Source organism: Puma concolor, chromosome A3, assembly GCF_028749965.1.
Source record: "Puma concolor isolate L17-30 chromosome A3, mPumCon1.1.hap2, whole genome shotgun sequence".
Classification (NCBI taxonomy): Eukaryota; Metazoa; Chordata; class Mammalia; order Carnivora; family Felidae; genus Puma; species Puma concolor.
In genome coordinates this window covers 36,089,605-36,231,941 of record NC_141669.1, presented here as the reverse complement: position 1 = coordinate 36,231,941, position 142,337 = coordinate 36,089,605, and the positions used below count along the sequence as shown (strand labels likewise).

The following is a 142,337-nucleotide window of genomic DNA, read 5'->3' as shown; positions in this document are numbered from 1 at the left end:
TCCCCATCCCTGACCTCAGATGTGCAACCAGCCCTGTCCAGCCACACCTCCAGCCTGTCAGAGGTTGCGGCCATTTGAGGGTAGGGAGAAAACAATGACGTTTCTAGAAGTGGGGAGCTTTGAGATCCTGCCCCCAGCTATCTGGCTCTGCAGCATGCAGGAGTTCCCAATGTGGCAGAGACCTCCACATAGAGACCTCCACACAGAGACCTCCACGGGTCAGCAGGCTAGAGCCAAGACGTGCTTTCCTTTAATGGGTTTTCCAATTACAAGTTCATTTGCTATGTCCACGATTTAAGAAAAAAGTGATGTCTCTCTCCTACCCCAGCCCCATCTCACCCTTACCCACCAATTCTGCCCCCAAAGGGAACCACCGTGGAAAGTGTAACTTCTGTCCTTCCAGGTACTTATTTATCTCTGCATTTACAAATTTATACGTTCTTAAAGGAACAACATGAATTATGCTTTATGCATCACCTGCAATTTCCTCTTTTCACCTCCAAAAGAGACTCTCTTGGCCATCTTCCTATGTTAGCACATGGATGTCTACTCTCTTTTCTGGCACTGGCATGGCATCCTATCTACATTGGGAACACAGACCTTGTGTATCTGGGTGACTTGTCTTATGCTGAGTGGACATCTTGAGACTGGCTCATCCTTTCCCATAGAGCTGCCCCCTCTGAGCAACTGATGAGAGGTGAGACGAGGTGGGGAGAGGATGCCGTGTCTCAGACAAACTGATAATACCTAGATCCTGGTCTGCCTGATGTTTATGGGGTTTAGGGGAGATGATGGATCTGAGAGACGATGGGGTCTGGGGAAATGGTGAGGTCTGGGCGGTGATGGGTTTTTGAGGAGCTGAGTCAGGGAGGTGATGCAGCGATGATGGGGTCTGAACCATCTCCCAGGATGTAATGGCGAGCACCGCACAGTCACGACTACTCCCCAAGCCAGTTGGGCTGGTCAGACAAGGGTCCAGCCCTCCTCCCCATAAGCCGTGGCTGCAGCCCATTGTTTCAGCCAGGCTGTTTCCTGCACACCTCCGGCATGCACCTCTCTGGAGCCTCCTCGTCTGTCATCAGGGTGAGGAAGCAGCAGATCCCCTCTCTGCCTTCCAAGGTCTTGGTTGCTCTGAGTCATAAAGACCCAGGGCAGCCAAGAGCTGGAAAAACTGGTCTGTTTGTCATGATAGGAATCAGTTTACCCAAAGGACACACTTTGTGTCAAGGATGGCAAGTGGAAGAAACCAATGGAACACCAGTGGAACCTAGAAGAAGTTGGGAACAAGCAAAACAGCTCAGTGGGGTCTGAGGTTCCCCTGCTTTCCAGAAGCTTGCCTGAATGCCAAATTTTCCCTCTCCCTTTCCTTCTCTCCCCTTCCCCCACCCTCTCTCCCTGTCCGACAAACACTCACTGCCCCTCCCGTGCACCAGGCACTGGGCTAAGCACCGGGCACCCAGAAATGAATTTACAAGTTCCTACTATTCTCCATAAGAACATTTATTCTTCTGGGGTGCCTGGGTGGCTCAGTCGGTTAAGCATCCAACTTCCGCTCAGGTCATGATCTCGCAGTTCGTGGGTTTGAGTCCCGCGTCAGGCTCTGTGCTGACAGCTCAAAGCCTGGAACCTGCTTCGGATTCTGTCTCCCCCTCCCTCTGCCCCTCCCTCACTCATACTGTGTCTCTCTCTGTCTCTCAAAAATTAGGTAAATGTTAAAAAATTTTTTTAATAAAAACAATTCTTAAAAAAAGAATATTCATTCTTCTTCTGCACCAAGTTTCATATTCTGCTCAGTTGACGTTTTATGATTTTATTGTATTTTGTGATCTCATGATCTTCCAGATCTCCAGGGTCCCTAAGCCAATTCTGAGACCTCTGGGCTGGTCCCTAGACCCCTGTTTCTTTTGGCTCTGTTCTGAGGAGTGGGTACTGATCAAGCATTCCAAAGGCTGAAGGAACAAGAGCACATGCTGGACTCCCCTCTCTTTGTCCAGAAGAAAATTCACACTGGCCTTCACTAAGGCCTTGATGGCTTGCAGTTCATTGGCTTCACCTCCACCACCGAGGCTCCCACACCTACCTCCCTTTCCTGCCTGGTTACCTGTGCCCAGACACTTGAGCCTCTCACTGGGAAGGTACGTTTGAAGCTGGACGAATAGACAAGTCGCTACATGGAAATAGAAACTCCAAGGGGTAAAAGTCTGCTTCTTCATGAGTTCTAGGAGATAAGATGCGGAAATGAGAATAGTTGCCTTGATTTAGAAGAATCAAGGGGTATTAGTACAATGCTCTTTTCTGCGTTTTCTATCTGTAAGCATATTTTTTTCCCAACGGAAAACAGAAATGCTAACGGGAGATAGCAAGTCAGGACCCATTGACACAGCCAGGGGGAGCTTAAAGGTTTCCTTCACTGTCTCAAAGGCTGGAGGGCAAGCAGCTTCTCTAGAAGGTGGGGTCCTGGTCATGCAGGAGGGGATTATTTCCCATGGGGAGGACTTTGGAGAAAGACCCGCGGTGGAAGTGAGCTTGAGAGTAAAAAGCCTGGGGAACAAGGTTGTTCTGGGAGGCATCTGCCCAATTCTGATATTTACTCAACAACTGCTTCCCCGTCTAAGAAACACGTTGTGTGGCAAAGGCTATCGGAGGGGTGTTGTAAGTGGAACCTCGAAGGAAGTGCTAAGCTGGGAGCAGGCCAGCCCCGGACCTGCCGAGACGACATTCCAAAGAGCCACTGGCCCAGCCCTGTTCTGTGCACCTGAAGTTCACTGATATTTCAGGCAACTTGGGCCAAATTCTGGGTGCAACTGCCCAGGCAGATTGTGAGCTCTCATGGAGAGGTGCAGGCTCCAGTCCCACTAAGGGGCAGAGACAATGAGCCCAGTCACTCTCTGGGCTGAGCGGGAGGAAATGATGAAGCTTGATGTATGCTTTCGACCCTCTGAATTTTGCCTCTTTTCTCCGATGCCCAGCCTGCCCTTGGCCTTACCAGCTCTGCCCCAAGCGCCGACCCGCTCCCCACGGAAATCAAAGGACTCAACGGGCCTCACAGGACTCATTCTTGATGCTCCCTTAGCCTGCCCTCTTCCCCTTCTTCTCCGCAGGGGCTCTCTCCTCACTCCCTTGTTGGCTTCCGTCCCGCCTTCCTCTTCCAGAACTTGCTGCCTGTGCCGATTTCCCTCTGCCTTGGACTCCTGTGGCTGTTCGCATTCTACCTCCTGTGCCTACCTGAGTACCTTGGACTCGTCTTACGGATTTCCTTATTTTTACCTACAGCCCTGTCAGTGTCAGAGAGTGCCTGCGACCCCTCCAGGAAACAGCCAGGGGCCTGGCACCCGCTGTTCCTCAGCAGAGAAGCTCTCTTCCCCTCCGCCTACCTCACTCACTCCTTCACCAGCTCCCCTGACCCCCAGGCCAAGCCAGGCGGCACTGGCACGTGCTCTTGGGGCTCCCTGCACCGTCCTTCCAGCCCCAAACTTCATGACACATTTATCATGCGGCGTTTGGCTGGTCTGTCCCCTGTGCTACAGAAGCTTCAAAAGGGCAGGGGTCATGGCTGCCCTGCTCCCATGCTATCCCTGTTGCCCAGTGCTTACTGAACTGGTATTAATGGGACGACCGAGGGTAGGGGCCTTTATCCACTCTACTGTTACATCTTCAGGACACCCAAGAGGTGCTCAGAAAGGGGAGGCTGTGTCCACCGCACCCTGGCTGTGGGGCAACTGGCCGGCATGCCACCTCTCGGGGTGGAGCCTGCAGGGACAGGAAAGGCGCCCAGTGCTGGCCCAGTCCATTACATTACTTTGAATGTAATGAGGTCCCTTTGGGTGGAAGTCACATAGGGAGCAGGGACTCTACCTCCCTTCTTTTTTAAAAAAATTTTTTGATGTTTATTTTTGAAAGAGAGAGAGAGAGAGCACCGGAAGGGGAGGGCAGAGAGCGAGGGAGACACAGAATCCGAAGCAGGCTCCAGGCTCTGAGCTGTCAGCTCAGAGCTCGACGCGGGGCTCGAATCCCTGAACCATGAGATCATGACCTGAGCCAAAGTCAGACGCTCAACCGACTGAGCCACCCAGGCGCCCCTCTATCCCTCCTCTTTAAAGACAGTCCACCCTCCATGCCTGCACCCTTGACAACTAGACAATGCCAGCCCCTGCTTTGTGCTCAGAATCTCAGAGCCTGGCGATGACTCTCTCAGGTGGTGGGGGACCACCACGTCTCCCTGGCGCTAGGAAACATGGACCTAGAAGAGGTTGGGAGCAAACAAAAGAGATCACAGGCTGCGGTTTGTTGTCACTGGAGGCAACGGAGCACAGGTGCCCATCTGCCCACCAAAGGACAGCTCTCTGATGGGCAACTGCCACCTCTAGTTTCGAAATGTGTCGATTTTATTCAGTAGGCGTGGAGGTAGTGGGGACAGTCTGCCTTCTAGAGTCAGGAGGTCCAGCTGCCTTCCGTGTGGTCTGGGCACATTTCCTGTCCACTCTGAGCTTTTATAGTGGGATGACACCTACTGGAAGGGCTCGGTGGGGTCAAATGGAGGTCAAGTGGGCAACGTGCACATGGCAGGGCTGGGCGCTTAGTAGGCCATCAGCAATGATAGCTCCCTCTGCTCTCCTGGGGCCAAGGCAGCTGTGACTGCCATTAATTCCTCCGCCCAGGAGCTGCCCTCATTGCTTCATGCCACGGGTGGAAATGTGGGGCGGTGGGGTGACTATGAAAATAAAATCCCTTGAGATAAGTGCTGGCCCAGGGGAGCTCTCTGAATTCCAACCTTCATCCAGCTTTTCTATCCATAAACCCGGATCAGGACTTCCATTGTTGTATATCCAGTCAGGGAGGAAAAGTCCAGAGCCCTGTCAGACAGGCAGAGATCCCCCAGGGAATAGGTGCACACTGCCACACTCAAGATGACCACTAAGACTGGATTTGGGTGCCTGCATGGAGCATGGCATTTGGTTGGCAATTGCCCATCTTAAGTATTGTCTTAATCAAATGTTTGCAGCATTGGAGACACAGCATCATTCAGGTTCAAGGCTGAGTTCTACCAGTCACCAGCCGTGTGGCCCTGGGCAGCTATTAACTTCTCTGAGCCTCCATACTTCATCAGTAAAACAGGAGTCATTCTAAGTCTTCAACAGCAAATCACATTGCTTACTGGCAATTCCTGTCCCATGAATCTTTCCCTAAAAATGTCCCTCACCTTCCTCCCGATTCCTTCCCCTGGCACACAGGCTGGAAGTAACCTCCTGTGCCCCCAGGATGGTGTCGCAATTGTCATTTTCTACTTTGCAGAAACCCACTCTAGGCCATGTTACTATTTTGACAGAAGCCCCAGTTCTACCCAGACTGACCCCCACATTCACACCCACTGTGCCACGACCACAGACATTGCAGTGAGTTATTAGTGACCGAGGTTGTTTTTTCATACCCTGCTGGGAACCAAAGTATGTCCTGGGCTTCTTATAAATATGAACCACCTAAACCATCAGCAAGCGGCTCAAAGCACCCTCCAGAAGCTCTGCTGCGAAATGAAGACAGACCTGTCTCTACTTACTGATACTCTTTATGTTCAGAGTCATTTCATTTCCTCCTTGGGCAGTCAGCACAGAGAAGGCTGGGTCCATCCTGGCATGGGATAAACATTTTTGGGGCGCTTACCATGGGCTGGGTTCTTGGCTAGGCACCAAAGATATGATACAACAGGGAAGGAAGCAGGCAGATGGGGGATGGGGGTGGCGGACGCCCTGCAGAAGGTAGAGTGTGGTCAGGAAAATAAACATCAAGCAAAGGACTACGGGTAAGATGAGGTGTTCAGAGAGGTCAGAAGTTCAGAGAGGTCAAAGCCTCTTCTTGACCTTGGCCAGGAGAGGTCCTGGCCCTGGGGGACCTGGCGGACCCACAATGGCACCCTGGGACTCAAGCCACCAAAGTCAGCAGCCCCAAGGCTCACAGGGGCACAGTGGGATTTTCTCATTTCAATTGCCTGGTGTCTCTCCATGAATAGTCAGAATGAACAGCTCATGGGCATGGCTTTTTGCTTTGGAAAGTGTGTCCAAGAATTTACTTCTCCCCGTAGGGACTGGGAGAAAAAGCTGTATAGAGGGGAAAGACGGAAGGTCCCACCGGGAAGAGGGAGCCCTGTGCCCTGCTATCTGCTGTGGGTGACGCACCGGGAAGTCTGAGCTGGAGCCACGTCCTGAACTGCCAGCAGATTTTGGGCTTTGGGATTTGGAGAAGAACACTCAGTATCTAAATTAAAATAAATGGGCAACTACTGGAGTCTGATACCTGTTTTAAAATAAAGGCAATAAATAAATAAGTAAATAAATAAATAAGTAAATAAATAAGTAAATCATAATCCAGAAACACACACACACACACACACACACACACACACACACACACAATCCAGGCAGTCAGAGGACATGGGGAGGAGGAGTCCTCCCACCCACAGAGCCCCGGGATACCTGCTCCGAGAGAAGGGGATAAATTTGCTCTAAAGGGCTCCTTTCTGTCCTTAAATTCAATGCGGACTTGCCCCGGCACCACCACCAGCAGCCCTCCCCCAGGGGTCACACGGGCGGAGAGCAGCCTCCTACGCTCAGACGGGAGAAGGGGTGGGTGGGAGAGCTGGTCTCGACGCCCCTGCAGACCGCCAGCCTGCAGCCGAGGGTTACTCTTCCCACCTTGAGCCTGAACGAGAGGTAAGATGAAGGACACCAACTTAAGAACAGGTAAAGCAGAGGTGGCCCTAGGGGTGTCACAATGGGAAGTTTGCGGGGCCTAGTTATTGACGGTTGTTTTTCTCAAGGGATGGTGACCACGTGCAAAGCGTGCAAAGCGCCTCGCCAAAGTGGCTCTGTCCCCCTCCGGGTGGGGGGTGGCGCCGGAGTGGGTCGCAGGAGTCAGGCTCCCGCCTCCAGCTCCGCAAGCCCGCGGCGCGCTCTCCAGGTGGGGCAGGGCGGCGCCCGCGGCGCGCACCGGGGACCTGGGCGGGGACGGGGCGGGCGGTGACCAGGGCTCCTCCCTTTTCGACCCCGGGCTCCCTACTCTTAACCCGCGCGCGGGGGCGCCCGGGCCACTGGGTTCCGCAGAGCGAGCTAGCGGTCAGTGCAAAGCCGGAGCCGCGCGCGTCCAGACCCGAGGCCGACGCCAGCACGCCGGCATGGCCCCCGCAGCGGCGTCGGGTGGCAGTACCCTGCCCAGCGGCTTCGCGGTCTTCACCACCTTCCCGGACCTGCTCTTCATCTTAGAGTTTGTGAGTCGCCGGCGCGCCCGCGCCTGTGCTAGGGAAGGGGCGGAATGGTGGTGGCTGCGCGGGTCCCCGGAGCACCTGGGTAGCGAGGCCACAGTGGGGAAAAAGTCTCTCTCCTCCCACCTTCCAGTCGTTTGACCCCCTCTAGCCAAGGGCAATGGGGTAAACAGTCCCCAGGACCTCGGTGGAAAAACCAAATTCCCAGGATGGGTCAGATGTTGGAAACAGGCCCCGGGTCCACTTGTAGCGCGCCCGTTCCAGAGCTGCGCTCCCAAACCGCTTCACAGGTGCCGCGCCGAGTATGCCCTTCCTGGAGGGCGACGTCCTTGTAGAAGCGTCCAGCTTTTCCCTGGGTTAGGATTTCGTTTAAAAACAAAAAAAAAAAAAAATCAAAAGAAACCCGAGTACGTGTTACCAGCCGAGGTTTGGAGATTGGGTTGGTGTCGTAGGAGGGGCAGAATCTGGATTATTCTCTTCTGGCTTTTGAAAGTTTCTGGCGAGTGGCCGTACTTGCCACAACTTTAATCGGGGAAATAAACAGGCGTGGTTTGCTCCGCTGCAGTCGTTCTGCCCTGCGCGACGGGTGGGGGGAAGAGAGAGGGACTGGCCTTGAGCGGTCCTGTGCCTCGGCTGACCTTGAGCAGCGGGAACCCCGCTGCACCCGCGGCTGGCCGTTCCTTAAGCCCGAGCCGCACAGCCTCCGCCGCCGGCGGCTTCGGAGAGCGCTTCCTACTCTAGGCTTCTGGTAAAGTGATCACCCTGTGGGGAAGTTCCGACCGCCCTCAGCCTAACCTCCGCAGGGGCTGCGGCCCCTTACCTGGGAGAGGGCATGGTGTGTTTACTCTGTGGGTGTGGTGCGTTGAGGTCACAGAGACTCCTTCCCTGCACCCCAATCTCAGAAGTGGCCGCCCGGAAAGTCGGTCGAAAAAGAAACTGCCCACACCTGACTGTGTAAAAATAAACGGGACCCCGGCTTCTTTCTGTCTGATTGGAGGCAGGAGGGTGTGAACAGCAAAGGGAGCAGGTTCTGGTCTCCGTGGAGATGGTGGAGGAAGGGGCCAAGGGGGCTGAGGTTCCCTGGGGCACCGTATCCTTGCAGTTGTGTGACTTGGGTTGAGCCCAAACCTGGATGTATCCAGAATGACTTCAAAACCTGGAGCTGGCCAGAATCAAGGAAGTGACATCTAGAAGGAACTCTGGACACCACTAAGCCCAGCCCTACCTACAATAGGCCCAGAGGGGAGGGGCTTGCATCCCCTGGAACATTCTTTTTCCAGATGGCTCATCTGAGTGCTTCTCCTCAGCAGTCAGCCTGTGCTTGCCAAACGCTGGATTTCTGAAGAGCATATAGACCTGCGGCTTGAGAATAAGTATTGGGTGGTTCCTTCAGAGGCTACTCTTTACAAAGGCAGGAGTTTCATAACCAAAAGAGATGAGGGCTGATGCTGAGGTGTGATGGGGCAAGGGAGATTTTTAAGCAGCAAAAGGTCTCCTTAGTGTCTCTTACATTGCCCTCATGAGTGGCTGATTCTGCTTTTGTAGCTCTTCGAGGAACACTAAAACAAGAATCAGGAAAGAGTGTGTTACTTGAGCTCCAGGCAGAAGACCGGGTCCCCATCCTCCTGCCGCCCTGACAAGAATGGGCTCAGGTGGCCGCAGGGGGTGGCAGGTGGCGGTGGAGGGGTGCTGGCCTCACCGAGGGGACAAGCCTCCCAATGCCTCCTCTCGGTATCACAGCTTAGGGGAAGGAGTGCTCCCGAGGGTAGGAACCGCCCAACCAGGCAGAGCCAAACAGGGCGATCTGCTGGGTGGGGACAGGAGGATACCCCACTGCTAAAACCCACCAAGTGAAAGCGGAAGGCTGGAGGTGGGAAATCTCAGAACCATGGATTAGTGGAAATTTACTCCTCCCGGGGCGGTTTTGTGACCTGACATAGTAGGGGCTTCAGGAAGAAATAATTCTTTCCTGCTTGGAACTTTCCTCTCGGCTGAGAAGTGATTTTTTTTTTCTCCTCGACCCTTGCCCTGCTCCCTCACCTCCCTCCTTTCCCCCCAACTTCCTGAGAGACCTAGGGTGCCTCAGTGGTCTCTCTCAACCTCTATCCAAAAGGACACACAACCCAGTTAGAAAATGTGCAACAAACTTGAGTAGGCATTCCTCCGGAGAAGCTGTACAAACGGCCAAGGAGCGCATGGAAAGATGCTCAGCATCATTCATTATTAGGAAAATGAGATAAAAACCACAATGAGGTACAATTTCACATGAAATTATGGTGATTATTATTAAAAAAGAAAGAAGGAAATAGCAAGTGCTGGCCAGGATGTGAGGAAATTAGAACCCTCACACATTGCTGATGGAAATGTAACATGGCTCATCTGCTTCTGGAAAACAGTTTGGTAGTTCCTGAAAAAAAAAAAAAAATTACCATTTGACCCAGCAATTCCATGCCTAGGTTTTTAACCAAGGTGATTAAAAGCTGGGACCTGAACAGGTACACGTACACGCATGTTCTTAGAGGCACTGTTCACAATAACCAACAGGTGGAAACAGCCCCAGTGCAATGGCTGGAGAGACAAATTGTGATATATCCATACAGTAGAGTATTATTCAACCATAGAATGGAACAAAAAATACTGATACATACTACAAAGGTGATCAACTTTGAAAACACAATGCTAAGTAAAAGAAGCCAGACAAGAAAGGTCACGTATGTATGCTTCCATTTATATAAAATATCCAGAATAGGTAAACCCATAGAGACAGAGCACAAACTGGTGGTTTTCCAGGGACTGAGATGAGAGGGATAAGGGGCCCGGTTTCCTTTTGTGGTGGTGAAAATGTTTTGAAGTTAGAGGGGGTGGTTGCACGACGTGAGTGTATTAAATGCCACTGAACTGGTCAATTTAAAATGGGTAATTTGGGGGCACCTGTCGGTTGGGGGTCTGACTTCGTTCGGCTCAGGTCTTGATTTCGAGGTTCACGGGTTTGAGCCCCGCGTCGGGCTCTGTGCTGACAGCTCAGAGCCTGGAGTCTGCTTCGGATTCTGTGTCTCCCCCTCTCTCTGCCCCTCCCCTGCTCATGCTCTGTCTCTCTCGTTGTCAAAAACAATAAATTAATTAATATATATATATATATATATTAAAATGGTTGACTTTATGTTATGTAGACTTAAATTTTTTAAGAAACAAACGTCAAGAAATATTTCATATTACAGGAACGGCACCCATATAATTATCATTCCAGTTTGTCAAATCTTAATAGTTGGCCTTATTTTCTTTTAGTATGAGGGAAATAAAGCTTTTCAGATGGCACCACGCCCACTGGAAACTCCACCATTATCTTCTCTTCCCTCCGTCCTTGGGGCAATCTCGAGGCTAAATGTAGTAGTGTTCATTACCCCGGAGCAGGGTTTATTTAGACCTTCACTGCATACCTAACTATGGGCAGATTACACATGGCATTATTTTAAGTTTTCACTTTTCATAAAGTGAAATAAGAACACACACACATACACACGCAACACACACACACACACACACACACACACACACACACACACACATATTACCTATCCCACTGCAGCAGGCTTTTCATACAAAGTTGTTTTGAGGCTTACACAGGTTGCTACTGTTTATCCCGTCTGCTGTTCATGGACATTTTGCTATTTTCGATTGTTGCTTTCTGCCGTTGCATTGCCAAGAACATTCTTGTATGTGCCTCTTTAGTTACCTGCTGGGGATTTCTTCCCAAAGGGAGGGTTTGACCTCCTGGTTCATGGGGAATGCACCTCTTTTGTTTCCCCAGATGTCACCGCATCCCTGTCCAAAAAGGGTAATTCCAGTTTCCATACTCCAGAAGCAGAGGGACCTGGAGGCTGATGAAGCATAATTAAGCTCAGGTCCCTTCCAAGACCCTGCCTCATTTTGTATTCTTTAATAAAGAAGGGCCCCAAATTGTACAAGTTTGGAGATAAACAAGCCCCCATTGTTCCTCATCCGTGCCACACTTGATAACATCAGAATTTGTAATTTTCAGCGAACCCAGTGGGTGTGAAATGCTTGGGTATGTATAAAATCTGTAGTCCATTGAATTGATTAGTCATAGTTCACACGCCCACGCCTGACCTCCCAATAGCTTGGGAGTCACAGATGCCAGCGTCCAAGCGAACATGGTGGAGCCCCACCCCCCTCCCAAGGCAAGGAAACTGCCCACAGGGACAGGGAAGGGTGGTGGCTCCGGCGAGGCACGGGTGGGGGTGTATGGCAACCTCACCCTGGCCCAGCGCCCCCATTCCAGAACGCTGCAGGGTCGTCGCAGGAAGTGGAAGGCAGATCCAGCGAGGTGGCGGGACCCCGCCTGTCCGAGCGCCAAGCACCATCAGAGTCACACTGGCCGTACGGCTGTTGTATGCCACAGGGACACTGGTGTCCCCCTTATGGGCAGGCTCGGGGTGGGACGTCCCGTCTCCCAACACGGGAGCAAACCCAGGGCTTTGCTTCTGGCCTGTTCCCCTGTCCCCACCCAAGGAGGATTTTTTCCTCTGGGGACCACAAGCTGTTTCCTCTTCCTCCTCTTCTCTTCTAAGCCAGGGCCTTCGTGACACTTGGTCCACCATTCACAGAACAAAGGTTAACATAGGATGCTTTTTGTCTCAGCTCTGGCCAGGGCCGGAGGAAACTTCTCTTACAAAGTGCCAGGAGAGGGGCGCCTGGGTGGCGCAGCCGGTTGGGCGTCCGACTTCAGCCAGGTCACGATCTCACGGACCGGCGGTCCGTGAGTTCGAGCCCCGCGTCGGGCTCTGGGCTGACAGCTCAGAGCCTGGAGCCTGTTTCAGATTCTGTGTCTCCCTCTCTCTCTGCCCCTCCCCCGTTCATGCTCTGTCTCTCTCTGCCCCAAAAATAAATAAATGTTGAAAAAAAAAATTAAAAAAAAAAAACAAAACAAAGTGCCAGGAGAGACAACAGCTACCCCCCCCCCCGCCCTTTCAGAACTTGTAAAGGAAATGCCAGAAAACAGGTTATGAAACCATTAACTCAGCTCCCTCCTCCCCAGCCTATAAAAGAGGAGAAACTGCTGACAGAATGGCTGGGAATGAAGAGAGACTTGGGGAGCGCAGACAAGTAGGGTCAACTGCTGAGAGCCACCGCTCCTGGGGTGCACCTTGTGGGGTGGAGCAGGGCGGGGGCCGGGGGGTGGGGCACGCGGGTTGGGCTTGTCATTGTGATTCTCCCAGTGAACCGGACACAGTAAAATGAGGCCGTTTCCCTGACCCAAAGTGACTGGGGACTTTCATTATTTGACAGTGACCAGACAAGTCCCGAGACCTGCCCTAGATTTTCACCTGCCTGGGAACAGCGGCCCTACAGAGCCGGGATTGGGCGGTGCGGGTGGGGTGGGAGCAGGATGGGAAAGCAGTTTTCTGGTGGGTGGTCCACCTTCTGGTTACGTGGAGAAGACAGCAGGAGAACTCACAGGAGATAAGAGATGTAGAATCACAGAAACCTAATTTGTCGGAGCTGGGAGGAGACAGGCTGGGCGAGCCGGATTGGGAGGTGGGGCGGGGGGGGGGGGGGGTGCGCAGCTTACCCTGGTAACTCAGTCTCCAGGGTGGCACTTCTTGTAGTGACAGCAAGTCACATCCAGGTTTCTGCGTTCACCCAAACACCCACGAGGAAGTTTTGCCTGCAGCAGAAAGGATCGTGAAAGGGCGGCCCTGTCCATCTGGCAGCCCTGGGCAGGCCTGGTTCCCTTCTTCCCTTCTCTCCCCCAGAGAGTGAAGGGGCAGCTCAGAGCCACTGGGGAGCTCACAGCCCCTGGCTCTGCTTGTCACAAATACATCCTGAAGGATCTGGGTCACTAGGTCGAGGCTGGGCCCAAGAATCTGCATTTCATAAGCCGTTGATTAAGCAAGGTTTGGAGGGGCAGTTGGTAAGCCAGCCCACCCCCTCGATGTTTTCACGTCGAGGACAGGGTAGTGGAGACAGTTCTCAGTGAGAGGCTGGGGCAGGGAGCCAGGTGCCCTAAATATTCTCCTCGGTTCAAGGCAGGCACCCCCTATGCTCCTGTGGAAAGTTCCCTGCTGCCCCAGGCAGGGACCTCTTCTATAGTCACCAGGCAGTGGGGGCTGACCCTGCTGGCCAGCTCAGGACAACGGCTGAGCGTGGCCTTCACTGGCTGTGCCCACTGAGCCTGGCCCTGTGTCCTTGTTTTGCGTTGGGGGCCCCTCTCTGTAGCTGTTTAGAAGTGGGTAAGGATATTGCTTTTCTCCTTTCCTCCTCTCTACAGGGAGGGGAAGAAGTATAGGTAGAGGGGTTTGTTCTTGGAGTTGAGAAGTGACTTTTCTGGTTTTTCAAGAACCAGAGGACCAGAGGACTGCTTTGATCAGGAGAAAGTGACTTTGAGCTGTTCTCTGGAAACTGCCTAGCGTGATGATGGGGCTCAGCCCCCACGTGGTCACGCATATGCCATCACAACCACGCTACGCTGAAAAAGGTTGCTTTCCATAGGTCATTCCCCAGCTTGATGCAGATGGGGTCATACCCAGAGTGATGTGAGGCATCCTCTCTCTCTGAGTGCTTTCGGGAGAGAGTGGGAGGATCCCAGACGCCACTGCAGGGGAGAGGGAGAGCTCTCACCGGGTCACTCAAGGTGGGCCAGGGACAAAGGCTGACTATTTGCACCTACACCTGCCGTGCCCTGCAAAGGTTGTGGGGGGGGGGGGGCGGGGGGAGTGCCTTGTGCTGCCAGCCTAAGCCGGTTCTGCACAGCCTTTGGAATGGCTTGGCTTTGCTCTGGGCTTAGGCACATCCTCAGGGAAGGGCTGTGGGTGGGGCAGGGGGCTGGGGATTGGACCACACGGGGCCTGGGGCCTGCCTTGAGGTGGGATGGGGCCAGCCAGTGGAGATCTGCATCGGGCTAGGGGGCTAAGTCCTAATGGACTCATCGTTGAGCCCCACCTCCACCCCCAACACAAGCCTGTCTGGGGCTTCCTTCTGGGCTCTCAAGTTGCGGTCCCTGGACATAGTGGACATTGTGGTTTGGACCAAAGGCCACCAGAGAGGGGCACTAAAATATTCCAGTGGGTGTTCTCTTGCGGTGCTGATGGATGTGAGGACAGTGAGTGAGTGAGTGAAATAAGCGACGCCCCCTAGACCCTAAAGCACTAATGCCATGGACAAGTATAGACTGACCCCTCACAGGCTTCAGATTATTCCTGGGGTCCTGGAGCAGGTTCCTGGTACTCTCTGCATTGTGGGGCCTCGACTTACCTTCTACATTCTGGTGGAAAGGTTTAGCTCCTAGTTGGCTCCTGCTGGACACCAGCCGCATGATTATTTTCCAGGGTCATGTACGGGCATTGGTTTTCCGCCATGCTTAGCCCCAGGCTCTCTACCACTCCCACCTCATTAATAGCTAATGTTCTGCCCACATCGGCGCAAAACAACTCCCTAAGGCCTGAGAAAAATATGTAGGAGCTAAAAGAAAAGCCTTGTCGTGAGCCATCACACATTGATATGCACGGGCAGTGGGAAGAGGCATGGCCAGGCTCAGCTGACCTGAAATTCCACACCATAGCCCCGGATTCCTGTTAGAATAATGCAGTTGGGCTGGGAGGGAAAGGGCAGGAAGAGGGGAAGGGGGGAGAGAGGAGAAGGATATCCCTAAAACTCCTGGATCCAGCTTTGAAGAAGGCCTAAAGAGAACCCAGAATCCAGGCTTTAAGGGGCGAGGGGGGCGGGGCGCAGGTAGACAGTCCAGGAATGGAGCAAATGGGGAAGGAAGTGAAAGCTGGCATGGTTGTACCTGTTAGTAGGGGTCGGGGAGTGGGGGGGGGGTGCAGGTCATGACAAACATCCTGTTGATGGACCCGGGAATGAGAACCACGGGCCTGTGCCTGCAGAAGAGAGTGATGTCCTTCAGCGTTCTGACCTTTTGCCTGTTTTTTGGTCTTAAACACAAACCTTGGTATTCTTTTCCTCTGAAAGAACAGAGCCCATTGAGCAGGCGGAGGAGTGGGGGAGGGGAAGCCTGCTTCCAGAAGCCACCTCCTTTGCAATTCTCTCTGGACCCAGGGCAGCTGGGAGGGAGCAGGGTGAAGGCTAATGGGCTAGTGTCCTATCATTCTCTGTGGCTGTTCTCCCGGCCATTTCCAAAGGGACCCTAGACATGGTGGGTGGGCGGGATTTCATGGTGACCTGCTTGTGGGTGGGCTTGGGTAACTGCCCTAGGCTCCCCAGCCAGCCTGTCAGAGCTGGTACTCAGCAGCTGTGGGGATGTGAGCCTGTGACTGCACCTCAGTTTCTGCATCAGTAAAATGGGGATATAATAGCATCTACCTCAAGGATTGATGTGAGGAGTATTATGCACAAAGCTCTTAAGATAACATGATGCACGTAGTAACTGCTGAGTAGCTATTAAGTACAACTCTTGTTAATTTTCTAATGACTCAAACACCTGCTCTGAGAGCAACTAGCCAATCCCTGCTAAAATAACTGCACAGTGGGGACCATAAGACCCATCCCACGCCACCTTGTGCCTTCGATGCCCTTCTCGGGCAGTGTACAGGCAGAGGGTGCGTGAGATTTGGAAGTGGGTGGGGCTGTTGAGGGCCCACTTGCCGTGTCTCTGGGGTCATCAAGTACTGCATAGACACCACCCTCTGTAGGGCCCTCCTAGCAGCCTGATTATTTCTGGCTCCCCTGCTCAGAGCTGCCCCTGGCCAGCCTGATGGGGTGGCCCGGGGGACGGGAGGCCCCGGCAGTCCTGCCCTGCCTTCTGCCTCAGAGGCGGGGGACATCTTAAGCCTCTCTCATGTACCACCCTGCCAGCTTGGTGCCAGCTTTGTGACTTCTCAGTGCCACACACATTGCTGCGTCTGCCCAAGGGGAAGGAACCAATTACCAGTGAGCCTGGGATTAAGCCTTCCAAAAATGATTTGTCTTCAGTGTCCGTGTATCACCATTTGGAAGGGCATTGGTTCAGGAAGAGGGCAGCCTCTGGCACAAAAGTGTGCCCTCACCTCCCCAAGCCTCCATCCTGCCCTGTGGCTGGTGATAAGCCAAGCACAGTTGGGTGGAGGGGACTGGCAGGAAGGATTCCACCTTGCTTTTGTGTCCTAGGACTCTTTCCAGAACCAGCCCATAGTCCTCCACTGGTCTCCATTCGAGGTCTTCCTTTAGTGCAGATGGCATGGTGGGACTAAGTCATCTATCCTTCAGGCCTGGGCTTTCCTCATACCTCCACCAGGGGTGCCCACCCTGAGAGCACCCCGATCCTGCCACATGGCACCTGTATTGCAGGCCATTGCTTGGGGTATGTCTCCCGCCTGGACCCTAAGTCCAGCCATGTTCCCAGCACAAACTGTGCACCCCGAAGCATTTGTCGTTAGCCTGCATGGGTAGGACAGGGGCTAACTTCTCGCCTCCCACCTGGCTAATATTTATGAATCACAAGAGGAGTCAAGGACAGATGGAAGGTGAAACTGACAGTTACCACCGATTCCCAAGAAAGAACCCCCAGGACCCTGAAAAGAAGCCCCGGGCCCTCTAGGTGGCCGGTTCCTTCTCCCTGCACTGCATAATCCACACCTGTTTTATTCGGTGGCTCACCAAATTGCTATCCTCCTTGGTGATTCCCATTAATACCTTTTGTTTTTCTTGCACTGAAGCCACTCCCGTCTGGTCTAGTAGTTGCACGGATTTGCTGCTCTTTTATAGGTACCTTGCTGGTACTTTTCATGGAATCTCCTAGTTTCTGTTTATCCCGCTGGGTAAAGCCCCTGGGTGTAGGTGTGGTTAGGAAACTTTTCCATTCACACGAGGACATGCTTATCTGAAAAGCCCCTAGCTTTGTGGACCTGAGAGAACTTTTCATTCATTCAGGAATGAGTGACTGTCCTCCGCATAGGGAAGGAGGTAGCATTAATCAGTGAGCAGTGGCCAGTGCCTGAAGTACAGGGGTAATGGGTACTGTGGAAGAGATCTCCCCGGGACTTGAGAGAAGTGGGATCGAAGGCCTGGACAGGGGCCTTTTCTCAGTTCACACCCACCATGTTAATGTCGACGGCAGACCTGAACTCACCCCCATCCCTCTGAATCTCAAGTCTCTATCTCCCTCTTCACAAACCGACTCCAGGCCCCCTGAGTCCTGGCCTTACTTCCAGATGAGACAAAAGGACACCATATAAGCCTGCCTTGGGAGGGATAATGGCATGATGTGTCCCTCTGGAAGGATGAGCCTGCTGATGAAGGGGCCAGGAGGGCAGAGCAACTTGCACTAGTAAACTGAGTCAGGTGGCCTCAACACCACTCCCAGTGTTTGCCTTGGGAGTAGCCTCAAAGGTCAGATTCCCCATAAGCTGCCTTGTCAGTTGACACAGGGGGGCAGGGGTCTGCACATGGAAAACCTTCTGATCCCTCCCCCCAGACACCTCCTTATAGGGTAAGAATAAGGGATCTGTTCAAATTGCTGGGCTCTGTCCCTCTCCCAGGCAGAGGTGTTGAGCTGGTCACCCTCACTGGGGTCCCGATACTTTTACCAGGACCTGACTCTGCCCCTGGCGGGCCAGAGCCGCTCCAGTGGAGCCTGGCAGCAAGACTGGAAGGGAGGGATGGACTCTGTTTTTAGTGCATGTCTTTGGATAAGGTCTACCTCCGTAGGTGTACCTGCCTCGGTGCTTACTGGCCACGGTCAGGGGCACTCAGCATCTGTTACGTGCATGAATGAATAAATAAATGAGTGGGTGAGCAAGGGAGCAAGCGAAGGGAGCTTTTCCTTCGACTTGCTGGGAGCCGAGTTCCTCTCCACCAGGCAGGTGGGGCTCCCACAAGAACCAGAGAAGCTGGCATAAGCCCCACATGTGTGCCTCTGGCCATCTTGTCTCCACAGGAAAAGAGTCCCCCCGTCTTCCTCTCAGACCTGTTTTCTGAGGAGCCAAGGGAAGTATGGGAAAGGCTTCAGGGTCTTGGGGTTTTGGTCTTTCCCTCTGGCCTCGCTCTGCGCCCTCTCCTGCCACCTGGTGCTTCTGTCCCCTTGACTTCCCCTTGCTGCCACTCCCCTGCTCTCCAACAGCTCATCCATAACCAGCCTGTACACACACTCACACCCGCATGCACACACACACACACACACAAATACCCTCTGCTCTAACTCACAGAATGATGAATCTTTTTAGCCACCCAACCCTAGAGCTGGTTGAGTCTCTCCTCCAGCACAGTTATTGTACTGGTCAGACCACCTACACAACATGCCTGTCTGGCATTGCAATAACCCCTGACTACTGAAATAGTCCAGTCGAGTATGGACCTTTCCAGAAACACAAACTGAGGTTACTTTCCGGCCTGTTGGCCAAAGTGCTCGGAGCTCACAGCAGCTGGGACCCGTCTCCTCTGGTGTGGCCATCTTTCCTTTGCCTTCCTGGGGAGATGATTTGTGACCGCCTGACCAAAGTGGTAAGACAGCTCAGTGTTAGATGCACAGTCTGTGTTCGGTAATAAGTTTCCTCTCCTCCTCAAGAGTTTGAATTACAAACTCCTGTCCAGATGTGCCTTCAGGGCACACACACCATGCCCTCAGAGCCATTGGGAATTCCGATGCGGGGCTCCAAGGCGTATGTGTGTGTGTGGAAACCCCTGAATGGGAAGTCCTCTTTAGTTCACGCCTTGACTTGTTACTGGAAAAGTGTCTGCTTGTGAAGACCCTGACAAAGCAAAATATCCAGAAAAATATCCAGAGAACTTGAGCAATTCTTCTGAGTTGACTTCGGTTATCCCAGTTGTGCAGCAGAAACACTGCACAATGGTGGATGCAGAACTCTTTCATCCCTGGTCAAGCAATGGAAACACCACACGAATCTCAAGAATGTGCTGGAGGATTCCTTTCCCCCCCTTTGGAACCAAGGCTCATTGTTTGAAGGAAGCCTCTCTCATATTTTAATGTCCTTTGTGTTTCCTTCCACAAAGGCAGACACATTTTTCTCAACTTCAGATTTCTAGAAGATCACCAGTTTTTCTCTTTTTAATGGTTTTGAAGTTATTTTATTTTATTTTTACTTGTGCGAGAGAGAGAGAGAGAGAGAGCGCGCACAAGAGGCAGAGAGGGCAAGAGAGACGGTCGGGGGGTGGGGAATCCCAAGCAAGCTCCACATTCAGCACCGAGCCCGACATAGGGCTCGATCCCACGACCCTGGGATCATGACCTGAGCAGAAATCAAGAGTCAGAGGCTCAACTGACTGAGCTACCCCAGGCACCTCTGAAGTTATTATTAAATTCTGGGTCCCGTAGGGTTCGGAGTGGATAATTGTGCATGTTGAGATCCTAGACCTACTGGAATTTTCACATGGTGACAGACGAGGTTTTGCCTCATCGTATGGCAGTTGAGACAGCGAGTGCTCAGACTGCGTACGATCTTTCAGGCACTCCACAGACATAACCCCATTTCACCCCCATCCCATGAGGTAGGCGCTGTTGTTATCGCTATTTTTCAAATAGGGAACAGAGAGGTTAAGTAACTTGCCCAGAGACAACAGGCCATCCTGTTGTAAGTGGCAGAGCTGAGACTGAAACTTGGTAACTCAGTCTCTGAAGTCTACACCCTTAACCATGCTAGCCTGCTAATCCTGTGGATTAATTCTGAAAGAAAAATTAAGAAGCTTCTCTGAGTTTACACAAGAGCTCCCCTGAAGACTGTCTCCTGAGGAAATTTTTTTCCACAAAAATCATTGGATTGGGCAGGCCACGATTTATAAAGTCGTTTAAGTCTTTGAAATTTTTTGGTCTGGTTTTTTATATCACCCCTGGTTCTTAGGGAACCTCGACCCTGCTCAGCATCTAAAACTGGACTGAATTAAAAACAGGCGGTTTCCAGTCCAGAAACAGCAGGGGTAGGGGCCTCAGATCTCCAGCGCATTCCCATTCACAGATACATCTGCCTGACACCCAAGGACCAGCTAATCTCATATTCAAGGCAAGACAGGGATTGAAGCTTGAGGAGAGGGGAGGTAAGGGAGCTTTGCCCCTGGGCTCCCAGAGCCCAGTCAGGAACTGGAGAGGTGTCTCAACTGGCACCACGGGACAGCCGAGCTGGGCACTGGAGACAGGAGCCAGCTGGTATTCTGATAGGAATTACCAGAACATAATCTAACGGCTCGTGTTGTGGAAATGGGTTCTAAGGCTTTTGGCAAACAGCCTGGGACGTCTGTTCCATGTGCTATAATTCTCCTTCTCTCCACTTGAGAGTCAAACCCTGGGCATTACTGTGTTTTCAGGTTGTCCCAGGCAATTCTCGTGTACAGTGAGGATTGCAAACCGTGTGCGTTAGCCCAGACCCACCCCCATTTTCCAACATGTGGATCGGGACCCCACAGAGAGAGCTCAATGCAGATGACTCCCGGGCCGCCCAATTTAGAGACCGTTTTCTGCCACCACCTTAGCCAGCGGCACCATCTCAGTTATGGAAGACGGTGACCTGGGTGTAGGCGGAGGGTGGTGGGAAGTCCAGCCTGTTGACAGAGACGAATGGAAACTGGGGTCATGCCTCCACTTGTGTTTCAAAATGACTGCTTCTCAGCATTGGGAGCTGGGAGCTGGGAGCTGCTTGGAGTTTTCTTTACAAAGGGAAATGTTTGAACCCTCACCTACCCCTTTCTCTTGACAAATATTTGGCCAGTGGGGTCCTGAGGCCAGGATGGGGTGGACTGCTCCCTGCCCAGGATGCCTTATCTCCCCGGGTGTGGGTGCTCTGCTTGCTCTCTCTGTTTGCTCTCTGCACACTTAGTAGGTGAAGTGGGGCGGGCACTGGCTTTGCCCCATGATTCACACTGAACCCCAGCTTTCCACGCAATGGGGCCTTAAAGGCCTTCACCCTGGCCTGGCAATCAGTTCTGTCTTGCGCCTCACCCCCTCTTGAGCCCCATCTCCAGCCACTCTCCCCTCTCATTGCCTACCTTATGCCCAGCTCCCTGGTTTTCTGAAGCCCTCACTGCTGCTTCAGCATTCTCTGGACTTGGCATATTAATTATATTATATTATATTATATTATATTATATTATATTATATATTTATTATTTATACTATATTATATTATATATTTATATTATATATTTATTATTTATATTATATATTCATTATTTATATTATATATTTATATTATATATTATTTATATTATATATTTATTACTTATATTATATTATATTATATTATATTATATTATATTATTATCCTTCCTCCCTCCAGAAAGCCACTCCTTGTTGACCCTTAGGCCCAGTTAACCAGCTAGTCTACCCCCCCCTTCAAGACTCGATTGAGGCCCTGCACCAGTCCAAGCCGCTTTGCCCACTCAGGGCTGGCTGCCACCCTGCACTGTAAACTGGCTGCCTCCGCCTCTGTCTCTGAGGGCTGTTGGCCTCCGGGGTGAACAGTGTCTCACCCCCGCTGTGGCTGGGCACAGCGCCAGAAGCTTCGCACTCACACCCGCAGTGCCGGCCAGTGTGCCCCAGCCTGCAGTGGGGAGACACAGCTGCAAACTGCCATTTGCAGACAAGGAAGCCGAGGCCCAAGAGACTGGCTCCTGCTGCGGCCTCCGCCAGTGGCTTGGGAGGAGCGCCCCATCAGCGCGAGCGAGCCGCTGGCGGTGCCAACGCGGCGGGGTGCGGGGTGCGGGCGCTGCGGGGCGCTGGCCTTGGCCAGCTGAGAGAGGAGACCTCTACGCATGCGCAGCTGTTGGCTTCCCACGGGCCCCCGCAATGGACTTCTCACGAGAACAGGGCCCGTTTCCACAGACGTGCCTCTGAGAATAGACTCCCTCCTCGGCTCAGCCTCATCTTTTTCCACTTACCCCTCCTGTCCTCGCGATTGTTATGCCTCCCCCCCCCACCCCTCCCAGCCTGCGGCCCCTTCCTGCAGCTGCGGCTGCACCTTTCTCACCACCCCCCCCCCCACCGCGCCCCGGGTACCCCAAGGGGCAGGGCTGTGAGGGGTGCAGGACAGGCCCCTACCAGTCTTCTGCCCCCCCGCCCCCGGGTTCTAATCACTTCATCCGTGCTGTGAGGACCTTACCTTCATATGATGTGTGACTTAAAATACATTCCAGGGACAGGCAGGACCGCCGCATGCTTGCTTTAGGAACCTCCCTGCGAATCAGTGCTTCCTCAGCTGTTTGCGGCTTGGAGGCTCCAGAGAAATGGAATATATTCACTCAGTGTCTCCCCCCCCGCCCCCCCCAAATGGTGGGGGTCAGAACGGGACCGTGGGACGTGCTGTGATGGTGGAGACATTTTCTAAAGGTGCCCTTGAGAGAACATTGCTCACCTTGAAAGACATTATGCTAAAGGAAAGAAGCCAGTTGCAAAAGCCCATCTTTTACTATGTGATTCAACTCATGTGAAAGTTGAGAATAGGGAAATCTACAGAGGCAGGAAGTAGATTAGTGGCCTCTTAGGGATGAGAGAGAGGGAAGGAAACAATAGCTAAAGGGCACAGGGTTTCTTTTTCCTTTTTTTTTTTTTTTAATGTTTATTTATTTTTGAGAGAGAGTGGGGAAGGGACAGAGAGAGAGAGAGAGAGAATCCCAGGCAGGCTCCACACTGTCAATGCAAGAGCCCCGCGTGGGGCTCAATGTCATGAACTGTGAGATCATCCCCTGAGCCAAAATCGAAAGTTGGACACTTAACCAACTGAGCCACCCAGGCACCCCTACCGGGTTTCTTTTGAGGTGATGAAAATGGCCTAAAATTGGTCTGGGGATGATGGCTGTACATGTCTGTGTATATCCCCAAACCATTGAATTGTAACTTTAAATGGGTGAATTGTATACTATGTGAATTATATCTCCTTAAAGCTGTCTAAAAGAGAATTGCTTCCCACCATGTTACTATGAAACTTACTGCTATAGATAAACCACACAAAGAAATAAAAAGCATAGGGGTGCCTGGGTGGCTCAGTCGGTTGAGCGACCAACTTCGGCTTAGGTCAGGATCTCACAGTTTGAGCCCCACGTCGGGCTCTGTGCTGACAGCTGGGGCCTGGAGCCTGCTTCTGATTCTGTGTCTCCTTCCCCTCGGCTCCTCCCCTGCTCACACTCTGTCTCTCTCTCAAAATAAATAAAGATTAAAAAAAAAGAAAGAAAGAAAAAGCATAATTTTTAAAAGGATCTTTGCAAGGTAGTACACCCAAAGGCAGGACAGGGTCCCGAGGTCTACCAAGGGGCAGGGGCCGGGATTGAACCCAGAGTGGGCTTTGCTCCTATGGACAGGTATTCTTACCATGGGCTCCAGGAACCTGCGAGAGGGAGAGAAGAGAGAGAGAGCCAAAAGCAGGTCAAGTGTCTGGATTACCTCAAAGCTTCCCTCTGCATGCTCAGTATCCAAGCTACCTGGTGCGTACTCAGGACTCCGTGGCAGGCCCTCAATGCGGTGGCTTCACTCTGACTTCGATCCCCACCCCCCAAGCCACACAGGGAGACACCTAGATGAAAGAGGTTAAGTTTCATGAGCCTACAGACCAGTCTGAGAGTCATTTTCTCAGATTTTGCCATTTCCAGGACCACCTGTGTATCAACTTACCTCATATGTTTTTTACACTTAATTGTGTCCGAAATAACTGTGTCATTACCTTAAAAATAAAAGCAGCGTCATTATCCAGTTCACCTTTGCCTACCCGTTCCTGGAGTCCACGCTCTTGGGGAGCTCCAGACCCCTGGCTCAACTCGAAGCCCTTCTTGCCTTAGAAAAACCAAAGAGAGTGAAAAAGAGAATCACTGGGGCGCCTGGGTGGCTCGGTTAAGCGTCCTTCGGCTCAGGTCATGATCTCACGGTTTGTGCGTTCGAGACCCGTGTCGGGCTCTGTGCTGACAGCTCAGAGCCTGGAGCCTGCTTCAGATTCTGTGTCCCCCTCTGTCTCTGCCCCTCCCCTGCTCGAGCTCTGTCTCTCTCTCTGTCTCTCTGTCAAAAAGAAATAAACATTAAAAAGAAAGGAAGGAAGGAAGGAAGGAAGGAAGGAAGGAAGGAAGGAAGGAAGGAAGAAAAAGAAAGAAAGGAAGAAAAAGACTCATTTCCTGATGTGACATTCAGTGTTCCTCACAGCCATGTCCACTGGCCACCCATAAGCACCTCTGAGGCTCCGAGTCCCCCACAGGATTCCCTGACACCACGCTCTCCCCTCCACATGCAATGCAAACTGTCCCTTTGGGATTGGTGCATAAATCGTACCAGTTTACCCATATATCTGACCGGAGACCCTGAAGGCAAGTTAACTAACTCAGACACTAAGGTACAGCTGGGAAGGTGTCCCACACCTGGGAGTTAGCCGTGAGCAAGGGGGACCTCACCCCCTCCATCACATGGTCGGGGATAGTGCCATATTGTCACAAGTGCACCTGTTTTGTGCTGGGCACTGCAAAGGAGAAGGGCAGGGCTCCCTGAGACCATATGAACAGGGAACTAACTGAGATTGGTCCACCTTGGATGGTCAGGAGAGGAGCATCCCAGGCCCTTGCCTCTGCCCTCCACACAGGCATGCCGAGTTCTCCCACTTTTCCATGCCACAATTGGGCCTCCTACATCCAAGTTCTCAGCCACCGGCATGTTCATGTCCCTTTGTCAGGGCCCATTATGGAAAAGGCCAAGCAATCTGTGTGATCTTAAAGGCAACTCTGGATGAAATCTGCACACACACACACACACACACACACACATATCTTATGTTACAGTGGTCTAAGGATTTTTATTTACCTGCTGTATTTCTCTGTTTGCTCCAATGGCTTCAAGTTGTAAAATGTGTGCCACTGCTTCTGCCGGGGCCTTCAGGCACCCTCGGATTCCACAGTAGAGGAGGTTTTCTGGTCAGAGATGCCCATATCTGATTCATTAGGCCCAGCTTGGTTTTGATAACTCCAGATTCTTCATTGCTCTGACTTGACTACTCAAATGTGATTCTCTCCTGATGCTTCTCAGCTGAGAGGCTCAGAGAACACCTACAGGGACAGTGGTCTCTTACGTAGCAGGTGGGCAGCAGGTACAGGAGGTGGAATCAAGGTACTGTTTGAGTTCACAAGGCAGGGGACATAGGACTAGGAGGGCAGCCCGTCCACAGCCCCGGATGCTCGAAGTACCCTGGAGACCTTTGACTACAGAGCCCCCTCCGCCTGCGTCCCAGCCTTATCTGGGTGAGGGACGGTGGACGAGGCTGACTTCCCGGGGAAGAAAGAAGTACGGAAGGTCCCAGCTTGGATTTGTGCGCCTTTGTCCCCAGGGAGCCGGGACCCCTACACTGTCCTTACAAACCTCTTTGAAAACATGGGGCTCACTGAGCCTTCGGACATCAACAGGGGCGTCTTCCGGATAACGGCAGGGAAGCGTTTTCTCCCATGCCCGTCCTAGGCCACCTGAAGAGACTCTCCACTCCAGCCCTGACCCTAGTAATCAGAACACTTCCTGGGCTTGGGGATCGAAGGGGACAAATTAAAAAATTATGCTTATGACATAGCGTGACCAATCTATTTTGCCAAGTAAAGACCAACAGAATCTGCTGGTCGCTAACCTTTCGTAAAAGAAACGATATTTCAATGTCAAAATACTAGGATTTAATCTAGGATGTCACCTCAGAATAATGATAATACTGGATGAGGTAAGTCCTTTCTTGGGATGACAAATTACCTGGCGTCCACGTGCCTCAGTTTCTCCATCTGACAAATGGGTCGGTACCTCGTTCATAGGGTTGTGAGAATGAACGGAGTTCATATTTGCCAAGTGCTTGGGGCAGTGCCTGGCATGTGAGTGTGATAGACGTTTTCGTTAAATAAAAAATTGAAATTGTATTTAAACCAGGCACGACAAAGGCAGGCAAGCAGGGGCTTGGGAAGACTGGGTCAGTGCAGGCTAGAGCCTTGAGGGGGAAGAAAGAGTCATTTTTGGTGAGGGAAATGCCCACTGCCATTCTCTGCCTCCTTCCTGTTCTGCTGCCCCTAATGCCCCAGTGTGACCTGTAGGTCTGGCCCTTCCTGGGTATGGGCTCTCCTGCTCTGTTATTCACCCCTGTCCTCCCTCCCTCTGCAGGTCTTTGGGGGCCTCGTGTGGATCCTCATTGCTTCGTCCCTGGTGCCCATCCCCCTGGTCCAGGGCTGGGTGATGTTTGTGTCTGTGTTCTGCTTCATGGCCACCACAGCCCTGCTCATCCTGTACATAGTTGGTGCCCACGGCGGGGAGACTTCCTGGGTCACCCTGGTGAGTCCCAGCCCGGAATGGCTGATGTGGGTGGGTGGGTGGGTGCTGGACCCTCTCCCCTGGCAAGCTGGCTTTTCCAGTGCTAGGTGAGGCTGCCCATAGATGTCTCCTAGCCACGTTCCAAGGCTCAGCTGGCCAGCCCTTCGGCTCTGAGCTCTCCCCAGCAGCTCTCTGAGGGCTCCCCACAGCCAGGAGGTCAGGAGAAGGTGAAGGCAGAGCTGGATTGCCGCTGCCCAATTCCCACTGGGCCTGCTCTTTCTCCTGCATGACTGCCTTTTTCATGGATAACCAGCAGCCCAACCACCCCTCCCCATGCCACCTGCACCTGCCAGGTGCCTGCTGGCATCTCCCAACGTCCAGGAGGGCTGGTTTCCATCTTGGGGGTGGGCAGGGTCCCGGAGGCTGACCTTGGCTGCCCTGTGTGAGGCCAGGCTTACTGGCCAGTGTCCAGTGATGACCTTCTAAAGCAGGGTCCCCAAGGAGGGGCTTGGGGGGTGGGGGGAGGGGATGGCCCGTGGACATAATACTGCGTAAATTCTGCCTTAAGGCCCACGAAGGGGGTAAAATGTATGCATGGGACACCTGGCCATTACTTACCATGGAAGAGGGCAGGGCCACTTGGCCAGGCCTTTACTCTCCAAAGGCCTCCTACGGAGACTTTTCGAAATCACCTCCAAATGCCAGCTACTCAAAACCCCCGCTTTGTATTTTCTTGCTTTTTGTTTTTTTTTTAATTTTTTTTTTCAACGTTTATCTATTTTTTTGGGGACAGAGAGAGACAGAGCATGAACGGGGGAGGGGCAGAGAGAGAGGGAGACACAGAATCGGAAACAGGCTCCAGGCTCTGAGCCATCAGCCCAGAGCCTGACGCGGGGCTCGAACTCCCGGACCGCGAGATCGTGACCTGGCTGAAGTCGGGCGCTTAACCGACTGCGCCACCCAGGCGCCCCTGTATTTTCTTGCTTTTAAACATTCCTGGAGCTTCCCCACCCCCCTCCCCCCCAAAAAACTGACAATAACAAGACGAAACCACAGTGGAAATGGCCTGGGCCTCTCACCCTGCACTGGTCACCGAGGCCACATCTCAACTGAGACTGGACCACATATGACACTTCTCAGGGCCAGAGCCAATTTCTACCTGTTAGATCCCAGGCTGCCCCTCCCTGCCCCCACCTCTTACTTGATCCCGAGTCAAGGGAAGGCAGCGTGCCTTCTCCCTTAAGTCCTGACTCTGGCCCCCAAACCAGTGAGATGAAACCAGCTCTGTGAGGAGGGGGCTGGGCTATGGTAATGGAGGGATGGGGCAGGGGTCTGGGCGGGCAGGCCCTTCCTTCCCAAAGGAAGTAGCAGAAGATGAGGGCGGGACCTGAGCCGCGCCAGGAGGGGACAAGGCTGGTAGCCACGCCCTGCTGGGACCACAGCTGCCCATCTCTCTGATGGCCTTTCCTGACCCTGCAGGATGCAGCCTACCACTGTGTTGCTGCCCTGTTTTACCTCAGCGCCTCTGTCCTGGAAGCTTTGGCCACCATCGGGATGCAGGAGGGCTACACCTACAAACACTACCATGAAAACATCTCTGCTGTGGTGAGTCCCCCAGGCAATTTGCCCCCGTTCCCAGTTCCCACCGGCCACCGATGGAGGGTCAGCAGAAGGCTGTTTGGGCCCTCCCCTCTGTTTCTTAGCTCACTGACTTTCGAAGGAATGAAACCTTCCCCTTATTCCTGAAGAAACGGAGCCCCGGAGAAGGGAGGGCATGTGTCCAAGACTCCCCTTGGCCCTCTCTGCTCAGTGCTGCGCTGCCCAGGCCTGGGCTGGCCTGGGAGTCCATGCCTTTGCAAAAGGGACATGACCGTGAGCACCAGGCACTGTCTGAGCTCTCCATAAATGATCTGATTTAACTCTCACGATAACACTAGGGTGTAGGTGTGCTTATTATACCCATTTCACAGATGCAGAACTGGGACACCAAGAACATGGATACGTTGCTCCAAGGTGGCCAGGAATTATTGGTGTCCAGGGCAGGTGACCACTTTTTTTTTTAAGTTGTTATTTATTTTTGAGAGAGAGAGAGAGAGAATGAGCAGGTGAGGGGCAGAGAGAGAGGAGACAGAGAATCCCAAGCAGGCTCCTCACTGTCAGCACAGAGCCCAGTGTGGGGCTCAAACTCAAGAACCGTGAGATCGCGACCAGAGCTGAAGTCAAGAGTTGGATGCTTGACCGACTGAGCCACCCAGGCTCCCCCATCCACACTCTCAGCACCTGTTTGGAGCGTGAGTTTGGCAACTTGGGTCTCCTGGCTCTCCCTCAAAGCACAGTCAGGCTCGGGGAAGCAGCGAGGTCAGGGATGGAAAATGGAGTAGCCAGTGTCTCCCCAAGCCCTGGCTCTGGAACTGAGGCTGTGGAGAAGCCTTTCTGGGCCCAGTGTGTCCAGACCCCCCAGCTGTGGGTGTTTGGGACTTCAGTTAGGACTTCAGCTCTTCCCGATGATGCCTCCTGCCTAGCAGCTCTGAGAACCTGCTGGAGGAGGAGGGGCCAGAGCTCAGGCCTCCACCACTTTCTTGAGCAAGTCCCTCAGCTTGCTCATCTGTGAAATGAGACGGTAACTCCTGTCCGACTCCCTCAGGACTAGAGACATATCGAACACCTTCCTCCAAGGCCTCACGGCAAGCAATGGGTGGCCCGGGGGCTTGAGCCTCATTCACCCCGTCAGCAGAACAGATGGGGGTGCCAGCTGTGTGTGGCCAGGGTGCAGGCTGCACGCGGGCCTCTGAGCTCTAAAAGAAGCGTTCTCCAACTGTGGGACCAGACCCATTGGTGGACTTCGAGGTCCACCAATTTTCTTCTTACTGGATTTTCTTCTTAATGGGATGAATCGGAATGACAGAGAGGAGGAGAATGTTTTGATTCATAAAACCTCTTTCCAGAGTTCTGCATGTGTGGGCTCCCACCAGCATGCACACTCGCGATATCAGGTGTATTTCTAGCCGTGAGTGAGGTGTAAAAAATAGGGAAGAAGCTTCAGGAAGTCGCGCTCCTCAGATTTCTAGAGGTCGACCTGTGAATCCTACAAATCCTGAGGTCAAATGTGATGATAGATCACAAGATGCCAGCTCCGGGTGCCAAAACTGTACTGTCCCCACTTTTTGGAAAGAGTAGAGTAGAGGGTGAGAGAAAACCCACAGGGACGGGCACTGTTGGGCTCTAGGAAGGGGTTTGGTGAAGGTGTTCTTCCTGCTTCCAGAGGGTGGGGTCTGGAGGAAAGTTACTGAAAACCTTGTCTACGGGTCCCTTGTCCCAGGGAAGCCACATGTTCCCCTTAAGCTCCCAGCCTACTCTCCAGTTCCAGAAACATGGCCACTGTATGGTCCCTGGCACCCTTTCAGCCGTCCCCCAGTGTAGGAATGTCTCCCATATTGGCTCATCTCCCAAGATGGCTGCTTTCTAAATACTAACACAGCCAGGAAGCACCTTGGCTATTTTTCCTTCCCTTGGGAGGCTGGTAACCCGCTTCTTCCGTTATCCTTCAAATGACTCTCTTTCATTTCCTGTCACCTAAGAGAGCCTCATCCCTCCCCCTATCCCAACCCCAGAGGCCTTCCCTCCAAACAGACATCAGCGGCAAGGCGTTTGACAATTTCCATAAAATTATTGCAGATAATAGTGAAATGTGCATGGAACATGGCTAGTGGGTCAGCACGTGACGGGACGACCCAGATAGGGTGAATTACTGCCTCTGCCCACTGGACAGATCTCTAGTTGAGAACCACTGTGATCTACTGTATTCCAACTTTTCTTTTTTTCTTCCTTCCTAAATGCAACGTACATCCAGAGAAGTTGAGTAAGATACAAGTGTCCCAAGTGATGAATCTCCATGAAGTGAACTCTTCTCTGTAACAAGCATCCAAACTGAGCAATAGGACATCATAAAAAGCTCCCAGAATCCTCCTGTCCTGCCGCTGCTATCACCGTGCACCCAAACAAAAGATTACCGCCATCCTGATTTCTAGCTGCCTAGTTCAGTTTTGCCTGCCTTTGAACTTCACGTAAATGGAGTTACACAGTGTGTATTCTTTTATGTCTGGCTTCCTTCTTTCAACCTCAGATTTGTGAAGCTCATCTACATTTTTGGGTGGAGACTAGAGTGTTTATTCCCACTGCTGTATATCATTCCACTGGTGGCTACACCGGCATCTATTTGTCCACGCCACAAGTAATCGTGTCTCCCCCCCGCCCTCCCATTTTTGTTAGTTGAATGAGATCTACATGGGCATGCCCAGGCAAAGTCGAGAGTGCCAGAATCAAGAATCAAAATGTTGCCAGCCGGCCGATGCACTGGGCCGAAGGGGATGTATAAGCCCGGTTCAATGTAAGGTCACATCTTTCTATTCAAAATATCAGTTGTATGAGTGCACAGGGGAGATCCTGCCCAAGCACAACACGCCTTTCTGGGGGTAGCCAGCCCGGGAATGGGGAGGCACCTCAAGACCTTCTCCTGCACATTCCTAGCCTTTGAGAGCATCTGGCCTGCCTCTCACCCCTCTCTGTGATACTTACTTGGACCCGTCTCGAAAGCTAAGCTTCTCCCTCTTTCCTTTGCAGGCAGCAGAGAGTCTGTGCCAGAGGGATCCCTGGGATTGGTGGGAATTAACTGAGGGCAGCTAGAAACTTCTGCAGAAAGCGGGAATAATAATGGCAGCCATTTAGGGAGAGGCGTTTCTGAAGGCCTAAGTATATGCCTTCACGTCCCTGGCTCTCGGTGTCCCCAGTGTGCCATGGCTTGACCTCACTTGGAAAATAAGTGCCTGTTTCCTGTCACTGCTGGGGACAGCTTCTGTTCAGGGCTCTCGCATCCGTCAGCTGCTCCCATCTGACAGGGAGAGGTGTTTTTTGGGGGTGCTGCTCACTCAGGTACAACCGCTCCTCTCAGATGGTAGTTAAAGGTTCCCGGATGAGTTCCCTTATATTGGTTATTAAGTAACTCGGCTTACTCATTGCCTCTGGCCAATGAGGGTGAGGAGTTCGCCCATGTGTGGAGGCAGGGAGAGAGCAGGCATGATGACCGCTGGTGTTTATGGGCATTTTCAAGAGTCATGGAACCGTAGCTGCCCTAATGTTGTGCCTGGGTTGGAAACTCTTGACCCCAACACCCAAGGTCACAAAACCAGGTGCAGATATTTGACTTGGGGGCAGGCAAGCCTTCAGGGAGGCCAGCCACCCAGAGTAGGGTGATAGGAATAGGTGGGGCCCATGTGAACATCGCAAGTCAGGGCCTTGACAGGGACAAAGTGACCGTTTGCCCCATTTCCAGGGCCTTTGTTCCCAGTGCCAAAACACTGACTGGATCTTTCCAGAAGCTTTCTCAGTAAGCCCCCTCCTTTTTGCAGAAGCCTCAGTCCCTCCTCCCCGTCCCAGGTCCTTACTTCCTATGAGCCTGGCACCTTTGCTCATGCTTGTGAAATTAAGATTCCTAGAATAACATTCTCGCAGGAGTCTGAGGATGACCAGACAGCATCCAAACCTTAACCAGAGCCAGCAAACCCAGGTGTTCATATTCTCTTAGCCAAGGCCAGTGGAGTCAGCTGGTGGATTCTGGCCTCACGGGTGTGGGGGAAGGAAGCTTCCCATGAAGAGTGGTATCATTTGAGGGGTCTCTGAGGGCCCCCATTTCCAGTTGGGTGGCACCAGCATGATGACGTGTGATGACAGATAATTGACCTTGCAGCCCCAAACCCAGTGGGCTGGTAGGTCACTTGGAGACCTGTGCTGAAAGCATTCTGGGGCCACATCTGGGCTCGGCAGGAAAGGATATCTGTGGGAATGATAGGAAGCAGCAGCGGCCCGCACCCTTCCAGTCTGTCACTCCCAAGCGCCATGTCATCGCCTGGCTCAGTGTCAATGGCCCACTCGTCGTCCTCTCCCCATGCACTCCCACTAATGGCCATGTATCTTGGTTTCAGGTGTTCTCCTACGTGGCCACTCTGCTGTACGTGGTCCATGCGGTGTTTTCTTTAATCAGATGGAAGTCTTCGTAAAGCAGAACTTTTGCCGCAAACCCCAGACGGTGTTAACTGATCAGCCCGCCTTCCAGCGTAACATTTTCGACGCAGAAACACTCTCGATGCTGGAAAGAAGAAAACAAACAAACAAGCAAAAGCAACGCTCTGTTTCTTGTGGGTGTTATGTTTACTCTCCTACATGCCTTCATGTCAGGGTTGGGGGCTTGCCACGCTTGACCTCCAACTACGAGCTGTCTTTCTAGAATCATTTCCTATTTGGGAAAGGGGGATGTGGGGGTGGGGAAATGGGGAGTGTGACCACAAAACAAAGATCCCCTGCTGACTCCCGGACCGGATCTTTTGAACTGTCTTTTGGAATTTTCCACAAGCCTCTTTGAGTTCCCACCCCCCCGGGGCATCCTTCCAAGTCTTTATGGATAGTCTACCTGTCATGGGGAGTAAAACTCACCCAACAAATATGTGCAGATGTCCACGGTGGAAGATGATAAACCTTTGAAATGCTTTATAAAGTGCCTTTATGTTCGATACTTTCGTGGGGTGTTTTTGGTGGGGGGAGGGGGGGTTGTTCTTCTTTTCCCCGTATCAGGAACACCACCGTTTCAGCTTTCCTTCTGAGGAATCCTTTGGCTGAGACTGAATCTCTAGAGGCAGCATCAAATGGCAGTTCAGCTGTGTATGCTCAGCCAACGCACTGTCCGAGAGCCCGTCGCTGGGTACTCCACCCGCCCCAGCTACCAGGCGTCTCACGTGGCTTTGCCCCCTCTGGAAACTTGCCAGGTGCCAACCCAGGGGAACCCGTCTTCTTCCTACCAGACCAAGGGGCCTGCGCTCAATGAGAAAGTCCCTCAGCCAAAAGAAAACAAGGCGCAAAAATTTCCTCTCGCTCTTTGTGAAGCTGGGCAGAAATTCCCTGGGCATTGTGCTTTGCATTCTGTTCCAAATAGACTGTTTTTAGACTCTCCCTGGGCCACTCCGTAGGAGAGACAGGGGACCAGACTACTGAGGGAGAGGAAGTGCAGTGAGTGCCACGTTTTAAGTATGCGATGTCTGGATTGAGAGGAGAGCGGACAGTTAGGAAGGAGGACACTCAGGAGTCCTGAAAGCCAAGTTTCCGTTTTCAAATGCTGCGTTATCTCTTTGCTCAAACAACGCAATGATCTTCCGCAGCTGGAACACCAAATAGGTGCCTCCGAAACTGGTCAGCTCCCAGCCATGGAAGTAAAAGGCCACTTTTAATCCACTGAAAACAAAATTTAAGTAAAAATTTCCTAGTAAATTAGGAGCAAAAGGGTTTTTAAAAAAATTTTTTTAACATTTATTTATTTTTGAGAGAGAGAGAGCACAAGGGAGAGCGAGAGGGAGACACAGAATCCAAAGCAGGCTCCAGGCTCTGAGCTGTCAGCACAGAGCCGGGCACAGGGCTCAAACCCATGAACCATGAGATCATGACCCAAGCCGAAGTCAGACACTCAACCGACTGAGCCGTCCAGGCACCCCTAGGAGCAAAAGGTTTGATTGAGGCTTTATCCTGAAAAAGCACAAATTAAGGATCATTAAGAAATGATAGTTTGTTGTGTGTTTAGCAAAATTTGCAATCAAGTGTTGATTGAGGGAAGTGTCATTTGTTCAGCAAAACTGCCTGATTGCTTGCTGATGAGCCAGAAACATGCCAATAGAGGAGTGTTTTTGACCCCCATCAAAAAAAAAAAAAAAGGCTTGGTTGAATTTCCCAAAGGTTCCTCAGTGTTTTGGAATTTTAATCACTCCTTTAAAGGAACCCTTTTATTTTTATTTTATTTATTTATTTTTAGAGAGAGAGAGAGCAAGCACACACAAGCCAGGAAGGGACAGAGAGGGAGGGAGAGAGAGAATCCCAAGCAGGCTCCGTGCTATCAGCGCAGAGCCTGACTCGGGGCTCGATCTCACAAACCATGAGATCATGACCTGAGCTGAAACCAAGAGTCAGAGGCTTAACCGACTGAGCTACCCAGGTGCCCCTAAAGGAATCTTTTTTTTTTTTTAATGTTTATTTATTTTTGAGACAGAGAGAGACAGAGCATGAACAGGGGAGGGTCAGAGAGAGGGAGACACAGAATCCGAAACAGGCTCCAGGCTCTGAGCGGTCAGCACAGAGCCCGACGTGGGGCTCGAACTCACGGACCGCGAGATCATGACCTGGGCCAAAGTCAGCCGCTTAACCGACTGAGCCAACCAGGCGCCCCTGCCCCTAAAGGAATCTTGATATGCTCTTTCTCTTTTCTCTTTGTCAGTTGCCAATTGGTCTAACGATGAGACCCTTATTAGTTCAAGGCTTTGCAGATGATCCCCTGACATAGCTTCCTCATTCCTCCCATCCTGAGTCATTTTTAAAATTTGCAGTTCATCTGGCATTTGACTTGCATCCTGTTCTCATCGGATGTTAATGGATGGCCAGCCTCCAAAAATGCCTTCTCCTGGTCTTGCTTTTCTGCTTACCCAGACCCTCCTCCCCACCCCCCGACTCCCCTCCCCAAAACTAGTCTAGTTTCCTTGCTCAGGCATCACATTGCTCAGTTCGGTCTGCATCCTGCTGTTTGGGAAGTGTTTGCAGGGACAAGTGCTGGCTGGTGGGCAGGCCTTCCTGCTAAGAGCACTGCTCCTCTGGAAACCCACGATGCCTGCGGAAGTGGGCATTTAAGAAGCCTGCTGGTCAGTGGCCGAATGGTACTCGACCGCACAGAATGGGCATCAACTGAGTGTCTACTGGGACCATTGGTCCCTCGACGTGTGGGATGGTGTCTGCTCCCCAAAGCTTCTTGTGGCTGGCATGCTTCACCTCAGTGCCTCTGAATGTTGAGCAGGAGGGGTCCTTCTCTGGGGCATGTCTCGGTTTCGGCCCAAGGACAGATGGGACATTCCTTAGATGCCGCCTGCTTGGCGTCCCCGATGGACCAAAGGTAAGGTAGCACCAACACCCAACCATGACTGCCCAAAGAACCCGCATTTGCACCTGTGTGGCCATTTGCCTTCTATTTTTGGAGCTCTTGCCCCGCCCCAGACACTTCATAAACACCTTACATGTAAATAGCCTCCTGTCATCCCCACAGTGGCCACAGGAGATGGCTAATACCGTCTTTTACAGGTGAGGAGACAGGCTCACTCAGCCAGTCAGCACTGAAGGTGGATGTCTGGCCAGCTCCTTCTGGCCCTGGAGCCCTGTGCTTGCTTACTGCCCTAGGGTGCCCAGACCCGTCCTCATGCAAGTCTGTCCTCCCACCTGGGGGGAAGCCACAGTGACATAAGACCTTCTGGCGCACCTGCTACCAGCCCAGCGCGCAAGGGTCTTCCGAGGGGCTGAGGCGGGCACCTGGGACAGCCCAGATCACCGGCAGGGTCTGCAGGAGGCCACGTGGCTGAGTCCAGGCCCTGGACTCAGTTGTCTTATTGAAAGGGACTGACTGCTCTGAGCTGCAAAGTCACGACCATGCCCGTCCAGGCGGCTCCCAAGTTCCACTTGGCAGCCTCCAGAGAGCCAAAGGCCCACCTAGTCCAGCTGATCCTTTGTAAAGGTGAACAACTGGGTGTTTTTAAGGTCCCGGAACAAAGAGCCGAATCCCTCCATGGATCCGAGAAAGGATTAAGAAGCTGCTATCTGTGATGTGACCAAGAGCCAAAGCTGGCAGAACAGAACAGACCGTGGTCACCACAAACACGTGGTGAGGGCGTGCATCACGGGAGGGCAAACAGCCAAAGACAGCTGTGGAGCAAATCCAACCAGGAATTTCGGAGACTCTTGCCGAGACTTCAGTGGCCGTGGCCCCCTTGCTTTGTCGGGGTTCTGGGGGAATTGCGGTGGCTTTCCCTGTGCAGGGCAGGCTGGCCCCATCCGAATATGGTCGTCCTCTGAACACCAATGTCTGGCTCCCCCATTCTGCTCATAGCAGGTGCCCACTGGATCTGCCCTTCTCCCAGAGAGGGCACAGTTTCTAGGAACTCAGCTTCATCGACATCCTAGAACCAAACTCTAAAAAGTACTTCGTATCAGAACCCTGGCCGCCACCCAAACGGAGGATTTAAGGCCTCGTCATGCCGACTTTAAAGAGACAGCCAAGGGTTCGCACTGCCAGCCGAGGGTGGGGGCAAGCAGGCCTTCGGGGCCCACACAAGGGCCTGTTGTTCCAGGAATCACTCGGGGCCGGTTCGGGGGTCACAATGGTGCCATTCAGGGGACAAAGAGCCTCTGGCCCGGCCAAGTGTCCCTGCACACATGGGCATCTGCCCAGGGCATTTAAAATAACACGATTTGGAGAAACAGATTTAAAGCGATGTTGCTCACTGCGTGATTCAAGGCCTTGTTCCATCCCCATCATACTTGGTCATGGTGGCCGTGGTGCTGCAGTGCTGAGGCAGGTGCCAGAGCTCCCTCTCAGGTAACACAGGGACAATCACTGTGCCAGGCTCTCTGGACGGTCCCCTCAGGGATTTGATACGCGTAGGGTGCTCAGTTTCCAGGGTTTCCATTGGCCAATGCATGGTCAACAAAAGTCTGCTAGGATAGACCCCCAGAGACACGAAGGGGGAGAAAACCTGCCAATGACACCATGTGCCCAGTGCTGCCCGAAGTGCTACTTGTCCACTTGATCCTCATGACAGCCCTATATGGTAGATACCATTTAGACAAGGCATCTGAGGCACAGAGAGGTTAAATGACTTACCCAAGGTCACACAGCAAGTAAATGTGATTCCAGTTCCAGAGGTCTAGCTTCAAAGCCCCAAAGTTACCTGTCATGTGCCACATCTCACCATTAGAGGGGTCTGTGTCCCTCTGGGAGCAGAAAGAACAGACATGGTAAGCAAATTCTTCACCCCTACAACACTGACAGAAGATATAAGAAGATTCCAACCCGCACACAAAGAGTGTGGAGCAAACGCAGCCAGAAGCCCAACCCTCCCAGGAGGTATGTCTGAGATGATGGGGACTTTGTTAGGCAAAGAAGGCAGGGAGGGCTTTCCTGGGCAGAGCCAGGGTGGTGATCTAACCCAGGCAGGGTGGGGAGAGAGAGGGCTCGGGAGGTTTTGATGATCTGGGGTGGTCCTGAAGGTGAAGTTAAAGCCTGGCTTTTACCCCAGGGACACCAGTCGGGGAATACCTTGTTGGACATAGCAGCTGTCCAAGTGAGGGAAGCTTGGGTCTGGACAGCAGCAGTGGGGCAGGCAAGCTGGGCTGGGAAAGTGAGATGGACTTGACCAGACTTTGGTGGACTGAGAGCCAGTGGAACGTAGTGGCCAAAGGCGTGGATCCCTGAGCCAGCCCAAGTGTGTGTCCTCTTTCTCAACCTCAGTTTCCTTGCCTGAGGAAGTGCCAACTATGGTCACCATCATGGGAATGAAGAAGGGAAAGGTCTAGAATGATCCTCAAGTTTCTAACCTGGGACGACGATGGTGTCTCGCTTTGTCTTTATTGATTAACCATGTTGCTGACATCATAAACCTGGACTGATATTTTGCTTTTCCCCACAGAACTGAACGTTTAATTGGCCATGACATAGTTTAAAATAGCCCCAAGAGTAAAACCAAACTTCAGTCCCTGGGAAGGAGGCCATTTCCTTCAGATCCCTTCTGACCACTACGTGAAGTACACCGCGAGGGCCCCAGAGGGTCAGAGTCATCTAACCAGACGCTCACATCCTCTCAGTTTCCTGGGCATGAGCAGCCTGATGGCCCCAGCGCTCCGCTCAGGAGGGAGGCGGGACAGCAGAGCTGGGAGGGATTTGAGAAGTTGCAGATAAGAACAGGAGACCCAAAGGGCCAAGAGGCCCGCCCAGCACCCAGGAAGTTAGTGCTGGAGCTGGCACCCAGCCCTGGGCCCCCGGGTACCCTCGTCTGCCAGCCACCCCCTCATCTTCCTGCCCCTGCCTCTTTCCCTCACTTTTACTAAGATGTAATTGTCATATGTACAAGTTTAAGTTGTACAGCATAGTGATTTAACAGATGTGAATATTGTGAAATGCTTACCACGGTGAGTTTAATTAATTAATTCATATCCAATATCTCATATGGTTCCAAATTGTTTACCCTTGCGCTGAAATCTTGTCAGCCTTACTCTCTAAGCAACTCTCAACTCTACAGAACCCTGTTGTTAGCTACAGTCAACATGGTGTGCATTACATCCTCGAACTTATTTACCTTGTAACTGGAAGTTTGTACTGTTTTGACCACGGTCACCCAGTTCTCCCACCCCTCCCCACCCCTACCTCTGGCAACCACTAATTCTGGTCTGTTTTTATGCACTTGTTGTGGTTTTTTTTAAGATTCCACGCAGAAGTGAGATCACAAAGTATTTGTGTTTCTCTGATTGATTTCATTTAGCATAAGGAAGTCACTATCCCAAAAAGATATCTGCACCCCCCCCACCCTCTTCATAGCAGCATTATTTACAACAGCCAAGACCTGGAAACAACCTAAGTGTCCACTGATGTATGAATGGATAAAGAAATGTGGTGTATTGATACAATGGGAACTATTCAGCCATAAAAAAAGGAGGGCATCCTGCCATGTGCGATATGTTTGGACCTCAAGGGCGTGATGCCCTGTTCTTTTAAGACACCCCACTGCTTCCTGCCACTTGCCCTGATGTGGACAGAGAGGAGCTGACCTAGCAACGGCACTGATGACATGGCAAGGGGGTGGGGGAAGAGCCATCCCTGTGAGCGTGAGGATAAATACCCAGGCTCAGTACCAGGAGAGTGCGTGGCCTTTAGTTTCTGGGGTTAGAACTAATGACAATCCTTGATCTCACGGTTCGTGGGATCGAGCCCTGCCCTGGGCTCTACACTAAGAGCACAGAGCCTGCTTGAAATTCTCTCTCTCCTTCTCTCCGCCCTTCCCCCCCAGCTCACGCACACATGCTCGCTTTTTCTCTCTCTCAAAATAAATCAATAAATGTCAAAAAAAAATAACTGATGACACTCTTGAGCATCTCACAGGACACACATCCACCGGTGCCCTGAGTGAGGGGCGTGGCTGTCCCCACACATCGTGCACAAAGCACCTGGCACAGTCTATACATGTTGTACTACGAATGTCAGGGATGACGATGGTGGTGGTGATGGTGGTCACGATGGCATCCACCAGCCTGAACCCTGCCTAGCTGGCACGCGGCATCCTCCAGTGCACTGTCCCCATACGCAGCCGGCTCCTGTTCTGGGGTATCTTGGCTCTCCGCGGCCCAGCCTCCGCTCCTTAAGCCTACAAGATGCCTTGACCAGTTTCTCTGCGGATACTCACCTGTACCCACCCCCCCAGGAGGATAGAATGAAGCCAGAAGGCCCGGGGGCCCCTATGCAGCTCCCAGGAGGTGATGGCCAGCAAGGGAACCGCAGGTGGACAGACAGCATATTTCCACGGACCTGTCACATCTAGACGTGGGGTTGAGGATGCCAGTCTCAGCCTGTGCCCTCCTTTGTGTAAACAATAACCAGAATGCATGCGGAGACAGCGTGCCCAGTGAGCCGGCCTCAACAGCCAGATGCTCCGTTAGGGCCGCCCTGCCCTTCACCCCACTTACCTGAGTCAGACGGTTTCCTGGCTCCTGCTGCTAACAAGCAAACGATGTTGACCTTTTGGGGGTAGCCCCACAGGGTGTCCCCCACACTCTGGCAGAGCCCCCTGCTGTAACGGAAGGGGCAGTGGTTTCCGGCCTCACTAGGCAGGAAGGTCGAGGGGGGGAGAGGGGTGATACGGAGATAGAGAAAACTGCCATGTGTCATCGTTGGGTCCCACCCCGCCTGCCCCTCGCCATCTGCTCAGCTTTGTTCCCTCCTGGGTTACCATATGTGGGTCCCCAGTGGCTGGAGTGCATTCTCAGTGGGACTGAGTGCCCCACGTGTTCTTTGCTGTCACCTCACAACAATCTACTAGGTAGATGTCATGACCATTCCCACTGTGCAGATGAGGAAGCAGGCTCTCTGATGGAATAACTCCCAGGCTGAGCCCAGCCTTGAACCCGGGCAGGCCAACCTGGAGCTCGGGCAAAGAGGGAGCCATGCCCGCAGAAGTACTGTAAGGACTCATGCGTCCCCGACGTCCCCCTGCCTCCCTCCAGCACTCGTCTCACCCACTGTCCCGCAGCCCCTGGGCCTGGCTGGATACAGGTTCTCAGCTGCCGCCATTCATCCCTGGAGCTTAAAAGGGCTACTGTTCCAGACGATGCTTGCCTTTTAGCAAGCATCGGAGAGGAAGGCTTTAATGGTGCCGTTTCAGACACACAAGCCCACTCTTGCACGTCCCGAAACTCTTCCACCCATGAGAATGTTCTTCCTGCTGGGGTGGGACCACAACCCAACCCCCCCATCTTGAGGGGCAGTAAGAAGGCCCCAACTTGCCAAAGCCGCTCCGTCCTCTTTAGGCCCCAATAAGTTATTTCCCAGACAGCTGAGAGAAAGAACAGACATGGCCGCGGACGCCGTCCGGGTCTGCAAGCTGTCAGGCGGCCGGGAGAGGCGCACAGCACAGGTTGGGTAAGGGGATCCTTCTTTCTTGGGCATGGCCACACGAACAGATGTGGGTTTGGCGCGTTCTGATTTCTATGTGGCCTTGGTTCCCTCCAGGTCTCTACTTCAGCACGGGGACCAAGGTCACCTGCTGGATCACTCTCCGGCCACCCGGCCAGGGGGTGGGCACCAGGGACCCTTCCTTCCTCCCTGGTCAAGGAGAAACGGCTCTCTTTCTTCTGTCCTCCTACCCAGGGTGCTGAGGACACTCTGTGGCTCTCAAAGCTGGTGCATCAGCCTCTACTCTCCCTGCCTCCAACCTCAGCAGGACCTCCACCAGCAATGGAGGTCCCTCCGCAGCCCAAAACAGTGTGACCCTCACAGCTTTCCTCAAACCCCTATTTGTCCCTCCTTTCCAGCACAGTGAGTGACCTTACCTCCTACCGCCAAAAATTTAAAGAGAAGAGAAAGGGGGCACCTGGGTGGCTCAGTTGGTTGAGCTTCCGTCTCTTGATTTCGGCTCAGGTCACCGTCTCACGGTTCATAGTTTTGAGCCCCGTGTCAGGCTCTGTGCCAACGGCACAGAACCTGCTTGGGATGCTCTCTCTCCCTCTTTCTGTCCCTTCCTTGTTCGCACGTGCGCACAGGTTCTCTCCCTCTCTCTCAAAAGAAATAAACATCCAAATAAATCAATAAAGAAAAGAAAGAGAAGCCCATCAGAGGAACTTCCCCATTGCCTTGTCCTTCCCGGGCTCCTTCTTCCTGTCCGCCCTTCTATTCTACAAACCTGCCTCCATCTTCCCGGACACATACACCGCCCAAGGCCAGTCTGTCCCACACTCCCGGACCTCACACCTCCTCCCAGCGCTCCTCCCCTCTAACCTTCCATGGCTGCTCTGTTCCCTGCTGGGGCTTCTGCCTCAGCACGTGGTCTGCTCACCTATCTGCCTCCCCCAAGACACCACCGACACCAAGAGGAAGCCGAAACGGATGAACAAAGAAACAAGCGAAACTAAACTACAAGCTACTAATAACACAAATGAAACCAAACTAAACCAAACCTGTCCATCAACCCTCCTCTTCTCCACTTCACAGCCACACTTCTGAAGGAGGTGCCCCCGGGTGCATTTAGAGACAACTAAAGCGATTTGACCAACTTTATCGAGGGATCATTTGGGTACAATAAAATGCACCCATTTTACGCACACATTTTGGTGAATGTGACCAATATGCACGCCCAGCCTCCACAATCAAAATGTAGACCATTTTGATCCCCCAGCAAAGTTCCCTCGGGCCTCTTTCAGTCCACCCCTACCGCTCCCACCCCTCAGCCCCAGGCAACTGCTCATCTGCTTTCTGTCTCTATGGATCACATTTGTCATTTCTCGAGTTTCATCTCAACAGAATCTTACAGAGTGTACTCTTTTATACCTGGCTTCTTTTGCTCAGCACGATGTGTATGAAACCCATCCATATTATTGAGTTGGAAGCAATTCATTCCTCTTAATGGTTGTTTTTTTTTCTAGTATCCCATTGTATGTCTATATCATAATTTCTTTATCGATTCATCTGTCAAAGGACGTTTGGGTTGGTTCAGCTTGAGATATTATCAGTAAAGCTTTGTCTCTGCGTGAACACGTTTTCTTTATTCTTGGGTAAAAACCTCGTTGTTGGATAGCCTGGCTCATGCGGTCAGTGAATATTTAGGTTTCTAGGAAAACCATTTTGGTTTCCAAAATGGTTGTACTATTTTACAACCACAGAAATGTATGAGAGCCCCAGGCCTCCTCATCCTACCAACACTTGATATGTCTTTTTAAATCTTAGTCATTCTTGTAGGTGAGATTTTTAATCTGCATTTTCCTACTAACCAATGATGTCAGACAATATTTCATGTGCTTATTGGCCATTTGTATATCTTTTTTTGTGAAGTGTGTGTTGAAATCTTTTCCACATTTTCTATTGGGCACACTCTGTGTGTGTGTGTGTGTGTGTGTGTGTGTGTGTGTGTATCAGATATATATTTGATTCTCATTTGCAGTAGGTATGTTTTATAAAGTCACAACAAACACTGACTTAGCGAATACTTAACTACTGCTCCTACGTAAATAAAGGATTAGGTTCTAGGAGCCTATTGTCACAACATTTTCATCAGCTGACAAATACATAAACTTTTTTTAATGTGTGTTTCTGTTTATTTTTTTTTCAACGTTTATTTATTTTTGGGACAGAGAGAGACAGAGCATGAACGGGGGAGGGGCAGAGAGAGAGGGAGACACAGAATCGGAAACAGGCTCCAGGCTCCAAGCCATCAGCCCAGAGCCTGACGCGGGGCTCGAACTCCCGGACCGCGAGATCGTGACCTGGCTGAAGTCGGACGCTTAACCGACTGCGCCACCCAGGCGCCCCTGTGTGTTTCTGTTTAAAGACACTTTATTTTATATATTTTGTTGATTCCTTAAGACTGGCTTCAAAGCCAACAGCATTATAATTTATTCCTGAATGAAAGTTATCTAACACAGGTATTTTCTCCATAAGGCACATCACAGTTTTTTTTTGGTTTTTTGTTTTTTGTACTAGCCAGCACTATGGCACCATTTTAAAAAGCAAAATCACTAACAAAAAGCAGACAACTGCAAAACACATGGCATGCCACAGACCACAAAAAGGACGTTTGGTTACAGTATGAGGGTTGAAACACCAAGCAGGGTGTTACCTTGTTTAGCCCCAAGCAGAATGTGCCCATCCAGAAACTCAGTTGTTTGTTTGTGTTTTGGTTTTTTTTGTTTTGTTTTGTTTTGTTTTGTTTTTTTGTCACAAGTGACAGAAAAAGCGCCACAAGCATTGAATTTGGGGTCACAAATAAATTTTAGTGAGTAGATGAATTTGCAACGTGGGATCCACAATTAATGAGAAGAAGCTATAATATTCAGAGAAATACATGAGCCAAGTTGGACCCAAGACCTTTGTCAGACGTATGTAGTGTGAATATTTTCTCCCAGCTCCTAACATGTCTTTTGAAAAGCAGATTTTAATTTTATGAAGACTGGTTTCTCAATGTTTCTTTTTATGATTTTTGCTTTTTGTGTGTCTCAGACACATTAGTGTTTGTCTAACCCACGGCCCTGAAGATTTTTTTCCTATATTACCTTCTAGAAATTTCATTTATCTGTTATATTTAAGTTTGTGATCCATTTTGAGTTAATTTTTGTGTTTAGCCGTTTTTTTCCCATAGGAATATCCAAGGGTCCCATCACTGCATGTTGAAAAAACTATCTTTTTCCTCATTGGATTACCTTGGAGGCTTTGTCAATATTAGTGGTCTTATTTCTGGATTCTCTGTGCACCATTTGTCCGGGTGTCTACCCTTTTGCCGATACCACAGTTTTTATCATTGTACCTTTATAATAAGTCTTGAAATCAGTATTGAAAGCCCCCTTTTTTCCTTCTTTTTCAAAATTGTTTTGTCTCTGCTATGTCCTTCCCATTTTCATACAAATTTTTTTGTCAATTTCAGCAAAAATTAGCCTGATGGGTCTACGATTGGAATTTCATTGAATCTATAGCTCAGTTTGGGGAGAACTGTCACCTTAACAGCACTGAGTCTTTTAATCATCAAACATGGCCCATCTTTCTATTTATTTAATCTCTTTAATGTCTCTTGGTGACATTTTGTTTTCTAGATACGTATCTTGCACACAGTGTTATTCATTTTCTTCCTTTTTTTTTAACCTTTGACATCCACTTTATTTTTTTTTTTTTAATTTACATCCAAATTAGTTAGCATATAGTGCAACAATGATTTCAGGAGTAGATTCCTTAGTGCCCCTTACCCATTTAGCCCATCCCCCTCGCACAACCCCTCCAGGAACCCTCTGTTTGTTCTCCAAATTTATGAGTCTCTCATGTTTTGTCCCCCTCCCTGTTTTTATATTATTTTTGCTTCCCTATGTTCATCTGTTCTGTGTCTTAAAGTCCTCATATGAGTGAAGTTATATGATATTTGTCTTTCTCTGACTAATTTTACTTAGCATAATACCCTCCAGTTCCATCCACGTAGTTGCAAATGGCAAGATTTCATTCTTTTTGATTGCGGAGTAATACCCCATTGTGTGTGTGTATATATATATATATATACCATATCTTCTTTATCCATTCATCCATCGATGGACATTTGGGCTCTCTCCATACTTTGGCTATTGATGATAGTGCTGCTATAGACATTGGGGTGCGTATGTCCCTTCGAAACAGCACACCTGTATCCCTTGGATAAATACCTAGTAGTGCAATTGCTGGGTCATAGGGTAGTTCTGTTTTTAGTTTTTTGAGGAACTTCCATACCGTTTTCCAGAGTGGCTGCATCAGCTTGCATTGCCACCAACAATGCAAAAGAGACCCTCTTTCTCCGCATCCTCACCAACATCTGTTGTTGCCCAAGTTGTTAATGTTAGCCGTTCTGACAGGTGTGAGGTGATATCTCATTGTCCTTTTGATTTGCATTTCCCTGATGATGAGTGATGTTGAGCATTTTTTCATGTGTCGGTTGGCCATCTGGATGTCTTCTTTGGAGAAGTGTCTGTTCATGTCTTTGGCCCATTTCTTCACTGGGTTATTTGTTTTTGGGGTGTTGAGTTTGATAAGTTCTTTATAGATTTTGGATACTAACCCTTTATCTGATATGTCGTTTGCAAATATCTTCTCCCATTCTGTTGGTTGCCTTTTAGTTTTGCTGATTATTTCCTTCACCGTGCAGAAGCTTTTTATTTTGATGAGATCCCAGTAGTTCATTTTTGCTTGTTTCCCTTGCCTCCGGAGATGTGTTCAGTAAGAAGTTGCTGCAGCCAAGATCAAAGAGGTTTTTTCCTGCATTCTCCTTGAGGATTTTGATGGCTTCCTGTCGCACATTCAGGTCCTTCATCCATTTTGAGTTTATTTTTGTGTGTGGTATAAGAAAGTGGTCCAGGTTCATTCCTCTGCATGTCGCTGTCCAGTTTTCCCAGCACCACTTGCTGAAGAGACTTTCTTGATTCCATTGGATATTCTTTCCTGCTTTGTCAAAGATTAGTTGGCCATACGTTTGTGGGTCCATTTTTGGGTTCTCTATTCTGTTCCATTGATCTGTCTGTTCTTGTGCCAGTACCATACTGTCTTTATGATTACAGCTTTGTAGTATAGTTTGAAGTCTGGGATTGTGATGCGTCCTGCTTTGGTTTTCTTTTTCAAGATTGTTTTGGCTATTCAGAGTCTTTTTTGGTTCCATACAAATTTTAGGATTATTTGTTCTAGCTCTGTGAAGAATGCTGGTGTTATTTTGATAGGGATTGCATTGAATATGTAGATTGCTTTGGGTAGTATCATTTTCTTCCTATTTAATGTTACTACAAATGATACAGTTTTTAATTTTAAGTTTAAAATATTTGGTGGTATATATAAAAATATATTGATTTTTATGTATTGATCTTGTATGATCTTGCTAAACACTTATTAGTTCTAGAAGTTTTTCATAGATTCCTTAGGATTTTATATCTATACAATCATATCAGCCGCAAATATGGTTTTTCTTTTTCCTTTTCAATCTAGATGCCTTTTATTTATTTTTCTTGCCTTATTACACTAGCTAGGACACTAGCTAGGATCTCCAACACAATGTTGATTAGTTGTGGTAAGAGTGGGCATTCTTGTTTTGTTTCTAGTCTTAGAGAGAGCAAGCACTGTGTTTCACCATTAAATATGATATTTGTTGCAGGTTTTTCACAGATGGTCTTTATCAGGTTGAAGACATTTCCTTATATTTTTAATTTTCTGAGAGATTGTGTCATGAAAGTTGTTTTGCCAAATTTTATCAAATGCTTCTTCTGTATCTGTTGAGATAATCGTATGGGTTTTCTTCATTCTGTTAATATGGTGGATTACATCACTTGATTTTCAAATGTTAAACCAACTTTGCTTTTCTAGGATTAACTCTACTCGGTCATGGTGTTTTTTAAATGGTTTTATATAAAAATACATATTACTAGATTCAACTTTGTAATATTTTACGGAATATTTTTGTGTCTTTGTTCATAAGGGTTATTGGTCTTTAGTTTTCTTGCCTTGTGATATATTTGTCTGGTTTTCATATTAGAGCAATACTGGGCCCATAAAATGAGTTGGGAAGTTTTCCCTCTCTTTTCATGTTCTGAATTTGTGTAGGATTGGCATTATTTTATTCTTTAAGTATTTGGTCGAATTAATCTGGAGTTTTCTTTGAGTGTAGAGCTCATATTTAAAACGGGTTCTAAAAGCTGCTTGGCAGTTCTGAGTACAAGGGTGGGCTTTCCTGGAGCATCACTGGAGGCTGATCCAGATGGGCTGTTTAGTAAAGGAATCTTTTTTTTTTTTTTTTTAATTTTTTTTTCAACGTTTTTTATTTATTTTTGGGACAGAGAGAGACAGAGCATGAACGGGGGAGGGGCAGAGAGAGAGGGAGACACAGAATCGGAAACAGGCTCCAGGCTCCGAGCCATCAGCCCAGAGCCTGACGCGGGGCTCGAACTCCCGGACCGTGAGATCGTGACCTGGCTGAAGTCGGACGCTTAACTGACTGCGCCACCCAGGCGCCCCGTAAAGGAATCTTTAATACCACTATCTGTGAATCTTCCCTCTTGCCTCTCAGATTCCTGAGAGCAGACTGTTCCACTCTCCAGCCCGAAGGGGTTAGGCTGGTGGTCTGCCCCGTGGGAACCCAGAGAGGGGACATCCAGCAATCAGTGTTCCATGGCATGCCCCTGCCCCTCCTCACTTGGTCCAGGCTCAGGTGTCCCCCAGCTCAGAGCTGGGCAGAGTTGGGGTCTCATAGAGAGGACTTGGTTTCCCTCTCTCCAGAGAAATCTCCTAGCTATAGGAGTGGAGGACAGAACCGGGGAATCTTCCCCCTATTAAACAGATCTTCCAGCCATTCTTATTTTAGACTCCTTCTTCAGCTCAGCCTCTAGAGTTCTACGGCATCAACAGGTTCTGAGCCTTTTGAGGATTCTATGTTATAGACTGGGTTGGTTCTAGGCTTTCCCTACTGCCTCCTCGGGATTCAGGGTGTTTTTAAGTCTGAAAGACCAGTTGCAGCTGATTTCCAGCTTCTCAAATTTTGGTGTTCCCCCCCCCCCCCATTAGTTCTTTCCTTGTATGTTTATGCCTTTACTTTTTTTTTTTTAATCTTTATTTATTTTTGAGAGAGAGAGAGAGAGCAAGCAAGCAGGGAAGCAACAGAGAGAGAGAGAGAGGGAGACACAGAATCCAAACTAGGCTCCAGGCTCTGAGCTGTCAGCACAGAGCCTGACATGGGGCTTGAACTCACGATCTGCGAGTTCATGACCTGAGCCATAGTCGGATGCTCAACCGACTGAGCCACCCAGGCACCCCAGGTTTATGCTTTTACTTTAAAAACAACCTTTACTATCATTTGAGTGTAGTTTCAAGAAAGCACTTAAGTAGATATGTATGTTTCATCTGCCATATTTACCCCCCAAAGGACTTGTTTTTATTTCCAATCCACTGCAATCTGGCTTCTGATCAACCACTCCACAGAAAGCTGCTCCTTCCTAGCTCACTAATTAACCCCTCCTCACCAAGTACAACGGACGTCGATCAACCCTTATCTTCCCTGACCTCTCAACAGCATTTGTTACCCCTGGGCCTCCCTGTTGGGCACTGCTTCCTTCCCAAGCTTCAGTGACCTCACACTGACCTGGTCTCCCACCTATTTCTCTGTCTTGGTGACCTTCAACACTCCAACTGGAGCCATCTTCTCGAACCCCCATGTGCATATTCTTTCTTGGAAAAATCACGCAGACCCAGGCCAATGACTCCCAAGTCCATTTATCACCTGCTTCTCCCCCAAATTCCAGATCCAGGCACACAACTGCCTACCATGTCTTCTCATCCATGAACACCACGTGTCTCCATTTGATCAACACGTTTACGTCCTTCAGTAGAGATTTGTTTTCCTCTTTAAAATATTGCATATTTTCTGTTCTATGGGTTCCTGTGTTCTTTATAATTTGTGTCGCTATCATGGCTGGAATCTCTCTGATGTTGCTTTTACTGACTGGCTGTTCTGGGGCACTGGCCACCTAACAATCTCCTATGGGGTTGCCTGTATCTGGCCACCCCGAGCCTCACTTGTATTTGCTCTAAATGTCCATCCACTGATCCTCTTGGATAACGTAGATGGACAATCGTGTCCCCTGTAAATGAAGACCGTTTTGTTCCTTCCTGTGCCTTCTCTCGTCTTGCTATGGTGGGTCAACTTCCAGGACAGAACTGAATGGTAAAGGAGCAGGCACGGAAGTTCTGTCCCATCTTTGAATGGAAGGAACGTTTCTTAAGTTTTCACCATTAAGTTCCAGGTTTATTCTTGTCAGTACTACGTATCACATTAAGGAAGTTCCCTTCTGCTTCCCATTTGTGAGAGATTTTATCAAGAGTGAGTGTGACTTTGATCAGTTTCCTTGGCCTCTCTCGGAGACATCACAAGGTTTTCCCCTTTTAGGCTGTTATTCTACTAAATTACACAGGTATGACTATTATTGAGCTAACTCTGGAGCCACTGTTCTGGCAGCCTTCTGGACACCTTAACCCGACCATGTGATCATTTCTTCTTTTCAGGAGAGTAGACAGAACAAACCAGGGCCCACGTTCTCAGGCAAGTTTCACCAATATCTGTTCGCCCCCTTACTGGAAGGTAGTCTCAGGGAGCAACATCGTGTAGATCTGCATATTTTCCTTGTCGGACCAGTTTTTGGAGATGGGCTTGCTTAGCGTTCAGTGAAAAGTTGCACCCTTCAGGTCCCGAAGGAGGATGGAACCAAGCCAGGCTATGATCCAGACCTGTGATTTCTGCTTTAAGGGATATAAGCAGCCATTTAGAACACCCCCGCACACCCCTGCTCATGCCCTCAGTGACTGGCTGTGTCCACCTGTAGGAGTGAGTGACCAGCTCCAGGGTCCAGGACATTCAGGCTCAGGAGAAATTGTACTCTGGATAGAAAAATGGCTAGGGATAAGCACACTTCAGCTGGTCTCCATCTCTTGGTGTCTTGAAAGTTCATTCAGGAGCGCCTGGGTGGCTCAGTTGGTTAAGCGTCCGACTTCAGCTCAGGTCACGATCTCGCGGTCCATGAGTTCGAGCCCCGCGTCGGGCTCTGGGCTGACGGCTCAGAGCCTGGAGCCTGCTTCCGATTCTGTGTCTCCCTCTCTCTCTGCCCCTCCCCGTTCATGCTCTGTCTCTCTCTCTGTCTCAAAAATAAATAAACATTAAAAAAAATTTTTTTTTTAAATAAAGAGTCAGCTTTTAAAAAAAAAGGAAAAAAAAGGAAAAAAAAAAAAAAAGAAAGTTCATTCATCTCCTTGAGATCAAAGGAATCAAAGTAAAGATTCACCCAGCAAAGGGAATAATTCCTCATTTCGGCAGGGCCCAACATAGTAATGGTATAATGTTCTTTATATATGCCATAATTTATTCAGAATTTTGGTTGGCGGATACATATGTGAGATTGACACGGTTTTCTTTTCATGTCCTGCATAGACTTGGGGAGCTTCAAAAAAAATACAACCCAGGGTCCAAGCCCTGGAGATTCTGATCCAGTTGCCCCAGGATGGAAACAGGCTCTGTGCTGAGAGTGGAGAACCCGACTCGGGGCTCGAACTCATGAACCCTCAAACCATAACCTGAGCCGAAGTCAGATGACCAACCGACTGAACCCCCCATGTGCCCCAGGAATCTGGTTTTGTTTGTTTTTTTTTTAAAGAAGCTGTTTAGAAGCTTCTTAAAGACAGTCAGGTTAGGAAACTACTGAGTAGGAAGACAGTGGAAGGTCCTGGCCTCAGCCTCATCACCACTGAGATCTAGGAGTTCCTGGAGGGTCTTAGAGATCATGTGGATAACACAGACCTTCTAGTGCCAGTTCTAGCCAAAGTGAAGCAGGAGTGTGTATGTCTGTGTGCACATTGCTGAATCCAGCTCTCTCTGGGAAATGGAGGGACTCTGATTTCATAAACCTGTGGTCCCGGAAGGACCTGGAGACTGTACCTGCGTGCCCTTGTGTGATACACCTATATACTCTTTAGTGCTATTTTTCAGGTATGTGTAGACGTGTTTGTGATACCTACAATTCAACATGATGTAAAACCACTGCTGAACTCAGAGCAACCTTTTCGAGGTTTTACTTTTCTCTACCAACAGTTACTAGAAGTACACCTACTATTTTATGTGTCTTGGGTAGGGGGCCAATTTGTGATTTTTATTTTTTATTTTTTTAAGTTTATTTATTATTTATTTTGAGAGAGAGAGAGAGAGAGAGAGAGAGAGAGAGAGAACACATGAGCGGGGGCAGGGAAGGGGCAGAGAGAGAGAGAATCCCAAGAGGGCTCACACCCACAAACCATGAGATCATGACCGGAGCCAAAATCAAGAGTCAGATGCTCAACTGACTGAGCCACCCAGGTGCCCGTTATGTTTTATTTTTTTAATTTTAGGGAGGGATCTCCATCCACGGAAAGGCTGGGAAGTCCTGGGGGAGAGGCCCCCTGGAGCGGGCAGTATCCTTTGAGTTCACAGCAGCTGGGAGGTTGCTGCTCTGTCCACTGGGCAGGCGGTCACCAGCCACCCCCGCCCCACTTGGGTGACCAGCTGGCCCGGGTGTTCTCCAGGACTTGAGTCATCCCAGTCTGTGACAGTGAGGGCTCCGTTAGAAAGGAGATTCAGGACCCAGGGATGGAGTGGTTCATTTGACTACAGAACAGTAGTAGGGGTGAGGGGGAGGGCACTATGGCTGCCATCCAAGTGGATTCCTTCTCCTTTCCCTCCCCCATTTCAGACTGACTCTTAGGGGATTTCTCAGCCTTTCCAACTTTGAGTGGAAGAGTCTATGTATTAACGGTCTCAAAAGCTTCTATAAGACCCACAAAGGCACCAAGAATAAACTCTCATTACCTAACCAACCTCATGGCCCTTCCTAACGTGGGAAAAGTTATAAATCTGGGGTGACCTAGTGTGTCTGACTCACTCGCAGCCTTAAATCAGATGGTCACTGAAACTCCTCCATGGCTTCCTACTGAGAGGACATCAGACTTCGTTCCTGTGAATCTCAAGGGCACAAAAGCCCTGACAATGCCACCATCTTGAGAACACACAAGACATCTGGTGGGGGTGGGGGGGGGGGGTATTAAAAGCCTTCATTTTCCTGAACTGTCTTGAAACCTCCTGTCCTTCCAGCACTTTCCCCAAACCCCCCATTCACCCCAGCTGGGGAATTGTATTTGGTCCCGAGTAAATGCAGCTTCTGAGAAATAAGCACCTCTACCTTCTCAAGGAAACTTTAGGGGTCCTTTTGTTCTTGCCCTTGCCAATCAAGACAGGTGTACCCACTTTTTGAAAGTTTGCATTAGGCCACTTCGCTTTTACCAAAGACATACATCAGTACCTATTTCCGTCAACTCTAAGAAACCCAAAGAGGATTTTGCTTTTATGAAAAAGGCAAAGGGCGGGGCGCCTGGGTGGCTCAGTCAGTTAAGCGTCCTACTTCAGCTCAGGTCACGATCTCGCGGTCCGTGAGTTCGAGCCCCGTGGCGGGCTCTGTGCTGACAGCTCAGAGCCTGGAGCCTGCTTCAGATTCTGTGTCTCCCTCTCTCTCTGACCCTCCCCCGTTCATGCTCTGTCTCTCTCTGTCTCAAAAATAAATAAAAACATTAAGAAAAAAAATTTTTTTTAAAAAGAAAAAGGCAAAGGGCACAAAGGGCATTCAGTGTTTGTTTTTCAGCCCGCCCTCCTGGAGGCAGTGTGTGCCCGGGGCTAGAGTGGCGCCACCAAGCTCCTCTCCCCGGAACTACGCTCAGCACCTGCACGTCCAGCCGCCGGAGCTTTGAATCTGTACTTTACCTCGACTTATTGTGTGCATACATTAGCAAGATCTGTCTTAAGGTATCAGAATAGCCGAGAAGAAGTTATTTTGGGGGTATGGGCATGCTCAAAATTGTTTCCGTATAAATTAACGGTGATCACTTCAAATGATGGCTTGCGAAAGGTTTTCATAGAAATGCTCTCCATTCCGTTAGCAGGGAAACCTGTAAACTTATTTTGCTAAAACCTTCAGGACAGAATGCTTAGAACCTTGCTCTTGTTTTCCATTCTTAGAAGTGTTGCCATTTGTTCCCTGGGCCTCTGTTCCCAGACCCTGTAAAATGCTTTCCAGCTCTAGGGGCGCCTGGGTGGCGCAGTCGGTTAAGCGTCCGACTTCAGCCAGGTCACGATCTCGCGGTCCGTGAGTTCGAGCCCCGCGTCGGGCTCTGGGCTGATGGCTCAGAGCCTGGAGCCTGTTTCCGATTCTGTGTCTCCCTCTCTCTCTGCCCCTCCCCCGTTCATGCTCTGTCTCTCTCTGTCCCAAAAATAAATAAATGTTGAAAAAAAAAAAAAATGCTTTCCAGCTCTAGTCCTTTGAAGCGGTTTCTTTGCAAGCAGTCTTCTTCCTGCACAACATGATAGCAAGGAATGCCTCCGGGTTGTATTTCTTTTCTTTTTTTCTAAGTTTATTTGTTTATGTTGAGAGAGACATAAAGCGCATACAAGTGGTGGTGGGGAGCAGAGAGAGGGACAGAGGATCCTAAGCGGGCTCTGTGCTGACTGCAGAGAGACCAATGCGGGGCTTGAACTCACAAACCGTGAGATCATGACCTGAGCTGAAGTCAGATGTTTAACCGAATGAGCCACCCAGGTGCCCCAACAAGGTTTTATTTCAACAGAGGGGGAAAAAGGGGGCTGGATGGGCCCGGTGGTGGGAGCAGTTTCTTGCTGTTGAAGGCTACCAGCTTTGGGGTAGGGGCGGCAGTCTGAGGGCTTCCAGAATGGCTCTGAGGAGGAGAGAAGCCCTACCGAGCCTGGGAGCAGAGGCCAGGGAGCCTCTACTGGAGGCCTCGTCACAGCCTGAAGGCTTGGGGTAAACAGGGATAAAGCCCCCAGGGCAGCAGGTAAGGACAGCTGGAGGTTGGAGGGGAAGCCTTGCTCCCCGGGAGAAGGCTAGAACCCAAGAAGGTATTGCCACCACCATCTCTGTGGGGCTTCTGGAAAGGGCAGGGCAGCATCCAGGCAGGAAGAGACTGCAGGTGGCAGGATTGCTGGTCACCAAGGACATGAGGAACGGATACAGCTATGGGGTCTCCTCTGAAGACTGCTGTGATCCCAGCATCAGCAAAGGGTCTGAGAGAGGTTAAACGCCCCTTTTAAAAGACAGAGGCATCCCAAGGGGGTTCCTGAGAGCCACAGAGAACGTGACTCATGAGCTTGTAAGTTTGCCTTCTAAGAATGCCCTTGACCATGCTGATGACAATCCCCACTATCCTTGTTGTATCCCCTGGCATCTCCCCAAGAGACTTCTCCCAGGCCTGCCCTCAGGAGGCAGAGAAAACATTTGCTGGGTCTCTGTCCTGGGCCCCAAGATGACATACTTTTTTTTTTTTTTTTTTTAAGTTTATTTATTTATTTTCTTGAGAGAGACCAAGAGAGCACCAGCAGGGGAGGGGCACAGAGAGAGAGGGAGAAGCCTAAGCAGGCCCCACACTGTCAGTCCAGAGCCCGACGCGGGGCTCAAATCTACGAAACTGAGATTGTGACCTGAGCCAAAATCAAGAGTCTAACGCTTAACTGACCGAACCACCCAGGCGCTCTGGATGACATACTTTTAAGAGAGTTTAACATCAGCTTTGGTGAGTTGAATCCCCATGGAAGTAGGGCCCACGCTTCACGTGTAAGATGCAAATCTTATCCTGATTTTTTAGTTATATCTGCAAATGTTCTGAAAAAAGAGAATCCCCCAGGGCGCCTGGTTGGCTCCGTCTGTTAAGCGCGCGACTTCGGCTTAGGTCATGATCTCACGGTTGGTGAGTTCGAGCCCTGCGTCAGGCTGTCGGCTGTCGGTGCAGAGCCCGCTTCCGATCCTCTGTCCCTCTCTCTCTACCCCTCTTCTGTTTGCATTCTCTCTCTCTCAGAAATAAATAAACATTTAAAAATAGAGAGGGAGACAAAGAGAGAGAATCTCCCAGTTTATGTTTACTAGACATGAATTGAATTGATTTCCAGGGATATGATGAGACAAAAAAAAAAAAATGCGGCCCTGCTGTGTGGGCACGGACACCCAGGAGGAAGGGGGCAGCTTTCTTTTCAAGGAATCACCATTGCCAAAGATGAACCTTAGGTTAAGGGCTATCGTCCCCAGATCGCTTGTGCTTCCTGCAGCTGCCCCCCAACCCCGACTTACACTTTGGCCTATGTGAGCCTTAGTCTGAATGCAGGGATCTGCAGCTGAAAGAAATCTGAATGTCCTCATGAGAGGTAGAGCAGCAAATGTGACTCTTTCAAGAGAGTATTTATAGCATAAAGCTGAAAGCTTAACTTGAATCGTGTTGCTAGTAGGTGTTTATACCCCCCATCCCCTAGGGATCTCACCTCTAGCATTGCAGATTGGAATGATGTATCTATGTGGTAAGCAAGCATTTCTAACTACAAAATATTTCCTTGAGAGGACAGAGATGGGTTGCTACTAGAATCATCCATGTCTACATTGTTGGAGGCGCTCATTCAATTAACAGAACGTGGACTACTTGGAGGAGTTCTCTCTGCCCCCTGGTGGTTGTAAGTATAACTTTTTAATAGTTTCAGCGAGGTGTGAATAACGTAACCGCATACGTTTTAAATTTACCAAAACTTTGGTAACTTTGGACACACGTACACGAAACCACTACGAAATCATCACCGCTACCAAACTAACAATCATATCTATTACCCCCGAAACTTTCCTTATGTCCCTTTGTCACCCTTCCCTCCCACACCTCCCTACCCTCTCCTATTATTGTTGGTTTGCACTTAAAGAATAGAAATTACCGGGGCGCCTGGGTGGCGCAGTAGGTTAAGCGTCCGACTTCAGCCAGGTCACGATCTCGCGGTCCGTGAGTTCGAGCCCCGCGTCGGGCTCTGGGCTGATGGCTCAGAGCCTGGAGCCTGTTTCCGATTCTGTGTCTCCCTCTCTCTCTGCCCCTCCCCCGTTCATGCTCTGTCTCTCTCTGTCCCAAAAATAAATAAACGTTGAAAAAAAAAAAAAGAATAGAAATTACCCAAGCTGAACAACAGAGAGTAAGCAGACTAGAAAAAAATAAACAGAGCCTCAGAGATATGTAGGACTATAACCAAAGATCTAACATTTGTGTCATCAGTGTCTCAGTAGGATGTGGGTGAAGTTGAAAAAAATATTCAAAAAAAATAATAAAATAATAATACAACCCACAGAACGGGAGACACTTTTTGCAAGTCATATATCTGATGGGGGATAGATCTATAAAGAACTGCTACACTCAATAAAATCACAAATAACCCAATTTTTTTTTGAGAGAGAGAGAGAGCACACGAGCGAGAGAGAAAGGAGGAGAGAGAGTGCAAGTGACTGGGGAAGGGGCAGAGGGAGAGAGAGAATCTTAAGCAGGCTCCACACCAGCTCAGAGCCTTACACAGGGCTCGATCTCACAACCATGAGATCATGACCTGAGCTGAGATCATGACCTGAGATCATGAGATCATGACCTGAGATCAAGAGTTGGGCACTCAACCAACAGAGCCATCCAAGCGCCCCAACCCAATTTTTCAAATGCCCAAAAGAAATGAGTAGACATTTCTCCAAAGAATGTAAACAAGTGGCCAATAGGCTCATGAAAAGCCATTCAACATCATGAACCACTAGGGAAATGCAAATCAAAACCACAATGAGACACCGTTTCATACCTACTAAGGTAACTACCACCAAAAGACGGAAAAAAATATTGACGAGGATGTAGAAAAACCCTCATACATCACTGGTGGGAACGTAAAATGGTGCAGCCGCTGTGGAAGACAGTTTAGCAGTTCCACAAAGAGTGAAGCATAGAATTATGGCATGACCCAGCAACTCCACTCCTAGGTATATACCCCAAAGAAAACACTGGTCCACACGAAAGCTTGTACAAAAATGTCCGTAGCTGGGGGGCCTGGCTGGCCTCAGATGGAACAGCACGCGACTCTTGATCTCTGGGTTATAAGTTTGAGTCCCACGTTGGATGCAGAGATTACTTAAAAATAAAATCTTTTGGGGCGCCTGGGTGGCGCAGTCGGTTAAGCGTCCGACTTCAGCCAGGTCACGATCTCGCGGTCCGTGAGTTCGAGCCCCGCGTCGGGCTCTGGGCTGATGGCTCAGAGCCTGGAGCCTGTTTCCGATTCTGTGTCTCCCTCTCTCTCTGCCCCTCCCTCGTTCATGCTCTGTCTCTCTCTGTCCCAAAAATAAATAAACGTTGAAAAAAAAAACTTAAAAAATAAATAAATAAAATAAAATCTTTTTAAAAATGTGCATAGCAGCATTATTCAAAAGAGCTACTACGTGAATCTTGACAACGTTATGCTAATTCAAAAACCCCCGTCACAAAAGACCACAAATTTGTGACCCCACCTATGTGAAATGTCCAGGATTGGCAAATCCATAGAGAGTAGACTGTTGGATGCCACAGGCCTGAAAGAGCGGGTAATGAGAAGGTACTGCGAATGGGTATAGAGTATCTTATTGGGGTGATAAAAGTTCTCAAATTGATTGTGGTAATAGTTGCACAACTCTGTGAGTAAACTAAAATCTGCTAAACTGTTAGTAGGCATTTCTTTTCTTTTTCAATTTTCTATTTGCATTCTGATCAGTTAACATATAATATTGGTCTCAGGAGTAGAATTGAGTGATTCATCACTGACATAAAATACCCAGGGTTCATCACAACAAACCCTCCTTAATGCCCACTGCTCATTTAGCCCATCCCACACCTCCCTCCTTCCATCAACCCTCAGTTTGTCCCCTATCATTATGAGTTTCTTATGGTTTGTTTCCCTCTTTTTCCCCCCCTTCCCAGAGGTTCATCTATTTTGTTTCTTAAATTCCACAGATGAGTGATATTATATGGTATTTGTCTTTCTCTGACTGACTCCACTTAGCATAATACTCTCTAGTTCCATCGACTTCATTGCAAATGCCAAATTTTCATTCTTTTTGATGGCCAAATAATATTCCACTGAATATATATACGTATATATATATACATATATATATATATATATATATATATATATATATATACACACACACATACCACATCCTCTTTATCCATTCATCAGACAATGGGACATTTAGGCTCTTTCCATAATTTGGCTATTGTTGATAATGCTGCTAAGAACATCGGGTGCGTGAACCCCTTCGAATCAGTATTTTTGTACTCTTTGGGTAAATACCTAGTAGTGCGACTGCTGGGTTGTAGAGAAAATTTAATAAACAAAGTATGGGAGAAAATTTTCCAAGCTTGGCAAAAAGACAGGTAAACCTACAGACTCAAGGTGAGCAAACCCCAAATAAAATAAACTTAAAGAAATCTATACTAAGACACATCATAATCGGACTTCAGAAAATTAAAGACAAAGAAAAGTTCTTAAAAGCTCAGAGAGAAAACAGTATCTTGTCTATAAGGGAAAGCAATTCAAATTACAGCACATTGTCATCAGAAACCACGGAGGCCAGCAGGAAGTGGCACATTTGTCAAATGCTTAAAGTCAGTAACTTCAGCCTGAGTCCGACACCTGGTTCCTGGATCTACCCCGAAAGCCATCAGCAGAGCTATCGTTGTCTTCACTGTATTATTAACTTCGCTCCACATTCTGTCTTGTTCTCTACCTAATTAACTTTGCCCTTTCCTCTCCTACTCCGTTTACCCACTGATTGTAGAAACCTAATGGGGACGGGATGGCAACATTTGTCTTGATGTATCTGATCTTACCAGGTCCCAATAGCCCCTCATCGTGGGGAGGAAGGCTCATCTCCGCATTGTTTCAAGTCCCCTCCCTCAAGGTTTCAAGAAACCCCTAACCCTCCTCTCCTGTGTATGTAAGCTGCCCCTGGGCTCAACAGGGCAAGGCAGCTTTGGAAATGATCCCCTGCCTTCTTGTCGGGCTGCCTTCGGATCATAAAGCTTTCTTTGCTTCAAAACCAGTGTCTCAGACATTGGCTCACTGTGCGTTGGGGTGCACAGACAAGTTTGGGTTTGGTTAACAAGCCTGGAATTCTCTATCTGGTGAAACTACTCTTTAGGAATGAAAGAAAAATAAAGACATTCTCACTGAAGGAAAACTAAGAGAATTTGTTAGTTAAAGGAAGTTCTTGAAGCAGGAAGGAAATGTGTGAGATGATTGATTGATTGATTGATTGATTGATTGTAGAAAGCAGGCAGATATATAGTAGAAAATAGAAAAAACAAAAACAAAAACAAAAAATCCGTATTGCTCTCTGCTCCCAGTTCCTGGCACAGAGATCCTAAAACCATTGTAATAGCTTAAGTGATAAGCAGTATCTTTTGTGCTAATAGTTGGTCTTTGACTCCCGTTGCTGACAGTTCCTAAATCCCTTGGAATTACCTAGGTGATGGTAGGGGCACCTGGGTGGCTCAGTCGGTTAAGTGTCTGACTTCAGCTCAGGTCATGATCTCTTGGTTTGTGAGTTCGAGCCCCGCGTCAGGCTCTGCACTGACAGCTCAGCTCAGATCCTGGAACCTGCTTTGGATTCTATGTCTCCCCAGCTCTTGGCCCCTCCCATGCTTGTGCTTTTTGTCTCTCTCTGCTTCTCAATAATAAATAAATATTTTTAAAAAGTTTGTTTTTTTTTAAAGTGTCTTTTATTCTAATGAGGTGACTCTTGGTGGGCTCCTGCATGGGGCCTGGCCACCAAAAAGACCAAGTCACGATTAGAAGCTTGGGATTTTCAGTCCCACCTTTCATTCTCCAAAGAGGGGAGAGGGGCTGGAAATGGAGTTCATGATCCATCATCCCTATGTGATAGAGATGCCATAAAAATCCCAAAAGTACAGGTTTCTGGGAGCTTCTGGGTTGGTGAACACATGGAGGTGCTAAGAATGACACGCCCCTTCCCACGTTTCGTGCCCAGGCATTTCTTCCATCTGCACATTCATCTGGATCTTTTATCATATCCTTTTTTTTTTTTTTTTTAATTTACACCCATGTTAGTTAGCATATAGTGCAATGATTTCAGGAGTAGAATCCAGTGATTCATCCCCTACATATAACACCCAGAGCTCATCCCATCAAGTGTCCTCCCTAATGCCCCTTGCCCATTTAGCCCATACCCCCACCCCCCACCCCTCCAGCAACCCTCAGTTTGCTCCCTATATTTAAAGGTCTCTTATGTTTTGTTCCCGTCCCTATTTTTCTATTATTTTTGCTTCCCTTCCCTTATGTTCATCTGTTTTGCACCTTAAATTCCGTGAGTGAAGTCGTATGATAATTGTCAGTCTCTAATTTCCTTTAGCATAATACACTCTAGTTCCATCCATGTTGTTGCCTGGCAAGATTTCATTTTTTAAAAAAAATTTTTAATGTTTATTTATTTTTGAAAGAATGAGAGAGAGAGAGAGAGAGAGAGAGAGAGAGAGCATGAGCTGTGGAGGGGCAGAGAGAGAGGGAGACACAGAATCCGAAGCAGGCTCCCGGCTCTGAGCCGTCAGCACAGAGCCCGATGTGGGGCTCAAACTCACAAACTGTGAGATCATGACCTGAGCTGAAGTTGGATGCTTAACCGACTGAGCCACCCAGGTGCCCCAAGATTTCATTCTTTTTGAAGGCCAAGTAATCCTCCATTGTATATATATACCACATCTTCTTTGTCCATTCATCCATCGATAGACATTTGGGCTCTTTCCATACTTTGGCCATTGTCAATAGCGCTGCTATAAACATGGGGGTGCATGTGCCCCTTCGAAACAGCACACCTGTATCCTTTAGATAAATACCTACTAGTGCAATTGCTGGGTCGTAGGGTAGTTCTACTTTAACTTTTTGTGGAACCTCCACACCGTTTTCCAGAGTGGCTGCACCAGTTATCATATCCTTTTACAATAAACTGGTAAACAGTAAGGAAACTTTTCCTGAGTTCTGTGAGCTGCTCGAGCAAATTAATCACTCAGTGACAGTATCGTAGGAACTTGATTTATAGCTGATCACTCAGAAACACAGGTGACAACCTGACTTGCAACTGGCATCTAAAGTAGAGTGAGGGCAGCCTTGTGGGCCTGAGCCCCTAACCTGTGAGCTCTGACCCCATCTTCAGGTAAAGCGTATCAGGAGTGTGTTAAATTGCAGGACACCTGAATTGCCTGGGGAAGGAAAACCCCACGTCTGGCGTCAGAAGTGTTGCGACTATGGCAGTAAAGGGGATTCACAGGAGAACTGGGTGTTGCCCTCCTCAGAGTGGTAACAGAAAGACTCTTGGAATTTCAGGAAAGAAGAAAAAAAAACAATCGAGGAGCGCCTGGGTGTGGCTCAATTGTTTAAGCGCCCAACTCTGGATTGCAGAGCAGGTCATGATCCCAGGGTCCTGGGGTAGAGTCCACCCCACCCAGGGTGCTGAGTGTTGAGCATGGAACCTGCTTGAGATTCTTTCCCTCCCTCCCTCTCTCTCTCTCTCCCCCCACTTCCCCTGTTCATGCTTTCTCTGTGTCTAAAATAAAAAATAAAAAAAGAAGAAACAACTGAAAGAATAAAAATTTGGGAAGGGTCTCCTGGCTGGCTCAAGTCAATAGAGCATGTAACTCTTGATCTTGGGTTCATGAGTCAGAGCCCCATGTTGGGAATAGAGTTTACTTTAAAAAAATAATAAAATTTTAAAACATGGGTATACAATAGGCTTTTTTTTTTCTTCTTGAGTTTTCCATATTACGTTTGATGGTTAAAGCAGAAAATAGAATACTATGGTTCTAAACGTAGGTGGAGTAAATTTAAACACAATTACAGAAACAGGGGAAGGTAAGGGATTGAAAGGGAAGGTAAGGGATTGAAAGTTTCTACACTTGCAAGTGATTAAACGTCCACACCAGCAGACTGGTGAGGAGTGGCATTCGCACAGCGTAACACCGATACAGCAATTACTAAAACAACCATACAAAAAGGTTTAAAAAGAGGATTTCTAGAGTCAAAAAGAACAGGGTTTGTCCATGTTCCTCTACTTTCTAGCTGTGTGACTCTAGTCAAGTACTTAACTGCTCTGTAAAGTGAAGTTAATAACACTCATTTTGGACAAATCAAAGTTAATATATATTAGCTTTAATTATTATAGCAATTATTATTTGGCATATTATTTTTTATTAGGTCAGGCTATAAGCCCTGTCTTCCTAGTCCATTTGCTTTTGCTAGTTTATTTAATTTTTTTTAATTTTTTTTTTTTAACATTTTTATTTATTTTTGAGACAGGGAGAGACAGAGCATGAACAGGGGAGGGGCAGAGAGAGAGGGAGACACAGAATCTGAAACAGGCTCCAGGCTCTGAGTGGTCAGCACAGAGCCCGACACGGGGCTCGAACTCACGGACCGCGAGATCATGACCTGAGCCAAAGTGGGAAACTTAACCAACTGAGCCACCGAGGTACCCCTGCTTTTGCTAGTTTAAATGAATATTTAAAGCAGTCTTGAACTAAAATATGTACGCGCGGCTCCTCTCACAGTGACTGGTATATACCACGTGCTCAATAAATTGAAGGTGTAGTTCTTTATTATTTGTAAATAAAGAAGGTTGACCTTTTCTTTAAAAAGAAAGTGACATTCCAAAATGGGAAGGGCTGAGTCTCTTCTCGGTGCCAGGCAGTACCAGACGTGGCAACCGTGCAAGGCCAGAGGGAAGCTCACGTAGCACCTCTCTTTAAATTTGACCACGCCGAGCGCTTCATTCCCTGAGCCGCCCTCACTTCTTCCCAGTCCAGTTGGATGTCTGGAACGTCATCTTCCGGCTCCGGATCCTTTCTCAAGGCCCCCGTGGGGGAGGCCACCACGATGGGTAGAGGGCCACATTCCTCCCGGAATTCCACAACATGGAGACTCTTCTTATCAGCCAGTTGTTGGTGGGTTTCCTGGGCAAGACCAAATTGAGAACGCCAGGTTAGGTCTATGAGATACATCTGTAACTTAAAGATCGGGAACTTCCCACGTACCACTTGGGGGACTTACCATTTCAAAGTCGATTCCGGGCAATGTGTTTTGTGGCTACACCACAGTGATTTGGGGTGCATGGCATCATCTCCCCACTCCCAACTGGACTGGAGGAAGGGAGTTGGCCTCTGGTCTCTTGCCTTCCAAACCCTCCCAATTATGTGTCACACTGTGCCCAAAACTGAACTTGAATCTCATCAAGCCCCTAGCTCTAGCTAACGTTTTACAGGACATGCAGGGTGAGACCTGCACTGAGGACCACAGGTATGTAGTCAGCACCAGACTGGGAAGCTACAAGACAAACAACCCAGTTTCCTAAAAAATATAATATAATATAATATAATATAATATAATATAATATAATATAATATAATATAATATAATATAAATAAAAATAAATACACACACACACACGAGGAAAAAAAGAAGAAGGAAACCTATAGATTAGAAGTGATTTAAAAGACATGGCAAGAACTTACAATCTACAGACCTTTTCTGGAAAACAAATTATGTAACAAACTTCTTTTTAATATAACAAATGGATACATTTCTATGAACACTACCTAGGTAACTCGAGATACTGTGATACTGTTACTTTTTAGGTATAATAGTACCAACGGGTACTTTTTAATCCTTATCTTTTAGAAATACATACTGAAATATTTACAAATGACATAAAGTGATGTCTGAGGCCTGGTTCAAAATGACTGGGCTGCATGGGGGTGGTACTGAGACACAAAGATTGGCCATGAGCTGTTCACTGCTGACATTGGGTAAGAGGGCCAAGGGGACTCATCATGGACAGTAGCCACAGAAGTCTGGAAAAAGGAAATACAGTTAGTTTATTGGTAGTACATTAAAATACCTGATATGCCAATCTCCTGTTTCCAGACTTTATGGCCATCTTGTACTATTCTCTCTAATCCTACAGAAGTTTGAAATTAGAAAAAAGATGAGCTGCTTCATAAAAACAAAAGAATTTAAATTGGCAGATCTTATAATCAATGGCATGTTGCTTAAATTGGTGACATTCTTTTTCTTTTTGAATAGCACATTAAATAATGCAACATTTTACAGTTGACAGCATCTTAGAAGAGATACCTGGTAATCATATCAGAAAATCCAAAGTACTAACTTAAAACAAAAATATTATATAAAAGAACAAGTCTACTTGATCATAAATATGACCTATCTAAAACCAATACTGTAGCTACATCAAAAAATTAAACGTCTAACAGTCTGAATTTGAAAGTGCTTTTTATTTTTTAATTTTTTTTAATGTTTATTCATTTTTGAGAGAGAGAGAGAGAGAGAGAGAGACAGAACTCGAGCAGGAGAGGGGCAGAGAGAGAAGCAGACAGAGGATCTGAAGCAGGCTCCAGGCTCTGAGCTGTCAGCACAGAGCTGGAGGCGGGGCTCAAACACACAAAACACAAGATCATGACCTGAGCTGAAGTCAGATACTTAACCGACTGAGCCACCCAGACCCTCCTAGAAGTGTTTTTGAAGCATATTTTAGACAGTAACAACACACACACACAGACACACACAGACACACACACACACACACACACACACACACACACACACACACACGTTCAAAAAGGATCTCTTCACCTAAAATTTTTCTTTTTTTTTCATTTTATTTATTTCAAAGAGACAGTGAGAGTGGGGAAAGAGGGGCAGAAGGAAGGAGGGAGAGGGAGAAGGAAAGGGGGAGGGGAAGGAGAGAGGGGAGGGAGGAAGGGAGGGAGGGAGGGAGGGAGAGACAGAGAGAGAGAGAGAGAGAGAGAGAGAGAGGAGAGAGAGAATCCCAAGCAGGCTCCATGCTCAGTGCAGAGCACAGGGCTTGATCCCACACCCTGGGATCATGACCTAAGCTGAAGTCAAGAGTTGGATGCTCAACTGACTGAACCACCCAGGCACCTCTAAAGCTTTTTCTTCTAATTAACTTTCCTATTTTAAACAGAGCATGTATAATTAGTCCAGGGACCACTTTATTTAAACCTAGCCATCAGACTTTCTTTTTTTTTTTTAATGTTCATTTATTTTTGAGAGAGAGACAGAGAGTGAATGGGGGAGGGGCAGAGAGAGAGGAAGACAAGAGAATTCGAAGCAGGTTCCAGGCTCTGAGCTGTCAGCACAGAGCCCGACATGGGGCTCAAATTCACGAGCCATGAGATCATGAATTGAGCCGACGTCAGACGCTTAACTGACTGAGCCACCTAGGCACCCCTGGCCATCACACTTTTAAGTGTCAGGAAACCTGTCAAAGTCCTTAATAGGTCAGCAAGTGGAGTCTCTTGAACCTGGCTGTCTTTTCTGCTCATCCAGCTCCGCTAAGGTCTACCCTTAGCTAAGGACCCTTCCCCTCCGCTAAGGTCCATCCCTTCAAGAACACGCCATCCCTTGGAGCAGATAAGAGGGCAACCTAGGAGGAGGGGCCTCTTCACTGGGTAGTAGAGTGATTGCAAGCCTAGCCCAGGCTGAGTGGGCAGGCTGGGTGGCAGCCCAGGGCTTTCAGCTCTGCAGAGAAAGAACTTGGCATATTAACATTCATGGTTCCTACTAACGCAGGTGTCTGTCTAAACGACCTACGCAGGTAACTTGAAAACTGCCTGTGCTTCTACTGAAGACAGCACTCTAGAGGGGAGAGGTACCCTAGAGGCTTCACTCTAGTCCCAATTGAAAGAACTAAATTAGGAAACAGCCTTCCTCTTTTTACATGTCTATATTGTTAGAGCTATAGAACAAGCATAAATTCTTTTCGTAAAAAAACACAGATTATAATTATTGGCTTTGAAAAATACTAAATTTTGAAACTTCAAAATACCCCTGAAGTATTTTTTAAGGGTAATTTTCATGAACTAATTCTCCAGTTGGATTAACTTTAAACTGATGCAGCTACAGGCAACAAAGAATGCCCAAGTCCCCTGGTGGCCCCAGGCTATCATGGCCTAAATGCAAATATGAAATACAAACTAGAACTTCTGTTTCAGAGCCTAGGGAAGGGTTACCTGGTGGGAGAGCCCACGGAAGAGGCCTCGTGTGAGGTTGAGCATGTTGACGGACCCAGAGACCTTGGCATACATGTCTTTAATGCCAATGAGCCGGCAGATGGTGATGATGGCCCGATGGCAGCGGAGGCCGTAGCCTAGAAAAGGAAAAACGCAGTCACCCTGCTGGCCTTCACACAGCTTTGGACTCTGGGCTTAGGAGGCCCTGGTTCATATTATGACTTCATCGCTTCCCTGGACAGCTTCCTTAATTTCCATAACAACACTGATTTAAATGAGATGTTATAAAGACTAAAAAAACAATATATATAAATTTCTTAAACATGTGGGCAAAAAAACAGGAATATTATAAAGATGAACAGAAATGTGTGAAAGTTCTAGGCCCCCCACGCCCATGTTGGCTAAGGACAGAGGGACATGTCTATTCTCCCCCTCCTCAATTGCTCATTTGCACTGAGCAGAGATACCTATTTCCTCTTCCAGGAAAAACTCCTCTCTTGGCTTTGGTAATGCACCCTTTCCCCCGCTCCCCACAAAACACAGCATCTTAATTGCTGCTTTCAGGCACTTAGTGGAATTTGTTTATCTGATGCTTCCCCTCACTAGAATGTGGGCTCTGTGAAGGCTAGGATATTGTTTGTTTCTACTGTATCCCCAGACCCTAAATCAATAGCCAGCAAATGCAGGCAGCAGTGAGAGAAAGACACCCCAAATTTAGACTCACATTTTGATTAGCCAGACATGAAACTTAGCACATGCCTCCCTGCTTTAAGGCAGAGGATCTACTCTAGATATTACATGTTACTGTCTTTCTAATTTCCAATTTTTTTTAATGTTTATTTTTGAGAGAGAGAGAGACAGACAGAGCATGAGCAGGAGAGGGGTAGATAGAGAGGGACACAGAATCTGAAGCAGGCTCCAGGCTGAGCTGTCAGCACAGAGCCCTTTGCGGGGCTTGAACTCATGAACCACGAGATCATGACCTGAGCTGAAGTCGAATGCTCAACCGACTGAGCCACCCAGGCGCCCCTCTAATTTCCAATTTTCAATGCTAATTCAATATATGTGTGTAAAAACTACATTCGGATACAAGCAACTAACGTTCCATCCCTTCTACTTGAAAGAGCCAATTAAAGTGGACCCCATAGCTATGGCAGATCACATAAGAACCGGGGACCTCAGAGGGTAGCTAAGACAGGCAACAACGGGGTGGTCTGTTCTTCCGTGTGCGGAGTTATACACATAGAACATGCGTCCACGTGTGAACAAATGTATGCACGCGTAGATGTGTATAGATGCACACACACCTGCAGACTGGTGCCCATGCAAGGCAGATCCTTGGAAGGGCCTAGAAGGCAGACTCTAACCTGCTACCGCTCACTGAATGATCCTAGGCCAGAACCTCCCTTGCCCTCCACACCTATGTGGCAGAGCCGATGGCGAGCTCCCAAGGGAAGGTGTGAATACCGCACAGCACCTGGACCATACACGGCCCTCCCCAAATGGTAGCCAGTTGTGTACATATACAAATACCCATATAATAGTGGTCATAGTCCCATGGGAATTATTTGGATGTACTTTGACTGTGAAGTCTTTCAGGTACACACTGTGTCAAAAACTCCTTGTTTAATGAAAGTGTGTGTGTGTGTGTGTGTGTGTGTGTTAAGATAGGAAATGCTTACCAGCAGAAGACAGGAAATAATAAAGATTGGAGCAGAAATTAATGCTATCGAAACCAAAAAAAACAGCAGAAATCAATGAAACCAGAAGCTGGTCCTTTGGAAGAATTAACAAAATTGATAAACCACTAGACAGTTGGATCAAAAAGGAAAGGACCCAAATAAATAAAATCAAGAATGAAAAAGAAGAGATCACAACCAACACAGCAGAAATAAAAACAATAATAAGAGAATATTATGAGCAATTATATACCAACAAAATGGGCAATCTGGAAGAAATGGACAAACTCCTAGAAACATATACACTACCAAAGCTGAAACAGGAAGAAATAGAAAATTTGAACAGACCCATAACCAGTAAAAAAATCTAATTAGTAATCAAAAATCTCCCAAATACAAGAGTCCAGGGCCAGACGGCTTTCCAGGGGAATTCTACCAAACATTTAAGGAAGAGTTAACACCTATTCTCTTGAAGCTGTTCAAAAAAATAAAAATGGAAGGAAAACTTCCAGACTCTTTCTATGAGGCCAGCATTACCTTGATTCCAAAACCAGACAGAAAGCCCGCTAAAAAGGAGAACTATAGACCAATTTCCCTGATGCACACGGATGCAAGATAGGAAATGTTTAGCAGTGCTGTGTGAGGAATCAGACACCATGCTGCAGCCAAGGAAGAAGTGTCCCATGACTAAATAAGTTTGAAAACGCTACATTCTCTATCCCCCTCTGGGGGATTCACATTGCACAGTAGTGCATTAAAGACTGTAACAATCAGGGGCGCCTGGGTGGCTCAGTCGGTTAAGTGGCCGACTTCAGCTCGGGTCATGATCTCGTGGTCCATGAGTTCGAGCCCCGCGTCAGGCTCTGTGCTGACAGCTCAGAGCCTGGAGCCTGTTTCAGATTCTGTGTTTCCCTCTCTCTCTGACCCTCCCCCGTTCATGCTCTGTCTCTCTCTGTCTCAAAAATAAATAAACGTTAAAAAAAAAAAATTAAAAAAAAAAGACTGTGACAATCACAAAGATGTACAAACATTTTTTTTTTTTTTACTTTCCTTTATCGTTTTCCCACATGACACTCTTTCTGGAGTTCACACTTATTAGTATCTGCTCATAGAAATAGTGATGCACAGGAACATAGTTTAGGAAATGCTGTCTATAATGTATATTTATGTTTTATAAATTTGTATTTACATTTAATTTTTATACTAATTATAATATATAATATAGTTATAAAATATTTTATAAATTTATAAAATAATTTATAAAAATTTATAATATATAAAAGTTATAATTTATAAAAATTTATAATTTATAAAAAATATATAATTTATAAAAAATTTACAAAATAATTATAATTAATTATAAATATAATTAAATTATATTTAATTTGTATTTAATTTGTATTTTAAAATTATGTATATAAATACACATAAATGTATATTTATGCTGTCTAAATGTATATTTAACCTCAATGCACAGGGAATGTGTTCAACTAGACAGAAACCTGAAAGATACAGCTTGAGGGGACAGGGATGATAAAAAAGGTAACTTCGGCAATTAATGAAAACTGTAGCTATCTTTCAAAAATCATTTGGATATAAATGTATCTAAACCAACGCTGTTCAACAGAAATAGGACATAAGCCATATATGCAAGCCATACATGGAATTTCAAATTTTCTCACTGATACATTTCAAAAAAAAAGGTAAAATTATTTTTAGTAATATATTGTATTAACCTAATATAACCAAAACACTATCATTTCAACATGAAATCAACACAATAATTTTGAGATATTTTACATTCTTTTTTTTTTCATACTAAGCCTTTGTACTTCACAGATCTCAGTAGCCACATTTCAAGTGCTCAATAGCCACTCAGGGTAGTAGCTATCATAGGAATAGTGCAAGTATAAGCTTGACATCTAAGTGTTCAATTTAATACTTTTTCTAATAATAAATAAAGGTTTTTATTAGGCATATGAATGACTGTGATTTTAGAGCAGAAGGTAAGTTCACTTAAAAATAGGCAGGTTCTCTTGGTGCACAATTAGTACTGAATTTGATGTTTTTTCCTCCAGAGTGATTTCCACATCCTAGCTTTGACATGAAAAATTTAGGTGTCTTATTCTTTTTCTGATCCAAACTTTTTTTTTTAATTTTTTTTTTTAATGTTTATTTACTTCTGAGACAGAGAGAGACAGAGCATGAGTGGGGAAGGGGCAGAGAGAGAGGGAGACACAGAATCCGATGCAGGCTCCAGGCTCTGAGCTGTCAGCACAGAGCCCGAGGCGGGGCTCGAACTCACAAACCGTGAGATCACGACCTGAGCTGAAGTCGGTCACTCAACCGACCGAGCCACCCAGGCGCCCCTGATCCAAACTTTTAAAGATATGCCTAGAGGGGCACGCACCTGGGTGGCTCAGTCGGTTAAGCATCTGACTCTTGATCTCAACTCAGGTCATGATCTCACAGTCTCTGAGTTCGAGCCCTGAATCAAGGTCTGGGCTGATGGCGCAAAGCCTGCTTGGGATTCTGTCTCTCCCACTCTCTGCCCCTCTCCTACTTGTTATCTCTCTCTCTCAAAATAAATAAATAAATAAATAAACTGTAAAAATAATAAATAAATAAAGATAGAGGTGCCTGGGTGGCTCAGTCAGGTAAGTGTCCGACTTTGGCTCAGGTCACGATCTCATGGTTCGTGAGTTCAAGCCCCGCATCAGGCTCTGTGCTCACAGCTCAGAGCCTGAAGCCTGCTTCGGATTCTGTCTCCCTCTCTTTCTCTGCCCCTCCCCTGCTCATGCTCTCTCTCTCCCTCAAAAATAAATAAATGTTAAAAAAAAATTTTTAATAAAAGAAAACAAAATAAAGATATACCAAGAGTATCATTTTTACTGTAGAACCAACCATAGCTAAACAAAATCAAAGTGCTCAAGAATTCTATACCCAAAGTCCACTGGGCATGACTGCCACAGCTCTGTGACCCTGAACTCTGCCTCCTTGCTTGCAACAGGAAGAAAGTCTACCTCTGCTTCCAGAGCTTAGCATAGCACCCAGCTCACAGATGATGTTCAATCAATATTTGACGATGTGAATAAATGACTGGAACTGAAGAAGCTGTAAGTAGGCCATCTAACAGCATCGATGAATTCTCAAGGAGAAATGAATGCTCGCACTTATCCAAACCCAATGATTCATTCCGTTACTATTTCCTACTCAGAGTACGCTCTTCCCACCTAGAATTACCCCTGGTACACGCCTGTGTTCACAGGAACCTGAGTGCGCTGACTATATTTTATTTCCCTGGGAGCCTCGGCCTTCTTAAATGAAACTCAGGCCTTTCCATTTTGGTATTTTCAAAATGAGTTCAATACAACTGATCAAAAATACAGGACAGGATGGAATTGTGATAATTACTCTGCTTTATCTTTAACAAATTATAAGAGTGTTTTCGGTTACCTCTGGGTTTTTTCTTCATCTTGATATGCGTCCTTTTAAATGTTAAAGAAATATCGTGGAATACTGGAGGATAAAAACATAAGCATAAGGATTAGGTGTGTAGCTTTAATGCCCTTGCAAATGCCACCACAGAACTAATGCTACCAAAGCAGCCAGCACACATTGGCCAAGGATGAGTGACAAGATTCTGATTTCACTCATCACTAGGGAAGAAAATTTGTTTATGCATTTTATATAATTATTTGTTCCAGAACATGGTAACAAGCAGAGAAACGCGAAGATGGCCTTAGAGATATATTGTCACATATAATGAAACAAGTGTAATCCTACAAATGATTAACACTCACTTGTATGGTCTTCGTACCGTTCTACATAGTGTAAATATTGTACTGCTCTGTTCTTTGCCTGAAAGAAAGAAGGAAAACACTATTCTTAAATCTACTATTGGAATTTACATTTTCTTGGAGATGTTAAAAAATAGCTTGCAGAAAATATTTTATTACCGAAAATTTCCAACTTAAACATTTCATTATATACTTATAAAAAGACTTAATTTAGGGGTGCCTGGGTGGCTCAGTCGGTTGGGTGTCCGACTTCACCTCAGGTCACGATCTCGCGGTTCGTGAGTTCGAGCCCCGCGTCGGGCTCTGGGCTGATGGCTCAGAGCCTGGAGCCTGCTTCCAATTCTGTGTCTCCCTCTCTCTCTGCCCCTCCCCTGTTCATGCTCTGTGTCTCTCTGTCTCAAAAATAAATAAACGTTAAAAAAAAAAAAAATTAAAAAAAAAAAAAAAAAGACTTAATTTAAAAAACTTATGGGGCGCCTGGGTGGCTCAGTCGGTTAAGCGGCCGACTTCGGCTCAGGTCATGATCTCACGGTCCGTGGGTTCAAGCCCCGCGTCGGGCTCTGTGTTGACAGCTCAGGGCCTGGAGCCTGTTTCGGATTCTGTGGCTCCCTCTCTCTGCCCCTCCCCCGTTCATGCTCTGTCTCTCTCTGTCTCAAAAATAAATAAACGTTAAAAAAATTAAAAAACAAAACAAAAAAAACTTATAAGCACAGTATCACTATCATATCTAAAAAACATTAACAATAATTCCTTAGTATCTTCGAACATTCTGTCAGAGTTCAAGCCTTCCCAGCTGTCTCATACTTTTGGGAAGCAATCACAAGTCTGCTAAAAATGACGCAAAAGAAAACAGGTACTGCTTAGGCTATGTATGAGTTAAGTAACTGTTGACAGTAAGCCTCCGGGGAGGGTTCTTATTTTTATTATTTTGTGTGTGTGTGGTTCTAATGGTACCTAGCACACCGAACTTTTAGTATCAACAAAAGAAAAATGTACGTACTTTTCTGAAAGCATCTGCTCGTTCAGTGGCTTTCCCAATGGCAAAACCTTAAAAAAGAAAAATGACAAATAAAAAAAGGGGCATAAATTTGGCACATACTGTCTTTCACTACATTTTAAGTTTCAGTTCCTACAATATTTCGTAGCATTTCATTTGTCTTCTGCCCACAGAAAACCTGCTATCCAAAACAAACCATAAAACATGAGGCTACTGAGATGTGCCTATCTGTTTTGGGGCATTTTGGAAAGATTACATTTGAAAGTATCTATGAAATCCAAGGTTAGGTGTATAACATTACCTTTTGTAAGTCTCTAGATAAAACGAAATAGACTTAAACAAAAACTAATCATGCTCTAAACTAATAAGATAAATGGTTTTGAACATTTTAAAAAATAGATTAAAATAACCAGAAAGGTTGGGGAAAAATATACATTGCTATAGAGAAAAACCATGACTTCGCTGGAACTTACAAATGCAATTCAAATTTCAATTAACCAGGAAATAAAATCAACAATTCTTAAGTTTGTGAATGCTTAACCCTATAAAATGAAATTTATCACAAATTAATGGAAATGCTGCCATTATTTGCTATCACATTAATTCTTTATTTTGAAGAATTATTTTATTTTTAAATTATATATAAGAAAGTAATATAAAGCAGGGCGCCTGGGTTTCTCAGTCAGTTGAGCGTCTGACTCTTGATTTCAGCTCAGATCATGATCTCCCAGTTTGTGAGTCCAAGCCTCGTGTGGGGCTCTACGCTGACAGCACAGAGCCTGCTTGGGGATTCTCTCCCTCTCTCTCTCTGCTCCTTTCCGTCTTGTGCACTCTCTCTCTCTCAAAATAAATAAACTTAAAGACAAAAAGTGTCAGTAGGCAGTTTTCCAATTTTCTCTCCTGTACACGTTCGTATATACATTTCAAAACCAGATGTTCACTGGGGAAATTTTACAGAGAAGTATAAAGAAGAAAGTTTAAATGACTGGCAAACCTACAGATTAAACATTATTAACCATTTCAGTGTATATCCTTCTAGTCTTTGCATATAAACATACTTTATATTAAAAAAAACAAAACAAAAAATTGGGATTGTATTATACAGTCTTATATGAAGTTTTTTGTTTATTTTTAATTAGCATTATTTCATAAATAATTTTCTAATATATTCTTTAATGGCTACAGCATATTACAATGTGTGGCTATACTTTCTTTTTTTTTTTAGAGAAAGAGTGCTCACATGCACACAGGAGAGGGGTGGCAGAGGGAGAGGGAGAAGAAGGGAGGGAGGGAGAGGGAAAGGGGGAGAGAGAGAGAGAAAGACAAAGAGAGAAAGACAGAGAGAGAGAGAGAGAGAGAGAGAGAGAATTTTAAGCAGGTTCTATGCCCAGCACAGGGCCTATGGGGCTCAATCTCAGGACTGTGAGGTCATGACCTAAACTGAAATCAAGAGTCAGACACTTAAACTAAGTTACCCAGGCGCCCTGGATATACTCCTTTCGTAACTACGCCCCTACTATTGAACATTTAGTGGCTTTCCCTCCCTAATTTTTCATTATACATAAGACAACAGTATCTTAAGCCTTTTAAAATATCCATTGTTCTCATAGAAAAAGGCAGATAGAGGAACTTCTGTTCCTTTTCCCTCCAAGGAATTTTATGTGTTTACCACAAGGTATATGAGCCCAAACCACTTAAAAGGCTTAATCTCTACAAAGGGGCTGGGCACCGGCAAGAACCCGCAGACTCCAGGGCTGAGCCCAGGCCACACCTGTCCTCTGCCCCCACCTCCAGCACCATGCACATCACACCCCAGTCACCTGCGGCTCCTCTGCCATTCCCCACAGCGACCAGGACACGGACTGATCTCTTTCTTCCCTCTTTTGCTGTCATGTTGAAAACATTTCTTACCTAAAACACAAAATGTTGCATATATATTACACCTTAAGGAAATTCTGAAGTAGGGAACTGGACTGAGCCCCTTACACACACACAGCGCCACCTGAGTAGCTACAACATCCTCTAAGTCATGAGTAGCAACAGCAAACTCTCCAAAGGAAACCTCTCTCTGCAGTTTCTCTAGTGGTAAAATCGAACTTTCCCTTCCTATTTCCTAAGGTTGTTAGAAGGCTGAACGGAGATAACTTTTGAACGGATTAGAAACCATACAACTCGGGGCACCTGGGTGGCTCAGTTGGTTGGGCGGCCGACTACAGCTCAGGTCGTGATCTCGCGGTCTGTGAGTTCGAGCCCCACGTCGGGCTCTGTCCTGAGAGCTCAGAGCCTGGAGCCTGCTTCAGATTCTGTGTCTCCTTCTCCCTCTGCCCCTTCCCTGCTTGCTCTCTGTCTCTGTCTCTCTCTCTCAAAAATAATAAACAATAAAAAAATTTAAAAAAAAGAGAGAAACCATACAACTCAATATACATTATTTTAGTGAATTTCACAAAGGAAGAAAGTTGCTGACCAAACTTTGAAAGAATTTGTAACGGACTTATTATAAGACATATTCCCGGTGATCAGAGATGTTAAAACAAAGAAGATGTGTATCTTAGAAATGAAAATGCAGGGGCGCCTGGGTGGCGCAGTCGGTTAAGTGTCCGACTTCAGCCAGGTCACGATCTCGCGGTCCGTGGGTTCGAGCCCCGTGTCGGGCTCTGGGCTGATGGCTCAGAGCCTGGAGCCTGTTTCGGATTCTGTGTCTCCCTCTCTCTCTGCCCCTCCCCCGTTCATGCTCTGTCTCTCTCTGTCCCAAAAATAAATAAAAACGTTGAAAAAAAAATTAAAAAAAAAAAAAAAAAAAAGAAATGAAAATGCAGTCTACAGAAAGAATAAGCACAGGACTGAATCTCTATGCTAAGGTTTAGGCTCACAGGCTCACCGGATAATACAAAATTTAGAAATACCTGCTTACTAGAAACTACAGGAAAATCTGTGTTTTGTTTGTTTGTTTTGTTTTGGCATATTTAAAAGGCCAGGATCTATGAAACTGTTACCTTAAACTGCTTACATGGCAGGTCCCTTCCCAAAAGTAAGGTTAAAGGAAAAGGTCGAGTCCACACCCGTGGACAATCTTGTAGGTAATCATCCACATACAAGAATTCTTCAAAGGGATTAACTTCCAAAAGATATAAACTGGGCCCCAAAGACATAAAATGCTTGTAAACATAAAGTACCGATATTGATGAAATAATATACATATTCAATCACAAAATCAATAAATGGTTATTCCAAATGATAGTTAACACCGGCCAAGTATGCAGCACTAGCTCAAAGGGAAGTGGACTATTTTGGTGATTTTCAATCACCCTGGAAAGAGTGACTGAAATTTCCCTGACACAGGCTTCGGTTTCAACGGCCTGCAAACAGCCCAAAAGATTATTTCCCCGTCAAGAGCTGGGCATTCACAGCAACTCAAAGCTTTCTTACCCTGCCCCATGAACTGAGTGCCAGGACAGATTGCTAATGCTGGCTTTAGAAGGGAGGGTTTCAATAGTAGTCTCCAAATTCTGTTCTTGACCATACCCCTGAAGTTGCCTTGTCATGAGACCGCAACTGGTAGCCCCCAAAAGAGGGCAGCAGTCAGGACAGCCAGGATCAAGTAACTGAAATTAAAGTTTCGTTATTCCCTTATCCGAACCAGCTCCGTGTCTCAGAAAAAAATCACGCACCAAAGGCTGTTCCTCATGGTTCCACTCGCACTATTCCCGCTCTACCCACACCAACTTCTCTAAAGGCTCAACTGGGTATGTGATGCAGCACGCCTACCTCCAGTATTCTGGTATCAAAATCATCATATGTTTCTGTGGAAAGAAAAGAAGAAGGCATGTAGATAAACCAGGCACCATCACTGATTTTTAAGTGAGAAGGAATCTCAAATCTTTTGGTGTCACTCCCAAGGCCACACCCTAGTCCTCCATGATCACCAGACTGCTCCACCACTAAATTCCTAAAACTCGGCCATCTCCCTGACTGCATCCTCCTACCCCTGCAGCTCTCTCACTCAGCAACTCACAAGGTGGTGGTTCTTGGAGCTCCCCAGCACCACCAGACTCCTGACCCCTTCTTTATTTTCCCTCGGACCCCCTATGGTCTTCACAGCCTCTGCCACTCAGCCAAGACACCATAAGCCATCACTTCCACCAGACGTTGCAAATAGCCTCAACTTCCTCCCCCTCTTCTCTCCCCACCATACCACCTAGGCCAGGATCAAGGCAACTCCCTGGCCACACCTGACCTACGGGGTGCCGCTGCTAGAGAGAAGTCAAAGCAGAGTACACACGTGAGCCACGAAAAAGTCATGGTCTCCAACTCAGTCAAGTCCTCCCTGCTGCCTGTTGGCCTTTTATGTCTCTTTCCACTCACCACAGCAGCCATTTCAAACACTCTGGGTTCTCTGATTTTTATTAACTTTTTCCTATAGAAAATTTCACTCACATAAAAAATAAGATAGAACAGCAAAATGAAGTCTTACACACCCATTAGCCAGCTTCGACAATTATCAACTCCTAGCCAATCTTCTTTCCTCTAAGTTCTGTCCAATTCCTACTTCGTTGGGTAATTTTTTTAAATTATTTATTGTTTAATTTACATCCAAGGTAGTTAGTATATAGTGCAACAATGATTTCAGCAGCAGACTCCTTAAAGCCCCTTACCCATTTAGCCCATCCCCCCTCCCATAACCTCTCCAGCAACCCTCTGTTTGTTCTCTATATTTAAAAGTCCCTTGGGCACCTGGGTGGCTCAGTCGGTTACACGTCTGACTTTGGCTCAGGTCACGATCTCATGGTTCTTGAGTTCGAGCCCCGAGTCGGGCTCTGTGCTGACAGCTCAGAGCCTGGAGCCTGCTTTGGATTCTGTGTCTCCCTCTCTCTCTGCCTCTCCCCTGCTCACGCTCTGTCTCTCTCTCTCACAGATAAACGTTAAAAAAAATTTTTTTTAAAGTCTCTTATGTTTTGTCCCACTCCCTATCTTCATTATTATTTTTGCTTCCCTTCCCTATGTTCATCTGTTTAGTATCTTAAATTCCTCATCTGAGTGAAGTCATATGATATTTGTCTTTCTCTAATTTCACTTAGCACAATACCCTTCAGTTCCATCCACATAGTTGCAAATGGTAAGATTTCATTCTTTTTTGATTGCCAAGTAATACCCCATTGTATATACATACCACATCTTTATCCATTCATCCATCGATGGACATTTGGGCTCTTTCCATACTTTGGTTATTGTCAACAGCGCTGCTATAAACATTGGGGTGCATGTGCCCCTTCGAAACAGCACACCTGTATCCCTCGGTAAATACCTAGCAGTGCAATTGCTAGGTTGTAGGGTAGTTCTATTTTTAGTTTTTTGAGGAACCTCCACACTGTTTTCCAGAGTGGCTGCACCAGCTTGCATTGCCGCCAACAATGCAAAAGAGAGGCTCTCTCTCCGCATCCTCGCCAACATCTGTTGTTGCCTGAGTTGTTAATGTTAGCCATTCTGACAGGTGTGAGGCGGTATCTCATTGTGGTCTTGATTTGTATTTTCCTGATGATGAGTGACGTTCAGCATCTTTTCATGTGTGTTAGCCATCTGGATGTCTTCTTTGGAAGAGTATCTACTCACGTCTTTTGCCCATTTCTTCACTGGAGTATTCATTTTTTGGGTGTTGAGTTTGGTAAGTTCTTTACAGATTTTGGATACTAACCCTTTATCTGACATGTCATTTGCAAATATCTTCTCCCATTCTGTCGGTTGGTTGCCTTTTAGTTTTGCTGCCATTGGGTAATTTTGAAGCCAGTCCTAGACACCTGTCTCTTCATCAAAATATTCTGGTGCCCATGCTCATCAATGCTCATCCTACTTTCAGCAGATGACCCCATCTCCTCCTCACAGACTAACCGAAGCCACCAGACAGCTACCACTCACCCACCACACCCCCAGCAGGCTCACATTTCCACTACCAACAACATAGGCTCCACCTGAACCCACAGTCACGAGTTAATCCATTTATCCACCCTGGGTCTGGGTCCTCATTAGGGTTTTAGTTTACGGGTTTTTTTTCTCTCCCTCCCATACCTTCATCCACTCGACTGAAGCATTTTGCTCCGTTCTAAGCATGTTTACCTGAATCTCTCCATCTCAACTTCTCTCCTCTTTAAGCCAAATTTAACAAAGCAGCCAAACTTGTCTATTTCTTCATCTCCTACTCATTGACAGTATTGAATTTTTCACATGAGTTTTACTTCTTTACATATTCGGGATGGGGTGGTGCGGGGAGGACTTCATTTTCTAATTTGGCCTGATAAGTATTAGCAATTTTTATTTCATGTATGCTTTTATGACACTGAATGACAACTATCTGGTTTATCTTCTGTTATCAAAACAGAACTGCCAAGCCACACTGCTCCACAGGTACCCCATGAGCACCTGTGTTTGAGGAACTGCACCCGACAAGTAGCTCTGTCTAGATCTAAAATAGACCACCACATTCAAGGCTCTGAGAAGCCACACAGTAAGGATTCCAGAAGCCAATGCTTTGCATCCTGTGTGTGGACTACTTTTGCGTATGGGCCTCTAGTGTTCCATAAAATACAACTGAGTAATTAACATGAAGTTATTTCAATAATGCTCAAATCCCTTTTTTTGGAAAAAGGCAATCTAAACAGACAAGTAAAATCCACTTAAGGAATTCTAGAACTACAAGTACTCTCTCCATCACAAAGGTAAGCAACACCAGGACTCAGCTACCTCCATTGGGACCAGGGTCCGGGGGGCCAAGACTGACGCCTCCCCACGTGTTTCCACTCCATCCTCGCTCCCGTTTAACCTTCATCTTCCTCTTCCGGTCCCACTCTTCCCTCTGCTGGACCATCTCCGCCTCTATCTTCTCCTGGTCTTCCTTGCTTCTTTGGGCAATGGTCTGTACAGCTCCGTCTCTCATGAGAGGGACATTGAGACCAGGCCATAGGAAGCCATGACGCCCTGGAGGTTTGAAAACATACATTAATAAGAATTTTTAAAAATCATTCGTTTCTTACGTGCTAAAATGGTAGGCAAGGGGTGTACAGATAATGATGCTGCCGGAGGGAGCTTAAACTAACAATCACTTGGCAGGCCACTTGGCACTGTCTATTAAAATTTTAAGTGTACCTACTGTAATAACTAGTAATCCCACTTAATGCTACCTACAGAAACATTCCCACACAGTTACGAGGCGTAAGTGTGCTTGGACAAGGAGGTCCACTGAAGTGTTACTTGTAAAGGCAAAGAGTGGAAGCGATCTAAATGTACAGCAATAGTGGACTGGTTAAATGACTACGGCATCTTCAACCCGTGAAATATTTTACACTAAATTCAAAGAATGAGGTTGCTATAGAGATACTGACGTGGAACAATTTCTAAGACCTAATATTAGTGAAAAAAGTAAATTATAGGACAGAATGTACCATATGATAGAATTTACTTTTTTAAAAAGAAAATATGTATTTCTTTTAGGGTATTTATGTATATAAAAACATCATAGGGGCGCCTGGGTGGCGCAGTCGGTTAAGCGTCCGACTTCAGCCACGTCACGATCTCACGGTCTGTGAGTTCGAGCCCCGCGTCAGGCTCTGGGCTGATGGCTCGGAGCCTGGAGCCTGTTTCCGATTCTGTGTCTCCCTCTCTCTCTGCCCCTCCCCCGTTCATGCTCTGTCTCTGTCTGTCCCATAAATAAATAAAAACGTTGAAAAAAAAATTTTTAAAAAAAATAAAAACATTATAAAGGGTCAGAAGAAGGGGCGCCTGGGTGGCTCAGTCAGTTAAGCGTCCAACTTCAGCTCAGGTCACAATCTCATGGTTCGTGGGTTTGAGCTCCCTGTCAGGCTCTGTGCTGACAGCTCAGAGCCTGGAACCTGCTTCAGATTCTGTGTCTCCCTGTCTCTCTCCCCCTCCCCTGGTCGTACTCTGTCTCTCAAAACTAAACAAATGTTAAAAAAAAAAAAAAATTTTTTTTTAATAAAAAATAAAAAAGGTTAGAAGGAAACACATCAAAATGAGATCAGTGCCTTCCTTGGGGGGCAGCAACTGGGATTGGTGGGGAGAGAGAAAGGGCATCAAGGGGACTTTAGATTTCTCTACAATCTTTGAATTTTTTTACTGAGAAAGTATACATATATGATTGCTGTACTTTTTAAAAAGTTAAAAAATAAAATAAGATATAAGGTGAGTCATCAGAGAAAAAGATTCAAGTAGACACGTAAGTGCAGTGAAAGGTGTTTTCTTTATGCCTGAAGGCTATTATTACCAAGGATAATTGGTCAATAACCATAGCACAAAATGTTGATCCAAGTACACTATACAATTTTTACTCTTTAAAAAACACAAGTATAAACAGTTATGTTTCCAGGGGTTGGCAGACTAAGGCTCAGGGGCCAAATCCTGCCCACCACTTGTTTTTATAAAGTTTTACTGGAACATAGCTCTCCTGGTTAGATCATATATTGTCTAGGACTGTTTCTGTGCCCCCTTAGCAGAGTTGAAGAGTTGTAAGTAACAGAGTCCATGTGGCTCAGAAAGCTAAAAATATTGACCATCTGGCCCTCTGCAGAGGTTTGCCAACTTTCACCGAATCATAAGATCCTTGAGGGCACTGTCACAGAAGATGTGACGCAAGGGCACTTAGGCTTGTGGAATGAATAACCGAATGAATTCCTTTCTATGGGATTTTCTTCCCCCAGAATCATGGGGCATTAAGTGAGCCATTTGACTTAATTCTAAAACTGCAAACCTAATGCCCTTCATGAGAAATGTATGAGGCTTCTAGACTATAAAAATCTCTACAAAACTGGGAAGGAAACTTTAAAAAGCACATTAGACTTTTTATAAATAAGCTTACCTTCACCAATGATCTGACCCCTGTTCAAATCCTTTCTTCTCTTTTTCTTAGTTCTTTTGCCTCTTCCTTTTCTTGCTCCTGCACCAGTCTCTGCTAAAGCGCCTTTCCATAGCTCATCTGCTGTCACTGTAATGAAACAGGTTTTTTGGTTTTTTAATTACCAAGCAATGATCTGTGGTCCCCTGCTGAATAAAAAAGGCCCAAAGAGTCCAGCTCACTTGTATCACTGTGGTGATGAAAATAAAATTATATCATTCTTTATACATATCAAACACATGGTTACATTTGGACAACCCAAGAGATGACTATACTATTCTCAAAGCGCATGGCCTCCCTCCTCAAAAGACAGCCAACGTTTAAATCCCATTTGCTGGTAGTTCATTTCCCAGACATCTCATCAACTATGTTACAGGTCTCTTCCCTGCCCTCCTGCCACCACTATAACCCCTGAGATAATACTTATCCTTAAATACAGGTTTCTTAGCCCAAACAAGAATCAACATTGCAATCTGAACTCATAAATCTTAATACTGTGAACTGTTTGCTCTATTCTTCTGTGAATGCCTTAAATACCTCTGTGCATCCTTCAAAATAAGATGCCCACATCCACCTTCAACTCTAATTAAAATCTAAACAATACATAGGAAGGAATGAGGAGGTAGGAGTCTGATAGTTCATATTTGCATACAGTGTGTGTATTCTCAAACCATGCTTGCCTTTCACTTGATGTATAGAGCCCTACACTGCTGATTTATTTCCATTTGTGAATTTCTAGGATCCCCAAATCTTTTTCTACCATACATTTCAATCAGTACTTACCCCTCTGTACTTGTGGAATATTCAGATTCATTACTTTCGACACTACTGAATTCTATTGATGTAGTCAATTTAAGTCCTATCTTCCCAAGGACTTCCAGCCTTTCACAGTATCACCAATTGATTTTACAGTCATAGATTCTGTCCCATTACCAATTTATTTAATAAAGAATCACAGCCACACAAATGTTGTAGTACTCAAAACTCTAAGATACATCTATCTACATGCCGGAAATACTAAACATATTCCGGAAAACAAATGAGTAGCTTCATTCTCTTACCCTTAGGGTTTAAAAGTTCTACCTGCTTGCTTCCTGAAAGGTCTTCCCTTGATCTTCTGAGTAGATAGCATGGAGAGGGAAAAATGTTTTGGATTTATATTTTTAAAGGCTTTAATCTGTTCGGTATCCCATTTATCTAAACACATACATATTAGAGTTGATCTTCATAACTGAAGCTCAGAAAAGTAACTGAGATTCCACATCACATGCTGCTTTGCACCCTGATCAGAGCAAAGGCTTTAAGTTGAGCTCAAACTTTGACACTGATTCACTTAAAAGAACGTAAGTTTGAAATAAAATCACCAACCCCAAACTAAATTCTCACTAAACATTTGATTTTGTTTCCTAACCGCTTAAAAATGGTGCTACCTATAGATGCCATCAAAAACTTGAAAGTTCACAATGAAAGCACTTTTAATGGGGGCATATTAAGAGGTCAATTAGTTTTTCTTCACTTAGAATAAGCAAATCACTCATTAATATTAAAAAGGATCTGGGGCACCTGGGTGGCTCAATTGGTTAAGCATCTGAATTCAGCTCAGGTCATGATCTCATGGTTCGTGGGTTTGAGCCCCGCATCAGGCTCTGTGCTGACAGCTCAGAACCTGCAGCCTGCTTCGGATTCTGTGTCCCTCTCTCTCTAGCTCTCCCCACTTGTACTCTGTCTCTCTCTCTCTCTCTCTCAAAGATAAGTAAACATTAAAAAAAATTTTTTTTTAATAAAAGGGTACACTCTTTATTTCTAAAAAAAAAAAATACTAAAAAGGATCTGATTTTAAAAAGAAATTGATATTGAGACAAAGATGTAAAAGACTAAAAAGTTTAGTTCATTTTCTTTATTACATATTCTAAGAGGAAAATAAAATTTCGAACTACATCGGGAAAAGACAGTGAGTCATATGTCAACTCTTGAATGCCATTATGCTATTAAAAATGGTTTTAGTCTTTTTTCAGATTATAACAGAAATAGTTACTTTTTAAAATTTAGAAAATATAGGGGTGTCTGGGTGGCTCAGTCAGTTAAGTATCCAACTTCGGCTCAGGCCATTTCTCACAGTCTGGGAGTTCGAGCCCCACGTTGGGCTGTGTGCTGACAGCTCCCTCCCTCTCTCTGCTCCTCCCCCACTCACACTCTGTCTCTTTCTCTCAAAAATAAATAAACATTTAAAAAAATAAAGTGAAGTAAAAAATGAAATTTGGAAAATATAAACACTATGACAAGCATACAAAAATTAATAATAATCCCACTGTTAAATCAGAACATACATTTTTTCTTCCTTCATGCATATACACATAAGTGTACATACATATTTCATTTGTTTAGACAAAACTAAAATTATGCTACATGTACAATTTTGCATCCTGGGTTTTTTTTACATATTACATTGTGAGCCTTATCTCATATTCTTACTATTATTCACAAACATAATTTTTTCAATGGCTCTAAGTTGAATAAGTTATTTGACAGAGATTTTACTATTTTAACATCAGAACATACTGGTCTGATTCTAATTAACCTGAGATGTTATTTAGAATAGATTTACTATTATTTCAGCTCTTTCTGTCATTTTTGGAAGGGCTTAGGTAGATTAACATATATACCTGTTAACTACCATAGTTAGGTAAAATATATTTCATGTTTTATACACACACACACACACACACACACATACATATATGCAAAATCCACTATTACATCCAATTTGATACATGGAGCTATTTCAGACTTAATCATGCTAAGTAAACTACTTGCTAATTTGGATCAAAGGTATTTAAATGGTAGATTCCCCCCCCCACACACACACACACCCATAGCAGAGGGATAGATTTACAAGTACAATGTTAAATACTCTTAGGAAATCTTAATGAGTTTTGATAAATTATAGTTTTTGGGTTTTGTGGGGGTTTTTCTGGAGGAAATTTACAAAATCAAAGACTATTTCCTACTGAAACAGCAAAAGCTAGCTAGCTCAATGCTAGTTTCAACTGAGTTCATCCTCTTAAAGTTAATCTTAGTGTGACTTGGGAGCAATAAACTCATAAGGGTTCAGAGTCCTGTAACTGGGGAAGAACGTAGGCTAATGGAGAGTCAGGCAGATACGAGACAAGAGTGCACGGACAGGGGTGTCAAAGGGCAAGGGGCACCTCTAAAACAAGAAGAGTTAGAGAAAAGGACTTCTAGGGCAGGGGAAAAACAACGGACAGTCCCTGGGTTATGATGGCTTGACTTACAATTTTTTGACTTTATGGTGCAAAATGACATATATTCAGTAGCAACCGTCCTTCGAATTCTGATTTTTGATCTTTTCCTCTTTTCTCTTTGCACCAAAATCCACAGATACAACTGAGCCTGTGTTAGTTGCAATCCCCCTACAGCCTGGTCCTCATTTCTGCACTGCTACACAAATGACCTACCTACTATGAGACTTCCAAAGTGAAGCGATCTTTGATAAAGTGACAATTAAATACTCTATAGTCACGACACTGCACTGAAGAAGTCTATGTATTGACATGGAAAAACATCTAATACACTGCTGCATGAAAAAAGTAGCCGACCAGTATTTTAAGGTAGTAGAATTATAGGTGATTTTCTTCTTTTTGATTTTCTGTATTTATCAAATAATCTAAAATGAATTGGCTTTATAATCCCAATTTCTTTTTTTTAAACAGAAGCTCTTCTTTTTTTTTTTAAGTAATCTCTACACCCAACATGAGGCATGAACTCACGACCCCAAGATTAATAGTTGTATGCTCTACCGAGTAAGCCAGCCAAGCATTCCAATTCTAATTTCTTTTAATTTGTCTAATGCTGAATTCTGAAATCAATCTCCATTTATTACGAATCAAGATAATTTCAGTTCAGACTCGACTATTTCAAACACTACTGCAAGTCAAAGCAGTGTTAGCAAAACAATGTCTACTTAAAATTAACTTTTCCTGATTTGTACTCTCTCCTCAACTGAAGTGCAACTAAAAACAGACTTTGATTATATTCTTGGTGTGAATCTACATCAGCAGGGATCTGGGCCACGATTCAATACTCCTTAGGTCTCAGGTACCCAACCAAGGGGATAAAAGTAAACGAGTGCTCCCCAAAGAACAGTACAAATACAGCTGGTAATATGCGACATAATCCCAGGAGGTACTCTAAGGAATATTTTTATTTTAATAGCACATCATATACTAGTCTCTAAAGTGTTCATTCACTAAAGGAAGAAGAAAAAGAAGAAAAATTAAGATACGAAAGCACCTTTAATTTTTCTGTTTCACGAAATGGGAAGTTTGTAGCCAGTCTACGTACATTTAGTGAAGAAACTATAGGATCTATACTGCTGGCCCATCAAGTTACTGGGAGAAGAAATACAGCATTGTGTCTGTAGCGCACGGGTCAAGCTGGCAAAATGACGGCTGCCTCTGGTTCCTGGAGATGACAAAGGGCCTGTAGGTAGACGGAATAAAACTTTGAGTTAGATGTTCCACGCCTGTGGGAAAATATTGCCAGCACCAAAGAATTAATCATTACTAATGAAAGTAAGTCACTAAAATCCTGAACTTTTAAGAATCATATTTTGAGGACAGTCTTTCTTTAAAACATAAATCAAAACTTTATTCTGCTAACTTAAATGTCCATCCTAGTTACAGAAGTTACAGTCTGTCCACACGACGGATGTAGCCATCTAAAGAAAGATGGAGATCTGTCCTTACTAGGGTTGCTACTTGCCCTTAGGAGCCCACAATCAACAGTCTAGTCTTGGCAAATGGCGACCTCTGCTGTATGAGCAGGGCCATGTACCCGTGTGGAAAGTCCTATAAATGACCTGTTCAGAAGAGCAAGGTGCAGAACAGTAGAACATCCTGCCCTTCGTGTTGAAAAAACCAGGAGGGGATATGAATATACTTTATAGGCTAATTTCAGAAGCATATAAAGGAAACTGGTAGCAGCGGTTGCCTCTGAGGAAGAAAACTGATGCGTTTGGGGTTAGAACGAGAGATTTGCTTTTTTGTGTTTCTTGGAATTTTTCTAACTACATGCATGTATCACATCAAGTTTTTATGAAAAACCATGTCTTAGAGGCAGCCATTTGACCAATCCCATGGATGGTGGTGTCCAGTGAGGGCAATGGCAGGGATGACAGGAATTAGTGGACTCAAGGAAATGGGAATACTGATTACAAAAACCGCGTACACACTCCAGCTTTGCATTTCAGTGGAGAATTTAGTCACTGTGAGAAAAGTGAAAAGGAGGATTAAAACAGCCCTCGAGAGAATAAAGTGTATTTCAGGGCAACAGGCTTGAACAGAAAGCCAAAGAGTGAAAGCGGCTATTTTCGAGTCTCTGAGAAATTAGGCCAGTCTCTGGCCTTCCTCACGAAGGCTTCTGCAGGCCCCATATCAGCTCAGGTTGGGGACACTACCTGGCTCACAATAGAGGGCAGAGTTAGTAGTTTACGAATGAATGAGTCACCCAACTAGTCAGTGAACAAATAAAGGGAAGAGTTCAGGTCACCACCCTCTTCTGAACCCCTCAAGCAAGGTATGACAGCATCTTGACAAGTGGGGTTAATAATATGAAAGAGAAGAAGACTAAAAGTAAAGCTCCAAAAGGCCAAGAAAACAATGAGATTTCAATTCCGCCCTAACCATAGGGAAAGGCAGGGTTCCACGGACCATAAGCACAACATGGACCAGGCAAGGGTCGGCTTCCTTCCCTTCTGGAGAGTGACTGAAGAGAGGGCCCTGCGCTATGGCAGTGTAGAAGCAAAGGCCTCTGCAAAGACCCTGCATTATGAGGATGCATCACAGTCCCCAGACAGCTCAGGACCCAGTCCTGCCATTTACTGGCTGTGCAATCTTGAGCAAGTCACTTAGCCTCTCACAGACTCACTCCATCGTCTGCAAGATGGAAAGGACAACCCCCTCATAAAAACTGGTGACGATTAACCAATATAACGTGTTACAAGCCTAGCACATAGGAATTAGTCAAAAACTATAGCTATTATTTTTTAAAGCCTTGAACTATAACAACTGTAATCATAAAAAATTTGAAAAATACTCTAGACCTTATGTACTTCCATTATAAAGAATGCCCCCCCCCCAAAAAAGTATGTGCTCTGTTCATTTACAGTTACACGAAGCACTCTAGCATTCGATCCTGTAAGAAACAGTAGTTGGATAAATGAATCTCACCATTGCTGAGAACAGTCTTCAATGCCAAAATGGAAGCTGTTGGAAAGGTGTTTAGGTAAAGCTGCCTGGACCATATGTGACCTGTAAATTAAAAAAAAAAAAAAAAATCTTTTAAGATACTTTCTGCATTAAAAGGAACATTTTATCACCCAAAGAATATTAACATCTATAGAATAAAAGAACCAAGAGAAGGAAGTGAATAATTTCCAGGTTCCATGACCATGTGAAGTAGACAGCATCACCTTCTCCTTCATGCTCACGTCTAACCAGTTACCAAGCCCTATTAATTCTCTGCAAAAATCTATCAGCTATGCCCTCCCCTATGGTCTCACTGCCCCCCTCTTTATTCAGGTGCCATCCCTCAGCCACAAAGTAACAACAGTCCCTTAGTAGGTCCTGCTGCTACCCCTCTCATTCTCCATCTGCCATCAGGCAGCCCTTCCTAAAATAACAAGTCTGGTCACCTCCCAGCTCTGATTTCTCATTCTTTGGCTCCCTACTGCCTGCACCAATTCAAAATTCCTCAACATAGCCTACGTGACTGCAACGAGGACCCAACCTCCCATATCAGCCTCACTTGCCACCACTCTCCCCTCCACCCTCTCTGACTACACCAGACTTTGTAGTCATTCTTTTTTTTTTTTTTTTTTTTAAAGACAGAGGTTGAGCGTGTGAGCTAGGGAGAGGGGCAGAGGGCGGAAGGAGAGAGAGAGAGAGAGAGAGAGAGAGAGAGAGGGAGAGAGAGAGAGAGAGAGAGAGAGAGAGAGAGAGAGAGAGAATCTTAAGCTGGCTCCACACTCAGCACAGAGCCCGAAGCAGGGCTCAGTCCCATGAGCCCAGGATCATGACCTGAGCTGAAATCAAGAGTTGGACACTTGGTCACCCAGGCACCTCCAACTTGTAGTCATTCTTGAACACACTGTGCTCTTCAATCCCTTTGTGTCTCTGACACGTTCTCCTGAAATATCACTCTCCTGAAATATCTGAAGGCTCCTGGTTCCCAAAGTGGCCCCCCCAGCACTCTGGGGGAGAGAGTCCCCCTCTCTCAAGACTCTGAAACTCTCGCAGTCTCAGGCTGTAACCGTATTATGTGCCACTTCACATAGCAGAGTGCTTCCAAACAGGTTCTGACAGCATTTATTCGTAAGTGATTTTTGAAAAGGGTACCAAGACAAATCAGTGGGGAAAGAACAATCTTTTTAAGAAATGTTGCTAGGACAGGGGCATCTGGGTGGCTCAGTCGGTTAAGCGTCCGACTTCGGCTCAGGACATGATCTCGCGGTTCGTGAGATTGAGCCCCACATTGGGCTCTGTGCTGACAGCTCAGAGCCTGAAACCTGCTTCGGATTCTGTGTCTCCCTCTCTCTCAGCCCCTCCCCTGCTCACACTCTGTCTCTCTCTGTGTCTCAATAATAAATAAACATTAAAAAAAAAGAAAAAAGAAAAAAGAAATGGTGTTAGGACAAACGAATATCCTCTTGCAAAACAATGAAGTTAGAGTGCTACTTCATACCATATATAAAAATCAGCTCAAAATGGGTCAAAGACCTAAAGGTAAGAGGAAAAACTATAAAACTCTTAGAAAAAAACCATAAGGGTACATCATCATGACCTTCAAACTGGCAATGGTTTCTTAGATATACTAAAAGCATAAGCAACAAAGAGTAAATAGATAAATCAGACTTCACTAAAATTTAAAACTGTGTTTTAAGGGAAACTATATTCAGAGAGAAAAGACAACACACAAATGGAGAAAATTTTTGCAAATTATCTGACAAGGAACTTATTTCTAGAGTATACAAAGAACTCTTACAATTCACTAATAAAAAGACAACCCAATTTAGAAATGGGTAAATAGGGGCACCTGGGTGGCTCAGTCAGTTAAGCATCTGACTTCAGCTCAGGTCACAATCTCGCGGTCCGTGAGTTCGAGCCCCGCATCAGGCTCTGGGCTGATGGCTCAGAGCCTGGAGCCTGCTTCCCATTCCGTGTCTCCCTCTCTCTCTGTACCTCCCCCATTCATGCTCTGTCTCTCTCTGTCTCAAAAATAAATAAACGTTAAAAAAAAAATTAAAAAAAAAAAGAAATGGGTAAATATTTGAATAGACATCTCTCCAAAGAACATTCATAAATGGCCAAATAAACACACACAAAAAAGATGTTTATAAGCCACCAGGGAAATGCAAATCAAAACCACAAACTGATACCACTTCACACCCACTAGAATAACAATAATCAAAAGGACAAATAATAACAAACGTTGACAAGAATGTAGAGAAGGAAGAACTCTCACGCACTGCTGGCGGGAGTGTGAAATTGTGCAGCTACTTTAGAAAACAGTCTAGCTATTCCTCAAAGTTAAACATGGAGTTACCGTTTGATCGTTTGATTGAGCAATTCCACTCCCGGGTCTATACACAACAGAAACAAAAATACTGCATACAAATATTTATAGCAACATCAGGCATAACAGCCAAAAGGTGGAAAAACCCAAATGTTCATCAACTGATAAATGGATACACAAAATGTAGTAGATACATGCCACAGAAATTCAGCCATAAAATGGAATGCAGTAGTGCTACATGCTACAACATGAATGAATCTTGAAAACCTTATGCTAAGTGAAACAAGCCAATCACAAAAGACCACATAGTATATGATTCCGTCTATATGAAATATGCAGAACACAGCAAACTATAGAGGTAGAAAGATCAGTGGTTGCCTAGAGCTGGGGGCAATGAGCAAGTCGGGGGGATGAGAGCAAAAGGGTATGTTTTTGGGGAGATGAAAATGTTCTAAAAATTTATTATGGTGATGGTTGTATAGATTTGCAGATATACTAAAAACCACTGAATCATACACCTTCAGAGGATGAATTGTATGGTGTGTAAATTACATCTCAATAAAGCTGCTACCACAAGAAAAGTTTATAATGCACCAGAAGAAGAAAAAACAAAACAAAACAAAACACAACCAGGCTCTGGAGCCAGATGGTGTGTGTGGGCGCAAAAACCTGACCTCCTCCCAGTGTAACTTTGAACATGTTTCTCAACCTATGTGCCTTAATTCTTGGTCTGCAAAATAAGAATAGTAAAAGCATCTATCTCACAAAGGCACTGTATAGATGAAGTGAGGAAAAGCATAAATAGTTTTAAGATAGTTCCTGGAACACAGTAAGAACTCATGAGGGAAAGCTACAAACGCTATAGGTGTTATTTGAATGGAGCCTTGAAAAGAGGAGGAGGTGGTCACAACATGAACAAAAGTAAAGAATGTTCAGGTCAGATTTCCTGCCAAATCATTTCAGGTTAAGTTTCCCAACAAAATGAGTTACCAAAAAGAAACAAACAAGACCTTTTCCGTTTTCAGAGGTCTTTAGAATTTGGAATTACGAATGTTGGGTTGCGGGTTTACAATAAAATAGAAGGATGAAAAAAGCCCTAGTCATGAAGCACAGTGGTAGACCTTATGCTAAAGGATACAGCAGACTGACCCTCCTCAGGCTGCAAACCAACAAGGGGGGGGGGGGGGGGTAACAACAGTAACGGCAAAACTAAGGACATTCAAAACATCCTTCTTTTCAATAATGACACTGATCAGCCCGGGATCTAAAATGACTGACACCAATCCTATCCGACCCAAGCTGCAGGACTGCCTCCATCGGCTTGGAACCCCACATCGACCTCACCAAAGGAACCTGTGGGTCACGCCCGCCGGGAAGGCGATGCTTGCTCCCCAGTTTCCCGCGCCTGTTAGCCAAGCACGCAGGAGGAGTCCGGTGAAGTGGAACGAGACTTGGACAGCGTCCAGTCCACCCTCACTTTACAGACAGAAGCCCTGCGACCCAGAGAGGGCGCGGAAGCGTGCAAGGTCACACAGCAGCTCCGGGCAGGATCGGAGCCCGGCATGATGGGTTCAGAGGCCGCTTCTTTCTGCCCGTGCATCTGCAGGCAGCAGGCAAGCCCCCGCTCCCGTCCCCGCTCAGAGCCCCTCTCGCGGCGTCCCGGCTCTCACCCGCCGGCAAGCCACACAGCGCAGGGAGGCAGCCTGCAGCGCGTACCACCGCCGCCATGGTGGAGCCCTGAGAGAGCCTCTGTCCAGGCCGCTTTCTCCACCGCCTGCCGCGACTGCTTCTCGCCAAACGGCTGGCCACGGCCTGCGGCTGAATTCCCGAGGCCAAAATGCCGCACCGCAGCGCACGCCGAGGTGGGAGATTGTCTGCACCGGCAACAGGATAGAATGAGCACGGCGCCGCCGCGGACAGCCCCGCTGAGGGTCCTCGCATTAAGACCCGGGGGCGGGGCTTGGGCTGGCTGCCGGTCTGGGCGCAACCGAGAACGCGGCGGGTCGCTCCGGCGCAGTGAGTTGGTGCTGTGGGCAGTTCGCAGCAAGAAGTGCGAGGTACACGTGAACGCGAAAAGGGTCTACGTGAAGGTCCAAGGCTGAAGTCTCCAGGAGGCTTAGAACTAATAGGTGAATAAGGCCAGCAGTATAAAGTGTTCATACCCAACTTCAGTAAAGCTTGGAAGTTGGTTAGATTTATTTAAGCACTTCTGTTACCTTGGACTTCACACGCATTTGTGTGTTCTGATTCTAACGTTTGGTCACACGGTCGTAACCTAGACCTATGCTACGGTTTTTCACGAGCCCCACTCGTGGCTTCATACCATCTGGGCCTGCCCGCATTACCCAAGTATGTAGACGGAGAGAAGACACGGACTTCTTGTAAGAAGCTAGTATTCCTGCTCAGGCCGACCTCTGATTTTCAAATTTAGTATAAAAATTTTCAAGCACAGAAAAACAAAAATAGTGACAAGTTAGAGTTCAAAAATTAAGACTGACACGGTTGCTTCACCTGTTCTTTCTCCCTCATTATTAACAATCAAGTCCTGTGCATTTTTTGAATATCCTCGTTCCTGGGCTATGTGAATTTCTTGATCTGAAGATACTGGGGATGTATCTTTTATTGGTGTTAGGACTGGTATGAGACGTAATATTTGTAGACTTTGTGCAGCTTGCTTGGCTGCATAGTCCGTTATTTCCTTTAGATTCTATAGACCCTCCCTTTTGATGCCTCCCAGGTGAATTACAGCCACCTCTTTCGGTTCATGCACAGCCTCTAAGACAGCTATTATTTCAGGTCCATATTTAATAGGAGAGTTATGATTTGATAACAGCCCTCTCTCTCTCTCTCTGTCTCTCTCTGTCTCTCTGTCTCCAGATTACCCCATGGGTTTGAGGCTCTTTGCCAATTGTAAAGCACGAGTGAGTGCTATTAACTCTGCTTTTTGGGCAGATGTATTTACTGGGAGTGCTTTGGCCTCAACAGTCTGTTGTGTCCCTAGCTTTTTATATCCCCCTTTTCATGAAACTACTGCGGTCAGTAAATCATCATCTGCATCATCAATAGGAGAATGTTTTAAGTCTGATCAGGTAGAATAACAAGATCAATAACCTCTGAACAGCTATGCTTTATAGAAGTATGATGGTCAGGTCCAGGCATAAGGGTAACTGGGATTCCGGTCTGATGGGTCTTAAGGACCACTTCAGGTGTGTCTAAAAGCATAGCCTGGCGTTTAGTAAGAACCTCCCGCCCCCATCATTCATTGGTGGCCTTTAGTTTCTAAAACACTTCGGACCTGATGTGAAATCATTACTATCAGGAACTGTCCCACAGTAAGTTTTGAGGCTCCTTCCACCAGGAGGGCTGTTGTATGCTTGGCTAAAGCCTCTGTTTGCAATTTCACATCAATAGAGGTAGTTCCTAGGACAAATATGGCTAAGGGATAAAACCATCAAGAAGTGCTCTTTGAGGTCTAGCCCTAACAATATCTTAATTACAAGGAATCACTGACAAGTGAGGCGAGACTTGTCTAGGAGTAGACAAGACATTAGAAAAGATTTAGAATAGACAAATAGAGCCCCAAGTGCATCATCCAATCTAATAGCATAAGGAAAGTGGGGTTACCCATTATCTCCACAAGTCCATAATTAACCCCATGGAGTGGGATACACTCTGGCTTTTAAGGAACAATTTTGTCATCCCAGCCACACAGAATTGGTCAAGGTGATAGTTGAGTTATACAATTGTTGAGGAATCCATCCTATTTTCCAGCTGTTTAAATAATCATATGCCCAGGGCGGCTCAGTCATGGTTAGGCATCTGACTTCAGCTCAGGTCATGATCTCATGGTTTGTGGGTCATAGCCCCATGTCAGACTCTGTGCTGACGCTCAGAGCCTGGAGCTGTGCTGATAGCTCAGAACCTGGAACCTGCTTCGGGTTCTGTGTCTCCTTCTCTCTCTGCCCTCCCTCCGCTCACACTCTGTCTCTGTCTCTCTCAAAAATAAGTAAACATTCAAAATATTTTTTAAAAATCATGTGCTCTTGGGGTCCTTCTTTATCCCTACAGAATAACAAGCAAGAAGAATGTTGATATATGAGCTGTGATGGCAATTTCTCTGAAGTTTACCTCAAGCTGTCTAGCTTAGGCAAACAACAGACATTCAAAAATCAACTAGAATTTAACATCCACCAAGATGTGTTATTGAAACATAATTTTTCTCTCTAAAATCACCCATATTTCCAGAGATAGCCAAATCAAGACTAATTCATTTGAAAAACAAGACCAATTTTAACAAATTTAGCCAGATTATTTATATAAGCTCAGTAAGAATAGCAATTGACCATCCAGATCTTTTAAAATCTGCTTTGCTGGAACTTTTCATAATGAATCTAATATTAGTAGCCTCTGTAGGCCAGAAGCCAAGCCACATACTTGCCATCAGATAAGCCTGCAATACCTATAGATTTGGGCAAATTCCTCTTCGTGAAGACCCCCCCCCCCCCCCCCGGAACATCCTGAGGTTCCTGCACCTGCCAGAAAGTGGCTTTCTTTACTCACCTGATAAAGTTGCTGGGCACTCTATAATATGTAATGCTGGCCTCTATAAGGCCAACATTTCCAAGGGGCTTTATGGCTCCATATTTCGTAAAGTCACCCTTAGTTCCTTAAAGCTGTCTGGTCATGTCTGAGTCTATGTGATGAGGTTTTAGAGTGATGGGTGTCTGGAGCCGACAGACCTCTCCTTATTCCTGTCCTTATACAAAGTTGTCTGTCTTGGGCATGGGACAGCCACCTAAGTCACTAGCATGCTTGCCAATCTTAAGACTCGTGTGTGAGGTTTCCTCCTCATTGGTCTAATGTGATCCCCTTCACATCTCTGGTCTAGCCTCTTCTGGCTGTGAGACCTCTGCTTGGAGCCCACCAAAACCCATACCCAACTGAATTAAAACCCAACTGGGGACTGTTCCCTAGGGAAATTGGCTATAAAAGACTTCCTGTGTTGGAAAGCTGCTCAGACCATGATGGATTTCTATCTTGAGGGTTTTCTGTCAATGTCCTCTATTAACTACTTAAATTACCAAATTGGATAAATTCCTCTTGTAAATCTTTTCTAATGTTTTCCATGGGTTTAAAATGGGATGTTTGTCACAGCATGGCATGATATTTCAGTCCATTCACCGGCACCCATTTGTACGATACAGTAGGGAAGCAGGGGGAAGCTAGCATCCCTCCTACAGGGCCTTTATGGTAGGACAGTGATCAACAGCAGTTTCATTTGAGGGAGACCTCTAGTCACTTTGACACCTGCCCTAGCAGGCACTTTTGGAAGTAGAATTTTAATTTTATACTAGTGTATTTTTAAAATCCATTCATTTCAGGGGCACCCGGGTGGCTTAGTCGATTGATGGAGCATCTGACTCTTGATTTCAGCTCCGGTCATGATCCCAGGGTCGTGAGATCAAGCCTAGCATCAGGCTCTGCAATGAGCATGGAGCCTCCTCAAGATTCTCTCTCTGTCTCCCTCCGCCCCCTCCCCCACTTACATGTTCACTTGCTCTCTCAAAAAATAAAAAAATAAAATAAAATCCATTCATTTCAACCTTAGTCTGTCTTGACCACACATAAAATTCCTTTCCAAAGATTTCCTTCACAAACCTTCTACAACTTTACTTTGCATTTAGATTTTGTCCCAAGCCATTTCTCTCCAAACAACTAGTCTCGTTATGGACAAAATTACTTTCTTTTAATTCAACAAAAATGTATTTCCATTCCTTATATCTTTCTTACACATCTGCTTTCCTACATACAGAGTTGCTTCCTTTATTTTCATCAGTCTTAATTACACTTAGCAGAATTTTGATCTCTTAGAAACCTTAGTCTCCAGTGAAAACTAAGTAGTAACAAATTGTGAACTGTTATACCAGAATTCTTTAGATGGCAAATTTATGAATCAATTAAGCATAAAGTGTATTACCAACAGACTCAAATATCCTTAATTTTTCTGCAGTAAGAAGCCAAAAGCAGAAACCTGTGTTCAGTTGTCAGTGCTTTAGCCCTTTCTCCTATTTGGAAAAGACCTAGAAATCCAATGAAAAAGAGGACATCAAGTTTCTGGGTCTTACTACCATTCTGACCAAGGTACTAATTTCCAGCCAAAAGACAGGCTTTCCCCTCCTCATAGAGTAGCCACAGGCTAGAGGATTGCAGCCTGAGAAATTGACATAAAAGTATTCCAATAAAACCATACTCCTTGAAAAGCCCCTGAAGTTAAAGGAAGAGAAGAGAAAGTACTCACCAAGTTTGCACCACGGTTCAAAGTCCAGATGAGAGGACTTGGGCCCCACGTTGGGAACCAAAATGATGTGGAAATGTAGACGTTCTGAGCGAAAGGTCAAGAAAGAATTGAGACATCTTTGGTGCAGAAAGGTAATTTTATTAAAGCACAGGGACAGGACCAATGGGCAGAAAGAGCTACGTCAGGGTCATGAGGAATGGCTGATTATATACTTTCAATTATATATTAGAGATAGCATAAATCTCCAAGGAATCTCTAAGGAAGGATGTTCAATGAACTTAATTCAATCTGTCATCCAAGCAAAACTTTAAAGTTAACAATTATCCATGAAAACTTTGAAATAGAATTAGCCATCATTGTTTTTTGAGAGAGACAGCACGTGCACAAGAGTGGAGGGTAGAGAATCCCAAGCAGGTTCCATGCTCAGCACGGAGCCCAAAGCAGGACTCAATCCCATAACCCTGGGATCATGACCTGAGCCCAAATCAAGAGTTGGACACTTAACTGACAACCCAGGTGCCCCAACCATCATTTTAAGTCATCTTTTTGTTAACAAATTGCAACAGAGATAACACAAGCTTATTAAACCTTCAGTAATCCTTGGTAGAATAAAAGTTTCAATTACTTTGAATATTGAATTATGTTCCACTCGGGTCCACTTAAGATTTGTTCCCCATTGTCAGTTTTTTGGGTTTGTTTGTTTTTTTTTTGTTTTTTTTTTGGTTGTTGTTTGTTTTACTTGGGGCACCAGGGGGGATATCTAAAGTGGGCAATGATAAGTCTGAGGGGTGCTCTTTGCTCCTGGACAGCGAGGGGAGGAGGAGGAGCCATTGGTGCTGGAGGCCAGAGGATGCTCTAGGAACCAGTTATGTAGGCCACACCCAAGGTGGTGCAGAAACGGGAGGAGTGGGAGAAGAAGTGATGTGCTGCCAGAAGGCAGAGAAAGAGAGTTCCCAGTTCTAAACCTCATCAGCTCAGACAGGTGAGCAGATACCATATTTTTGTGGTTGTCTTTTTTCCACCAAAGTGGAAATATGCAGTCCACGTTGGGCTGGAGAATACAAGGTACTTTCCCAAAACAAAAGGAGTTTCAGCAGCTGCCTAGGAATATTCCTTAAAGTCCCCATCCCAAGGCAGACTAATCACAGTTGGCTCTAATTATCACCATGGAGCTGGGAAATGAATGAGAAGAAGCCCCCACATCTATTAGGAGGGAACAGTGAGAGGGTTACCATCCCCTTAATTAGGAATGGCCTCTGTTTCCTCCAGCAACCTGGGTTTAGAAGGAGGCCTATTTAGAAAATTTTCCAATATGTCAGGAGTGAGTTTATTGGCCTGGCTAAGTGGCCAGACACATTCTGCAAGAGGTCTTTAGGTCTGGGTCCTGATTTAGAGCCATGAAGGCCTGGATGTAGTGTACCTCCATCCATTTGCCTATTTCCTGCAGGAGAGATCTGATAGGTCATACTGAGATCATGCAGTGTTACAGAAGATGAGTCATTTCTTTTTTTTCTTCCAGAGAGATTGAGAGAGGGGATGAGAGAGAACCCCAAGCAGGATCCCCACTGCCAGCACAGAGCCTGATGTGGGGCTTGAACTCATGAATTGTGAGATCATGATTTGAGCTGAAACCAAGAGTGGGATGCATAACCACCTGAGCCACCCAGGCACCATAGGATGAGTCCTTTCTTAAATTTTGCAATACAAATTGTTCCCAGTGGGTTAAAAGGCATTCCAAGGGGGGGCGCCTGGGTGGCTCAGTTGGTTAAGCGGCCGACTTCGGCTCAGGTCATGATCTCACAGTCTGTGAGTTTGAGCCCCGCGTCGGGCTCTGTGCTGACAGCTCAGAGCCTGGAGCCTGTTTCAGATTCTGTGTCTCCCTCTCTCTGACCCTCCCCTGTTCATGCTCTGTCTCTCTCCATCTCAAAAATAAATAAACATTAAAAAAATTTTTTTAAAAAAGGCATTCCAAGGGACAGTCCTTGGGAATTGAAGAAGAGAGAAGGTCCATTACTAAAACTCTGCACAATCCCAGTGCAGCTCTTTCTGCCCACAGGTCCTGTCCCCATGCTTTGTAAAACCACCTTTTTGCAGTGAAAACATCTCAAAAATTCTTTCCTGACTGTTTGCTCCTAGACCCCAAATAATATCAGAGACACTGTGGAAAACAGTATTGAGGTTCCTCAAACAAGTTAAAAATAGGGGCACCTGGGTGGCTCAGTCAGTGAAACGTGGGATCAAGCCCCAAGTCGAGCTCTACACAACTCTACATGACTGCAGCTCTACACGACTGCAGACCCTGCTTGGGATTCTCTGTCTCCCTCTCTCTCTCTGCCCTTCCCCCCCACTCGCTCTCCCTTGCTCTCTGTCTCAAACTAAATAAATAAACTTAAAAAAAAATAGAACTACCCTATAGTCAGTAATCATGCTACTGGGTATTTACCGCCCCCCCCCCAAAAAAAACACTAATTAAAAGGGATACATGCATTATTTATTGCAGCATTATTTACAATAGCCAAACTATGAAAGCAGCCCAAGAGCCCATCAATAGATGGATAAAGAAGATGCAGGGTGTGTGTGTGTGTGTGTGTGTGCAATGTATTTTTCAGCCATAAAAAAAGAATGAAACCTTGCCATTTGCAAAAACATAGATGGAGCTAGAGAATATAATACTAAGAGAAAGAAGTCAGAGAAAGACAAATACCACATGAACTCACTCATGTAGAATTTAAGAAACAAAAACAAATGAGCAAAGGGGGAAAAAAAGAGAAACCAAAAAACAGACTCTTATCTGTAGAGAACAAACTGGTGGTTACTAGAGGGGGAGATGGGGGAATGGGGGAAATAGGTGATGGGGATTAAAGAGTACACTTATGAAGGGAGAAAAAAAGAATTGAAGCATTTTCACGTTTTCACATCCACTTGAATGTGTGTGCTTGTGTCATAAAGAACTTGGCTGGTCTTTGTCCCTGCTTCCTGGGAGGTAACCCCTCAATCCTTGGAATTTTCTGATGTGTCTTTGTTATTCATAGTGGGTCTTGAGACCACACCTGGTAGTTTATGCTAATGAGAGGACTCTTAGTTACCCCTAGTTTATGCTAATTAGATGATTAGGGGTGAGGGCTGACCAAGTCAGAAAGACCAACCTTGTGGTTGGAATTGGAATTTTGAGCCATGTGATATCAGCCCGACCTCCAAGGAGGGAAGGGGCACTGAAGCTTGAGTTCAACTGCGTGGTCAACCAACCATGACAACATAATGAAACACCAGTGAAGACTTTGGACAATGAAGGTCAGGCGAGCTTCCCTGCTTGGCAGTACTCTGCATAGTTACACATATGCCCGCAGGTGATGTGTTCCTGGGGAAGAAGAAAGCCTCACAATCGAGATGCTCCCAGACCTCAATCTATGTGCCTCTTCCTTAGGGTGCTTTTGATTTGTATCTTTTTGCTATAATAAAGTTATCATAATATAGCCCTTTCCAGAGTCCTGAGATTTGCTCTAGAGAATTATCAAGCCTAAAAAGTGTGGCAACTCCCAAATTTGTAGCCAGCTGGTCAGAAGAGTAGCCTAGGGACCCCCAAATTTATGGCTGAAGTGGAACAGTCTTGTGGAGTACTGTGTCTTTAACCTGTTTGGCCTGATTCTGGGTAGTTGGTGTGTTAAATCACTGTAGTGCTACAAAATAGCAATGAGTTTTTCTGTACACACATACCAACCCACCTCCAAAAGATGGAACAATGCCAATCTATACTTGAATTGAAAAATAATTACAGGAAGCAACATTGTATTTTTCGAAGAAAATATTTAACTGGTAGTTTTCTAGGAGTTTTTCATCTAGTACAAAAGTGCGAAGTCAGGGGCACCTGGCTGACTCAGTCAGAAGAGCACGCGACTCTTAATCACAGGGTCGTGAGTTCAAGCCCCACGTTGGGTGTAGAGATCACTTAAAATAAATAAATAAATATTTTTAATGTGGTATATCTGAACAGTAAAATACTTTTTAAAAGTCAGAAGCAGTGAGAAAAAGTGGGTAATACAAGTTTTTCAAATTAACACATGGTTAGTAATGACCTACTGTCTGCTCATTTGAGAGGAAGTATGAGAAATTACCTGAAGCAGCTGATAATCTGGTTCAGGAGACAAGAAAGTGGGAAACTGATAAACAACCAGTAATTTAAATAGATCAAAACAGTAGTAAGAACTATCCCAAGACAAGATACTTTTTGTTTTTAAAAACCTTAAGCAAACACAAATGCTTTTACAATTGCAAATCAGTAAGCTATGACTTCACATCAATGTTCAAGATAATTCTTCCCTGAGGAGGGGGGTGTTTGAACAGGGTTATGACCAATTATCAGGCTTCAGATAAGTGAAAGGGGCATCCCAGCCTGGTGGAACAGGCAGGGGAGTGTGGAGGCATGTCTGAGGTATGACAAGCTAAGTAGTTTGTCTGTACCAGAGGTTCTGTCAGGAGCAGCAGGAGGTTAAGGCAGAGCAAAGAGGACATTTAATGCCAAACTGAGTGAAGATAGATCCTCACTCAGTTTGGCATTAAATGTCCTCTTCACAAAGGTTTTCAGATGAGGCAATGGGTGCACACTGATAATGGTTAACATGGCAAAGATACACAGGAGGGACAGACGTTAAGCAAAGACCAGCTATAAAGTCGCAGGTATCCAGTTATATAAAGGGACTTAGGCTGGGGTTAGAGAAGGGCATTGGGAGAACAGATAGAGCAAACTAAGCTATTACTAATATAATAAATTTGCTCTTCCCTGTGCAACCTGGCTCTCTGGGAAGCAATTTCCATGATTTCTAGGTTCCTAGACTGGCATTCTGATCTCAGCTGTCCAGATGCCTCCTGTTCATCCTATCTGCCTGCACCCCTCTGTCTTAGCCAGCCTGTTGGACCCCTAGTCCTGCCTGTCTGCATGGACCCACTTTGAACTGATCCCCTGATGTCTGGGCTCAGCTTCCTAATCTGGACTTAAAATGGTTAAAGGACTGTTTTTAGTTTAAGCTAATCTTTTAGTCAAGACTATTCTGGTCTATGCCAGCTCCTGCTTTTGGTTTTTCCATATAAATTTCAGAGGCAACATGATATGAACTTGAGACTCAGTAAGCTTAGGGGTAACTATTTCAGAAAATAAACACACACAGACACACCGAAGTAACAGACAAGACAGGAAAAGTAGTTTAGCAATAGTTGGTGTATTTGTATATTTGAGATTTTTAAAAAACAATTTTTATTCAGGTGTATTTTATATACCATAAATTTCACCCATATTCTGTGCACAATTCAATGATTTTTAGTAAATTTACCAAATTGTTCGACCGTCACCATAATCCAGTTTTAGGACATTTGCATCACTCCAATAAGATTCCTTGTAACATTTGCATTCACTCCCAATTACCTCTCCCAGCACCAGGAAATCAGGAATGTACTTTGCCTCTGAAGACTTGCCATTTCTGGACATTTCCTATAAAAGGAACTATACAATACATGGTATCTGGCATCTGGCTACTTTCACTTGGAATAATGTTTTTGAAGTTTTGATCTTTTTATACAATACCCGTATTTAATGATTTTAATGTTTAAAATTTTTTTATTTTATTTTGAAAATCCCAAATCTAGTAGCATAATGATCTAACAAAAATTGCTTTTTGCTCAAACTTTAAAAATACCACTCCATTGCCTCTTAGAGAAAGGTAACGCGTAATGAGTGCACGGGAGTTTTGTACAGGAAGATCTTCAGTCTCTCCATCTCAAAACCACAGCTGTGAACCAGAAGGAACGAGGCCCAGCCCAGGGCATGGCACTTCCAGAAGATCAGTTTCCTTAGCTCTGAACTATGGTTGGGCTAAATCACTGGTGGCTCTCCACCTCGCTCAGCCGCCATTCTCTTCGCCCACATGGTAACACCTCCCTCCGCTCTCCGAATGGGGAGGCAAAGCACATTGCAGTTATAAAGAGCCCCTACCAGGTAGAAAATCACCAGACTAGGTGATTTCTCAGATTCCTTTCAGCTCTTGTTTTATGAATCTCAAGTCTGAAAGGAATTTTCCCCGCATCCATTAAGTTCCCAGGTTTCTCTACAGAGTGAAGCCTTAATGTATGCTGAGGCCTGAACTATACTAGTGGGTTTTCCTAGTTTCACCAAATTCAAAGAGTCACTCTAGTACACATTCCCTGATGTGCAAAATGGGTGGAAAATCTGCCAAAGGCTTTTCCACATGCATTGCATTCCCAGGATTTCTAACTAGTAGGGTGAGTTCACTGATGTTTATAAAGGAAAGAGGTTTGGCTAAAGGCACTCCCACATTCACCATTTCCATAGTGTTTTTCTCAAGAATGATTCTCTGATTTTTTTGAAGAGATGAGCTCTGATAGACCTTCCCACATTTACTGCTTTCAGGGGGCTTCCCTTTTATGTGTGTTCTTGGTGCTTAGTAAAGGAAGAAGTATTACAGATGGCTTTTACCACACTTGTAGTTGCTCTCCCGTATGAGTTATCTGATATTTATTTACTTACTGGTTGGCTGATTGATTGATTGAACAATATGTGACTGAAAGCTGTGCCATATTCATTGCATGGATAAGGCTTCTGGCCAGTAGAAACTGTCTGACGTTGAATAATGGGTATCCTCTGACGAAAGCCTTTCCAAATCCATCACACATACTTGGTTTCTCACTGGATGGATTCTCTGCTGTTTGATAGTGTGATTCAAAGCCCAGCTTCTCTCTTAACATTGACAGAGCATCTCTTTAGCATGTACTGTCTGATGTTAAATAAGATGTCTTCCAAGTCGTCGCACATATGTTACACTTATAGGAGCTCTCGCCAATGTGTGTAATGTGAATCATGTATGTACTCCAGCTGAAAGCCTTCCTACGTTCACTGAATTCATACAGCCTTTTTTCCAGCATGACTTTTCTGATGTTTAATAAGGGATGCAGTATGAGCAAAGGCTCTCCCACATTCATTACATTTGTAGGGTTTCTCTCCAGTATGAAATCTATAATGTTGAGTGAGAGATGAACTCTGGCTGAAGGCTCTCCCGCATTTATTACATTTGTAAGGTTTCTCTCCAGTATGAAATCTATAATGTACAATGAGAGATGAACTCTGGCTGAAGGTTCTCCCACATTCCCTGCATTCATAGGGCTTTTCTCCAGTATGAGTTCTCTGATGTTTAATAAGGGATGAAGTATGACCAAAGGCTCTTCCACATTCATTACATTTGTAAGGTTTCTCTCCAGTATGAAATCTATAATGTAGAACAAGAGATGAACTCTGGCTGAAGGCTCTCCCACACTCGCTGCATTCATAGGGCTTTTCTCCAGTATGAGTTCTCTGATGTTTAATAAGGGATGAAATATGACCAAAGGCTCTCCCACATTCACTGCATTCATAGGGCTTTTCTCCAGTGTGACATCTCTGATGGCGCCTAAGTTCTGACTGGAAATGGAAAGACTTCCCACATTCATTACATTTACAAGGCTTCTTCCCTGGATGGGTTCTCCGGGAGTTACTTCTTCCTGAAGTCTGTCTGAATTCTGTGTCCGATTTATAAGATCCTTCTCCTATGGGAACATTGTGTTGGTTAAAAAGGACTGATCTTAAGTCTAAACTTCTCCCAAAATCACTCCATTCACGATCTATCCTAAGGGTGGTAGTAGATTTGTGAGTGACTGACATTTCTTTCGGATGTCTCTCCAGTTTTTTTGGATGTATCTCTAACTGGTCATCACAACCACAAATTGCTTTCAGTTTGCAGAAGGAGAGTTCATCTCTGATGTGTTTTTCTACTGATGCTATGGGGAATAATTCCTCTTTGGAAATATCCTGATTTAGTCTTGATTCCTTGGCTTTAGGCCTTTTCTCCCAGTCTGGGTGGGGGAAAAAAGAGACATGCTTGTATTAACTGTTCCATGGGCAAAGAGGAAGTAAAATGCTATAATGGATGTAAGATCATGAAGCTTTAAAATAATATCTGAGGGACGCCTGGGTGGCTCAGTCGGTTAAGCGGCCAACTTCAGCTCAGGTCACGATCTCACGGTCCGTGAGTTCGAGCCCCGCGTCGGGCACTGGGCTGATGGCTCAGAGCCTGGAGCCTGCTTCCGATTCTGTGTCTCCCTCTCTCTCTGCCCCTCCCCCATTCATGCTCTGTCTCTCTCTGTCTCAAAAAAATAAATAAAACGTTAAAAAAAATTAAAAAATAAAATAAAATAAAATAAAATAATATCTGAGGCAGACAGCCTCTCCTTTGCTGTCGCCTCTCCTTTGCTGTCCTGCCCACTGCTTCCTTGCAGTGTATTCAATAAACTTCTATCTCTTTGTCTGCCTCAGGTGAATTCTTTCACCTCAAAATAATGATAATAATAATATCATCTGAGACGTGTACAGTTTCCTTCAAGAATGGTATATGTCTGAGGTTTTGGAGTTACCAAGAATAAGTGATAAGCAAGTGAATGCAGATTAGGAAAACCTGAAAAAATAGTGTTTGGATTCCAGTACACAAGGTAAGTCCAAAGATCGTAAAGATGAGAAGAGGGTAGGAAGATGCCCTCACAAGGTCCCCTCAGCACTTCAGTTTATATTACTATATATAATTGTGACAGGAAGATTAATTCTCCCTCAAAGTCATCCATGCCCTAATCCCAAGAACTTGTAAATATGTGCCTTACATGGCACAAGAAGAAAAAAATGCCTTACATGGCTAAAGGGACTTTGCAGATGTGATTAAGGGCCCAAACCTTTAGATGGGGAGATTATCCTGGATTATTCAGACAGGACCAATGTAATCACCCACATCCTTCAAATCAGAGAGCATTTCATGGCTGGGTCAGAGAGATGTGGTGTGAGAAGGATTCAGCCCACCATTTCTGTCTTTGATGGTGGAGAAAGGGCACCAAGAGCCAAGGAATGTAGCAGTCTCTAGAAGCTGTTACCATTCCTCAGTTTATAGCCAGCAAGAAAACAAGGATCTCGGTTTCACAACTGCAAGAAACTGGTTCTGCTAACAACTCAAATAACCAGAAAGCAGATTCTACCCTAGCCACTCCAGAAAGGAACACCTCTGCTGACATCTTGTGTGAGACCCATGCCAGACTTCTGACCTATGAACTACTAAATAATAAGTCTAAAGTCTAAACTAATAAGTTTAAAGTCTTTAAGTTTGTGGCAATTTGTTTCAGCAACAATAGAAAATGAATACAATAATAATAAAGTGTCTGAAAAGGTAAATGACTAGTGACGCCAGTGCTCCCAAAGGCTAGATTCTGAGTCAGTGGGTCTTGTGTGACCCCTGGGGATCTAGATGTTTCTTTTTTTTTTTTTAATTTTTTTTTTCAACGTTTATTTATTTTTTGGAACAGAGAGAGACAGAGCATGAATGGGGGAGGGGCAGAGAGAGAGGGAGACACAGAATCGGAAACAGGCTCCAGGCTCTGAGCCATCAGCCCAGAGCCTGACGCGGGGCTCGAACTCACGGACCGCGAGATCGTGACCTGGCTGAAGTCGGACGCTTAACTGACTGCGCCACCCAGGCGCCCCGGGATCTAGATGTTTCAACAAGTTCCCTGAGAGATTCTGAAGCACAGCCATATTTGTAGAGCACTGTAAATGGACAGATATTTATCTTGAGACCAGATCCAGATGTCAGACCCTTGCTCCCAATCAGAAAAAGAACAAGAAAGGAGCACCTGGGTGGCTCAGTCGGTTAACCATCCAACTCTTGATTTTGGCTCAGGTCATGATCTCATGGTTCATGAGATTGAGCCCCACATTGGGATCTGTGCTGTTGGTGGGGAGCCTGCTTGGGATTCTCTCTTTCCCTCTCTCTCTCTCTGTCCCTCCCCAACTTGCACATGCACATGCCCTCTCTCTCTCTCTCTCTCTCTCTCTCTCTCTCTCAAAATAAATAAACTTTAAAAAAAAAGATTAAGAAAAGACTAATATAGGAGAGATCAGCAACTTCCCTCTCTGTCCTCTATTCTAGGCTCCTATGAGTCCCAACCTGTGCCTTGGGATTTGAGGACTTCTTTCCTGAGCTTTACCTCTGACCCAGGGCTGTGATTCTGCCTCAGAGATGAACATTGGCATAGACTGTCACCTTTCTCCAGTGTGCTTGGGCTACACATGGCAAGAAGAAGAGCTCTGAGTCCAGAATTCTGCTCCAAGAGGTGAGGCCTATCAGGTACTCTCAAGTCACCTAGGAATACATGGTCTCAAAGAGATGACATCAACAGATGGCAAGGAGTAGTCTTTGTTTCTGGAACCACCTCTGTTGAAGCTCAGTGTCCTCACCTTGATCTTCTTGACATCATCCATCTGCCCCTGCCTGTAACCCTTTAGTTTCTAGGCCACTCAACTGTTCTGTTTGGTCTCTTAGTAACTCCCTTAACCCTGCTGATATAAGATAGTCTGGCCATTTACAACTGTTGACCCTTAGAGTCCATCCAACATTGATCACGTGACATCTAGCGATACTGAGTGGCACTAAGAATCCAGAAGGGGCGGGCAGAGATGGGTACCAAAAGTAGCTTAAGTGCTAGAGAAGAAAATGAACATCTCTTCTTCTGACACTAGAGATAATTACAAAAGCCTAATAGTATTCAAAATACTGTTGGGGTGCCTGGTGGCTCAGTCGGTTAAGTGTCAAACTTCAGCTCAGGTCGTGATCTCACAGCTCATGAGTTCAAACCCTGTGTCGGGCTCTGTGCTGACGGCTCAGAGCCTGGAGACTGCTTCAGATTCTGTGTCTCCCTCTCTCTCTGCCCCTCCCCCACTTGCACTCTGTCTCTCAAAAATAAATAAACATTAAAAAAATTTTTCAAAATACTGTAGTGGGTGGAGGGCTTCTGACAAGTAGCCTCACCTCTCAGAGGATGGTCCCCTAACCAAGGTTTCAGGGCAACTTCCTACCCAGGGCTGATCCTTATTACGTGTGATGCTGCTTAGGTCTCACTCACTCACCTGTTGAGATTTCTCCCTCTACCACACAGGGCTCTTCCCCTTCCTCCAACTGGCAGATCACATATGGTTTAGATACTGGAAGCCCTGATGGTAGAGAAAGAAAAGGATCATGACTGGGTATGTTAGAGGCCAAGGCTTTAGCCCTAGGTCTTTCTGGGGGAGAAATAGGTGTGGAAAGCCTACAAATAGGCATTGTAAAATATTAGGAGCAGAATCATGAAACTTCTTATTATGGTTTCATAGCGAGCAAGACTTTTCCTACAAATGAAGAATGAGGACTCCAGAGAAAATGTAAATGTCTGATTCCAGAACCCCAGGGCAAAACTCAGCCAACAGGCCTAGAAACCCCAAGCTTTTAAACAACAATGAAATAAAGATGGCAGGCCTGATGGGCAGGCTTTAGGCTTTGGAGGAGCTGAGCTCACCCAGAGAGGCCAAGTTCTTGAAGTTCTCCAGCATCACTTCCCTGTACAGGTCCTTCTGAGCAGGATCCAGCTGCCCCCATTCCCACTGGGTGAATTCCACAGCCACATCCTTGAATGTCATCAGGTCCTGAAACACAGAAGACACTGCTGTATCCTTAGGGAGCACACTAACAGCCCCAGGAAGAAGAGAGGATGAGCGTCTGAGTAGAACCTTAGGATGTGGAAGGGATTCCACGAATTCCTAGCTATCCCAATGCCCAGTTTGGGATTTTGTCATCTCAAAAATATTTTAAGCTGCTTCAGGAAACGTATCTTCCTTACTACTTGGAAGTAGTAAGTGTCCACTCTTGTCAATACTTTAGTCACACTGCTTAGAAATATAATCAGGGTCAGAAAGAGGATCTCTTTTGCATTGTTGGTGGGAATGCAAGCTGGTGCAGCCACTCTGGAAAACAGTATGAAGGTTCCTCAAAAAACTAAAAATACAACTACCCTACAACCCAGCAATTGCACTGCTAGGCATTTATCCAAGGGATACAGGTGTGCTGTTTCAAAGGGGCACATGCACCCCCATGTTTATAGCAGCACTATCAACAATAGCCAAAGTATGGAAAGAGCCCAAATGTCCATCGATGGATGAATGGATAAAGAGGTGGTATATATATACAATGGAGTATCACTCGGCAATCAGAAAGAATGAAATCTTGCCATTTGCAACTACGTGGATGGAACTGGAGGGTATTATGCTAAGTGAAATTAGTCAGTCAGAGAAAGACAAATATATGACTTCACTCCTATGAGGACTTTAAGAGACAAAACAGATGAACATAAGGGAAGGGAAACGAAAATAATATAAAAACAGGGAGGGGGACAAAACAGAAGAGACTCATAAATATGGAGAACAAACAGAGGGTTACTGGAGGGGCTGTGGGAGGGGGGATGGGCTAAATGGGTAAGGGGCACGAAGGAATCTACTCCTGAAATCATTGTTGCACCATATGCTAACTAATTTGGATGTAAATTTAAAAAAAAATAAAAAATAAAACAAGTTAAAAAAAAAAAGGGGGAAATATAATCAGGGTCTCAAGAAAATCAGCCCTACAGAGACATTCTGCTTAGGGAGACAAATGTAATCCATTTCCTTCATTTTCTACAAGTTCTACTCTCAACTTAGTTGCACTTAATTCGAATCAACTAGAAATAACAGGCTATACGCTTTGCATTCTCAAACGCACTAGTATCAATACTCTTCTATTTTTGAAACTTGTGACCTATGATTTTAATGACAATTTTCACTAAATCCAAATCAAATAATTTGGGATTTATAATAATTTACCCCCACCCCACCCCAGCACACAGTTCAGTGATAGTGTACCAAGTAGCTTTATAATGAATCGTTAAGTCTTTTATGAGTTTGATTACCATGAATCCTCTCCCCCAAAGCCTAATCACTTTTCTATTCCTATTCATTCAATTCCTGAATGTGCAAAATTGACAGACCCTGGATCCCAGGTCTCCACAAGGGACAAACATTCTGTGGATCCCAACCAGAAGTATCCTGTCACCCTCTAAACAGCAACGAGATAACCTCCCATTTGACTTACACTGTATGATGATTCACATACCATGAACTAAAATGCAGATAAATGTAGCATAAACTCCTATACTTTTCCCAAAATATGTTTAGAAATCCCATTTAGACATTGATTCCATAGAATAAGTCAAAGGAAAAATTTTACATTAACATAAGTCAGTCCAAAATAATCAGATATGGAAAACTCACTTCTAATAACCCCTTTTGATAGATTATATTATTTATTCAAAATATTCACTGGCTCTCCCTGTAGGACTGAATTTCCTGTTCCACTGACCTAAGTGTAGTCAAATAATCTGCTTTTCACAAACAGAATGTGAAACATGTAATACAGGCAAAAAATAAACCTTTGATGATAGAAGTCTTTGAAGTTTTGCTGTTCTTAATATAGCATAACTAGCCTAAACTGACTCATTAAAAAAAAAAAAAAAAACTAGTACTTAAAGCAGGGTTCTGCCATCACAAAAAGCCTAAAATATGTGACTTTGGCTTAGAGCCAGAAGTAAAGAAAGTTATTGATGCTATGGCAACCCATGTAATTTGGTGGTGAACTGTGTGCTAAAACAGTTGTCTGCAATAACTGGAAAGACGAACAATGTAAGAATGAATTTGTGGTGCTGTGAGAAGAGGCTGGAACATCAGTAGTGTGAGGTGGTTGTTATTGGCAGAAGTTGACAAAATATCTCAAGAAAAAGAAATGAGCTCAAGAGTTGGCTAGTTTGCAAAATAAAAACGGAAGGCAAAAGAAAGGATCCGGAAATTGTAAACTTACAGAGTTGGAGATTTAACCAATTCTGGTTCCCAGTTGGTCAAGGACAATATAGATAAGGCTTTTACATGACAAAGGATGGTTAACAACCTAATGGAAGGACCAAAGAGTGTGGTCGCCAAACCTTTGGTTTAAACCTCTGAATAATTTCAGATGGCTCCCAGTAAATCCTTTCAGGGCAGCTGAAGTGCTTAGTGACTAAAGGAATGGCTTTCTCAAGAAAACCCCCAAGAGTTCCACAAAAAAGAACTGTGGGTAAAATTGCTGACACATGGAAGTGACAGAAAACAAATACATAAAAAGCTGATGACCTTTTCAAGAGTTACAGCGAATGTTCATGACTTGAAAAAGTCCTTGGGCCATCAATTTATTCAAGGAGGATGAAAAAGTTGCTTAGCCCTCAAGTGAGTTTATTCTCCAATATCATTTCATAGGTGACCAAGGAGGGTACTGCAGAAGGAACATGGGGGCAGAGCCAAGAGCTAAGGAGAGCACTGGCCTGAGGAGCTCCATCCAGGTAGCAGAAGCAGGGCATAACCAGAAGACTTCCCGGTCCCAAGGTCAGCATTTCTCACCAAGTCTGCCCAGAGGAATTTCATAGCTGCTGCAGACCTGAGATTGCTGGGCTCCTCCCATGCTTCCCCTTCCCGGACTCCTAATTGTGGTTATCTTGTGGTTACCTTGTCTGCATTATTCCACTGTATTGGATATATGGATTCAGGCAATTTGTCCTTTTACATCATAGGTTCAGAGGTCTCCAGATCCGGAGGAAAAACATCCAGACCTGATGTTGAGGCCATCACACCATCAAAGACTTTGATCTTAATGCTCTTAGTAGGTAACTAAATAGAGGTTTTGGGTTATCTCTCTTGGGGAGAGATTGTGTGTGGAGGGAGGGAAGTGAATATTTGTAAGAAAACAGACAGTGGCAGACTAATTATTTGTTCAAAGTATTCACTGCCCCTCCCCTGACGCCCCACACTATGGAAGGCCTATTTATACTTCCCACCTCACTGACATTAGGCTTGGCCACATGACTTGCTTCGGCCAATGAGTTGTGGGCAGAAGCCAGAAGAACCACCTCCTGGTTCTGACACTGTACTTTTCCCTGCCACATAACAACATCCCAGAGCAGACTTGATCTTTCAGCATGAATCCCAGAGCAAAGAGGGTGTAGAGGAGTCAGAGCTGGCCCACTAGTGATACGTAACATAAAGAAGAAATACACCTTTGTTACTATGAGCCATTGAGATCTACAGGCCATTGTTCCTACGACATTCCTAGATTAAGCTCTCTGATATGCCTCTGAATGGTGTACATTAAGGCCAAAGAGGTTGAAACTCGATTTATTATCCTACTAGTTATCTGTGAGAATCCTCTATTGGTGGGGGTTTCCCCCACTGGCTAGAAAATTAAATACAAATGTCTATCATTAGGCTACAATACACGAAACTACCATGTTGGCTGCTAGGAAATGAGGCAGCCTGGCATCCACAGCCTTCCACTTGATTTTCTCCACATCCAGCCTACTATAGCCAAACCTGAATCCAATTCTGGAGTCGGTCACCATTACCCCGTTTACCCCCTCACAACCGAAGCTGACTAGGAATTACCATTTACCAGAAGACTCCAGCAATGATATGAGGTAACTGCGTTATTGAGTGGTTAAGATCTTAGAGCCAGACAACCTGGATCTGAAACTAGGATGCCTTCCTTATGTGCTAGAGAACCACGAACAAGTGACTTTATCTCTCTTGCTTTTCTCAGTTACCTCTCTGTGCCTCAGTTGCCATTCTTCAAAATAAGAATGTTTGAAAGATGAAATGAGTTAGTGTAAGTAAATTGTGTAGAACGGCTCCCGATACATATTTGGTTCTCAGTACATAATGGCTATTACTATTTTCACCATGATCATTAACATGATTTAAAAAAAATTTTTTTAATGTTTATTTATTTTTGAGAGAGACAAAGCGTGAGCAGGGGAGGAGCAGAGAGGAAGACACAGAATCCGAAACAGGCTCCAGGCTCTGAGCTGTCAGCACAGAGCCCGACGTGGGGCTCGAACTCACAAACCATGAGACCATGACCTGAGCTGAAGTTGGACACTTGACCGACTGAGCCACCCAGGCGCCCCACCATTATCATTAACATGATTACCATCCTCATTTCACAACTGCAAACCCAATGCATAGAGAAGTTAGGTGAGTGTTCCAGCCAGGTAAGTTAAGTCTATCTTCTCACTAATCCAGGGAGATAACATCTGAACAGGCACATAGCCTCAAATGGCCTCCCCACCTGTCCATACCCTCCGAATGTCCTTGCCCCCTTTTCTCCATGAGCCTTACCGAACCTCGCCAGGCTCATTGTTCTTTTACTACACCCTGATGGAAAGGCCTATCTGTGCCACGTCCATCTGTCATCAAACCATGCACAACCTTACTGTGACTGGGGCTGCGTCCTGGGTACCAGAGTCTCCCCCCCCCCCGCCCCTTTCTGTGGTAGTGACACTCCTTCAAGTTCAGGGCTCCCTCCATTACTTGGTACTCACTGCAGTGCTCATGACAGAAATAAACCAAAAGATCTGTGTGAGTACATACTGAGCAGAGAGGAGGGGGCCCTAGAAAGGGACAGGCAGGCCAGCATCCACCTTGATGGGTTCAGCCTCCAGCAGAGCAGGAATTGGGGTCAGTTCCCTTGAGCGAACAAAGAGGCTCCAGAGAAAAGGAGGCGAATACATTATAGTTCAATCATTTGAGGAATAATGAAGAGAACCCCAACTCACCTGGGGCCTGGCTTTCAGGAATAAACTGGCTGTTCCCTTTTCTCCTGGGTATCTCTCTGGAGAAAGAGCAGGGTCCTGAGAAGGGAGAACTAAGAAGGTAAAAGGAGCCATAAGGAAGGCTAACCCTTATGGCCTTTGCAGCTCCCAGATTCCCCAAGCTAGAAACCCCTGAAGAGTCAGCATGTCACCTCAGTGGTTCTGGGGACAGAGCTGGGTCAAAGGGAGCTGACGGGCAGCCTCTAGCTATCCTACAGGAGACAGAATTGCACAAGCCCTCCCCCACCTCTCCTGTCCAAAGGCCACAGCAGGCTTCAGGTAACTGAAGTATCACCAAATTCCAGCCACTCCACTGGAGAGTTACTTACTGGGCATCTCCTCTACTAGGCCTTTTAAAAATATCAACATGGAGAAGACTTTCAAGGAACTTTAAATATAGCCTATGGTATGAGATTAAGAACACAAAACAAGGCCCAGGGCAAGGCCAAGAAATATATACACTTTAAGGGAAAGAAGTTACACCTTTCCCCTCATCCTTGGGAACCCAGCTCAAAGGTCAGTTCTCCCTGAGAAGTTCCCAAGCATAGGTCTCTGCAAGCATACTTTTTAAGTCCCGCTATAATAGGGTTTTTATATCATACTATTTTCAAAGCCTGAAAACAAACAAAACACTAGCCGCAACCATGCCAAAGAAGTTATCATAGCTAACAACAACAAAAGCATGGAAATGGCAGGCAGCATGGTATGGCATAGGTCAGCACATCTCAAACGTTAATGTGTGTATGGATTCTGGGGGATCTTGTTAAACAGACTCTGATTCAGTGTATGTGGGGTAGGACCTGAGAGTCTGCATTTCTAAAGAGTTTGAGATGATTCCTGTGCTCTAGTCTACAGAATACAAGGCATAAAGGAATACAGAGGGGGTGGTAGTCCCAGAGATTCGGCCCAGTTCTGCCACTGGCCAGTCTTGTGACCTTGAGCATGTGCACTGAAGAACGAAAAGTTAAAATGCCCACTTGGTGAAGGACAGGAGATTTTAAACATAGAAAGAAATGGCTTAAAAACTCATGGGTCACCTGGATTGCCTTGTCCCCAACACTAGTGAAGAGGTGACTACAGGAAGTACCCCCCATGTATACTGCTAATCTTCTACACAGTTGAGCTAGAAAGGCTGGAGGAATCTTATTACTTAATGAAGCAATAAAGGAAATGGTGGCAAGGCTCTAAATGGCCCCACTGCCCTCTGATCCCTGGCCAAGGCCACTCCTTCACAGGTTTGTTTATTCTTTACCCTCTCCCTCCCACACAGGATAGCCCTCCCCGCTCTCCTCTGGCTTTTGGGAAGTCTTCCGCGGCCATCCCCTCCACCTCTACCATGGTGTCTGGATACGGAGACTTCACGCTCCTGGGCTTGGATAATTAGGAAATGCCACAGGGAAGGCGGTTACAGGCTCTGCCCCTTCCTTGGATTCCTCGGCCTCTTCCTAGGGTCGTCCTCCTCCTTGGCCCGCGACTAACTCCCCAGAAGGGCTCCTGGCCCTCTCCACCCTCGAGAGCCAAACCTGATGCTGTGGAGTCCATAGCTGGGGCTAAGCGGCGACGTCCTTTCACTAGGTCCAAATGTCTGTCCTGCAGCCGCAGCCCTGCGGTCCTCCCTTATGGCTCAGAGAGCAGGGAGCAAGCTAGGTGACATCGGGCATTCCCACTCCGCGCAGTGACGCCCAGGCGACCTGCAAGGCCCAGAACAGGGCAGTCAAACCCAGACTCCGGGGTGGTTCGGTTCCCCTGCTTTCAGGCGCGCTCTCAGTCCCCTCACGAGCCGGGCCTGGGCCCCCTGGCTTCGCTCCGTCGCCTTGCTCCTCGGGACCGGACTCTGGACCCCAGTTTCACCGCAGACCCACACCCATGATGACTACCACACCACCAAGAGATACGGCCGTAGCCACACCTGCTACCTCGGTACCCAGTGCGCCTCCGCGGCCCGGAGCTAGCAGGGATTCAAAAGAGAGCCTCACGGGGACACTGCAACTCGATCTCCTAGCTCCAGGCCCCACAGCCCCTCGCGGAGGGACACTTCCAACAATGTCACGGGCTGGCGCGCAGCGCTCGCAACAGGCCGGCGGCCCCGAAGTCTCCGAACCCACAAAGAACAAACCCCACCCCTTCCCCGGCCCCTCCTCCCAAGATAAGTCCCGAGCCTGCGCAGACGGGCCACCGCGCAAGGAGGAATCAATCGTGCGTGCGGGGCGGGGCGGGGCGACCGGCGCCTGCGCCCTGGAGGCCGGAGAGAATTGAGCGGGGTGAGGTTGCTGGCGTCTCATGGAAGCTTCTCTGTGCGTCGCTGACGTGAGTGGAGGATTCCCCCAGCCGGCTCCCAGCGCCGGCTGGGACCTGGGAGCAACTCCCACCTTAGACGCGATAGCCGGGTTTGGGGCTCTCCACCCAGAAGCCACCACTCTTTTTTGTTAAAAAGAGAAACGTGGGTCCTACCCTGAATCTACGGAGTAAGGATTTCCAGGAGGCTCTCTGGGCGTATTTCTTACAGGGCGCCCAGGAGATACCCATGTCTCATTAACTACTAACTGCTATTCTATAGGCCATCCCGTGTTTCTCCGCCTTTCCCTCACGGCCCCAAGTTTTGAATTCAGTGAAGGGTCAGTGAAGAAAGGACTATGGACTCCTTCCTGCTCCACAAAGAGTATCATTAAGGACCTGAAAGAAATATTTGCGCATCACCCCCCAACATTCCCTTTTCCTGCTCCTTTGTAGTCAAACGTTTCTCCCATTCCAGCCCATTGTGACGGCTCTCTGTTTTTTTCCGTATAGTTTTGCCTTTTCCAGAGTGTCATATAAACAGGATTATATAGTATGTAACCTTTTGAGAGTGGCTTCTATCACTCTATCACACTCTATCACTTCTATCACAGCATTAAGCCCTTAAGATCCATCTGTGTTGTCATAGGGACCAATAATTCATTCCCTTGTACTCTTGAGTCTGGCTATCCTATATGGAAAGCTGTCTTAAGGAGCTACACAGCACATCCATTTACATCCTATTTACCAGGACACTTGACTACACCTAGCTGCAGAGAAATGTATTCTTTAAACATGTGTCTGGCTAGAATTCTATTACCATGGAAGATGGAGAGAAAAAAATAATGGGTAACATCAGATTTTAGGAACAGTATTGATAAACTGCAGTTTACCAGAGGAAGAGCAGAGAGCAAGAGCATCTGTAAATCAAATCAGCCTGAAGGAGGTGGCTTACCCTACTTTAAGAACTAATTACAAAAAAAAAAAAAAAGTGAAAGGTGCTTTTGTAAGGCAGAACTGAAGCACAGAATCTTTTAAAGGTTTTATTTTTAAATTTTTATGCTTTTATTTGTATTTTTGAGACAGAGACAGAGTGTGAGTGGGGTAGGGGCAGAGAGAGAGGGAAACAGAATCTGAAGTAGCCTCCAGGCTCTGAGCTGTCAGTGCAGAGTCCAACGCGGGGCTTAAACTCATGGACTGTGATGGGGCGCCTGGGTGGCGCAGTCGGTTAAGCGTCCGACTTCAGCCAGGTCACGATCTCGCGGTCCGTGAGTTCGAGCCCCGCGTCGGGCTCTGTGCTGACGGCTCAGAGCCTGGAGCCTGTTTCGGATTCTGTGTCTCCCTCTCTCTGACCCTCCCCCGTTCATGCTCTGTCTCTGTCCCAAAAATAAATAAACGTTGAAAAAAAAAAGTTCTTTAAAAAAACAAAAAAACAAAAAACTCATGGACTGTGAGATCATGACCTGAGCCGAAGTCGGATGCCCAACCGACTGAGCCATCCAGGCGCCACAAGATTTTATTTTTTTTAATTGCTTATTTTTGAGAGAGGGAGAGTGCGAGTGGGGGAGGGGCAAAGAGAGGGAGACAGAGATCACAGAGCCCAATGTGGGGCTCTAACTCACTAACCATGAGATCATGACCTGAGCTGAAACCAAGAGTTGGACGCTTAACCAACTGAGCCGCCCAGGCGCTCCTAAGATTTTATTTTTAAGTAATCTCTACACCCAGCGTGGGGCTAGAACTCACAACCGTGACAGAGAGTCACATGCAATACCAACTGAGCCAGCCAGGTGCCCCAAAGCACAGACTTTTCTACAGGTCCTCCGAGTGGTCAGACATCCATCATCACACAATCTCCAACTCTCCTGGGTTGGCAGCCCCTGGTAAAAACAGCAACATGTTCACAATTAGGGCTTGGGTCATTGACGGTGGACTAAAGATGCCCCAATGGTGGCCGTTTTGAGAAAAGGTATTACAAAACCAAAAACATAGAAGTAAAAACTACTCCAATCTGGTATCAGACCTGGGTATTAGAAGCAGCAGTGTTTTTTTCAGGTATAGTGTGAAACTGTGCCTGAATATTTCTTTTCCGCCCCATCACCCAGCTTCTGATGATACACATGCACTGCAAAAAAGAAAGTTGGTAGTAGAAAATAAACATTATTACTAAGTAGTCAAACCTCTTTGCTAGGGGACCAACCATCCTTTCCCCCATTGACTGAGTGATAAAACTGAAAATACCACTAAGGACCTGTGCTATTCCTTTAAGGTAACACTTCTAAAAAGGCCCCATGATGTAAAGGGATGATGCTTTCTTCTGTGAGAGATAGGTAGGCAGGCAGATATGGAGGTAGATAGATTGATTAATAGATATTGTAAGATGTAGATCTGGACACAGAGTACTACGTAGCAGCAGCTAAGGAGAGATGCTTAGAGAAATAAAGCCAAAAGGTGTTCAAGAAGAGAGGTCTTGGAACTGCAAGAAGTGACCTAGGAGGAGCAAAGATTGCTGGTAGAAGCAACTTCAGGAGGCAATACAAACAAGCAGAACCGTGAGGGAAAGCAAAAACGTTGGTTGAAATAGGGACACTTCCACATTCCGCCCCCACCCCTGCTTCTCACAGAGAAACGCCCATAAAAGAGGAAGGCCAAAATCCTTTTTGGGAAGTTTTCTCTTAAGTCTATTTATTTATTTTGAAAGGGGGGGGGGGGAATGCGCACGAGCAGGAGAGGGGCAGAGAGAGAGGAAGAAAGGGAATTCCAAGCAGCCTCCATGCTGTCAGCGTGGGCTCTGTGAGCCTGTGAAGCCCAGGGTGAACCCTGACACAGAGTTCAGTCCCACAAACTATGAGATCGCGACCTGAGCCAAAACCAAGAGTTGGACACTTACCGAGTGAGCCACCCAGGCACCACAACAAGTTTGTTTTTCATGGCCACGGATTCTTTCATAGACCTCCCTTGACTCTGGGCAAGCTTATAATGGCTGCAACCAATAGTGTGCAATAGAAATGACACTACTGATTTTCTTTTTTTTTTCAATATATGAAATTTATTGTCAAATTGGTTTCCATACAACACCCAGTGCTCATCCCAAAAGGTGCCCTCCTCAATACCCATCCCCCACCCTCCCCTCCCTCCCACCCCCCATCAACCCTCAGTTTGTTCTCAGTTTTTAAGAGTCTCTTATGCTTTGGCTCTCTCCCACTCTAACCTCTTTTTTTTTTCCTTCCCCTCCCCCATGGGTTTCTGTTAAGTTTCTCAGGGTCCACATAAGAGTGAAACCATATGGTATCTGTCTTTCTCTGTATGGCTTATTTCACTTAGCATCACACTCTCCAGTTCCATCCACGTTGCTACAAAGGGCCATATTTCGTTCTTTCTCATTGCCATGTAGTACTCCATTGTGTATATAAACCACAATTTCTTTATCCATTCATCAGTTGATGGACATTTAGGCTCTTTCCATAATTTGGCTATTGTTGAGAGTGCTGCTATAAACATTGGGGTACAAGTGCCCCTATGCATCAGTACTCCTGTATCCCTTGGGTAAATTCCTAGCAGTGCTATTGCTGGGTCATAGGGTAGGTCTATTTTTAATTTTCTGAGGAACCTCCACACTGCTTTCCAGAGTGGCTGCACCAATTTGCATTCCCACCAACAGTGCAAGAGGGTTCCCGTTTCTCCACATCCTCTCCAGCATCTATAGTCTCCTGATTTGTTCATTTTGGCCACTCTGACTGGCGTGAGGTGATATCTGAGTGTGGTTTTGATTTGTATTTCCCTGATGAGCGACGTTGAGCATCTTTTCATATGCCTGTTGGCCATCCGGATGTCTTCTTTAGAGAAGTGTCTATTCATGTTTTCTGCCCATTTCTTCACTGGGTTATTTGTTCTTTGGGTGTGGAGTTTGGTGAGCTCTTTATAGATTTTGGATACTAGCCCTTTGTCCGATATGTCATTTGCAAATATCTTTTCCCATTTTGTTGGTTGCCTTTTAGTTTTGTTGGTTGTTTCCTTTGCTGTGCAGAAGCTTTTTATCTTCATAAGGTCCCAGTAATTCATTTTTGCTTTTAATTCCCTTGCTTTGGGGATGTGTCAAGTAAGAAATTGCTACGGCTGAGGTCAGAGAGGTCTTTTCCTGCTTTCTCCTCTAGGGTTTTGATGGTTTCCTGTCTCACATTCAGTTCCTTTATCCATTTTGAGTTTATTTTTGTGAATGGTGTGAGAAAGTGGTCTAGTTTCAATCTTCTGCATGTTGCTGTCCAGTTCTGCCAGCACCATTTGTTAAAGAGACGGTCTTTTTTCCATTGGATGTTCTTTCCTGCTTTGTCAAAGATGAGTTGGCCATACGTTTGTGGGTCTAGTTCTGGGGTTTCTATCCTATTCCATTGGTCTATGTGTCTGTTTTTGTGCCAGACACTACTGATTTTCAGAGCTAGGTCATAAAAGGCCATGCAGCTTCTATTTTGCTCACTGGAACACTCTCTTGGAGCCCTGAGCTGCCATATACCCTGCCTGATTACCCCGAAACCACCTACTGTGAGGTAGTCCAAGAACAAAGAGAGGCTGCCAGTAGAAATTCTGGCCCACAGCCCCACGTGAGCCCAGCCACAGGTTCCAGTTCAGGTAGCAGACTCAAGTGGAGAAGCCGTTTGAGTCCTCCCATCTGAGGGTCCGGAAATTATGAAGCAGTGAAGCAGAAGCAAGCCATTGCCACAGTGCCCTGTCCAAATTCCTCACCCACACAATCTATTCGCGTGATACAGATGTTTTAAGTGACTAAGTTTGGAGTAGTGTGTTACACAGCAGCAGATAGCCATAACGTCCTGAAGTTTGTCAGAGCTCAGAGTTGGTGGGCCTAGTGGACATCTGTCTTAACCTAGACAAGATAGGTGTTGTTTCTTGGTTGCTCAGCATCTATATGCCCTTTCTTTTTTAAGAAATTCAGCTGAAATTCTCTTTAAACTTTCCAGCAACATGGCAGATTGGACACCCTGGTCAACTCTCCTAACTGAAAACACTAAAAATGCTGAAAAGCTATAAAACATCTTTATAAACACACTGGTCACCAGGTCTGAAAGTGAGGAATTTGCAGACTTAAAAAAAAAAAAAAAAAAAAATGGAGAGCTACAACTCTGAGAAGGGAGCAGCAAACCTGACTTTTTCACTGCTAAACCCCAGTGAACTTAAGCTTCCACTTTGACAGTTAACCGGGGTCAGCAAAGAGAGATAAAGCCTAGGGACTGCCCAAGGGTGGGGAGTTCTAGAAGGAAACTCATCTAGAACCCCCAAATTTCCACTCTCTGCATAAGGCTAAATTAAAACAAACACCACACAGAAAGGAAGAGCAAGAAAATATGTCTTAGACATCATGACTTTAATCAAGGACCTTTAATCAAGGTCCAAACCCTTACTACAGTACAAAATCATCCCCAATCTGGCCCCAAATTACGATTATCAGCCCCTAAACACCCACTCGCCAGTCATCTTGCTACTAATTCTTCACATTTTTATCCTCTAGTCTGTACCTTTACAGGTGTTATTCTCTCTGCATAGATTGCACTTTTTTCTTCTTCTTAATAAATTATTCTTTTTCAAGTGTACCAGTTACAGGAAGCCTTTTCTAATTTTCTCAGCCATAGTTAATTGCTTCCTCCATGTGCTCCCATAGTGTCTTAGACATGACATATAGAACATAGTGCATTGTGTTGTTATGCTTTTACATTGTGGGTTTTCCTTTGGAGCATGAGTTCGTTTGGGGCGGTTAACTGTGTCTTATTTATATCGGTAACAATGTCTTGCCTAAGCTGGCATTTTAGGCTTTTTGAGTGAAAGTACAGACTTGTTCCCAAAGTAGGATTTTATCATATTCTTGTAATCTCCAGTCTTCTGTGGAGCTCTAGCTCAATCGTTCTTAGCTTTAGCTGCACAGTAGAGTCACCTGAAGTTATTAGTAAACTCTCGCTCCTGAATGGATTCCAGGTATCACTATGTCCACAGCTTTTCAGGTAATTCCGACATGCAGCCAAGGCTGAGAATCCCTACGACGTCTCCACCCAGGGCCCTCTAGCAGTACCAAGGCAGGCAGGCTGGTGTGCGCTCAAACTGTCGGTAGTCTGCCAGGGTGCCCAGTTTGTATAGACGTGTATCCTGGGCTCTCCACTTAGGGCGCAAAAATGTGCATCCTCTGCCTCAGGCGCAGCCTCGTCCTCAGAACCAAATTCTGTATCTCTCCGGCCCAAATTTCAGGACCAAATCCCTGAAAGTGGACAAGATGAAGCAGAAACAAGCCTCTTCGAAGCACCAGGAGACTCGTTCTTGGTCTTCCCGGGCAGTGAAAACGAAGGGTAGGGACGGGCCCCAAAGATCCCACACATTTTCTTCGGACGGCCCTTCCATCGGAGGACTGGAGGGACGTGACATCACACGTAGGCAGTATTTCCAGGGTGACCATAAGCCTCCTTTACATCCTCAACCGTTCTCCCCCGACCCGGACTACGGCTCCCGGAACGCTGGGACTAAACACCTTCAGAGCCATCAGCCTTTTTCTCAAAAACACGCGCTTGCGCGGAATTTCATACGTCATATTGAAGCGCGCTGGCCGCTGAGACTTCTGGGGAATGGAGTTTGTGAGAAGGCCGAACATTGATTGGGAGCGCCAACGTCAGACGCTTTGCGCAGGCGCATTGTTTTCCGGACCTGAAGAGGCGCCGTCTTCCTGGGTCCCGAGCACTCTGTGCCGGAGGTGAGGGCTGGGGGTGTTTGTCTTCGAGATGCGGAGTGAGCGCAGCGGCCGAGAGAAGGGAACACTGAGAACTTGGGGGAGGTGCTGTGGGAATAGAACGGGGTGACGCGGACGGAGCCAGCTTGCGGAGTGTGTCTGTGTGTGGACGTCCCGGCTCGGAGAGGGGCGGACGGAAAGTTGCCCCTCGCCCGCTATGTGTGCATGTGTTCCGTGGAGTGTGGGCACTGTTACGAGTGGTCTTTCAGCATAGATCCCATATGCCAGATCCCAACTTTCAGGTTGGAAGTTTGGAGCCTTCCTCCGCTCTTTTCGTTCTTCTTCCCATAATGGGTGTTTAATAAATACGGGTGGAAATTGACACTAAATCCATAGAATCGCCCACTCCGCCCCTTCCCTCTTTCCCAGAAAGAGTCTTAGATTGTCTCGTTTAGCCCCCTGCCTTGGGCCTCCGTATGAGGCTCCCATTTAAGGATAGATACTTCATTTTTTAGACTACATCATTGAACATTTTTACTTGATTTTAACCATGGCAGTTGAACTTTTAAGCGGTTGGAATCCATTGTTGAAACCTATGGTTATTATGTAGTTCATTGACAAGTTTAATTCTCGAAATAAGTACACCTCTAAGATATCCTCGATTTAAAAGAAGAATATTAGTGAATCGAGTCTGAGATGCAGTCCTTAAAGCTCTTGGTTTGACATATATGGTTATCCATTAAACCAATAATTAAAGCTACCTTAATGCCTAATGTGTCTGTTTCAGCTGTCAACATCCTATACATACAATCTTTTCTTAGTTCAAAGGAATGAATGGCGAAATGAATGCTTTAATATCATTCTTTAGTTGCTAGGGGCCTTGAAGAGGGGCCCTTTCATGGAGGAGGTAGGATCTGAGGTGGCAAAAAAGCAAACAAACAAGGAGTAAGTAGCAAATCATTAGTCGGATTTGAGAGGGAACTGACTTTAACTGGAGTGAAGTGTCAAGAATAGTGGGAGATAAGGGTGGAGAAAAGTATACTGGTGTGATGACCTAGAGAATCAGGACAAAACCAAGTAGGCAGGGTGGATTTTATGGTTCTGATCCGGAGACTGACAGGAATAAAACTATTTGGGGACACCAATTCTAGAGGTCATATCTAGGACTAGAGAGAGGAAGGGACTAGTGGCAGGGAGCCAGTTAGGAATGCAAAGTAATCCTGATGCAAGTTGTTAGGGACCTGAATTATGGTGTCAGTGGCGGGGAAAGGATAAAAATGACAATGCAGAAGAAGGGTCAAGGGATCTATCTGGTGACTAACTTGATTTGAAAGGAAAGAAAGGTAAAAGTTTGAATTGGGGGCATCTGGAAAATAATAGCACAATAGAAAGAGAGGGGCTGATTGGGGAGTTGCATAGGGGAAGATGGTTTTGAGGTGCTGGCAGAATGCCAGATTCAACATTTGAGTCATTTGGAAACGCAAGTTGGGTTTGGAAGAGGGATTGGGACTAGATTGGGAGCCATCTCTGTAGAGGTGGAAAATGGAATGCCAGCTGGATGGACTTTCCGAGGGATAGCAAGAAGAGCATTGTACAAAGACTGAGCATTGGGCAGTGTCCTTGTTTCCAGGGCAAGACTGGGAAAAAGAGGCACACAGAGATGCAGTTTTATTGGTAGGAAGAAAGTCAGGCTAATGCAGTATCATAGCAACTACAGTCACCACTTGAAGAAGCAGGAACTTGTCAGGACAGTCAAAAGCTGCAAGAATTAAAGTTAAGGAGAAAAGGACTATCAGAATTAGAGGTCAGAAATGCACTAGTAAGTTTTGAGCGTGCAGTTTCAGGATGTGAGGGGTAGCAAGAGCAGGATAATGGATTCAAGAAGAGTAGGTGGCATTGATAGGTATATGTTACCAAGATTGATCATGAAAGGAAAACCCAAATGACAACCCTTGCTACAGAGAGGCCATGGGATTTGGTGGAGATAGTTTCAGATAGATGAAGGGTTGTACTGTTTGAAGATGTGGGAATTGAAGCTATTGGTGAGGTGGGAGATGGTGGAGAAAGAAAGACTGGGAGCAGGGAGCAGATTCTAAGAGGCAACAGTAGTGGAAAGAAAGTAGGACACAGTCAGAGGGACACTCAGGTAAAGTCCCCGAGACAGACATTTCTGTTTGGTTGTCCTCCCATCCCATGCTACCTAGCACATAGCAGGTGCCTGGACATATTTGTTGAATAGTAGGATGAATGAGTGGGTGAATGGGTTGGTGTTGGGCAGTAGCAAGGAAAGCAACTTTCGTTTGTTGAACAAACAGAAAAATAAATGCTTTCCATTAACTATCTCATTCAATATTTATAACTACTTTGTGAAGTAGGTATCAAACAACTGGGGGTCAACTTTTAGCTTAAGTGATATGCCCAAGCCTTTACAGATAATAATTAAAGGCCTGTGGAATGCTTTTTACCACACAGACCCGCCTCTTCTGGAACTCTTTTGTGAGTGAGTGTTCTACTGAAATTGAATGGTAGCTATGGAGCAAGGATGGGAACACTAAAAGCTTTCCAGGCAAGGGCTTATTTGAAGATCTAGAATAAGAATTTGGGGAGTTTTTTCTCCAGAAATACTCTGAGAGCCGGGAAGAGGACAAGAGAGAACAGAAGTAACTCCACGTGAATTTGGTGGATTTGGGGAGCCTTGAATTTCACCGAGAGCCTACTGAAGCAACTGCCCAGGAGGGAAGTCAGCCTGGCAGGGAGCCCACAGATAATGAGCACCCTGGGGGAGTATTGACTGGTTGCTTAATGGCTGGGGGAGCTTTTATGCTCCCCATCATTTGTAATTTTTCAATGCTCACTTTATGAAAGTCATAATCTAATAAATGAAACTTTGAAAATTATCTTTAAGCATTTAAACACTGAGCAGTTTCAACTACAATTTCAGATGTAGTTCAACTGATTTGTTTGAAAAGCTCAAATGCTTTGGAAACAAATACTTTGATTCCAAAGTTATTACTACACTTATACTTAAACCTACTCAAAAACATTGTAATTATAATTTCGTTGTAATTAGTCTTTTCATTATTTCTACCTTCCTAGGATTATAACATGACTTTTAGCTAATGCTAACACTTGGCACATTATTCTATATGCTTTATAGGTATTATTTAAGCATTACAGTAACTGTATTAAACAGATACCTTCATTATTCTAACTTTACAGATGGGTAAACTGAGACACAGGTTGAGAAACTTGCCTAAGGTCATACAGGTAGTAAGACACAGCTGGAATTTTATTTCAGGCAGTCTGCCAGAGTCCGTACACCTAATGACTAAACTGTCCTGTATCTCTAAATACTAATTTTGACTTCTTACTAGGGCCCAAGAGTAATATTTTAAGATCCTCCTGGAAATGGAGGAATCTTAACAAACAAGGAAAAGACTACTGTCTAAACGCAACTTGCAGGCTACTGATCATATCTGTTTCCATTTGTGTATATATCACTCTGCCTCCTCCTAACAAGATTCAAACCCCAATCTCTCCTCAGGTCAAATTCTTTTTTTTTTTTTAGAGTTATATTAAACTTGTCTTTCCAGTACTTTTTTTTTTTTTTTTAAGTTTTTACCTTTTGCATAGGTTTTACACATTTATGCAAACTGGTGTTCACCTCAGGGTAATATTCTTTTAAAGTCTGGCTTAACCAGTGTTCAGTAACCCGTTGTCTAGTAAATGTATATTGATCTGGTCTTTCAGAGTTTTGGAAAACTGTACCTTATTAGGATCTTATCATTAATAAGGCAAGATGGAGGGTTCATCTAGGGAAGGAAGGGATTAAGTCTTCACGGTTACTTTGACTTTTTAGAATCTAAAGTGGATTCATTATTAGAGGTACATGCTCTTCCTTCTTCCTGACCTCAGTACTGATTAGTCTGTTTAGGGTTTGTAGTTCCTCTCTCTGGCATTACTTGGTTTTACCTCCATTCCCTAGATTTCTTTTTTCATGCTTATATGAATGGGTGCAAGTATATATCCTAAGGATACATCTGTACTTGGTGAGTAGTCATATAATTAATAGAAAAAAACACAAAGTACTTATTTATATAACTAAAGGCTTACTCATTGCCCTGTTTGTATTACAACCAGTTTTTAATACTTTATATTAATTTTTCTATTTTGAGCGTTTAACTCACCGTCCTTCAAAATTCGAACTATTTCACTTAGCGATAATAATTTTTACAACTTGGCCAGTGAATCCAGAGTCACCTGATTTTTCCTATCCAAAGATGTGGGAACAGCTCAAATTCGAAATACTCCAAGCTGTACTCATTAGCTTTCCCCCCAAACCGCCTTTTCCATCGCACATCTCCACGAATGGTAGCATTATGCACAGCGTTGTGCAAATGAGTGACCTGGAAGTCATAAGTCATCCTTGCCTCTCCCATCACCTTCGGCCTCCACTTCCAGTCAGTCTGTTGTCTGTTCTTCATGTCTTGTCAGTAGTTCCCCTTCTTTCCATTTCTGCTGCCACTGCTTTTGTTCAGTTTTTCTTCATTTTTACTCAATTATGAGATTCCTCACTGGTTCTTCCTTACCTCCATTTTTGCCCTCCTCTGGTCCCATTCTGCTGCAGCTTCCAGAGTGGCATGGCTGCCTGTGTCAGAGGTCTCCAAGATCACCCCACATTCAAGGATTTGCCGGAAGGATGTGGGACTCAGCCTATAGTTGCACTCATGTCTAAGATGATGACCGATCTTGCAAGGATGCACAGCTAGGTCATAAGGGGAAGAGAGGTAGAATCTGGAGGAATTCATAGGCAGGCTTTCTTGTGTTCTCTCCCTGCCAGGAGGGGTCACACAGAACACATCCTCTCTAGCAATGAAAATGCAACAACATGTGTGTGATGTTCCAGCCCAAAAGAGCTCATTAGAGACTCAGAGCCCAAGTTATTTTTTATTGAGGGCAGGTCAGGTAGGCACCCTCTGCCTAACACCTACCAAAATTCCAGAGCGTCTAGCAGGAAAGCAAGCATCCAGCATAAACCGCATTGTTTGCACAAATCATTTAGGCATGGACCCAAATCATTTAGGCAATGGACCACCCTTCTCTTTTAGGGAACCCTCCCAAAATCTAAGTTCCCAGACCCCAGCCAAGGGTCAGTCTCACAAGTAGACCTTTCTAAGAGTAGCAGTCTCGGGTCTGCTTTGTAACTTTTCTGTACACCACCTTTCCTTCCTGTTATTTTTCCTGTACACCAAAGTAAATACGTACTCTTGTAAAAACAAAAATTAGAATGTAAAGAATTGTAAGAAATAGAATAAAATCACTTACAATTCCACCAGTCAAATTCCATTTACATTTTAGTATACATTCTTTCAGTCTTTTTTCTATACACATGTGCATACACAAATAAGTAATTTTAAGTGTGCATTCTTTTTTTTCGTTTAAAGTTAATTGATATTTGAGCAAGAGCACAAGTGGGGGAGGGCAGAGAGAGAGAGAGAGAGAGGAGGAGAGAGGGGGGAGAGAGAGAATCCAAAGCAGGCTCTGCACAGTCAGTGCAGAGCCCAGTGTAGGGCTCGATTCCACAAACACTGAGATCATGACCTGAGCAGAAATCAAGAGTCAGACACTTGACTGACTGAGCCACCAAGGCGCCCCTAAGTGTGCATTCTTAATATTTGTGAATTTGTTTGAAAAACTTTTTTAGGGTGGGAGGGAGGGGAGAGTAGGTGATGAGCATTGAAGAGGGCATCTTTTCGGATGAGCACTGGGTGTTGTATGGAAACCAATTTGACAATAAATTTCATATATTAAAAAATGAATTAAAATAAAAATTTCATTGCACATTTCCACAGGAAAAAAAAAAACTTTTTTAAATAAACATCACAAAGTTGAACTCTCCTGGTTATCTGTACCAATCCCATATCCCTCCCTCCCCAGGGATAACTCACAATTTGGTACTTATTGTCTCATATAGACTTTTTTTTTAATATTTAAGGATTATTTCCCTTTTTTAATGTCTATTTATTTTTGAGGGAGAGCGAGAGCATGCACGAGGGGGGGGAAGGGCAGAGAGAGAGAGAGGGAGACAGAATCTGAAGCAGGCTCCAAGCTCTGTGCTGACAGCACAGGGGCTGACATGGGGCTCAGACTCATGAACCATGAGATCATGACCTGAGCCAAAGTCAGATGCTGAACTAACTGAACCACCCAGGTGCCCCCCCCCATATAGATTTTTGTAGATATTATTTACCTGTTTTTAAGTTTTGTATAAATACTACACAGTAATTCTAAAGCTTTCTTATTTTTTGCTCAGTAATTCTGTGATTTATCTCTATCAACATACAGCTCTACTCCATTCATCTTAATCAATGTGTAATATTCCTATACACATAAACTCACACACATATAATCACAGTTTATCCTACTGATGAACATTTAAGTCGTTTGCAGTTTATCACTAGTGATCTTTTCCTTGGTGACTTTTTGTTTTAAATAGACTCCATGCCCAATGTGGGGCTTGAACTCACAACCCTGAGATCAAGAGTTGCATGCTCTAGTGGCTGAGCCAGCCAGGCGGCCCTCCTTGGTGATTTGTAATGCCACCTCAGTTGTATATCAAGCTTCTCTACATGTCTGGATACGTTTGCAGATTTTTCATTCTAGTCTATTAGTCTGTTATCTATGTGGTTATTTTTTCATGAAAATAAAAATCACATAGCATAGAGATTGAAAGCTGATTGACAGACCTGGGTTCAAATTCTACTTCAGCCTCTTACAAAGCCTTAACTTCACTAATCTGTAATATTGTACCTACCTTATTGATTTATGAGGATGGAATTAAATTATCCTTAGAAAGAGTGCTTAGCAGGGCCACATGGGTGGCTCAGTCAGTTTTTTTTTTTTATGTTTATTTTATTTTTGAGAAAGGATGTGAGTGGAGGAGGGGCAGAAAGAGAGGGAGACACAGAATCTGAAGCAGGCTCCAGGCTCTGAGATGTCAGCACAGAGCCCGATGTGAGGCTCAAACTCATGAACCCTGACATCATGACCTGCGCCAAAGTCGGTCGCTCAATCGACTGAGCACCCTAAGCATCTGACTCTTGATTTCAACTCAGGTCATGATCTCACAGTTCATGGGTTCGAGCCCTGCATTGGGCTCAGTGCTGACAGCTCGGAGCCTGTTTGGAATGCTCTCTCTCCCTCTCTGCCCCTCCCCCACTTGCGTGTGCTTTCTCTCTCTCAAAATAAATAAATAAACTTAAAAAAAAAAAGAGTGCTTAGCACAGTGCCTGGTGAATAGCAAATGCTCAATAAATGCTGGTTACTATGATGTTAAATGGTATTACAGTGTATGGATGGGCTGGATCACAAATTATTTAATCATATCTTCTGTTGTAGAAACTTAGGATATTTCAAATTTTTCCTGTATTTTAAGGATTAAATGAGATACTACATGTAAAGTGCTTCAAAAGTTACCACATGTAACACCTCAGTAAAGGTTAGTGTTAATGATGACTAAGAAAAACTTTGCATATATTCTCACTTATTTCTTTAGGACAAACTCCTAGGAGAGGGTTGCTGAGCCAAAGAGCATGTGTATTCCAAGGCCTATGATACCAATCGCAATGATTTTTCTAAAACACAAATCTGATGATAACCCTTCCATGTTTAATCCTCAGTGGTCTCCATGGCTGTGGTCCTTCCTCTGTGTATGGGCCCATGCAACATTGTCCTTGATCTACCTGGCCTCTGCCCACTTCTCCAGTCTCATCTTTCCTTACAGCACTACTCACAGCCTAGACTTCTTCCATTCTAAACTACTTACAGTTGTTCATCTTTTCCGTGTAAAGACCCATCTCCTCGTTTTTTTTTTTTTTAAAAACTTGATATTTTTCTTACCTAGAATGTTCCACCTCCTCCCCACCCAGATCAAAACTTATCTTAGATCCTGCTTCTGCCAAGGAACCTACAGCTCCTATCGGCATTAGGCAAGCCCCTGATGGACACTCTTCAGGTATCTCTTTATAGTACGTATCCATCCTGTAGTGACTCATTATTTGGGTTACTCTTTTGGCCTGTGTTCTAGACTATAAGCTTTTGGAGGACAAAGACACTGTCCTATAGTTTTTGTCTTTGGTATAAAAAGTTGGTGCTAAATAAATGTTAGTAGACGAATGAATGAATACCAAAGATCAGAACATATATTCCCTTGACTACAGGAGAATAGTCAGTGGGCCATCTCTTTTCCTCCTTCTTCCCAGGACCACACTTCCCATACCACTCATGAATCCCAAGAATGCTTGATTCAACTGTGTTTAATTAGACTCCTGACTGTGGGAAACTGAGACCTACTGAGCTAACTCAAGTAAAGGGAGTTTACTGATAAGGATTCACACAAAGCCTAAGAGGTTTAGAGTCTTATGGAAATCCAAGAATAAATAAGGCTGGTCTATATGCAAACTGGAGCCCAGAGATGGTCCTACATGAATTGAGGGACTTCAAAGCCAGTAAAAAACTCTTAGGTCTTTGCTCCACTGCTGATGTGAGCAGGCTTTTCTTCCCCTGACCCATGTCTAGTCTTACCATATCGTGCCTCCCATGTACTCACTGGCTCTGCTTCTTGGTGACTTGGCCTCCCCTGATCCTCATGGCTACTTCCGTCCCTCATGATATCCTTTCAGCTCATCACCCACCTGTTGTCCTGACATTTCTTAGTTCACATTCCTGAGGAAGGATGTCACCTTTTCAAGCTAGATTGCATCTCAGTCTACTGGTCAACCTGCACATTGCCCACCTGAGACCTAAATCAGTGTGGCTTCCGGAGTGAGACGCAGCATCATGCAGAACAAAACATGGCTGTCCAAGTGCTGCTCCTGGAGCACGGGGTCGTGAATGGGTTATTTTTCTCTTAAAGAGACTATGGGTGTTTACTTGACACATCTTATCCATATAATCATTTATAAAATTTCTTGGACTTTTTATCTGGTAGCTATCAGGGCAATAGTGAATGTGACCTTATAAATACAGTATAAGCTTAATACGTTCTTGGTTCCCAGGAACAGAACTTCTCCCGTGGGATCATAGTAAAACAAGTCCCACATTGTATCCTGAATAGTAATATCTGTGGTCGTTCGCTCCAGTTCTGGGGTGGGGTGGGGTTGCTCCTGGCCTTCCTTTGCTTTGTCTTCCCTTTTTGTAGGGTATCAGGAATGAGAATGGGCATATGACTCACTGGTATTTGGAGATTTCCTGCTTTATGGGTCAGAAAACTACAAGACTAGTCTTTCTCATACCGACGTTCTCATCCCGTACCTCTTCCTCATTAGGACTCTGCCCTTTTCTACAAGGAGAGCACACAGGAGGGAATGGCCGCTGTGTCTCCAACTGACAGATGCCAGGTGAGGTGGACTTTGTGTTTCTGAAATACTCTGTTAGTCTCCAGAATGTAACCACTTTTCTGTGTCTATCCTGGAGCTTCTTCAATCAAACCTAACCAGGTGAATGAAGGACTCCACAGGGAATGTGTCTTTCCCATTTGATCTGTGGTATCCTTCAGTGACCTTTTCTTACCTTGAACATGTGCCCAGTAGCCTGTCACCAGGCACACTGTGACCTTTGCGCTGAGTGATTTTGACTAAAAAGTGTTGGTACAGTTCTGCTTGGATGGTTGGGGGAACAGTTCTAGTCCTTATTTCCCTTTAGTGCATCTGTGTATAGACTGAGAGCAGACCCCAAGTATTCCAGGAGGTGTTGGGTTAGGCCAATGACACCTGTTGTAGAGCATCTCAGTGAGGTGGTAAGAGTTCTAAAGAGAGATGAGTGTGGGTAGAGACATGTGGCTTGCCCCATTCCCGCCCGAGGGCCCAGTGTCTTGAATTCTGTGCTCTGGCTTAGAACGTCTGCATGCACACTGGAGACTCATCTGGAGTTTTAGGACTGGAGGTAAAGATGCAGTCTTGCAGAATCACGAAGCATTAGCATGAAATGAGGGGATCCTAAGGACAACCTAATCTACATCATCATTTTATGGATTTGTAAAAAAAAAAAAAAAAAAAGACAATTGGTGGAATCTGAATAAGATTGTAGATTATAGTGTAATATCAATGCTGTTTTCTTGGCTTTCATAATTATACTGTGATTATGCAAGAGAATATCCTTGTTTTTATAAAATATGAGTAAAGAAGCATCATGTTGGCAAGTTACATTCAGGAAAGGGACACCTGGGTGGCTCAGTTGGTTAAGTGTCTGACTCTTGATTTCAGCTCAGGTCATGATCTCACGGTCATGAGATCGAACCCCATGTCAGGCCCTGCATCAGGCTCTGCACTAGGCATGGAGCCTGCTTAATATTCTCAATCTCTCTCTCTCTCTCTCTCTCTCTCTCTCTCTGCTCCTTCCCTGCATGCATGCACACGCTTTCTCTCAAAAAAAAAAAAAAAAAAAAGTTCAGGAGAAAGATAGAATGTGTGTGTACTGAGAGAAAGATAAAGCAAATGTGGAAAATGTTAACATTTGGGGAAGCTGGGTGAAGGGTATATAGGAATTCTTTGTTCTTTCCTTGCAAGTTTTCTGTAAGTATGAGAAAAGAGCCCCTGATATTCACAGGCTGAGCTGTGAGTATAGGGATTACGACCAAGAACTTCATGCCTCAGGGAATTATGCCACTTTCCCCGAGTGCTTCAAAGCCCTGCTTTATCAGAACCATGTCCCTTAACCTTCCCCCCACAACCTCAGGGCTGTCATCTTTATAGACTGTTTTGTCTGGTCCATGTAAAAAGAAGGGTTATGAGTAAGGGAGAATGTTATTGTGTTTCCAGGAATCAGTGACATTTGAGGATGTGGCTGTGATTTTCACAGATGAAGAGTGGAGGCATCTAGTCCCTATTCAGAAGGACCTCTACAAGGAGGTGATGCTGGAAAACTATAAGAGCATTGTCTCACTGGGTAAGGAGAGCTTCCCACAAGAAGTTAGACTCTGTACTGCGTTAATGGGGGGTCGTGGGCTAATAAGTGATACCTCTCCTCCCACCTGAGTTCTGAAGCACTGAGAGACAAAATGGAGGGGTAGAAGGCTGTGGCTAAGATGTACAGCAACAGTGGACTTCTCAGTTGTGAACCGCAGCACTGGACAGACTTGTTCCCTGAGCCGTAGGCAAGGGAACCCCAGCCTCCCTTGCTCAGCAGCCTGCCCCTGCAAGACAGAGGGCCCCCTCCCCAGAGCAGGGGCAGACAGAAGAAGCCGAGTCACATATGCCCCGTCCTTCCCCCAGCTTATCAGGCAGGTAACTTTCTCAGCTCCATCCAGAGGATGAAGGGTTGGTGGGGGAGGTGGGGGGCAAGGGCTATCTTACTGAGGGAAATTTTCTTTTCAGGGAAGCAGAGAAGGGGAGGAAGAAGTGTTTCCCTTTAAAAAGAGGGCAGTATGGGCACAGAAATACAAGGCTGTGCCTCAGAGTAGGTCACTACTCTGCGTTTGATTTTGAATATTTATCTTAAATACAATCTTAGAGGCGCACAGAAGGCACTTTGCAATTATAGAGACCTGTGTGACAAAGGGAAAATTAAGAATGACTGCCTGCGATCTCGCGGTGCGTGAGTTCGAGCCCCGCGTCAGGCTCTGGGCTGATGGCTCAGAGCCTGGAGCCTGGTTCCAATTCTGTGTCTCCCTCTCTCTCTGCCCCTCCCCCGTTCATGCTCTGTCTCTCTCTGTCCCAAAAATAAATAAATGTTGAGAAAAAAATTAAAAAAAAAAAAAAGAATGACTGCCTGGAGGCACCTGCCTGGCTCACTCAGTCTGTACATCTTGCAGCTCTCGATCTCAGGGTTGTTGAGTTCAAGCCCCATATTGGGTGTAGAGCTTACTTAAAAAAAAAAAAAAAAAGCTGATGTAATATATTTGTGAGAAGTAAAGTTAGGCTCCTGTAGGTAGTGAGAACCTCTCAGGACCTTCCAGAATAAGAGGCTGGGAGAGGGGCGCCTGGGTGGCGCAGTCGGTTAAGCATCCGACTTCAGCCAGGTCACGATCTCGCGGTCCTTGAGTTTGAGCCCCGCGTCGGGCTCTGGGCTGATGGCTCAGAGCCTGGAGCCGGTTTCCGATTCTGTGTCTCCCTCTCTCTCTGCCCCTCACCCGTTCATGCTCTGTCTCTCTCTGTCCCAAAAATAAATAAACGTTGAAAAAAAAAATTAAAGAGAAAAAAAAGAGGCCGGGAGAGTGTACAGATTCAGAAACCAGTATAAAGTAAGCAGGAGGTGGCAGCCAAAGGAGTCCCATTACAGATTTTATGCAAGGCATGTCAAGAATTTAAATAGGCCAAATAGGAAAAAACAGGTAAATGTTCAGGGAACATTAAGGGAGACTGCTGAGCCTTTGTCACAGGCTTTGGTGGGATGAAATATTGGGGAAAATAGAATTCCTAGCAAAGGTCAGAAAGAGGAAGCCACAGGCAGGCCATGGATGTGGCCAGTTTATCAGCCGAGAATCAGCATACAACCAGATAGGTGATCCGTGGGCCCAGTAAGAAACTGTGTCTCTCCCAGTTTGGGGCCCCCGGTGCAATAGAAGTTTAGACTTCGAGACTATTTCTAGGATGGGTTCTATTTCTTTAAATAACCAAAAATGGACAGATTCACTTCTAGAAATTTGTCCCAAGGAAGTAATAGGATTAACAGCCCCTGGTATATAAAAATGTTCACCATATCATTGTTTGTTAATAGCAAAACATTAAAAACAGTCTGAATGTCTGTCAGCAGGAGATTAAATAAATTAGATTATTCCATACAACGTAACCTCATGTAGCCATTAAAGTGCTAAGATAGATCTGTGTTAATTGAAGTAAAATAATATTTAAGTTTATCATTATGTGGAAAAAATCAAATTTACAAGTCAGGATTATTTTATAACCCATTTAAAAAAATTTTTTTAATGTTTGTTTATTTTTGAGAGACAGACAGAGCATAGGTGGGGAAAGGGGACGGGAGAGAGGGAGACACAGAATTTGAAGCAGGCTCCAGGCTCTGGGCTGTGAGCACAGAACCCGACATGGGGCTCGAACCCGCAAACTGTGAGATCATGACCTGAGCTGAAGTCAGATGCTTAACCAACTGAGCCACCCAGGTGCCCCTACAACGCAGTTTTTAACAGAATGTATCTATAGGTATCTTTCAGTTTCAAAATAGATACAAAGTACAAAAGGTGATTTTTCTTTTTACTTCAACTTACCCCTAATTTTCCTACAATGAGCATGACCCACTTGTTTAAATAAGAGCTTAGTAGTAAAGGGTAAACAAAAAGATTATATATTTTTACTCAAGATGATCTGTTTTGATTCTCATCTTCCCTGACCCAAGGACTCTTTCCCCCCATCCTACCAGTGCTAAAGCTGGGACATCCCATTCAGTTCAGTGGGAAGAATAAACACATAATTCAAATGAATTGTATCAACTTTTTGACCAAGTGCTACTTTGTTTCCCTTAACTTAAAATTTTTTTTTGATGTTTTTATTTATTTTTGAGACAGAGAGAAGGCACGAGATGGGGAAGGGCAGAGAGAGAGGGAGACAGGAACCGGAGTCACCTCCGTGCTGACAGCAGAGAGCCCGAATCAGGACTCAAACTCAGAGTGATGAGATCATGACCTGAGCTGGAGTCAGACGCTAGCTGATTGAGCCACCAGGGGCCCCATCTACTTGGTCCCTTTTAGAACCTCCATTCTGAGCATTCTTTTCCAGTACTTTGCGCTCTGTATTCCTGGTGTGTGCCCTCTGACTTTTGCATTTTCTCTCAGAAGCACTCTGAGGCTGGGATTACGCTTTGAAATAGTGGCATATTTTCATCATGTGCCTGGCTTGTTTCTTTCTCCATGAGCAGGACTCCCAGTTCCTCGACCTGAGGTCATTTTTCAGTTGAAGAGAGGGGATGAGCCTTGGATAGTTGATCTTCATGGATCTGAGGAGAGAGAATGTCCAGAGAATGTCTCTCTAGGTAATTGTGTATGAACAGGGCTGGGCAGAGTTTGGGTTTGTTTTGTGGTTGTTATTTGGGTGTTTGGGAGGGAGGCTTGGGTACCACGTTTTTCCTCACATTCAAATCTTCTGCTTTAGTGTTTACTCTTTATCACCCACGAGCTTTGACTTTTTTTCTGTACACCTTAAAGTGTCACTCATCTTTATTCACCAAATGTTGTTCTCTCAGATCTGTCACATTGCCCGTTCACTCTTTGATATTCCTATTCCCCACCATCCTCTCCACTCAGTGTATTCTCCTAGTTATCCTGGCCATGCTCCCAATGGAAAGTCTTCTCTTTTCTGAGATGTCCACTGTCAGTTCTATTCCCTACTTTCTTCTGCCTTCCCAGGTCTCAGTCTTTCCCCAGCATGGACAACTGTCTGTGCGAGCGAGTGAGGCAGTCACCACACTCTACTTTTCCGATTTATCGTAGTGTCTCTTCTTTCTGATGTAGTATTTCCCAGCCCAGGAAAGAAACTGCATCTGTATTTTCTGTCCATTCCAGATTGGGAGACCAAGCCTGAGCCTCAGGGTGCTTCGGAAGAAGAAAAACCAGGACGAATAGTGAGGGAAAGGCTTGGAAGAAAAGTTCCTCTGTGTCCTAAATTTGAAGCTCATGCCCTGGAGGGTGAGTTAGAAACAGGGAAGGGGAGCCCTGTGGTGCAGACCTGCAAGAAGTCCCTTTCCCAGAAGGAAAATTTGCAGCAAGGGTCTAGCCCTCTGAAGAAAATTCTCACTAAAGAGAGAGACCAGGAATGCAGCAACTGTGGGAAGACCTTTTTTGACCACTCATCGCTTATCCGCCACCAGAGGACTCACACTGGAGAGAAGCCCTATGACTGTCACGAGTGCGGGAAGGCCTTCAGTCACAGGAGCAGTCTCAGCAGACATCTGATGTCTCACACGGGGGAGAGCCCCTACGAATGCAACGCGTGTGGGAAGGCCTTCTTCGACCGGTCGTCCCTAACGGTCCATCAGCGAATTCATACCGGAGAGAAGCCCTTTAAATGCAGCGAGTGCGGAAAGGCCTTCTTTGACCGCTCATCCCTTACTCGACACCAGAGAATTCATACTGGAGAAAGTCCTTATGAATGTAATCAGTGCGGGAAAGCCTTCAGCCAGAAAAGTATTCTTACTCGACATCAGCTCATCCACACCGGCAGGAAGCCCTATGAATGTAATGAGTGTGGGAAAGCCTTCTATGGCGTCTCATCACTGAACAGACATCAGAAAGCTCACACTGGAGAGCCTCGCTATCGGTGCAGCGAGTGTGGGAAAGCTTTCTTTGACCGCTCGTCCCTCACGCAGCACCAGAAGATTCACACTGGAGACAAGCCATACGAATGCACCGAATGTGGGAAAGCCTTTAGCCAGAGGTGCCGGCTTACGCGACATCAGAGAGTGCACACGGGAGAGAAACCCTTCGAATGCAGTGTGTGTGGCAAAGTGTTCAGTTCGAAATCGTCAGTCATTCAACATCAACGGCGTTATGCCAAACAAGGAATAGACTGAGTTGGGTGGAAGCTTCAGTCAGCGGACCACCGTAGAAACCCAAGACTGGTCTTTCCCACAGCAGGCAAATCCCTCATTTGAGCACTCTGCATATTCTGGCCACTACTCCCCTTCTCCATCTCTGCTGCCACGGTGTGAATAAACACTCGCTACCTACTGTGTTATAGAACTGATGTGGGATGCCGGAAAGGAGGCTGTGACTCTAAAGAGTCGACATTTTGCTGAAGCTTATCAGACAATGGGATAAATGTTAGGAGGTGATCCGCAGGCACGCCTCTTGTCTGAGGCCCCAGGTATCACTGCACTTTAATAACCGGAGGCCAGGATGGGAGGGATGGCAGAATTGTGTCAGGGCCACACTGTTGCTTCCAGAACGGTTCTTTTTATAGCTGGGTCCCTTTCCCCTGGGAGCTTTTTTGGGCACTGAACTTGTTCTTTGTGTCCTAGCTTGTAGGTCCCTTCTGCTGCTGCTGCTGCTGCTGCTGCTCTGACTAGCTAGCTAGCTAGCACTTACCGAGTGCTCATTATGGGGTAAGCACTCAGTGGAGAGTTCGGCAAAGAGTAGATTATTTGGTCCTCTCACCAACCCTATCAAGTAGAAGTAGGTACTGTTACTATCCTCATTTTACAGATGAGCAAACTGAAATTTAGAGGTGTCGAATAATTTGCCCAAGGTGGCACAGCTAGGAAAAGGTGAAGCCAAGTCTTGGATACAAGTCTGCCTTCAAAGTCTGTTCCTTTAAGCATTATGCTCTACGGTTTGTTTCATAATTTATGTACGTGTAATCTCTCCTCAACTAGATTGTAAGCACTTGGAGGCGTGACTTACGTGTCTTTGTATCTCACACGGTGCCTTGCACATAATAGGTGCTCAATAAATATTTATCCGAATTAATGACTTTTCTACCTACCAAGTTCTCTCTGGGTAAAACATATCCTTGGGTTCGTCCTTTCTCTGAATTTTCGGTCTAGCCTACACCTTTCTCATCTCAGCTCCCTTACTGCAGTAGTCATTTCCTCATTTGAATTCTTCCCTCTTCACTATTGAACAGGGGAATGCTATGCTATGGTGCCATAGTAAGTAACCCCCCAAGTAAAGTTTTCTTTCTCATGTAAAATCTGTTGTGAGTCAAGTCTGTCTTACTCCATCCTCATCATTTAGAACTTGTCGCCTCTAGGGTTATCATGAAAGAGAAAGCTGGGAGGTATTTAGGACATTTTTAAGGGCCATCCCTTCTCTCCACATCTCATAAACCAGAACCCAGCACCAGAGGCTAGGAAAGCACCTCAGTATTTGGTTAACATCAACGGCCTCTGTCGCAAATTACATTTTGCACATTACTGACATTTTGCACACTACTATTAGGCCAGTCTTTCTAGTCTTTCTAAATGACTCTCTCCTGCCCATCAATGCCTTATTCAAGACCTAAAATAGCTCCCTGTTTAATGAAATCTCGGAATATTTAAGGTCTGCCTTGATGTGATTCCACTTCTCTGAACTTCTGACTCCCAAAATGCTGAGTCCCAAAAAACTCCTGTATGCCCTGGGCCCAGTCCTATATTTTTATTTTATCAAAGATCAGGCGCTAGGCAACTTTGACTCCAGGTGTCTGCATTCCTTTCCGGGTTGCTTGAGGTGAAGCCCAGAAGAGGACTTGATTCTGAAAGGCTGTCTGGAACTTAGTTCTCCCAGCATGAATCCCAGGGGACCAAGAAACATTTCTCCTGGGAGCTAAAGTCATATTCAAGAAGATGGATCGCCAAACAGACCACTCCCCACCTCCTAACAACCCTATTTGTCCACCTTTCTTAGAGCAGACGAGTGGCAGGGAAGGCTTTTTCATGTGTGGACTCTTGAAGCAACTTAAGGAAAAACACTTCACAGAGTGCAGAATCTATCAGAGTGGATAATAGCTGGTATTATTTAATGTCCAGTAGAAAATAAAAGGGACGATTGACAGACTTTGGACTGATGACTATATCTGAGAGTTCTGAATTTTTAATTTATTCCCTTGTTAGAAGTAAAGTGAGGATCGGGGCGCCTGGGTGGCTCAGTCAGTCGAAGGCCCAGCTCTTGATTTCGGCACAGGTCATGATCTCAAGTTCATGGGATTGAGCCCCGCATCAGGCTCCACACTGAGCATGGAGCCTGCTTAAGATTCTCTCCCTCTGCCTCTCTCCCCTGCTCTTTCTCTCTACACACACACACACACACACACACACACACACACACAAAAGGAAGACGTAAATAAGTAAATTGAGAATCAAGTATTTTCCTAAGATATTCTGCTATTGTCAGCAAGATAAAACTAGAACAAATTCAGAATACTAATGGACCTGGGACTACAGTGGTTAGTGAAACAGAAAGGGGATATAAATTTGATACTTTCCCTTTGTTACCTTTTTGGTTTTTTTTAAGTTTTTTTATTTAGCAATAGAGACCGCATGATCAGGGGAAGGGCAGAGAGAGAGGGAGAGAGAATCCCAAGCAGGCTCCCTACCATCAGCACAGAGCCCAATAGGGGGCTTGAACTCAGGAAACCATGAGATCATGACCTGAGCTGAAATTAAGAGTCAGATGTTTAACTGACTGAGCCACCCAGGCACCCCATCTTTGTTCTTTTTTTAAATGTAGTGATCTGGAGGGCTTTTTTTTTTTTTTTTTTAATGTGAAATACTATTCCACCTACTAAAAATTCTGAGGGAAGGGCCACTTTACCTTTGAACTGGTATCTCCCAATAGGGCATACAGTACTGGAGGCCTTAAATTTTGAGGTTTTAGCTTCACCAAATGATCATTAGTAGTAGCAAATCTTGGAACCAGAAATTGGTCAAATTTTTAAAATCAAAAATACCATATTTTAAAAATTAAAAATGAAACTGGTGAGATTAATTTTTATAATTAAATTTTAATTTAAAAATAATTGAATACATTTTTCATTCAATGTCATTTCCACATGTAATCAATGCAAAAATTATTGACATGTGTTACAACCTTTTTGAAAAAAACTAAATTTTCGAGGTGACTGGGTGGCTCAGTTGGTTGGGCACTCGACTTCAGCTCCAGTCATGACCTCGTGGTTCCACGGGTCGGAGCCCCACCTCAGGCTCTGTGCTGGCAGCTCAGAGCCTGGAGCCTGCTTCTGATTCTGTGTCTCCCTCTCTCTGCCCTCCTCCCGCTCATGCTGTCTCTCTCTCTCTCTCAAACATTAAAGAAGAAAAAATTTTAAATAATCTTCAACTTCTTTGTATTTACAGCACATCTCAAGTTCAGACTAGTCACATTTCAAGTGCTCAAGAGCTACCTGTGGCTAGCAGCTACTATATCGTACAGCACAGTTTTGGATAGCCATCAGGGGCTTTTATAGGTAACAGATAAAGGGACTATTTTGAGGTTTTTTTATTTTTAAACTTTTTTTAATATTTGTTTTTGAGAGAGAGAGACACACAGCTTGAGCGGGGGAGGGGCAGAGAGAGAGAGAGAGAGAGAGAGAGAGAGAGAGAGAGACAACCTGAAATAGGTTCCAGGCTCTGAGCTGTCAGCACAGAGCCCAACACAGGGCTCAAACCCATGAACCGTGAGATCGTGACCTGAGCCAAAGTCAAATGCCCAACCAACTGAGCCATCCAGGCGCCTCTGAATTTTTTTTTTTCATGTTTCTTTATTTTTGAGACAGAGAGAGACTGAGCATGAGTGGGGGAGGGACAGAGAGGGGGAAACACAGAATCTGAAGCAGGCTCCTGGATGTGAGCTGTCATCACAGAGCCTGATGCAGAGCTTCAACCCACCAGCCGTGAGATCATGACCTGAGCCAAAGTCGGATGCTTAACGGACTGAGCCACCCACGCACTCCAGGAGTTATTTTGATCATTGGAGATGTTTGAGGGGTGCTTGTTTCTGGTCCTGTGGTAAGCACTCTGCACCTGCAGAAAGAAGTCTTTTGCTTCCAGTAGGTCAAGCGTCTGGGTGAGGTCCAAGCCTGGGAAGCCTGTTGTTACCATCCCTCAGGCACATTTTTTTTTATAAATAGATCTCAAAACAGCTGCTTGGATCTTTGTGTGCCTGACTCCTTTGTTCTGAGTTGGATCTTTTGTTATCTCAGGTAGGGAAGAGATGTTACTTATGGACCTCTAACAACCCAATTAGGATATGGAAGAGGAAATATCTAAGGTTGCCAGTTGTGAAAGATAAACGATCCTTCGTGTGATCATCACCTCTTTCTGAGCAGGATATTAGAATCCATTTATTATGACTCTAGAGGGAGGAAAATATTCTATTAGAATGGGCAAAGCATGAATGGGTGCTGGCAATGGATGGGCCCAGTGGAAACTACTGGAGCTCCCCCACCACTCCAAAACTGTCAATATAAAACAGTGAGGAAAATTAAAGGCATGACAATAAAGTTGGAGGACCTGGGAGTGATTTGTCCCACCATTTCCTTTCTGATTCCTTGACTTGTCTGGTGAAAAAGCTAGATCCGAGAAGTTAACTATCTCTGATAGCTCAATAGAAAAGCTAATGAAGAAGAGTCAACTGTAGCTCCTTTTGTGCTTCGCCTTGTTTCTAAATTGGAAGATGGCTGTCAGTTGCCTCTTGAGGGATATGTAGCCATTGATCTAGTTGACACATTCTTTTCTATACCCATTAAATTGATCCACTAATAGCGGTGTAAATTTAACTTCACTTAACAAACTAGCAATTTGCTTTTATTGTCCTGCCACTGAGATAATTCATTATTTTTGCATTATACCATAATCTGATAGAGCAAGATTTAAATAATTAAAATACTGATGTTAGTCATTACACTAATGACAGTATCTGTTAAATAAGGGAAGGAGAAAAAGCCAATAAACAGTGTGTAATTAAGTGGGTCACTGCCGTGGACAACTGAGGTTCAGTCCCGCTGGGACCTGGGGAGTCATGTCGAATGA

The 142,337-nt window shown here is 45.8% G+C and overlaps 4 protein-coding genes and 1 long non-coding RNA gene across 14 annotated transcripts; 3 read left to right on the top strand and 2 right to left on the bottom strand.

Moving 5' to 3' along the window:
* Window positions 1-7,047: 7,047 nt before the first annotated feature.
* On the top strand, window positions 7,048-33,018 carry MAL (mal, T cell differentiation protein (MAL blood group)). Of its 2 annotated transcripts, XM_086700523.1 has the most exons (4): window positions 7,058-7,258; window positions 26,307-26,474; window positions 27,933-28,058; window positions 32,432-33,018. In XM_086700523.1, exons 1-4 carry the CDS (start codon window positions 7,166-7,168, stop codon window positions 32,504-32,506), a joined length of 462 nt encoding a protein of 153 aa, XP_086556649.1. In that variant the 5' UTR covers window positions 7,058-7,165; the 3' UTR covers window positions 32,507-33,018. The 2 variants fall into 2 exon arrangements, with proteins under 2 accessions (XP_086556650.1, XP_086556649.1); XM_086700524.1 differs by lacking the exons at window positions 26,307-26,474; window positions 27,933-28,058 and having other exon boundaries at window positions 7,048-7,258.
* A 29,558-nt stretch (window positions 33,019-62,576) lies between these two features.
* Window positions 62,577-91,900, bottom strand: MRPS5 (mitochondrial ribosomal protein S5). Its single transcript, XM_025927365.2, has 12 exons — window positions 91,680-91,900; window positions 87,666-87,746; window positions 85,780-85,917; window positions 81,382-81,507; window positions 79,254-79,487; window positions 76,287-76,321; window positions 74,342-74,432; window positions 72,525-72,571; window positions 71,528-71,585; window positions 71,181-71,243; window positions 66,046-66,182; window positions 62,577-62,949 (listed from the first exon to the last, which is right to left on the bottom strand). Exons 1-12 carry the CDS (start codon window positions 91,735-91,737, stop codon window positions 62,725-62,727), a joined length of 1,293 nt encoding a protein of 430 aa, XP_025783150.2. The 5' UTR covers window positions 91,738-91,900; the 3' UTR covers window positions 62,577-62,724.
* A 34-nt stretch (window positions 91,901-91,934) lies between these two features.
* Window positions 91,935-114,617, top strand: LOC147582366 (uncharacterized). 5 transcript variants are annotated; one of them, XR_015249029.1, is made up of 5 exons: window positions 91,935-92,138; window positions 106,312-106,495; window positions 110,511-110,593; window positions 110,822-110,914; window positions 112,038-112,899. It is a non-coding gene; the product is annotated as an uncharacterized LOC147582366 (long non-coding RNA). The 5 variants fall into 5 exon arrangements; XR_015249028.1 differs by lacking the exon at window positions 110,511-110,593 and adding an exon at window positions 114,165-114,617 and having other exon boundaries at window positions 91,949-92,138; window positions 112,038-112,277; XR_015249027.1 differs by lacking the exon at window positions 110,511-110,593 and having other exon boundaries at window positions 91,945-92,066.
* ZNF514 (zinc finger protein 514) lies at window positions 101,502-115,018 on the bottom strand. Of its 3 annotated transcripts, none has more exons than XM_086700519.1 (5): window positions 114,804-115,018; window positions 112,859-112,947; window positions 107,714-107,840; window positions 107,289-107,372; window positions 101,502-104,200 (listed from the first exon to the last, which is right to left on the bottom strand). In XM_086700519.1, the coding sequence occupies exons 3-5, from the start codon at window positions 107,832-107,834 to the stop codon at window positions 103,215-103,217; spliced, it is 1,191 nt and encodes a 396-aa protein (XP_086556645.1). In that variant the 5' UTR covers window positions 107,835-107,840; window positions 112,859-112,947; window positions 114,804-115,018; the 3' UTR covers window positions 101,502-103,214. The 3 variants fall into 3 exon arrangements, with proteins under 3 accessions (XP_086556645.1, XP_086556647.1, XP_086556648.1); XM_086700521.1 differs by having other exon boundaries at window positions 101,502-103,894; XM_086700522.1 differs by lacking the exon at window positions 114,804-115,018 and adding an exon at window positions 114,418-114,494.
* Window positions 115,019-121,766: 6,748 nt separating this feature from the next.
* Window positions 121,767-138,300, top strand: LOC112864070 (uncharacterized). 3 transcript variants are annotated; one of them, XM_025927139.2, is made up of 5 exons: window positions 121,767-121,913; window positions 131,216-131,287; window positions 132,707-132,833; window positions 135,756-135,869; window positions 136,399-138,300. In XM_025927139.2, exons 2-5 carry the CDS (start codon window positions 131,255-131,257, stop codon window positions 137,403-137,405), a joined length of 1,281 nt encoding a protein of 426 aa, XP_025782924.1. In that variant the 5' UTR covers window positions 121,767-121,913; window positions 131,216-131,254; the 3' UTR covers window positions 137,406-138,300. The 3 variants fall into 3 exon arrangements, with proteins under 3 accessions (XP_025782924.1, XP_025782925.1, XP_086556644.1); XM_025927140.2 differs by lacking the exon at window positions 135,756-135,869; XM_086700518.1 differs by lacking the exons at window positions 121,767-121,913; window positions 132,707-132,833.
* The last annotated feature ends 4,037 nt before the right edge of the window (window positions 138,301-142,337 follow it).

Coding starts and splice junctions, on each gene's coding strand:
- MAL (XM_086700523.1), top strand. CDS start 7,166: ATGGCCCCCGCAGCGGCGTCGGGTGGCAGTACCCTGCCCAGCGGCTTC. Junction 7,259..26,306: donor TGCTCTTCATCTTAGAGTTT/GTGAGTCGCCGG, acceptor CTCCCTCTGCAG/GTCTTTGGGGGCCTCGTGTG. Junction 26,475..27,932: donor AGACTTCCTGGGTCACCCTG/GTGAGTCCCAGC, acceptor CTGACCCTGCAG/GATGCAGCCTACCACTGTGT.
- ZNF514 (XM_086700522.1), bottom strand. Junction 107,373..107,713: donor CAAGAACTTGGCCTCTCTGG/GTGAGCTCAGCT, acceptor CTCTACCATCAG/GGCTTCCAGTATCTAAACCA. Junction 104,201..107,288: donor AGAGGGAGAAATCTCAACAG/GTGAGTGAGTGA, acceptor TCCCCCACCCAG/ACTGGGAGAAAAGGCCTAAA.
- MRPS5 (XM_025927365.2), bottom strand. CDS start 91,737: ATGGCGGCGGTGGTACGCGCTGCAGGCTGCCTCCCTGCGCTGTGTGGC. Junction 87,747..91,679: donor GCTGTGTGGCTTGCCGGCGG/GTGAGAGCCGGG, acceptor TTTAATTTACAG/GTCACATATGGTCCAGGCAG. Junction 76,322..79,253: donor GGACCCTGGTCCCAATGGAG/GTAGCTGAGTCC, acceptor TTCTTTCCACAG/AAACATATGATGATTTTGAT.
- LOC112864070 (XM_025927139.2), top strand. CDS start 131,255: ATGGCCGCTGTGTCTCCAACTGACAGATGCCAG. Junction 131,288..132,706: donor CTCCAACTGACAGATGCCAG/GTGAGGTGGACT, acceptor TTGTGTTTCCAG/GAATCAGTGACATTTGAGGA. Junction 135,870..136,398: donor TCCAGAGAATGTCTCTCTAG/GTAATTGTGTAT, acceptor TGTCCATTCCAG/ATTGGGAGACCAAGCCTGAG.